This window comes from Crassostrea angulata, chromosome 1 (assembly GCF_025612915.1).
Source record: "Crassostrea angulata isolate pt1a10 chromosome 1, ASM2561291v2, whole genome shotgun sequence".
NCBI classification, from domain to species: Eukaryota; Metazoa; Mollusca; class Bivalvia; order Ostreida; family Ostreidae; genus Magallana; species Magallana angulata.
The window spans coordinates 54,553,116-54,654,940 of record NC_069111.1 but is presented as its reverse complement, the minus strand read 5'-3'; the positions used below and the strand labels follow the sequence as shown (position 1 = coordinate 54,654,940).

The 101,825-nt window shown below is 34.3% G+C and overlaps 7 protein-coding genes and 1 pseudogene across 10 annotated transcripts; 2 read left to right on the top strand and 6 right to left on the bottom strand.

Moving 5' to 3' along the window:
• Nucleotides 1-4,223: 4,223 nt before the first annotated feature.
• On the bottom strand, nucleotides 4,224-12,912 carry LOC128168732 (glycosyltransferase-like domain-containing protein 1). Of its 3 annotated transcripts, none has more exons than XM_052834881.1 (10): nucleotides 12,777-12,912; nucleotides 11,172-11,381; nucleotides 10,866-11,033; nucleotides 10,606-10,763; nucleotides 7,676-8,219; nucleotides 6,173-6,282; nucleotides 5,787-5,931; nucleotides 5,242-5,312; nucleotides 4,505-4,596; nucleotides 4,224-4,317 (listed from the first exon to the last, which is right to left on the bottom strand). In XM_052834881.1, exons 2-10 carry the CDS (start codon nucleotides 11,372-11,374, stop codon nucleotides 4,252-4,254), a joined length of 1,557 nt encoding a protein of 518 aa, XP_052690841.1. In that variant the 5' UTR covers nucleotides 11,375-11,381; nucleotides 12,777-12,912; the 3' UTR covers nucleotides 4,224-4,251. The 3 variants fall into 3 exon arrangements, 2 of the variants coding, with proteins under 2 accessions (XP_052690841.1, XP_052690835.1); XM_052834875.1 differs by lacking the exon at nucleotides 12,777-12,912 and adding an exon at nucleotides 12,639-12,766; XR_008241447.1 differs by lacking the exons at nucleotides 5,242-5,312; nucleotides 12,777-12,912 and adding an exon at nucleotides 12,639-12,766.
• Nucleotides 12,913-20,903: 7,991 nt separating this feature from the next.
• LOC128180522 (kynureninase-like) lies at nucleotides 20,904-35,787 on the bottom strand. Of its 2 annotated transcripts, XM_052848652.1 has the most exons (14): nucleotides 35,642-35,787; nucleotides 32,858-33,104; nucleotides 32,405-32,525; nucleotides 26,616-26,698; nucleotides 26,435-26,496; nucleotides 25,865-25,936; nucleotides 25,655-25,729; nucleotides 25,403-25,549; nucleotides 24,983-25,081; nucleotides 24,065-24,191; nucleotides 23,399-23,484; nucleotides 22,799-22,921; nucleotides 22,529-22,759; nucleotides 20,904-22,273 (listed from the first exon to the last, which is right to left on the bottom strand). In XM_052848652.1, the coding sequence occupies exons 2-14, from the start codon at nucleotides 33,099-33,101 to the stop codon at nucleotides 22,148-22,150; spliced, it is 1,596 nt and encodes a 531-aa protein (XP_052704612.1). In that variant the 5' UTR covers nucleotides 33,102-33,104; nucleotides 35,642-35,787; the 3' UTR covers nucleotides 20,904-22,147. The 2 variants fall into 2 exon arrangements, with proteins under 2 accessions (XP_052704612.1, XP_052704606.1); XM_052848646.1 differs by having other exon boundaries at nucleotides 22,529-22,921.
• A 6,414-nt stretch (nucleotides 35,788-42,201) lies between these two features.
• Nucleotides 42,202-47,904, top strand: LOC128180538 (sphingosine-1-phosphate lyase-like). Its single transcript, XM_052848658.1, has 11 exons — nucleotides 42,202-42,511; nucleotides 42,634-42,780; nucleotides 42,894-42,996; nucleotides 44,434-44,599; nucleotides 44,685-44,801; nucleotides 45,011-45,162; nucleotides 45,556-45,655; nucleotides 45,971-46,085; nucleotides 46,312-46,536; nucleotides 47,235-47,353; nucleotides 47,661-47,904. Exons 1-11 carry the CDS (start codon nucleotides 42,265-42,267, stop codon nucleotides 47,778-47,780), a joined length of 1,611 nt encoding a protein of 536 aa, XP_052704618.1. The 5' UTR covers nucleotides 42,202-42,264; the 3' UTR covers nucleotides 47,781-47,904.
• A 1,081-nt stretch (nucleotides 47,905-48,985) lies between these two features.
• LOC128181808 (E3 ubiquitin-protein ligase RNF19B-like) lies at nucleotides 48,986-61,418 on the bottom strand. The gene is made up of 10 exons (XM_052850351.1): nucleotides 61,252-61,418; nucleotides 59,000-59,613; nucleotides 55,649-55,845; nucleotides 54,272-54,416; nucleotides 53,576-53,738; nucleotides 53,331-53,445; nucleotides 52,997-53,155; nucleotides 52,656-52,887; nucleotides 52,344-52,499; nucleotides 48,986-51,936 (listed from the first exon to the last, which is right to left on the bottom strand). The coding sequence occupies exons 2-10, from the start codon at nucleotides 59,590-59,592 to the stop codon at nucleotides 51,210-51,212; spliced, it is 2,487 nt and encodes an 828-aa protein (XP_052706311.1). The 5' UTR covers nucleotides 59,593-59,613; nucleotides 61,252-61,418; the 3' UTR covers nucleotides 48,986-51,209.
• Nucleotides 61,419-63,871: 2,453 nt separating this feature from the next.
• LOC128189301 (cullin-associated NEDD8-dissociated protein 1-like) lies at nucleotides 63,872-77,838 on the top strand. Its single transcript, XM_052860857.1, has 32 exons — nucleotides 63,872-64,045; nucleotides 64,362-64,463; nucleotides 64,692-64,759; nucleotides 65,127-65,239; nucleotides 65,894-65,994; nucleotides 66,145-66,211; nucleotides 66,366-66,464; nucleotides 66,572-66,698; nucleotides 68,061-68,223; nucleotides 68,324-68,424; nucleotides 68,549-68,703; nucleotides 69,074-69,182; nucleotides 69,483-69,668; nucleotides 69,786-69,897; nucleotides 70,199-70,292; nucleotides 70,420-70,537; nucleotides 70,727-70,858; nucleotides 70,949-70,982; nucleotides 71,584-71,683; nucleotides 72,071-72,156; nucleotides 72,356-72,556; nucleotides 72,966-73,031; nucleotides 73,342-73,505; nucleotides 73,753-73,847; nucleotides 73,987-74,090; nucleotides 74,233-74,300; nucleotides 74,547-74,736; nucleotides 75,056-75,244; nucleotides 75,386-75,457; nucleotides 75,878-76,049; nucleotides 76,281-76,427; nucleotides 76,763-77,838. Exons 1-32 carry the CDS (start codon nucleotides 64,004-64,006, stop codon nucleotides 76,891-76,893), a joined length of 3,708 nt encoding a protein of 1,235 aa, XP_052716817.1. The 5' UTR covers nucleotides 63,872-64,003; the 3' UTR covers nucleotides 76,894-77,838.
• Nucleotides 77,839-79,232: 1,394 nt separating this feature from the next.
• LOC128193238 (uncharacterized) lies at nucleotides 79,233-84,211 on the bottom strand. Its single transcript, XM_052866587.1, has 2 exons — nucleotides 84,119-84,211; nucleotides 79,233-81,603 (listed from the first exon to the last, which is right to left on the bottom strand). The coding sequence occupies exon 2, from the start codon at nucleotides 81,491-81,493 to the stop codon at nucleotides 79,862-79,864; it is 1,632 nt and encodes a 543-aa protein (XP_052722547.1). The 5' UTR covers nucleotides 81,494-81,603; nucleotides 84,119-84,211; the 3' UTR covers nucleotides 79,233-79,861.
• Nucleotides 84,212-93,880: 9,669 nt separating this feature from the next.
• On the bottom strand, nucleotides 93,881-96,381 carry LOC128158929 (uncharacterized; annotated as a pseudogene).
• A 2,482-nt stretch (nucleotides 96,382-98,863) lies between these two features.
• LOC128175494 (uncharacterized) lies at nucleotides 98,864-100,729 on the bottom strand. Its single transcript, XM_052841135.1, has 2 exons — nucleotides 100,572-100,729; nucleotides 98,864-99,355 (listed from the first exon to the last, which is right to left on the bottom strand). Exons 1-2 carry the CDS (start codon nucleotides 100,621-100,623, stop codon nucleotides 99,102-99,104), a joined length of 306 nt encoding a protein of 101 aa, XP_052697095.1. The 5' UTR covers nucleotides 100,624-100,729; the 3' UTR covers nucleotides 98,864-99,101.
• Nucleotides 100,730-101,825: the final 1,096 nt, after the last annotated feature.

The window sequence follows — 101,825 nt, the reverse complement described above, 5'->3', positions numbered from 1 at the left end:
AAGAAATAATTTAACTGTTTATATTTATATCTTTCTTTTAACACATTAATAAATTGGTAGTAAAAAGTAAGTTAAATTAAAACATAATTACTGTTAACGTACATCAGTACGTTAGCTATAGTCTGTCACAAGTAATAGCTTCCATCACTTTTTGATGATACACACACCTGTGAAAGAAATACATATGAAATCGATGAAATGGAAAATACCCTAGATATCTTCATTGACAAATTATCCCTTTTCACTGGAACGAAAACAAATTTTTTACGGAGATTTTTATAATGGGAAATGTTTACATCTTTTCTCAAATCGGAAGTACTCGGGACACCTCGCGCAATTTTTCAACGTTATCATCTGGGCTTATAAATGGCTGATGCAATGTAAAATCCCTGTAGACTTTTTATTTTGGGATGTGTATTGAAACCTGAAGCCGTAGAGGGGGCGTTTCAAAAAAGATAATCTGGACATTTTTCATATTAGTGGATAGACGTAGTTTAAGCACAAAGGTATTTTTTATTATCGAAATATCAAGCGAAAAGTGGTGGAAGGAAAAACTCTGAACAGAGTATAAAAGAAACAGCCAATGAAATCGCCACCTACATGAATTTGAGTCTGACATCATCACGATTATTTCGTGTTGTTCGTGATTTTTCTTAGGTCGCTGTAGGTTTTGACCAATCGATTAACGGGACGTGTAATTTTCAGTCCTGTCATTTCTTTAGAGCAATAAGTTTCCGTAAGAAAAAGAGGGAATCATACTCAGTAGATGTAAATATTAAAGCTTAAAGCGACCATACACAAATACATGGTACTTCATATACAAATTAACATCAATATGAAAATAAATATAAACATGTCTATTGCTGGATGGCGAAGATTATTACATGTGTTCTAAACATATGTGTATCATGTATTTTTATTTTTTTTTAAATATCGTCGGTCCTTTAACACACTGAGGCTGTGCAGACAAATTGAATACCGCACGTTATTATAAAAGTTACACACATGACCATTGCGTATTGAAAATATGAGCGTTGTCTAACATCAAAAGAACATGTCATATACCAGGAGTATATCACAGCACATTTCTCTTCATTGGAAACACAACTGCACAACGCAGTGTAGAAATAATTATTCTATTTGAACATTTTCCCTCAGTTTTCAATAAAAACGTAGCTGCTCGATAGCGGTTCCATTCTTTCACACAAATAATCAACTTTTTTACAACATTCCTAAAGATTTTAACAGCCAAATGCATACATTATGTAACACAGGCCACCATTGTAATGCTGACCCGATTTTTTTTATCTACAATGATCACGTGACTATGCACTTTATCATAATTCAAACACGGAGTGCAATGTCTACAAGAATCTTACATACATTTTATTAACAGCATATTTTATTCCTAGTATGTTTGTGTCTGCTACTTTGAATTCAGGCTTATGTACAATGTATATATAGCAAACAGCTGTTAAAATCCTGCGTGCATTGTCCACTCAACTATTGAGCAACTGCACTTATTCCGCTACATGGAACCTTTCTCTGACACAGTTACATCATTCAAATGCAGTAGCAGCCAGTTTTAGTATCAATAGTCTGGTGTTTCGCACAGATTGTAAGGATATTCAAACTTTAACCAGACTTGTTCCCTGCTTATATTCATCACCAAATAGCTTGCAATTTCCTAGAAAGGAAAATCTAACTCAAGACAAACTGAGAGTTTGATACACGTTTTTGTCTGAAGGCGTCTTGACCAAGTCTTGCATTTATTAAAAATGTGTCGCTTTCTTGGGCTTTTTTACATGTTTATGATAGAGAACTCTTTGAGGGATGACCAACTCAGCTTTTGCATGATTCATTGATGATTTAAGGTGGCTCACTACACCTTTAAAATTTTTTCTCAAATCAGCACGAAATTACTTGAATATGAAAGATATCATAATTGATAAGAAGTGTTAAGTCAAATAGGCAAAAAAAATGTGCAATTTTTGATAATATTACATTTTCTTAAATTTTATTCAGTAAACATTAACAAAAGCTTCAGGCGGATTTGAGCTCATGATCTGCGGTTTAGAAAACCAATACTAAAACCACTGAAGTACTGACGGGAGTTGATTTTATCAATTATTATTTATCTTAAAATCAACGATATGTTATTTTGCTTGGCAAGTAGTTTATAATCTCTATTTGAATTAGTATACGCACATTTTTATAATATGGATTCTCGGACTTTTTCGACAAGAATTTCGAGAAAACCTCTTACGAATCATGTTGTGTTATATTAAAATATAGAATTGATTTCATCAAACTATGTATCGGTATTCGAAATATTTCAAAAAGTGTAAGGATCCAACCAATAATGAACTCTAGTCTCGTTCAACCAGATGCTCGGCTGTCTTCGTTAATCTCCGACAAGTAAGAGATAATAGGTCACGTGATAGCTTGATGATGCGACCTCTATTAATACATGTATATAGACTGACTCTCTGCTTGTCGGAGATGTACGGAGACAGCCAATGGTTGAACGAGACTATATTTTGAACTCTGGCGTAGGAATACATACGACTGCAAAAAACTTCTAAATCGTTCGTACTATTTAAAATCTGACTATTTCTTAGGTATTTATAAATAAGTTTCCTTTAAAAGAATGCTTCAGCGTACATTACATTGAATTTTTCGATTATTTTCAAGAACTATCTCTTGTCAGCGGTGATGATTTGTGGTTGGGTCCAAACACTGTTTCAGTTTCGGTTTGCCTGAGTAACTGCATAGGAGAGTTGATTAAAATCAACTCCCAAAAAGTATAAGTCTGGGTGTAGCATAAGTGAGGTACCTTAAACTATCAGTATCAGTTTTGTCAGTTTCTGCATGAACACAATTTGATCTTTAAAAGGAGGGAAAAAAATTACTCAAAAGTAACACAATCCTCAGAATAATATCATGGTAAAATATTATTTCTATATATAAATCAATGTATTTTAAGATTGAATTTTAATTGGTTTTTTAATAGTAATAAAATTTGGTATGCTGTACATTTAGTATTAGTAACCATGATCTAAAAACAAATTACATTTTTTTTTTCAAAATGAGCACTAATTGATGGCAAAAAAAGATTGAGAAAAGTACGATTGAAATATTCTGTGTATATAAAGTTTTTATTTTAAACTTATTCATTATTAATACTTTTCAAATCTGGAAAAAAAAGTAAATAGCAAAACCCTAAAATAAGATTTGGGCTTTCATAGATGATGGATGATAGTCATACATGTACAATGTATGTTTGCAGTTTGAATGTTTTTTTGGGTGCAATTTGTGAAATAGGATCTCCTTCTGTATGCAGTGGCAGGTTAAGCAAACAAAATGAAAATAAATAGAATGGAGTTCATTAGATATGCAGGCAGGAATAAAATTAAAGTTTTGTAAATTATGTTTTAAAAACAACTGTTTCATCACAGAGGTCAGATGGACATTCTATTTACCGTTTTATCCCTTCATAGTGAATTGATTTTATTGCAATTTTAAGGTGGAATAACACATCATCACAAAATGGCTGACCGCTGATCGAAACAACACAATGATTTCTTTTTATTAAAAGGATTTTATGGAATGAAGCATATATCTTACTCCATAGCCGAGTGGATAAAGTGTCGGTCTTGTGATCAGTATATCCCGAGTTCGAATCCCGTAGGAGCTTTTGTTGTTACTTACTGGAATAATTATTTTAGATATTCATTTTCTATCCCCAAACTGCAAATTTTTTGCTTATTTGACATTTGCATAGTTTATTTATCATTATATCTTTCATTATCAAAAAATTTCCTGTTAATTTTAGTGACTTTTTCCAGGTGTGTTATTCCACCTTAACCCAGGTGACCATACCATAAGACAAGGCATCCTATGATAGTCTAGATCTGAGACTAGACTCTGGTGCTTGTGTACCAGTTATGTAAAGTACAGGTGATGCGCAAACTTACAGGGAGCCTGTTCAAACACAGCTTCTAATATTACCATCTGACTAATATGTGTTTTGTCTTCAAATAGATAGACATGTTTAGAATGCATTGTATTTTTAAATATTTGATTAATACCGGTAGACCTCTTTCTACATTCTGTTGTTATATAAACAAGTAAAATCCTAGACATTCCTGCACTTTTGAGTTCTCATCTATTCATTACCAGCATTTTTTCTTAACATAAAACAATTCAAAGTTTACACTCTCTGAGCTTCTTTATAATTTATTTTAAAATTTAAAAACCAAACAGTGTCTTGAAATCAGATCTTCTCTTTTCCCAGGAAAACTTAGAAACATCAATCTAAAAATTTTGAAAATCAATATATTTATTTACATCAGTCTGTGTTGTTACATCATTCAAACAGTTGCCATCTATGATTACTTATTTATGTCAAGGTTGAGCTATGTATGTCAAGGTCGAGCTATGTATGTCAATGTGACAAATATGGGCAAGTCAGGCTGGGAGGGTTTGTTTAACACACACAAACCTGAACAGCATGTTGTCGAGGAACTTCAGGGTGTCTGCAAAATCTTCTCAGCGTCTTGAACAACTGGTTACTTGTGTTGTATAAGTATTGCTCTGAAATAAAAAAAAACAAACTTAATTCTTTTTCATTCCTTTTTTATTCCTATTTAAAATTAACTGGAATAATTTACATTGTGAATATTCATTAAATATTAAAGATATTCCCTTTATACAGATATTGACTGAATCTATCTTCTTATATGCTTTATTTTTTTTCAAGCATAATTTGTGGAAATATCCTTTAAAAAGAAAAATGTACAATGTATCATTTACAGCATATATATGGTATAAAATTTAAAATTAAATTATCATAATTTTTAAGATTTTTAAGGATATCATTATTCTGTGTATAAAATTTCAAAGGCATATGGTTTTTATATTTTCTCTTCTGTTATTTTTATAACATTCTCCTACAAAGCTTCATTTTATCAGAATGTCAGCCCAGTTGCAATGCTTGTCTACCAAACAACAAAAAATTGTTTAAAAGATAAAATTTTCCTTTAAATATCTAAATATTTTTCTCTGTATTTTGTTTTATTGTACACAATATAAAATGCTTTTGAAAAAAAATCATAAAAGGTATAAATACATTGTAGTTTACTAGAATGTGCAAAAACTTGCACAATGAAAACTAAAATTGGTCTCCTTAAGGACAGCATATAGCTCCTTATTGAGAGATTGTGGTTGGCTTTGACTTACTTGGGTATATTTCTGGGTAGACTAGACGGTTTGGACAGAGGGGGTAGCATCCACAGCTGACCGCCTCTAACCTATGTCAACAACAATTGTACACATCACCAAGAACAAAACCTGTCAGTGTGTGGAGAATCCAATAGTATCAATACAAAGAGAGATGTACTTACACAAACAAGTAGAGTGTAAAACATGAATAGGTCACTACATACACAATCTGACATAGATTTCTCAATAAACCTCATTTCTCTTGTCTAAAATAATTAAATGGAGGTCATTTTATTATCACCACTAGCCTTGGTGTGAAGTTTAATGAATGAAAATCACATTGCTCACAAGATACCCTTCTGATTGGACAATGGGTAACTATATCAATGACCTTGGTGACCTTTTGACATAAAATAATAAAGAGGGTCTTCCACTTGTCATAGCACACATTGTCTGTGTAAGACATTTTAGGTTTAACAACCTACGATCCATTGTCCAACTAACAATGCCCCATTTTTGGAATATTAGGGATCATGTACAAAAAGCATAACCTCCCAACTTACATAGAAACTCCAAAAAATTCATGAAGAGCAGTAGATACAGCTACATCAGCGCTCTCCAAGACTTTCAGGAACTGGGCTTTACTGGGCAGGTAGCCCCAATGTAGAATGTGATCCTGCAGAGTGGCTCTGGAGTTCTCAAATACCTCTGTACAAAAACAAAGTGTACTACGTGACCATAATCAACAAGACATCGTACGATTTCAAAAAGACGCAAATCATTCTTCGTACGATGGAATAGTATTCATGAAAATGTAATACAAAATGTGTTCTCTTGTTTTTTGAGGTGGATGCCTTGAACTTTTATTTCACCTGACACCATCAATGAACATTGTGCCATTGTTGCTGTGAAATGGATAGCCGGATTTGTTTGTGTGTTTGTGATTTACCTAGATAATCTGTGAACTGCTCCCCAAGGACAGAGAGATAGAATTGACATCCCTCTCTGTGTAAGTGGATAACAACCTCGAAAAACAGCTCTGGACCCTTGTCGTGTTCCCTGAAATCAATAGGTTGTTTACCACACTTAGTAACAATGCCTCCTCATTTTAAGTACATTAATTTTTTTTCAGAAAAAAACAGGAGTTAAAATTTTGCTTATTCAGAGACAATGATCCACTTTTTAAGATTTTGTAGATCAGAAGAAAGTATAGTAGATACATGTATAAATAGCTAGTGAGATCACGAATTTCCATCTTTTAGCCCAGTGGTATTGCCATGGACAAAAAAAGCACCGGAGTTTAATTTCCTAGCATAATTGCCAAAAAAATCTCAGATAAAAATTAAATAAAACAATAGGCTCACATCGCTCACCTGAACGATAATTCTTGTATCATTCCATTTCGAAATGTTTGATATTTAATGTGAAACTCTTTAAATATATAATAAAAAGGGAAACAAGGTCACTGTGACTTTGATCTGAGGATATGAAGATATGAGGATTCTTACAGTAAAATAACTAAACATAGCAACTAAACATAGCATTGTATTTCTTGAGAAGATTTTTAAACATTTTCCCTATATACTTCTATGTTAAACTTTGAACCCCTCTTGGGACCCCCGTATTGGTCAGTAGTCTGATGTTTTTTTCAGAATCTGCACTATTTGAAGTTGATTGCATTGTTATTCCACAAACTGTAGCAATGTAGATCTTTAGAAAAAGATTTTAAAATATTTCCTTAAATATTTCTATGTTGAACTAAGAACCCCTCTTGGGCCCAATATTGGTCCAGGGGTAACTATTTTAACAATTTAAAATCTTCACTATACATAAATCTTTGGTGTAACCATTGGTATTTCGAAAAACATTTTTTAAGACACACACCCTATTTTCACTGTTTTGTAACTATCTCGCTTCTAAAACAGTGACCTTGTATCACTTTTCTAAAAAGGGTTTTGCCCTTTATTCAAAAAATTTATAACCCCATTCCCATAAGGATGCTTTGTATCAAGTTTGGTTAAATTTAGCCCAAAGGTTGTAGAAAAGAAGTCAAAAATGTGAAAAGTCTACAGACAGACAGACAGAGAGATGGATGAAGGACAGACAGACAGATGATAGTCAACAGTTGATAGTCAACAGGCGATCACTCAGATCAGTACAGCTCACCTGAACCTTCAGTTCAGGTGAGCTAAAAATACCTCAGTTGTATAATTGTACATGGTACATGTACTATGGAATCATACAATTTCACGGTGGTTCAATTTTTGTGGAATTTGTGGGTTATTAATTAACATCCTTCACCAATTAATCAATTGGGTTATAAAGTCATATTTCCTTATGTTGGTACAAGAAAAAACACAAAATTAGGTCCCCAGCAATCCACAAAAATTGCTTCCTACAAATTTAAATGATTCCACAGTATATTTAACAACATGGTTGTCAAGATATTTACCATCTATGAGCCCACACAATATGAAGGGGTCTGGTTTTCTGGTCGGAGTGGAGGACCGAAGTATTTTCCTGCATACAATTTTCTTGTACAACTTGCATTTGTTCACATGAGAGTCTAATATGCTTGTTTGATTGTGAACTTGAATTCTGATTTGATTGATTTTGATAGTATGATTGTTTATTGGAACTCTTGGATTCACAATCCTCACAGCCATAGGTAAATGTTGTTTCTGAGTCTTCAGTTTGATTGGATGATAATCTCTCAGATGATTTAATTTCATTGGACAATGATGTTTCCAAGTCTGATGTTTGATTGGATGATAATCTCCCTGATGACTCAATCTGATTGGACAATGATGTTTCTGTGTCTACTGTTTGATTGGATGATAATCTCCCTGATGATTCAATCTGGTTGGACAATGATGTTTCTGTGTCTTTTGTTTGACTGGAAGATAAGCTCTCTGAAGATACAACTTGATTGGACGATGTTTCTGAGTCTAAAGTTTGATTGGCTGATAATCTCTGTGTTACAAGTGAGACCTGATCTGAAAGATTTTTATGTTATTAAATATGAGTGATAACGTTTTTACATATTAAATGTAGATTCCAAATTATTACAATTGCCTATTGCTGTACCTTTTTGGTACCTATGAAGAAATCAATATCCCCCAAAATTTTTAAGTCATAATATTTATGCACAGGGGTTAATTTTCTTACCAGGACAGTTCAACACTACTGTACATTGATTGACTATATATCAGGTGAACCTACATGGCCCAAGGAACAAAAATATACTAGTACAGTGGTTTAGGGGTGGGAATCTCAACCATTCTTGGGGGTCAGGACCAACCACAGGGCTTATGATCTACATACAATTCGATGCACCTTGACACAAGGAACAAGATATATCTGGTTTAGGGGTGGGGATCTTAAAAATGTTTTCAAGATATTTGGTCATTTCCTGTTCTAAGGGGGTCAAGATCACCCCTGGGGATCATGACCCACATTCCATTTGATGCACCATGACACAAGGCATAAGAATTTATTTGGTTTAGAGGTCATTTTTTGATATTGTTCATTTCCAATGACCCCAGAGGGCCAGATCTAATATACCCCAAATACTGCCTATAACAGGCAATATATGATTCTGAGGACCCTATGTTATCATCTCTGATTGTTTCCAAGTTTTAACCATTTACAATACAGTCTATGATTTTTCCTTACGATTCTATGTTAGACCCAACACCCCTTTGACCCCCCAAAAATGTGGTTGGTCAACGCCAAATAAAAAGAACTCAAACCAGTTAGGACAAGTTCAGGATTAAGAAGAAGAAGAAGAAGATTAAGAAGAAGAAGAAGAAGAAGTGGACAAACAAACTAATCTCCAAACTTCACTAAGACACTTAATGAAAAAAATCAAATCAGGATGCCAACTAGATATGCAGGCCTATCATATCCTAGAGTTTTAATTTATTCCATTTTTCGGTCTTTGAGAAACATGATGAACAAGTACACGTTAAGAAAAAAGAAGAATTTAAGGACTGGACAAACACAATAAGTCTCCAAACTTCATTTGGGAGACTTAATTATCTATTGGTTTTTTCTAAAAATCACATGATACAGACTATGATACAATTATGGTTAGAATAAAAACCTGTAGGGGCAAAGGTAGAAAGAATGGGATTTTACCACGTTCAGATGGGGGGTATGGTGTGGGCGTGTTTAAAATTTTACAAAAAAATTTTGTTCAAAAAGTAAGTTTTTCAGCAATTTACACTGAATCTAAGTTTCATTCATTCTTTATTTCCCTCCTAAGAGGGCTCATTTCAATAACATGGCTTGCATGTTTTATACATTGTCAAAACCTTTAAAAATGATTTTTAATAATTTTTGTAAAGACATGTTTATGGATTTTGTTGCTCATACACAATTTAAACATTTTTGGAATATACATAATAGCACATTGTCAAATATTTCAATGTAGATTCCAAAGCTATCTAAAGCAGCTTTCAACATGTAATTAAAAAGGATTTTTAAAAGTCATATTAATTCAATTAAGTTTTAAGAATTTGTGCCCAATCCTTTTGTACATTATTGTAATAAAATATATTGAAATCATTTGATACAATATTATGTAATAAATGTTTCTTATCAAAATTATACTGTTTTGACTTGGTGCCATAACTCTACCTGCGTAATACTAACCTCAAGGGTATAATAGACAATTTATATATGTATTACACCCCTTTTTGGAGATCTTTGGTTGTTATATCACAAACCCTACATCTAGAAAAAGACAATTTCTTGCCAATGTCAAAATTTAAGAGGGGTAAATATTCTGGTTCCATATTATAATCTGCACCTCCCAATAAAGAAATAGAGAATAGTAGGCTTTTATGATGTAGAAATCGGCATGTGACATTCAGTTCCGATGCCTAAATTTGAATTGTTTCTTTGATATTTTCTGTAGGTATATTTAAAAATCATGACTGCATTGTAAGTCCAAGGGAGAAAACTCTGACAAACTTATCATTCATTTTTGATTTCATCATCTGATAGCGATCACTTAATACTTGTCAGACCAACTTCATGAACACACAATAATGTCATAGATTGCAGCTTTTCAAATACACAAGCCTTTATCAGTCACTACTGATTATTCAGATCACAGGGTCAATTTGCATTAGTTTATAGCTGTTTAAAAGTTGTTGTCAATTAGTGAACTTAAAAAAAAATTTCCAGAACTTTAAAGAGGATGGTGGTCAATGAATTATCGATCTGATCTCCTTCAAGTCTTTAAATATGATTATTTTTTGTAAACAATATATAAACTTTACTACAACTTTATACAGAGCTCTTCTTACAGAGACTGAAATAGTTAAACAATCACCATGACTATTCCGCCCTGTTAAGTACACTGACAGAACTCACCAGACAGAGGGAAGTAGATAACCTGACATTTTGGTTTGATCTGGTCGGCAATGTTCTTGGGCCTGTAGTCCGGAATTACGTGAAGGAATTTGCCAATTGATGACAGAAAAGAATCCAAGTTGTAGTGAGAGTTGAATACAACCATGTCTGCCACCAAACTTGGGATATAAAGTCAGGGCTGTTTCATTTATAAACTCAGGTATTGAGTAACAGTAACAGATGATCAAGTCTTATAAATGTACCAACCAGAACACACCTACCATGACAGAATTTGGTTGTAGCCATGTTGAATATCTCTGTCCTTCTTCTCTCTCACTGGATACACCAGCTGGTTTTCATGAAAATATATAATTTTCTTCAGGGAAGCCAGGTCCGGGCGTAGAGCAACCAGCTCTGCTAGATTCAAAACACTGCTGCAGAACAGTACGCTGTAAATTCACCACAAAGCTAACCCTCTAAATAATTGTAGGTATACAATGTACAGACTATCTTTTACTTCAATGTATAATCCAAATGAATATGTATTGCAAACTTTAGAATATCGAAATAAACATGGAATATCTTACTTGTACTTTGTACAAAATGGAATATTTTGTGCCAGATAAAGTGCCGAAACTCTTGATCTCCAGTGCCACTTTTTGGCTGTCATGGTTACTAGGTGGCATTCTGGGATTTCTTTTTGAATCAGGTCAATCAACTGTTTGTGGGACCCACCATAAAATGGTTCAATCAGGAGGTTCTGTGCTTCACATGAGGAACTTGAACTCATTATTCAGCTGCAAGGTAATTTAGTTTTTCACAAACTTTATTTCTACATTTGAAATACCGTACATGTAATCTTTTTAAACATACTACATCTTATACTCTGTCCCGAGTTTTTACTTCCACCACTTTTCACTTGATATTTCGATAATAATAAATACCTTTGTGCTCAAACTACGTTTATCCACTAATATGAAAAATGTCCAGATTATCTGTTTTGAAACGCCCCCTTTACCGCTTCAGGTTTCATTACACATCCCAAAATTGAAAGTCTACAGAGATTTTGCACTGCATCAGCCATTAAGAAGCCCGGATGATAACGTTGAAAAATTGCGCGAAGTGTCCTGAGTACTTTCAAATGGAGAAAAGATGTAAACAGTTCCCATTTAAATCTCCGTAAGAAATTTGTTTTCGTTCCAGTAAACTTTTATGAGAGAAATGGGATAATTTGTCAATGAAGATATCTTGAACATTTTCCATTTCATCGATTTCAACTGTAGTTCTTTCACAGGTATGTGTATTTTTATTAAAAATCACCAAAAAGTGATGGAAGCAATAATTGGGACAGACTATAGTTTCTACACTCTGTCCCGAGGTTTTGCTTCCACCACTTTTTGCCTGATATTTCAATAATAGTAAATACCTTTGTGCTCAAACTATGTTCATCCACTAATATGAAAAATGTCCAGATTACCTGTTTTGAAACGCCCCCTCTTCTGCTTCAGGTTTCAATACACATCTCAAAATTGAAAGTCTACGGAGATTTTGCATTGCATCAGCCATTAATAAGCCCGGATGATAACGTTAAAAAATTGCGCGAGGTATCCCGAGTACTTCCGAATGGAGAAAAGATGTAAACATATCCCATTATAAATCTCCGTAAGAAAATTGGTTTCATTCCTGTGAAATTTTATGAGTGAAAAGGGATAATTGTTAAATGAAGATATCATGGATATATTCCCTTTCATCGATTTCAATTGTATTTCTTTCACAGGTTTGTGTATTTTTATTAAAAATCATCAAAAATTGATGGAAGCAATAACTTGGGACAGACTATAGCCTTTGGAATTTACCAATAAATTAAATATGGAAACAAACATCTCCAAGAAACCTTATTCCTTTGCCATCATAACCACATTTACTCGCACTGATTGTTTTATTGCTCCTCAAAGATATCATAATGGGAACATTTTTTTATGAATGCATGTGGACCAGAGGCATTAATATCTCTGATGTGTACTAATTAGAAAATATTAAATAATCCCTTTCACCTTTGATTAAAGACAGCTTCATGCACGACCATAATTGGAACTTGCATAGAATGTGTAGAACATATACACTGACAAATATCTAAGTTTAAAACTTGGCAATCAATCTACACACTACACTTTTCACGATTATGACGATACCTTTTTGTTGCTACTACATTTTCACGCAGGAAGTTCAATATTTGAATTAAAGAAAAAACCAAAAGCGCCATCTTCGTGACAAATGAATTTCCGAACTATTTACAGTCACGACTGGGAAAACGTTTGTGAAAACCGCCCGGACCCCCTTCCTGTCATTTTATGATATATGATTATGATATGATTATGATATTTTATAATATATTTAAATCACGAATATACAAAAAATCACGAATATATAAAAATCATGAGTCCGAAATACATTCTTTCCCAATCCCTCAGCAAGATTCGTCGAGACTGAAAAAACTAAAAGTTGACCGACGGAAGCGAAGAGAGGTACCCCGATGAGACGTCAGTCAAATTTTCAGTATCGACGAATCTCGCCGAGATTAATTCTTCCCCATAAACATAGTCTTTACTATTCCTTATCTGCATACTCAGTATCATATAGGACATTTAAAATTAGCTTTTTTGTCTTATATACATGTGAGTATTTTAAATGTATGTCCGAAAAAAAATGTTATTTTATAAACTTGCATGAAGACAAAGACATAAATAACATACCTCTGATAAAGAGTAGGTTACATTAGACACAAAAACATGTATGCTTATGTTTAAAGCTGTATGAAAGTCGACTCAAGATGTCTTTATAATATATTTTCCAAATGAAGAAATTTTGGCGCAACATGCCTGGAATACCAGTGCGCCCAACTACACCTAAAACTATAATAGTTCATGCAATTGCATGTACATGTATATCTTATTTCATTTACTTTACTTAATTAGGTTTGAATTATTACTGAGACATGCCAGCACATACACCCAGGAACAAAAAGTATGTCAATATTTTTCTTTTGACTATATATTTCATCGAAAACCAACAGTTTTCAAAGAATCGTTTAAAAGTAACCAACGGACTGATTTTTTTAAAGACTTGGATTGATAAATTCTTAATTTCGCTAGCTTTTTTTGCATCATATTTTAAAATATTTTTCCAACCTCCAGTTCCTAAGATTTGACATTCACAATCCAAAGGAAGATTTTCCGGCTTGCAAATTGCAAAAGTAATATAGTAGAGCTCTTATAAAATATCTTTGTGTTGTGTTTGAAATATCAAATTTTACATTAATTTTTGTCAAAAAACTGTTTCAATGTATGTCAAAAATGCAAACTGAATCTACTTTAACTAATTTAAATTTCTTCAAAATCTGCCCCAAAAAAATAAGAACAGAAAACCGTCTTAAAATAAGTCTTGTTTTCAATGGTATAACGCAGTAAGGACATAAGCCATTATGAATTTCTTAAATCAATCTCCCGCCATCTTGAATGAATTCAAACTGAAATTACCCTAATGCACTTATTAAATGACCAATCATGTAGAGGATTTTACTCCCACTACAAGTTCTAGATCTAACGTCTGTGTCAATTTTCATGTCATTTTGCGCCATTAGAATTTGAACTTGCCCAAATGACGCCAAAATCCACATGTATATTCCAGTCGGATTTCACCTCGAAATTCGTACAGTAGATGTTGCGCATATACAACAATAAAAGTTGATATTGCATATTATAACTAGTACATATTCTGGCTTCGAGATGATTTGTTGTATAGTATATACATAGCAGTATTTAATTAAGAATTGTATATTGCATGACACAACTCTAGTACTAAGAGTCTGACTTGGAGTTAGTTTGTTGCATGATTAAACTCGTGAAGGCTTTGACCTAGAGATTGTTGTATGATATATACCAAGTGGAGACACTGACCTAGAGATTGTTGTATGATATAATAAGTGGAAACACTAACCTAGAAATTGTTGTATGATATAACAAGTGGAGACACTGACCTAGAGATTGTTGTATGATATAATAAGTGGAGACACTAGCCTAGAGATTGTTGTATGATATAACAAGTGGAGACACTGACCTAGAGATTGTTGTATGATATAACAAGTGGAGACTCTGACCTAGAGATTGTTGTATGATATAATAAGTGGAGACACTAGCCTAGAGATTGTTGTATGATATAACAAGTGGAGACACTGACCTAGAGATTGTTGTATGATAAAAGTGGAGACAATGACCTAGATTGTTGTATGATATAAGTGGAGACACTGACCTAGAGATTGTTGTAACGTATCACACGTAGAGACACTGACCTAGAGATTGTTGTATGATATAATAAGTGGAGACACTGACCTAGAGATTGTTGTATGATATATAACAAGTGGAGACACTGACCTAAAGATTGTTGTAACGTATCACACGTAGAGACACTGACCTAGAGATTGTTGTATGATATAATAAGTGGAGACACTGACCTAGAGATTGTTGTATGATATAACAAGTGGAGACTCTGACCTAGAGATTGTTGTATGATATTTAACAAGTGGAGACTCTGACCTAGAGATTGTTGTATGATATATAACAAGTGGAGACACTGACCTAAAGATTGTTGTAACGTATCACACGTAGAGACACTGACCTAGAGATTGTTGTATAATAAGTGGAGACACTGACCTAGAGATTGTTGTATGAAATAACAAGTGGAGACTCTGACCTAGAGATTGTTGTATGATATTCAACAAGTGGAGACTCTGACCTAGAGATTGTTGTATGATATAACAAGTGGAGACTCTGACCTAGAGATTGTTGTATGATATAAGTGGAGACAATGACCTAAAGATTGTTGTATGATATAATAAGTGGAGACACTAGCCTAGAGATTGTTGTATGGTATAACAAGTGGAGACACTGACCTAGAGATTGTTGTATGATAAAAGTGGAGACACTGGCCTAGAGATTGTTGTATGGTATAACAGATGGAGACACTAACCTAGAGATTGTTGTATGATATAATAAGTGGAAACACTAGCCTAGAGATTGTTGTATGGTATAACAAGTGGAGACACTGACCAAGAGATTGTTGTATGATAAAAGTGGAGACAATGACCTAGAGATTGTTGTATTATATATAAATGGAGACACTGACCTAGAGATTGTTGTATGATATAATAAGTGGAGACACTAGCCTAGAGATTGTTGTATGGTATAACAAGTGGAGACACTGACCTAGAGATTGTTGTGTGATAAAAGTGGAGACAATGACCTAGAAATTGTTGTATGATATTATAAGTGGAGACAATGACCTAAAGATTGTTGTATGATATATAACAAGTGGAGACACTAACCTAGAGATTGTTGTATGATATAATAAGTGGAGACACTAGCCTAGAGATTGTTGTATGGTATAACAAGTGGAGACACTGACCTAGAGATTGTTGTATGATAAAAGTGGAGACAATGACCTAGAGATTGTTCTATGATATAAGTGGAAACACTGACCTAGAGATTGTTGTATGATATAATAAGTGGAGACACTAGCCTAGAGATTGTTGTATGGTATAGCAAGTGGAGACACTGACCTAGAGATTGTTGTGTGATAAAGTGGAGACAATGACCTAGAGATTGTTGTATGATATAAGTGGAGACACTGACCTAAAGATTGTTGTATGATATATAACAAGTGGAGACACTAACCTAGAGATTGTTGTATGATATAATAAGTGGAAACACTAGCCTAGAGATTGTTGTATGGTATAACAAGTGGAGACACTGACCTAGAAATTGTTGTATGATAAAAGTGGAGACAATGACCTAGAGATTGTTGTATGATATAAGTGGAAACACTGACCTAGAGATTGTTGTATGATATAATAAGTGGAGACACTAGCCTAGAGATTGTTGTATGGTATAACAAGTGGAGACACTGACCTAGAGATTGTTGTATGATAAAAGTGGAGACAATGACCTAGAGATTGTTGTATGATATTAGTGGAGACAATGACCTAAAGATTGTTGTATGATATATAACAAGTGGAGACACTAACATAGAGATTGTTGTATGACATAATAAGTGGAAACACTAGCCTAGAGATTGTTGTATGGTATAACAAGTGGAGACACTGACCTAGAGATTGTTGTATGATAAAAGTGGAGACACTGACCTAGAGATTGTTGTATGATATAAGTGGAGACAAGGACCTAAAGATTGTTGTATGATATAATAAGTGGAGACACTAGTCTTGAGATTGTTGTATGGTATAACAGATGGAGACACTGACCTAAAGATTGTTGTATGATATAATAAGTGGAAACACTAGCCTAAAGATTGTTGTATGGTATCACACGTGGAGACTCTGACCTAGAGATTGTTATAACGTATCACACGTAGAGACACTGACCTAGAGATTGTTGTATGATATAATAAGTGGAGACACTGACCTAGAGATTGTTGTATGATATAACAAGTGGAGACACTGACCTAGAGATTGTTGTATGATATAACAAGTGGAGACTCTGACCAAGAGATTGTTGTTTGATATAACAAGTGGAGACACTGACCTAGAGATTGTTGTGTGATATATAACAAGTGGAGACTCTGACCTAGAGATTGTTGTGTGATAAAACAAGTGGAGACGCTAGCCTAGAGATTGTTGTATGGTATCACACGTGGAGACACTGACCTAGAAATTGTTCTATGATATAACAAGTGGAGACTCTGACCTTGAGATTGTTGTGTGATATAGCAAGTGGAGACTCTGACCTAGAAATTGTTGTGTGATATAACAAGTGGAGACTCTGACCTAGAGATTGTTGTGTGATATTTAACAAGTGGAGACACTGACCTAGAGATTGTTGTATGATTTAACAGATGGAGACACTTAAAGATTGTTGTATGATATAATTACAAGTGGGGACTTTGACCTAGAGATTATTGTATGATATAACAGAAAGAGACACTCACCTAGAGATTGTTGTGTGATATAACAAGTGGAGACTCTGACCTAGAGATTGTTGTGTGATATAACAAGTGGAGACTCTGACCTAGAGATTGTTGTGTGATATTTAACAAGTGGAGACACTGACCTAGAGATTGTTGTGTGATATAACAGATGGAGACACTGACCTAGAGATTGTTGTATGATATAACAGATGGAGACTCTGACCTAGAGATTGTTGTGTGATATAACAAGTGGAGACTCTGACCTAGAGATTGTTGTGTGATATAACAGATGGAGACACTGACCTAGAGATTGTTGTATGATATATAACAAGTGGAGACACTAACCTAGAGATTGTTGTATGATATAACAAGTGGAGACACTGACCTAGAGATTGTTGTATGATATAACGAGTGGAGACACTGACCTAGAGATTGTTGTATGATATAACAAGTGGAGACACTGACCTAGAGATTGTTGTAACGTATCACACGTAGAGACACTGATCTAGAGATTGTTGTATGATATAACAGGTGGAGACACTGACCTAGAGATTGTTGTATGATATAACAAGTGGAGACACTGACCTAGAGATTGTTGTATGATAAAAGTGGAGACACTGACCTAGAGATTGTTGTTAAAGTTGTAACAGGTGGATGCTCTTATCTAGAGATTGTTGCATTTTATATATAAATATAAAGTGGAGACTTTGACTTATAATAATATATATTTACATGTTCCAGTGTCTTTGCCTGTGATAACACTACGTATCGATTTTGTACTCTATAACCCATAATACAAATGACGCCAAATTGAGGCGCCAGCGGGGTTTCCTTATTGATATTTAAATATTTAATCATACAATGGCTTAAAATTATATAAATACATTTATAAGTAATACGGATTCATTCTTTGAATATTATGAGGTGATGATTTCGGTCTGGGCTTAATTAAATATATCATAAAGCCCTTCGGGCATTATTGGTTTTGATCACGCCCCGACCAAAATTATCACCTCATAATACTCAAAGAATGATTCCTTATATCAACTGGAGGCTTTGACATAAAGATTGTTGCAAGATTTAACAAGATGCCTGTGATCAAGAGCTTGATGCTTGATTTAACTTGTGGATGATCTGACATAGAGTTTGTTGCCTGATATAACTAGCAGAGACTCTTGCCTAGAACTTGTTACATGATGTAACCAGTAAAGATTTTGCCACGGGAATTGTATTTTGTGTGATATCTCTAATGCAAATCTGGCTTCATTTATATTGTTTATTGAATAAAACTTTTAGAGATTTCGGCCTAGGTTTTGTTTTTATTGACAAGAGGCCCATGTGCCGCATCGCTCACCTGAGCAACAAAGACATTATAATATTATAAGCTTAATGGACTATTGGAAAATCTGGACAAGTAGTTAAAAAATGCCTGTATCAAAATTTTCTCAAGATATTCTTATGTTAAACATATAGTTCCTTTGGTAACAAGATGGTTTTATAGTCATTTCACAGTGGGGTTTTTTTAAATTGAAAGATTTTTCTCTTTATATTCCTTAGTAAAAATTTGATCCTCCACTCTGGTCATACTCTACCCCAAGGGATCATGATTTGAACTAACACGAATCACTACTACCTGGGGATGATGTCATACAAGTAACAGCATTCCTGGCCTAATGCATGGTTTTAAAAAACTATTTGACAGATTTTTCTCTCTATATTTCCGTGTAAAAATTCGACCGCTCTTGTGGCTCCACCCTACCCCTGGGTCTTGATCATACTTTGAACAAACTTGAATCTACCCTACTTGATGATGCTTCCACACAAGTTTCAGCTTTTCTGACTATTTTATGAAGATTTTTCAAGATTTTTCTTTACATGTTCCTATGTAAAAATTTGCCCCCCCCCATTATTTCCCCACCCTACCCCTGGGGATCATGATTTTATCAAACTTGAATCTACCCTAACCGGGGATGCTTTCACACAAGTTTCAGCTTTTTCTGCCCAATCAGTTTGTGAGAAGAAGATTTGTAAAGATTTTTCCTTATATATTCTTAGTATGTAAAAAATTGACTCCCCATTGTGACCCTACCCTTCCCCTGGAGATCATGATTTGAACAAACTTGAATCTACTCTACCTGGGGATGCTTCCACACAAGTAACAGCCTATGTTGCTGATCAGTTTTAGAGAAGAAAATTATTTTCAAGATTTTCTCTATATGTTCCTATGTAAAAATTTGACCCCAAATTGTAGCCCAACCCTTCCCCTGGAGATCATGATTTGAACAAATTTGAATCTAACCTACCTGAGGATGCTTCCACACAAGTTACAGCTTTTCTGGCTGATCAGTCTCAGAGAAAATTTTTATCTATATATTCCTATGTAAAAATTCGACCCTCCATTGTAGCCCTTCCCTACCCCTGGGGATCATGATTTGAACAAACTTGAATTTACACTACCTGAGGATGCTTCCACAAAAATTCCAGCTTTACTGGCCAAATGTTTTTTGAGAGGAAAATATTTTGAAAAATACATTTTACAAACAAATTTATTAATTATGTTTTAATTTGGTATTCCCCCTTTAAAATGGGTGTGGTCCTTCATTTTATTAAATTTGAATCCTTTTAAGCTAAGGATGCTGTGTGCCAAATTTGGTGGAAATCGGCCCAGTGGTTCTGGAGAAGAAGTCAAAGTAAAAAGTTTACAGGCAGACAGACAGACAAACGCCAGACAAAAAGTGATCAGAAAAGCTCACTTGAGCTTTCAGTTCAAATAAGCTAAAAATACATGGGTAATGTATTATTCTTTTTTTTTCAAATGCTAGTCAGAATTCAGTAATAACAAATATTAGATTATCCTAGACTTTGTGAACATTTAACAAGACAAATTATCCTAGACTTTGTGAACAGTTTACATGACAGATTATCCTACACTTTGTGAACACTTAACAAGCAGATTATCCTACACTTTGTGAACATTTAACACACTTTGTGAACATTTAACAAGACAGTTTATCCTACACTTTGTGAAAAGTTAACAAGATAGATTATCCTACACTTTGTGGACATTTAACAAGACAAATTATCCTAGACTTTGTGAACAGTTATTACACTTTGTGAACAGTTAACAAGGCAGAGTATCCTAGACTTTGTGAACAGTTAACTAGATAGATTATCCTAGACTTTCTGAACAGTTAACAGGGCAAATAATCCTACACTTTGTGAACAGTTAACAAGGCAAATAATCCTACACTTTGTGAACAGTTAACACGGCAAATAATCCTACACTTTGTGAACAGTTAACAAGGCAGATAATCCCAAACTTTGTGAACAGTAAACAAGGCAGATTCTCCTACATTTTGTGTCTTTTATTACTGGTGGAGCTTTTGTACATGTACACAAAGTTAATATACACATAATATAACAATATAAATTGTAAAAAAAAAATTCTATTGCTCTATTAGTATGACATCATTTGTATTACACAATAAAACTCAACTAACAATAAAATAAAAACAAAATAATAAAGAAATCAGAGAGGAAATTTCTCACACAACTCTTAACAAAATTCGAATGATTATCCCACGAAGAATCAAAAATATACATAAAAACAACACTACACATAAACAAAATAAAACATAGCACTTATAATTAGAAATATCACATGAAGCAACGAACACCATTATCATCATCTCACATACAAGCACATTTCTCATTGAACATTGTAAAAAAAGAGAGAACCCAGCATTCCCAATCAGAGACAAAACAAATGAAATATAATAATAGACTCATATGGAAAACACATTGTATCTTCTGATTATCTGAAATATACACATTGGTGGCTCCCCCTCCCCTATTTTAAACTAATTAGTTATTCCTTTTAAGGGGGCCAAATTTCATAAGTGGATTCTCCACTGCAGGCATGCATACAGTTTTGTAATTTGGTAAGCATGTTTGGTGGAAACAATGTTCCCCCAATAGTCCTATGCAATACAGGCACCAAGAATTCTAATGATTCCACAGTTTTTATTCAAGCCAAACTTTTATTCTTGTAAGAAAGTTATGAAAGGATCATTAGAAAACAATCTCTCAGTTGAGAACATTTGTCCACAATTACTAGTCCAGATTAATTTACTACTTCAGACAGAATGAATTATAAAGTACAATAGTTGTGAAAAAAAAAATATCACTGTAAATCAATAATTAGGATCTGCAGAACAAATTAAATACTAGTTGATTTTGGTTTACTATTTCAAATTAATGTGGGAAAAAAATTACTAGATTGATAACAATGTGATATAAATAGAGTGCATACTGTAAATAATATGTACCTGTAACCTGAAACAATATACAAAAATATATATCTTGTTTTCCTCCAGAGAAACAACATTAAATAAAAAAATACTGTGCATGTCACTAAGGATTTGAGATGGATAGAGAACATTCTCCTTTAAGGAGATTTATCCTATCTAAGGTTAAGATAATAGAATGAACTATGGAAAGTGTTTTGTAGGCAAATCCTTAATCCAGATCTGTGTCTCCCGCCCAGTCCCTGGATTAGCTGTTCTCTGTCTCCCACCCAGTCCCTGGATTAGCTGATCTTTGCTGCGGACTGTACCGACTGGTCCAGGTAGTTAACTCCCCTGTACACATCTAGGAAGGAGCAGTAGAGTGGTGCCGGAGCCACACGGATAACATTGGGCTTCCTTTCATCACACTGAAAAAACAAAATACAGACAAATTAAAAGAGGATACAGAGAGGTTAGGATACAAATAGCTTATACAGGATATATATGTAGAAGGGTTATAGTGTATAAAAAAGGGTTATAAAGGGATACAGACAGGTTATAGCGGATACAGAGACAGGTTTACAATTAATAGAGGATATTGAAGGGTTATAGAGGATATAGACAGGATATAGAGATTACAGACATTGTTAAGTGGATACAGACTGGCTATAAAGGTGACTTACCACTACTCCTCGTTTGGTGAGTTCCTCAAAGACATGAAGGATAGGAACAGAGAAGGACAGCGAGAGCTGGGCGCCCCTCTGGGTCGGGTCTGAGGGGCTGAGGATGTCCACATGGACATGTTTCCAGTCCTCTCCATTCTGACCATTCTCTTTTACTTTCTCTTTGATTTCTCCATTCTGACCATTCTCTTTTACTTTCTCTTTGATTTCTCCATTCTGACCATTCTCTTTTACTTTCTCTTTGACTTCTCCATTCTGACCATTCTCTTTGACTTCTCCATTTTCCTGTTGTTCATTCCGCTGACCATACTTGTTTAGGATAAGGGCCTCCAGGTAACTAGTCAGAAGTAAAGATTTGGCCCTTATTTCCTTCATACTGGTCTTGTTGAAAATCTGTAAAAAGATTATTTTAATCCAAGCTCTGACAAAATGATTGTTGTTGAGAAATATAGAAAACAACTAGTGACAGTCATCAAAGATTGAATACAATAATATTTTCTTTTTTATGATGGAGCTCTCATTCGTATGTTTGTTTATTAAAAAAAATAACCTGAGTACTAGAAGCTTACTGTAGATTCCTTTTATTACGCATGTACTTAATTTTGTGATTAAACAGCTTTGAATCTAATCACGAGAATTTAAAATTGTGAAAGCCGAATTTTTACATAATTCAAAATAGTGTACATTCATCCAAAAAATAAAAGCAAGATTTTAAAATCTGCAAGTGGTGCTTCTTGTGATTTTACGTGGATATTAATTTATTTATATTTAGGCTTAGTTCCATGCCTCACCAAGAGACTGAACCTATTTATGCTTAGTTCCCAGCCTTACCAATAGAATGGACTTATGATGCCCTGTTGACCTTCTTACCTCTAGACTGGCCTTTATTGAGGGTCCCAGGAATCCAGGGGCATTAGAGATTCTGTACTGTAGGGCACCAGTGTCAGCAGACCATTCTAGAGGTAGAATAATCACTTGTTGAAATACTGCTTAATTTCACACGCAAATCTAGGTATCATTTGTAAAACAACAACTATATATAAAATCAGGTTTGTAGATTATGCAGTGATATCGTCTATAACATTTTGAAAATATTGTATCTGTCTTCATTATATTGTAACCAAGTTAAAACCTGAAGTCTGGGCTCAAACTTATCAGAGAGAGAGAGAGAGAGAGAGAGAGAGAGAGAGAGAGAGAGAGAGAGATCATATCTTTCTCTAAACAGCAACCATGGATTCAATTTAAAAATTAAAAGAGGTGATGTAAACGTGCTACATTTGGCTGTGTATTCTATTTAGCGCTTTTGGCGGAATGTGGCTTCCGCTAAATCAAGTACATCGCTAAATACAATGCATATATGTATAAGAATAGTGCAACTTGTTCAAAAACAAATTTCCGCCTAATATTTTACACGACAAATGTAATACGTTTACAGTAGTTTAAAAACATGCATATGGCAGAACTACCAAAATGCTGCTGTTTGTAACATAACCCATGTGTCTTGTTCTTATTTAACAGACAGTAGAGATAACTTACTGTTGTCCATTTTAAATCTGGTGTCTAGCTTGTGTCCCCACCATCCTTTGAGTTTAGGAAAATTATTGTTCTTGTGTTTCTCATGAAGGAAGAAGCCAGCCATACATCCTGCTCCACTGTTCAGGTACTGATTCAGAAATTGTACACTCCCATTATAAGAACACAGTTCCATTCAAAAGATTGCAGTTAACGCTATTATGGAGACTGGATGGTCAACAAACTATCCGCCTATCAGATTCTTTTTTTAAATTTTAGATATACAGTAAAACTTGTTTATTATGAACAGGGATATAGCAAATTCTCGGATATAGCGAAGTATTTTTGAGTCCCCAGTAAAATTCTTACCAAATCTTCACAAAATTTTATGGTTATAATGAATTCAGATATAACGAATTTACAGATATAGCAAACTGATTTTGAGTCCCATAGAGGTGAATAATAACGAAATTTAACACTTTTATAACGAGTTTTGTTACAGTTTAAAACAGTTTGTACTACCATTTAACATAATAGTTTGAATGAGTTTATTTCCATATAAATTTTTCGACTCACAATTCGATTATTAATACATGTAGTATCAAAGTAATGTATTTTTATTCTAAGCCTCAATTAGCAAAAAATATAGTCTGGTGGATGAAAACATGTGTATAGTGAATTCGCTATAGTTATTATTATGAATTCGTAATACGTACATAACGAATTACAGATACAAAGTAAATCCATAGGTCCCTAGGACTTCGCTATCACCAAGTTTTACTGTAATACTCTAAGCAATAAATTGACATTTAGTAAAGAAAAACTATAGATATTTAAGCTTTAAACTTCGGTGTTTACTTAGTCTAGTATATAGAGCTCTTCTTCTGAAGGAGATTATTATTGGCTACAACCATTATGCTCTCTTTAATAACTCTAACCTACTTTGTAAGTACACCAACAGGCGAAGTCCACTCCCCATTCATTGAGCTTCAGTTCAACATTCCCAGCAGCATGGGCCAGGTCCCAGCCGACGTAGCAACCCTGAGAGAACCCAAATAAAAGCAACAAACAAAATCAGAGCTTGGCGAGCAGTAAAAATAAAAGCTAAAGAGCTGATGAGATGTAACTCATGGTTTGTGAACAATAAAGACATGATCACATTGATCATACAGATTTGATCCAAATTATTTTACATGGTCTCTACAGAATGACTGGATTTTTCATTGTTGAGAAAGGAAACTTTTCACTTTGGTTCCTTCCACTTAATTAAAAATCCACCTTATAACAGTCTGTGGATATTGATGACAGTTCTTATCTCAGGATGAGGTACTAGTATTTTTGTTAGGGGAGGGGTGTTTTTACCTTTTTGTGGCCTGCCTCTGTGATTGTGGGGATATCAAACACCTGCCCTGTGTAGTACTGGGTGCCACTCAGGCATATCACTGCAATGGAGTCCCCCTCCTCCTCAATTTTAGCCATAATGTCCTCAGCTCGAAGAAGCAGTTCTCCCTTGAAAATAAAGAAATCATGTAATACAGTTAAATGTATTTAATAAAATTAAAATTTTTAAAAAATCAGCAGAAACTGGAAGGCTATCTGAGAATATACTCCAACCTTCCGTGGTTCTATCTCGATCATGGCTGTTTTGGGGTCATATCCATGAAATTCTATTTGACTTTCTACAGCATACTGAAGCGAAATAGTTTTTAAAAAACAAGATCAATCTGTTTATATGTTCAGTGAAAAAATAACTGATTAATTGATTTATAATTTTAGAATATGGTAAACAACATAGGATATTCTTTGTTGGTAACAGAAACTCACATGGTCTGAAGGAAAGGCCTTGCTTTCAATCATAATCTTGTACCTTGTTGGGGTGGGTCTATAGAAAGAAATCTGAAAAAAAAAACCTTCTTTTATTACTTAGGAAATTGAGACTTACAATAAATGCCTAAAAGGGGATGGTGATCATATATTAAGAGTGGGTGACAGATAGCATACACTACAGCCCAAGATGGCCGTAAGTAACAAATCTAACCATATTAAAATTACCAGCAGACATATTGGTTGAAACTGTAGTAGACAAGTACATTTTGGGAAGGCTGGAAGAACTTATTCATGTTCAGAGCAACTCTCTCTCTCTCTCTCTCTCTCTTAAAAATTAACTTTGACCTTTATGTACGGCCTTAAACTTACCCTTTAAAGATTTACAATCTTGACAAGGCATAACATTCAGAAATGAAATGAAATGCTTAAATTTGATACATAGGAGAATAAAAACAATGGTCAAAAGTCTGAAATGCAAAGGCAGTATGCCCCAATATTTTATCATGAGTGCAAAGAAACTCTCCGATATTGAAATCTTATTTGTGGAATACAGTAAATAGATCTCACCAACTGTAAATGGAGATTGACAGTCAACCCATTCATGACTGCTACTTCTTCTTTCTTTGCACCTATTGAATGTTTAATGTTGAATGTTAGTACATTAAGTCATTAGATAAAGAGGGGTAAACACCAATATTTCAACAACAAAAGTTCAAATAATTTCAAAATGTAATAATCAATGCCTTACCTACAATCTTCCCCATATCCTCACAGAAATCCTCATCAAACCACGCCCAAGGCAAGTCCCCAGAGGTGTGGCCTTCCACTCCTCTGTGTAAAAATAATTATCCTGAATTAGATCATCTTGTTTGCACACTAAGGTACTGTGAGCAATCTCACAAATGATACCCCCGCTAAGAAAATATAGTAACTCAAGCTATTTTCTTTTGAAAATCAAAGAACATGTAGGGAAGTACTGTCGGGACTTGATTATTACAGGTATTTATTTTAAAATCAACGATATGTAATTTTGTTGGCTGTATTTGAAAAATCATGTGCATTTTTTTCTAATATGAATTCTCCCGTTTTTCGGACAAGAATTTTGAACTATAGATAGAAAACCCCATATAAATCATGTTGTGTATAATATTTAAAGATAGAATTAATGCCATCAAATGCTACCGTGCATTATGTATCAGTAATCAAAATATTTCTGGAAAATTTTATCCAGGCAATTTTTGAACAAACAATAAAATAAAGTAACCTCATAGGAAAGTTGATTAAAATCAACCCCCAAAAACGGATGCACCATCTTTCTTTTGGTGACCTTGAACTTGCAAAACTGACCAAAGCTCAAGGTCAGAACATATTGTCAGGTAATAAAGTTCTAATCATTTTCCATTACAAGATATGGCCTAGACAGGTGGTTTGGGTTTTTTTTGAAATTCCCTTGACAATGAACTTGAACTTGCAAAAAAGAAACATCTTTAGGTCATATTTAGCAATCTTTAAATGAAGTAGGAACTTCTTATCATTTTCCATAAGAAAGATATGGACTGGGCATTACTGTACACAGACAGACAGAGAAGTTGATTCCTAATACACCCCCCAAAACTTTGGGGGGGGGGGGGTTTTGGGGGGGGGGGGTGTTATAAAACCTATCTCTTGGAATTCAATCAGAAACATTATTATCTATGTGATTTTTAACTGAATCACAATTTGCCCCCCCCCCCAAAAAAAAACAACAACACCCCCCCCCCCCCAAAAAAAATAAAAATTATAATTATAATAAGCAAAACCATCAATTTCACAAAAGGATAAATTCAAGTTCAAGTCTTATTTAATTTTTTTTGTACAAAATAAAATGTGAGATTTTTATTTATTAATCTTGGTTATATTTAATGTGAGAGACATCAGAGTAGGGTTGAGTGATTTGACCTCAGCCATCAGATGTCAGAAGGGTGATATTGTATCCATTAAACAAAGACTTAGTGTATGTAACACACAATGAACAAATCAGCTTTTTAAATAATAAGTGCTTTTGTTGGTCTGTTTTATAAGATTTTGGTGGCCTTGAGCAAACATACAGATCACATGACCATCATTAAATGTCATCACTGAGAATGATCTGCATGAAGAACCATGGTCTTCCGGTGGACTGCTTTCGACAGGTGAAACTTGTGTTACAGGTAAGGTCAAACCTGTCCCCTACTATCTCCAGTGTCCGTTTACAACTAGCCAACAAGTCATGGCCCCATTGCATGATTATAAAACACAACCAACTCTCCATTTTCATACGTGCTTGGTCAGTGACTTTCTGAGCGGCAGAGTTTGCTAGTGAGGGATTTAATTTAGTGTGCACAATATGACGACAAAGGGAGGATGTCAGGATCCATGTACCCTGTAATCTACAGTGCTTAGGTACACATGCACTGACCAAGTTATGTTCAGAGGTTCAACTGATAAAAGTAAGTATAGATAAGTTCTACTGATTGTAAACTTTATTACATAAGTTATCTTTACATAATGTACTTGCTTAAAATTGAGGTGGAAAGTTACTCTCCTTTTTCCAATCACCTATGGAGAAGGGGCTGCAATATATAACCTCTCTCCTATTTCCAATTTTCCTTGGACAGGGGTAAAATACTATTGAAAAGGAGGAAATTGCCAAAATAATAGACAATTCGCTTAAGAGTAATTAAAGTGAAACATTAATTGCCATTTCTATCATCAATGTACGTTTAGTTAATATAGTGGTTAACAAAACCAAATTAAAAGAATATTGTAAAGATCAGGGTTGTCTCTAAAAATTGAAGTAGAAGGGAGAAATAAAAAAGTAGAAGGGGTTCTGGGGGTCTAGCTTATAGCTAGATTGTGTTTGAAATGCAATAATAGCCGGGTAATTATGTCACATGGGGTCTTAGAGACAACCCTGAAAGATTTAATGTGAGTGATCAACTCATTTGAGATTCTTTATTGACCACTTAAGGAATTCTTTGACTCAACAAAATATAAACTCCCTGATGTTGTTGCTTTAAAAAGTTATCAACAAAAATTCTGTAAAGTTCCTTGATATTCTATTTCAGCTCTTGCTCAGCTATAAATACCACAATAAATTAATTGATATGAAAATTATGAATTTTTCTCAAATACATGTATCAATTAAGTCAAGGCATAATGATATACTTCCAGGTAAATAAGTATAATATAAAATTGTTGTTATGTGCAAGTTCCACTTATGATCATTTCTAAGTAATTTGTGTCCTCTATACTTCTTTACATCACACCTGTTTCGAAATGTATTTTCAGAAACAGAATATACCTGGTACTTACACATCACCTTTTGATGAGCTTTCTAAATGTTGTTATAAAACTTTTGAAAAGTTACACAAGTACATGTACATCTCAAAGCTCCCCTGTACTCTGTAGAACACAGACCTATTGCCCTGTTTTTAACTCCAAAATAACTGCTCCTCAAGTTATTTATTCAAATTCACATATCTGTTTTGATGAACTTTCCACACTGCCTCCTAATCACGGCATTGCCTGTAATATATCACTGATGATAATTTATGTACCTTGACGGCAGGGATCATTTGCGGCTTGTGTTTCATGACAAGGTTTTATGTACATGTACCAGTGGTCACACTAAGCTTGTACTGTATATCAATTACAAAATTCCTGATTCAGTTTATACACATTTACCTGTACATATGTCTTTAAGCTTGTAACAAAAATCAATGGAGAAGGTCATTACGGGGTGAACCTTCCTGAGATATCAGGATTGTTGACAACAGACATTGACTTCATATCATATATCCTCTGATCCAGTCAGATATTTCGGGACACAATATTTCAGTATCTAACTAATTCACATCTAATTTAAAAATAAATATTCTACAGTCAAGGCTGACTATGAGCGAGTTCGATCACAAACTATGGTCCCTGTAGTTTGACTAAAATGAGATCAAACTCACTTTAGTCTGACTAAAATGAAACCGTGGTCCAACCAAGGGAGAGACTCTGGTCTGTCTCTAGTCAGGTAGTTTAAAGATGGTGGCGGAAAGCGAAACCTCCAAATTTTGCTTATTTTAATCAGCACAACATGCAATGTGTTAAATTTTAGTGCACACACATATGATTCAATGTGTTTACAAGTTATTTTCCTTTTTTTTCATGAACAATAAAATAACATCTTCCTCATTTTTTTAACCAGACATCAACCAATGTGCGTTCAAACACAGACATGTCCACCATAAGTTTTCCTTACTACCGTGGTTGATCTCTAGCTAATGATCGAACTCGCCCTATCTAAGCCTTTTTGTTTTAGCCCGATAAGTTAGCTTGTGTACTAAGAGAAAAAACTTTAATCAGATTCCCTGACAGATATTATGAAAACAGCCTAAGTATATATATTGACAAAATAATAAATGTCAAAATTTGTTTCATTTTGCATGTCTTTGATATACATGTACCTTTTTTATCCAACATAAAACAATCACATGGAATATATGTATATACATCATTATATGTATTTATGGTAGGGTACACCATTTACAAACTATTTCTGTAGACTTTTAGCTCTGTACCACATATAAAAGTTCTTAATACAGGCACACATTTGGGTACATTTTTCTCCTTCAGCTAGTCAGCATATTTTATCAAAATCTATTTACATGTATATATGCACATCAATTTTATAGGGTCTAAAATCAGTGATGATGCATTTATCATTAAAAATATAAAAAAAAAGACCAGAACTATTGATACTATTCAAGACAAGTCAATTTTATTCACCTCATTTAAAAAATACAAAATCAACACATCTCTTGATTACCATTGGTGAAAATAAAACAGACTCTTCCTTCTTATCAAATGAAATTTATTAATAAATTAACCGAATGAAAATAGAAGTAGCAAGGCACCAAAGACAAGCAATTTTTAGTATTGCTACAAGTGTCCCCACTGGTGACCAAAATTTCAAATGCCATATTTAGTATAACATTTGTTTGATTGCAGAATAAGTTATAAATCCCTGAAAATTACTCATTTTCTTTTAAGTTCAAGAGGCATACCTCTATCAAAAATCATTGGACTGGAACAAAGTTCACACTTGACCTGTATTTTCTTATAAATTAACTTTAAATGAAATATCTACTTTACAAATGCATCACTTCAATAGTTAGAGAGTGGAAACTAAGAATTTCTTATTTTTTCCTCAGTTCGAGAGGCATAACTCTGTCAAAAATCATCGTAATGGAACTAAATTTAAACTTGATCTGTATTTTCTTGTAAATAATCTACATTTGTACATATAAAATATTAGCTTTATATTTGAATCTCAAAAGTTAGAGAGCGGAAACTGAGAATTTCTCATTTTTTAAATAGTTCAAGAGGCACAATTCTGTCAAAAATCATGAGACCAGAACCAAATTACACCTAAACCTGTACATTCCTATGACACATCCATATATCAAATTTAAGTTAAATGTGTGCAACCATTGTTGAGATAATGGTCAGAAAGTGAATTTCCCATGTTCTTCTAAGTTCAAGAGGCATAACTCTGTCAAAAATCAACAAACCAACACCAAATTCTAAGTTAACCGGTATATTTATAGGATACAGCCATACATCAAATTTGAGTTGAACGTGTGCAGCGTTTGTTGAGATAATGATCAGAAAGTGAATGATGACAGAATAACAGATCAGGGTAACACTATATGCCCTGACCATTTCAAGGCAACGGCATAAAAATTTATGAAAATTCATTTTATCCAAAAGTACAGCATGTCAAACATTGCTATATTCGATCTTTTCTGTTTGTATAAATTGACATTGGTATTGTATAATTTTTATTTGTCTTCTATAATTTACCGTTTTGCATTAAATAATTTTCATTTGAATTCTATGTTTTTTCATTTGCATTGTATAATTTTCCAATTGCATGGGATAAATTATATTTCATTCATATTGTATAATTTTTCATTTAAAAATCCAAAATTTTATTTTCTGAATTTAAACATAAATGGAAAAGATCGAATATTGCATGCAAAAATTATCAATTTAAAGCACAGAAAATTTGCACCAGCTTTTAACTTATTACCTGTAACCTATTTTCTGACACATTCTGTAGAAAAACTGAGTACCAAAAATAACTTGCTTCTGCTTTTTTCTTAAACATCCTCACAAACCCCAGAAGATGAAGTGTGTTCAATACATCTACAGATCAAGAGTCTCTATTTAACATGTGATAAACCCACACTACTTCAATCTATGATGCTAGTGATTCTGATCAGAAGAAATCTAGATGCAGAAAAGTGACAATTAATATCTGTACCAAACATGTCCAATCTTTTTTTTTTTTTACTAATGATTTGTGCAAATTGTGTAAAGTCTAATTTAGGTATATTAGCATAAAAAAAAGAGCGCTTGTCATAATTTTCAAGCTTAATGTATGTGAGGAACTGTGGCTCTACTGCATGTAAACCAGAGTTTTACCACAGCTACAGATCTGCGGCTACTATGAAATCCACTCACGTTTTTTCCCATTTGTTGACCTCCACAAGCATATACTCCTTGAACTTCTTTGGACACAGCCCCAGCGAGTTCCCACAGAAATACACACAGTCCTCCTCTGGGTCTACCAGTCGCAGGTCAGCTAAATTAACAGAAAATAATGTCAACTTTATCAAGGGAAAATCATGTCACTTATCTACATCAAGGGAAAATGATATCACTCAACTATATCAAGGGAAAATTATGTCAATCAACTATAACAAGGGAAAATTATGTTACTCAACTATATAAAGGGAAAATATGATACATCACTCAACTATATCAAGGGAAAACTACTAGCAAGTCAATCAGCTGTGATAAGCAGAAAGCCAAAAATCAAAAAACTTGAATATTACTCTGAGATTTAGAGTAAAACACAAAGTATCATGCACCTTCTCTACAAGAGAAAAGCATCTACAATAAGTCAAATCTTACTTTTGGGGAGATCTTTCATCTTGGGGTAACAGAAATCCTCCCGCAGGTGTCTAATAGGGTCAATGCTGTCCATGTACTCGGCAAACCTTCTGTCCGTTAGGTCCAGCCCCTGTTCCTGGGCGATCACCTTTAATCGCTCCAAGGGATGATGGGTAGTGTTCCCATTGGAAACCCCATTTTTCATTTTTTTAGAGTAATCACTGTCACTTTGAAACATTTGTCTTTTGATGGCAGTCTGGGCCATGTTCTGTCAAACAATTTAACAATTAATATTAATGCATGCTAGATCATGATCTCGTAACATAAAGCATGCTAAGATTTTGACTTAAGTAGGGTCATAAGTAGGACTTAGGCGGAATCTTAGGACCTACATAAGTCCTGCTTAAGTATGTCTTATACCGTAACATAAAGCAAACTTAGCAATGTCTTAGCTAAGTCATGTTTATGTTCAAAAGTAAAAACGTATTTTTCCTTTCTTTTGTCGAATTTGAATGTATTGGTTTTTATAGATACACGTGCATGACATCTTTGATATTTGATGGGGTAGATGTAAATGTACAGACACAATATTCAAGATGGCATGAGTATTCATACATATGTGCCTAAAATTTTTAAAAAGCTCAAAGCGATGGATCTCGGACAATATATTCAGTCTATTGTTGTTGCTTGTTTGCTTTGACGAATATTCACTATTTTAGTCGTTCTCGAAGACTGCCTGTGGCGTAAAATTGCGATGCCGTTAGAACTTGATATACTAGTAATTATATAGTGGATTTCTTTTTATCTTTTGTTCTACCTCTTACCTCACCAATAAGGCAATTCACATATTCTGGGTATAATTTCTTCATTAAGTCGATATATTGAAATGAGGCAATCGTCGTCTTTAAAATCGCTAAGGATTTTTCTGTCTTCGAACGGCATTTTTTAGTTTCAAGTTTCACGAGTTTATATATGCAGTTACTTCTTGTAAACCGACCATTACGTGTTTATAACCTATTTAGCAGTCCACTTGCATATTACCGGTTTATGGAAAATGTTACAGATCATTACGACCACTATTGATATTTATATCAATCAAATCAAAAATTTTATATTGGTGACTATTAAGATATTCATTCTGTGTAAATATCATTATGTGATTAATACTCTGTAATCATATGCTGAATTGAAATAATTAACCATAAAACTTTTAAATGTGTGAAAACAATACTTAAGACATACTTAAGTCACCTCTACCGGTCGCCTAAGTTTTTGGTAAATTGTCTTAGCTAAGCATAGCTAAGCTAAGCTTAGAATGTACTTAAGTCCTACTTAAGCACTGTCTTAGACTTAAGTACCCTTTATGTTACGAGCCCCTGATACCTAACTACATGTAATATTGACCTGTCAGCTCAGCTATCTATACATCTATATTTGCATGCTATAAGTACATCAATTTTTCATTGTTTTCCTATGTATTTCATTGATTATTTCATTCATTACGGTTTAAAGGTTTTCTGTTGTTATTTTTGTCAAATTTTGAAGAAAATTATACTGATTAAAGTTAAGATTCAATTTGCACTTTTACATACATTACAATAGTTTTGTGACAACTCATTTGTAAAATTTGATATTTCAAACACAACACAAAGATATTTTTTTAAGAGCTCTACTATATATCTTTTGCAATATGTGAGCCGAAAAATCTTACTTTGGACTGTTAGCATCAAATTGCAGGAATAGAAGGTTGGAAAATTATTTAATATGATGAAAAAAAGCTAGAGAATTTCTTAATTCATCAAGCCAGGTCTTTTCAAAATCGGTTCAGTGGTTACTTTATAATAATTCTTTGAAAAATGTTGGTTTTCAATGAATACTATTGGAACCTTAGGGTAGATGGTCCTCATAGCTGGTAATTAAGTGACTAAATAATGTTTGACTCTGCATTCCACAGTCAAACATACATGACTTACAATTAAACCAGAACTCATTTCAGAATCATTTGTAAACATCCTTCATTATTGAAGCAAAGTTTCTGTTTCGTAGGATATTAAGCTCAGAAAAGCAGAGTAGTACTGGTAATTCTGAGTTTCAAAGGCTGAATCAAGGGAACAAATGTCATTGGGTTTTCTGACATGTTGCGCAGTTGTTTATATACATACATCAAGGAAAATTTTTTGTTGTAATGGGGAAAGAGAAATAATTACAGACCAGACCGGGATTCGAATCCCGGTGCCAAATAGCTCAGTAGGTAGAGCACCTGACTAGAGATTTAGGGGGCCCGGGTTCGAATCCTGATCCGGTCTGTCATTATTTCTCCATCCCCGCTACAATATGATACACAAACCTAAATTTCCTATGTTTATGTTTGAATAATGAAAATGGGACATATCCTTCTTAGTTATGTAGATAGCATCCTGCATAAATGAGACATTGTGGTTAAATACATTGAATTACCCTGAACGAAACCTTCACATGCTCAAGTTAATTGTGTCAACCAAATATTTCATGTCTAAAATTTGTACAGTACATTAAATTTGTATTTAGATTATTTTATGTTATTCTAACGTTACAATGGGACATATAATTCATAATAAAACGTAATTTTTTTTAGCATATTAAATAGATCTACACACTTCTACACATGGAACAATACCAACGAGCACATTAATCATTTCCATATGAAGGTGTGTGTCAAAGACGAAGTTTGATTGGCTGTGCAATCAATTAACATTAATGGGAAATTTTCACAAGATTTAAGTCAAATCAATACATCAAAATAGAAAACACACACATCAAGATTACCTTGGAATGAATAATATTGTTCTAAATAGCCTAAAGTTCAGTGTTAGCTTCCCTCTTTTCCTTCCACCTGAAAACGTCCTTGACCGCTGTCAGAAAAATCCGATCCCGACTGGTATTTAAATGGAATAACAAAATACAACACATACCAATCGTATTAAACAACAAAATAAACTAACAAATTCACTGGAAAGGTAGAAACCTATATTTTTCGCTTCATGGGTTTTGTTTATATTTTTATCGTTTTTTACTATATACATGTAATAAGCACTTTAATTTAAAGGGGCATGATCACGATTTTAGTCGAAAATTATTTTTTCGATTTTAATGTTTACAATGTTTCAGTAAGGCGTTTTTAATAGGCAACCAAAATTTTAGAGTCATTTGTTGAGTTAAAAGCGAGTTACAGAGCTTACAGTTCTTCCCTATGTAAACAAAGCTTTTGTTTACATTTTGAATGTTGAAGGGAAAATCCAGTTTTAGACCTAAAATGAATGTGGTAAACGTAAGGAACTGTTTATTTTTGCTTAAAATGAATAAGAAGATAGTCAAATCAGCTTTTAAAAGATTTTTTACTAGTATATTGAACCTATGTAAACAAAAACAGGGCACGAGCCTTGTTTACATAACGAAGAATTGTGAACCCTGTATTTTGCTTAAAACTCATCGACTCACAGGCACCCAAATTTCATACGATCATTAGAAATGCATTCCTAAAGCATTGTAAATAATAAAAACAGAAAAATAATATTTGACCAAAATCGTGACCATGCCCCTTTAACATTCCATCGTAACATTCAACATTACAAAGCCCAAAAAGTGTTTTTTACTTGGTAAAAGATTTTTAAACATTATTCATACAAAAAGTAAGGCAAAACTGTAATTTTAACTCTGATATTTATCGATACAACATTACAGCAAACACAATGTGTTCAGAAGATGCACATCACTGTTTTTCGTGTGAAAAAAATATTCCGGCATTTGTAGATTTATGTACCGTGGCAATTATAATCTTTTGAATTTTTTGAAAAATAATTGATGAACACATAATTCTCTCGAGTGATAAATCATAGTCTAATAAGGAAAAATTGAAAATGTGAAAATAGTTTATGCAAGTTAACACTTTCAAAGAGGAGTGTGAAAGATTCAACAAAATTATTTAAATAGGCTATAAGAACTTAATCAAAATATAATTTTATTTGATATATTTGAATGCACAAGGTACAATGATGTATTTGCATTTCTATGGCGGCATATTTCTATCAAATACGTCAACATGCAAGATAATTACGTTGAAATGGAAGATAGTTATGTCAACATGCAACATAACTATGTTGACATGCAAGAAAACTGCAATCAAATAAGAATTATAAACCACCTAAAAAATCTCAAATATAGCTAATAAGTTGCATGTCATGGCATGGAGCAGGTTAAAGTTTTTGTTGCAGGTGCCCTCTGATGATGATATCTTAATTAGTTACTACTGGTCCTAACTTCACCAAACTTGCATGGATGGTGTGTCTTATGATACCGATGCACCAGACAGGCTCGAATGCCGAATCTGAGCCATAGGTTTCGGATGCTGGAGGAGATTAAGGTTTATAAAGCTGGTTTAAGTTTTTGTTGCAGGTGCCCTCTGATGATGATATCTTAGTTACTACTGGTCCTAACTCCACCAAACTTGTATGGATGGTGTGTCTTATGAAACTGATGCACCTACCAGGCTTGAATGCCGAATCTGAGCCATAGGTTTCGGATGCTGGAGGAGGTTAAGGTTTTAAGAGCTGGTTAAAGATTTTGAAACAGGTGCCCTCTGATGATGATATCTTAGTTATTACTCGTCCTAACTTCACCAGACTTCCATGGATGGTGTGTCTTATGATACCGATGCACCAGACAGGCTTGAATACTGAATCTGAGCCATAGGTTTCGGATGCTGGATAAGGTTATGCTTTTTGGAACAGGTCACATGTTTAATAGATGATAGTAGTATTTCAAACTTGCATAGTCTTTTAAACTGTAATATGAATGAATTGCAGTGGTAACTTCAGATGCAGAGCTTGGTCTCCATTATCAAGGATGCTAAAAAATATATCTTAGTTATTACTGGTCGTAACTTCACCAAACTTGAATGGATGGTGTGTCTTATGATACAGATGCACCTGACAGGCATGGATGCTGAATCTGAGCCATAGGTTGCGGTCGCTGGAGGAGGTTAAGGTTTCAATTGCTGGTGCCCTCTGATGATGATATCTTAGTTGTTACTGGTCCTAACTTCACCAAACTTGCATGGATGATGCGTCTTATGATACTGATTCACCTGACAGGCTTGAATACTGAATCTGAGCCACAGGTTGCGGAACAGGAACAGGTCACATGTCTTATTGATGATAGCTTGCATAGTTGATTTAACTATATTATAAATGAAACGCAGAGGTTGCTTCAGATGCAGAGCCTGATCTCCATTGTCAAGGATGCTCAAGAAATCTCCTTCCTCACTCAAATCTGCTTGATAGATATATGTGGTTGTTGTTAAATGATATAACATGATTTCTATGATATATTATTGTATGATATAAAACACTGTTGTTTAATATGATACAATATAATATGATATGTTAAATTAAAAAATGTTATTTGATACGATATGTTGTTGTATCATTTTTTTCTATAGTTTGTGATATGATATTGTATCATACTATTGTTATGTATAGTATTGTAAATTATGATACAATATTGTATAATATTAAATTGTATTATTTATTTATAATTTAATCACATGATACTATTAAATATGATATTCCAACATATGATATTATATCCTATGATACAATATTATATCTTCTATAATATTGTATCATATAATATTGTATAATATGATATTGGTTTCTGAAATTAAGAATTATATCACATGAAATTGTATTATATGAAATTGTAATATTATATAATATCGTATCATACGATATTGTAAAATATGATATTGGTTTATATGATATATTATCATAACACATGAAATTGTATTATATGATTTGTTATATTTATTACTGTATCATATGATACAATATGTTTAATATAATATTGTATTATATAATATTTAACTTTATCACATGATATTGTATCATTTGATATGATACAATGTTGTATCAATTCATATTATATCATATGATACAATATTATATGATGTATCAAATATGATACAGTATCATTCAATACAATACTATACTATATTATACAATATAATATCATATGTTTCAATGTTATGATGTATTATGTAATATGATATTGTATCATATAGTACTATATTGTATTATATATTATGATATTGTATTATATGATCAAATACAATAATGTATAACACAATACAATGTCATATCATACGTTACAATATCATATCTCATCATTGTTTATTACGGTATTTTATTGTATTATATGATATATATTGTAAGTATGATAGGATGCAATTTTTAATTTAATATTATTGTATTGATTAACATGTGAACATATGATTATCATATAATTTTTAAACAGATGATATACGATATTTTGTCAAAACAGAATCCATGAATATCCAAGATCATACTGATTTTCATAAAATATGATAAAGGTGGTGTCATAAAGGTGATGCCTAATAAAGGTGATGCCTCGTCTCGGCGAGCTTTGTAATCTGTGATTACCTATGTTTTTAATATATGGCGACGTTTTTACCGTGCATGTGTGCACAGCCATTTTAACTATGACAGTACACCAATAGAGTACGTCCATCTGACAGGTGGCTGTCGTTTGTGGAATTCAAAGATAAATAGACCTACAAAATTAGTATAAAAAAACAACCCACCATTCTCAGTTGTGAATATCTTTATCGCGAGTAATCTAATTAAGTGCACGTTTATCCAAAATTATGTTTAGGTTATAGTACATATGTTTGGTCAAGTCTTTTTCCAGTCTGATTTGTAAATGTTAGAAATCAGTTTTTACGGAAAGTTCAATTTGTTAACATCTTCTTAGAAATTTAATATTTATCCGTTTGGCGATTCGAACGAATGATTAAGGGATTTGAACCCTGCATTGTGGCCACTGCACCATGAAGGTCGACATTTTAACACATTAAATAATTGGATTTTTCCCAGCCCAGAAGGATTTTTGGAAGACTTGATCATAACCTATTCATAAAATAGCAAAGATGGGATAAATCTAATTATCAAAACAAATCATGTTTCCGATGTCTTCATAACAAAGTTTCACACAGGAATTGCATGCTTCATTTCATGGTGTCCCCTATATTGTCTTAGTTTTCTAACATGCACGTGTAGCTGAAAGCATATGCGTGGGCAGAACCCCTCTGATTCAACCATCCGGGGTATTTGACTCTCCTTTAGATAGAATTTAAGGTGGCTCTGTACACCCACAGTTTATTCCAAATCTCAGTAGAAGACCACAAAACATATTCTTATCAAATATTAAAATGATAATAGGGATACTATAGGTATTTTTAAAGAATTTTTTAATCTTTTTTCGTGTTTTTGTAATATATTTTTTAAAAAGACAGCTATAAACAAATTGAGCGAAATTTGTTTGTCATATGATGGATATTTCCTTCGGACACATAAAAAAATTATTACACTTCTTAACATTCAAAAATGTTATTATTGCAATTTATTTTAGTATTTCCCCAAAACATAATTTTTCATATTTTCTTACTCTATTGACAAATCATCTGAAAAAGTTGCTTGATGTTATATGAAAATGTATTTTAATTAATGTGACGTAAAAAATTGAATGAAAACTATTGCAAATAAACACAAAAAATATTTTAAATTTTATTTGGTATGAAAGTTCCTCAGGTAAGGGTTATTCTTTGGGCCTTCCTAAGTCCCAAGGCCCAAACACCTTGGGAACTTTTCATTTCTGAGTTGAAGAAAATTTCCTAAATATAATGTTGGAATGATAAATACATATATATTTCATTATAGACTTTGTCCTGTATAATGAATATATTCGCTTTTATGCAAAACTAAGTCAAAGAAATAAAGGGGAACATTGACTAGGCTAATAGGATTTATGTATCCCAATATGAGAGAAATTCAAAGCAACCCTCTCATCCCCGTTAGGTGTCGATATTAATGTGCATTAAAGTATATTATAATTGAAATATTTTCACCGATTTAGAATTTTCTTTCACGGTATTAAATCAAAAAATACGTTTTAAAATTTTTGGAAAGTAAAAATTTTTACTGTTCTCAGCGGGTATCGAGCTCATGACCTATTGGTTTGTAGTAAACCCACTAACCCACTGCGCTACGGTGCAACATAATAATGTTGGTAAAGAAACTCTTTAAAAATTATACTTAATTTTATTGTTTATTTCGATAAATAATACCACACAACGTGAAGGTGTCACATGTAAGTAATGAATTTTCCAATTATCAAATTAAATCTATTCATTAAACAAATTTTTCAAAAGAGCGGTTCCCATACAATTCGCCTCAGTTTAAATCAGCCAGTACCGGAATTGCGTGCTTCCAGATTAGTTTTTTGCGTACTGCGTCATCAAAAAGTGGTGTAAAGAGCCACCTTAAAAAATGTTATGCGATGTACACAATATGTCCCTCTTCAAATATCAGTAAATTGTGTGAATTGTGAGTTATGGTGTGTGTCACGGTGTGAAATTCAATCTTTCGGACTCTTTTTAATTATTGTGTAAATTAACTTTTTCGGACTTTGTGTTAATTGTTACAAAAACTTTCATCTATTTCGACAACTGTTTTATAAACGTTATAAATTCCGCGCAGCATTAATCCCACCTGAGGCACAATCAATGATGGACAGCTAATCTTTTAATTGACTTCAGTTTATGTTTATTGACACTTAAGCTTCTTTCATCTTATTAATCCTTTTATGTACATGCTGCAAAAATGTCCCGAGTTACTCAATAGCTGTTTGATAATTGATTTACTTACATCTGTACTTATTATGTTTATCCTTCATTGTGTTGTTCCATTGTTCATTATATATTATTCTGAATCGTAAAATATAGTCAGTTGGAATCAGACCTTCGGCGCTGATGCATACCAAACTCATGTAAAAGTATATTTCATGTAAAGTCTATATAAAAGTCTGAAAACTAAAACGCGTATTGGCTTGTAAGAGGTTTCATGAGGCTGGGTCCAACAATAAGAGAATAAGCTCACGGTTGGCCCAGTGTTATTCCTGTACGGGAGAGAGCCCCCCGTAATATTTGTACATAATTCCAAGTTAACTTTTCCGCAAGTCTAAATTCACGGGATGGACAACAAAAATGTGTGTGTGTGTGGGGGGGGGGCTATTTTACTGGCTATTTTACTGTGCTCAAGCAATTGTCGTAGCTACCAACTGCTCTCTCTCTCTCTCTCTCTCTCTCTCTCTCTCTCTCTCTCTCTCTCTCTCTCTCTCTCTCTCTCTCTCTCTCTCTCTCTCTCTCCAATTATCATCAAGTTAAAGTACACTGAGTAGAAAGCAGACATTGATCAGTGCATCAACACCAAATCCATGTTTATCTCGGTCAAGGTAAATACATTCCGGGTTTATCTCCCTCTACCTGACCGTATGACGGCTACCCTGCACAGGTGGGCGTCCTACTCTCTACCACCATGCTGGACTGGGTCTGGAGCCTAGAACACATTGTCTTCAGCCTCACCGCTCTCATTCTCACGTTTGTTTACATCAACAGGGGCTGGGAGGAGCTCCTCAGGATCCTGGTTATTGGACTCAAACAACTGCCGGGGGTGGAGGAGGTTCTCAGGTATGTGCTCAGACAGCAGGTCAAGGACTTTGTTCAGAACTCGACGTTGAGGAAGAGTGATGGATCCGCGCCTAAAGTTCTCGTACCAAAGACAGGTTAGCGTTATATTCACCCGACTATTGATAATAATAGGTCTATAGAGAGTCAAAGAGTGAATGGATACAGGTGATTCAGGTATTTAAACGACTGTCTGTCTTACATCACACCTGTGTTTCAGGAATCCCCACCGATAAATTGAGGGAGGAACTAAAGGATCTTAAGGGGCGAGAGACTGACCCCGAGGAGGGGAAGATCTTTGCCTATGTCTACACACAAGAGGGGGACCACTTTGACATCCAGACCGAGGCTTTTGCAAAATTCCAAGGTAGGTAGTGTACGTGCACGATAGAGCACGAAAATTAAAGAATGACATGGTCGCATTAGACGTTACAAATCTATAGATAATTACATCTCTTAACCTGTTTGGTTTTATGACAGAGAAGCTGGGGTACTCCGTGGACCATGACTGTATCGTGAAGGAGTTCCACCACGCCTTCCTTCACGAGAACGCCCTTAACCCCATGGTCTTCCCCAGTCTCAGGTAGCAGTCCACTGTTTCATTTTAAAAGTTATTAACAAAACGATTTTGATGACAAATCTAGACATAAGGTGGTATTGGCCACCTCCATATCTTGACGTACTTCCTATCGAAATAAACAATAAAAATCAAGTTTACTTGATACACTATAAACTTGGTACCTAACGGGTAGCGCAATGAGTTAGAGCATTAAGGAAGGAGTCTTTTCTGGTTTTCGACTTGTCAAACTTAAATTTGATTAATTGTTCATTAAATCAAGATGAAAGGAAATTAAAATAGTATATTTTTCTTTCTTTTTTACTATCATACAACTTGGCATAGAAAAATGTAATCAATGTTTAGAATGGAACAAGGACTATATTTTTGACATAATATTGGCGTAGGAAAATATCACATGTTGCGCAATTCAGAATTGCTGCAGATTATATATATATAATGAGTCTGTTTTAGCATTTTAAAAACAATAACAATAATGTTGTATTTTTTTTACTAATGTGAACTAATAATATGATACTTGGGTTTCAGAATATGTTTTTAAAATATGATTTGCCTATCAAATAACAGTTTTATAAGCTTTTTAAAGCGCCCATTCTATACATTGATTTTTGTGAAAAAATCACTAAAATCAGTTTTTCTCTCTTATGAAACGGTCAATATATTAGCTTTCCTGTCAATTTTATATCTTTATATAAAGTCTTCATAATACATAAAGATTAGAAATCTTTTATTATTGGAAGCATAAAAAAATATCCAAAATTTCTACAAAATTTAAGAAAATTAGAGGAAATGCGGGCTAAGCAATATCAATTTTAGTATAAATATTTATTCCAATTTAGTAGAATAAGCTGATAGACACTCTCATGGTCTATGATTTCATTAAAAATTTGAATCTTCAAATCTTCAACAAATGTCTACAGAACTATAAAGAGCTACACTTATTTTTATCACTCTTTACGTTGAGGAAAAAGGTAGTGACCTTGACCTGACCTTTATCCGAAAACAAAAAGGTCAAATTTAATTAAACTGATAGAATCATTAAGTAATATGATCCGTTTGACTGTGTCAAAATTTCATGCATTTCTTATTATAAGAAGTATGTTTGATAATAAAAAGACTCCTTCCTTAACTACGAATCTGTAAGTCATGAGCTCGAATCTCGCGAGGGCTTTTATAATTTTCACCTTTTCAAAAAATGTTAAATCATATTTTTAGTCAAATGGTGTAATATTTGAAAAATCTAAAACAGTGAAAGATTTTTCATTATAATGTACTTTTATCCACATTAATATCGACAAATATCCCATGCCACTTTAAACAATAATAGATACAAGGAAAAATATTACTCATCTTTATTGATAATACATTAGTCTAGATGGAAACGCACGACTTCAAATTCCCGAAATTAAACTGCTCCAGATGAACTTGTATTTATTGTTTTAGAAAGATGGAAACAGAGATTGTAAGCATGACAGCCGGTATGTTGCATGGAAGTGATGAATGCGTCGGATTTTTAACTTCCGGTGGGACTGAAAGCAATCTGATGGCCGTAAAGGCCTATCTGAACCGCGCCAAGAAAATGTACCCCACCATCAAAAACCCAGAAATCGTTAGTCTCATTTCACAATAGATATAGTCCGATTTATTTTACTGTGTATATTAGCGGTGTCTGATGAAGCCTGCTCTTACTGTAGATCGCACCTATCACGATACACCCGACCATAGACAAGGCGGCAGACTACTTTGGTCTGACTGTAATTCACACGCCAGTGGACGAGGGGTTCCGAGCGGACGTTGAGGCTATAAAAAAGGTTGACGATGAATTCAAAATATAAAATTATTTTCGATTTATTTAAACATGAAGATAGCTTCTTCTGTAAAATATATTTTTATTAACAGAGACTATTGCATATTGTATAGAGACACATATTAATTATACGATATGAAGTAACTTTTTGAATTGTAATATTTTTATAACTGTTTTAATGGTTCGTTATACTTGTGCCTTTATATTTGACAGGCCATCACCCCGAACACTATCCTACTGTGCGCCTCTGCCCCTCAGTTCTGTCACGGCATTATCGATCCTATCGAGGAAATTTCTCACCTCGCCCTGAAGGTCGGACTTCCCCTACACGTGGACGGGTGCTTCGGGGGATACATGTTGCCATGGTAACACAAGTAATTGAATACAAATGTGTGTCCATATCCTTGAAATATTTCGAATGTGTCTACAAATACCAGCATAATTCTTGATATTGATTTTGAATCTCAAAAAATTGTGACTGAATTTGTATCGGAAGAACTTAACATGTAGACGATGTTGCATCACCACTTGGTCTTCCACGTGCAGAAGAAGATCATGAAATGCAAAGTGTTGTGTTTTATTGTCAGACATAAAAAAAAGTTTCAACGTAGCTATTGTTATTTTGGTGATGCCATTGTTTGTCTGGCATTTAGCATTCTCAAACACGGAAACAAAATTCGTTTAATTAAAGGATACTAGCAGGCAACATCTGAGAGCTTTTTTTCATAACCAGTCGATGCATGTTCTGTATATTCCAGGGTTGAGAAGCTGGGGTATGATATTCCGTCTTTTGACTTCCGAAATCCCGGTGTGACCTCAATGTCAGCTGATGTACATAAATATGGATACGGGGTCAAGGTATAAATTTAACTTTACCAAACCATACCATTACAGGATAAGCGCACCATGCTCGCTTTGCTCCAAAACAAAGCGACATGCCCCCTAACGAAAAAAAACCCCAAAACAAACCAAATCAAACCAAACCAAACCAAAAGTAAATAATTGTATGACAAAAAATCATATTTCTATATATCTACATACCTTCCCATATGCACTTTAGAAAAATTTTTAACGCGAAGACACTCGTTAATCATTGGGGATCTATCTGTAAAAAAAGATTACAATTAATATAAATCATATACATATATTCCTTTTTCCTTTTATTTTGACTAGGGCTCTAGTGTAATTCTATACAAGAACAACGACTACCGCCGTCACCAGGTGTACACTTACGCCAGGTGGCCCGGGGGCCTGTATGGCTCACCTAGCATGGCCGGAACGAGACCAGGTGAGCTATTAGTAACAAAATTGCCAGGTGGTATAAATTGTGTGATCTATGATATCGTGAATTGTATTACTGTTGAACATATAGAGGATGTCCCGGCGACTTAAGATTGAACCTTTTATTTATTAAATAACATGGTAAACGCTGTATATGTTCAATTTCTAGCAGTCCAAACTCCAACTGATAAAGTTACAGTATAAACGGTCCAACTTGCTTTCATTTACACTAGGTGGTAACATCGCGGCCTCATGGGTGGCTATAAGAGCTCTGGGTGAGGACGGGTACATGAAGCGGGCCAAGGAACTAATGGACGCCACGGATCGACTCAAGGAGGGTGTCCGTCAAATCGAGGGGCTGAAGATTCTGGGCACGCCTCACATGACGTGCTTCGCCATCGGTGCGGCGGATCCAGAGGTTGACATACAAGCTGTGGCGGACGTCATGGACGGGAAAGGTGAGAGATTTATATTGTAGATGAATCCAATGAGTGGTTGTAAGTAGTTGTTATATGGTAAATTTTACATTTAAACCTTCCCAAATAAATTCAGAATGCTTAAATGCAACATTACAGCTATTTACATGATTATTTATAATTTACAGCACATACATACGAACTATGCTAACGTCAAGTATCATTGTATCATTCTTCTATAATCAATATATATATATATATATATATATATATATATATATATATATATATTTATATATATATATATATATTGCAAGTATATATATATATATATATATATATATATATATATATATATATATATATATATATATATATATATATATATATATATATATATATATATATGTGTATATATATATATATATATATATATATATATATATATATATATATATATATATATATATAAATATATATATATATATATATATATATATATATATATATATATATATATATATATATATATATATATATATATATATATATATATATATATATATATATATATATATATATATATTGCAAGTATGTTAAGTCTAATCATTTTGTACGTGAAAAAGTACAGTCTCCTAGCGGAGTGGTGGTCAGAATACCAGCCTGGTCTATATTATCTCCATTGACGAGCTGCTACATACAATTTCAGTTTAATAATCTCAATGGATACATTTATCTAGGATGGAAGATGGAACGAAATCAGACACCGAACTCTCTACACCTGTCCATCCTACCGTCACATATACCCGTGGTAGATGACCTCCTGACTGACCTCAAGGCCGCCACAGAGAGGGTCAAGGTCAGTCTGTCGGTTTCAGATGTTGGTGATATGTGTCACTTTACAAGGTGTTCTGTGTTACTTTTTGAGGTCATAAAAACGGAATGGTTGGATGATATGATTATGATGTGAATGAACTACTGTGTTTAATATTAACTCAGAAATATTGGACTTCTTTTTGTAACAAATCGTTATTGGAAAATTATATAGATAGATCTATTTACCCCGTGTCCTGGAAATGTGAACACAAAAGCTATCTTTACAACTATACATACTAGTATACTACAAAAATGTATATATATGCAAATTATTATCTATTTATTTCCAGGGGGACGTAACTCTCTCAAAGAATGGGACAGCCGGAGTGTACGGAATGATTGCCACAATTCCGGATAAGTCCATCGTCGACGATTTCCTAGTAGAATTTTTCTGCCAGGTGTACTCCTAGCTGATTGGCCGGACCGGAAGAGAACATTTTCTGTTCCGGAAGTGTGATCTCTGATGTTGACTATTTTTACAGAAATACTCCAAATGATAGTTTGTTATGGATTATTAAATTTTCAAAACATAAAGACTTCTTCCATTTTTCACTTCATTTAAAAGAAATTTTCCCCTCATTCCTGACAATGCAGTTTCGGTTAAGATGATTTTACCAGGATCTGTAGCAACACAATGGTCCTCCGTCGATACAACTGACAAACTATATCGTCGCCAAAATTCCAATAAATATTAATCTTAAAGATTGATATAGTTCTCCTATTTCTTTTTAAAGAGTAATTAATATCAATCAAAATCTTCAAGTAAAAGAGTAATTAATTTAAAGAGTAATTAATATCAATCAAAACCCCTCGGGCTTAAATTTAAATGACTGAAAATTTGTCTTTTAATGGGTGGCTCAAAATATTAAAAAAAAATATGTAGGTAAAGGCATGTCGATATATTTAAGCTCTTTTTAAAATGTTGTTTTGCTTGTAAATAGAATATGTTGGAGCTTAAATTTTACATAAAATTAAGGAACAGGGAATCATTCTTCGAGTACTCCGAGGTGATAATTTATGAACAATTTGATCAGACGTACAATAATTATCACCTCATAATACATAGAGAATGATTACTTATATCTATAAAATATTCAGCGATCGTATTGATTGAATGATTGACTTTAATATGTTATTTTTATTTCGTACAATAACTATAGTATAGATATGCCCAACACTACCTCATTTGCGTCTTTGACGAAGTGTTTTCGACTAAACGTTACAAAGTTGATTGGAAGACTGAAAACGTTCGTATTAAAGGATAAATGTGTATCAACTAATCATTCATGCCAAAAAGCCAGGTACTGTAACCTGTACATTTAACATTAGAAAATTATTTCTTTAAAAAATAGTAACAATCTGTAGCCAGAAAGTTCGTCAAATGGTCAGTTCACATTTTGCGTTTCTACAAATTAAGCATCATTCAATGAAAACGATCCGTGGGACTGCATAAAGCAAATTATCTTTTTTTCAAAGGACGGTCTTCATGGCACAGTAACGGTCTACGCTCGTCCACCTCTCTCTTTTTGTTTTTGTATCATGAAGCACAAAATATGCAAAGTAATCCATTTTTCAGTTACATCCTGTGAAACACAAAACAAAAGCCAATACGTACTTAATGTGCGTCATATTTTAATTTTCTCCAAAATTCATTCATTCATCACATAAAAAAGAACTTTTCATTATACATCATAATACATTCTGTTTCATTTACTTTATCTATAATTTATTCATTCTAATCTTAACACACTGTAAACCCCGTTTAATGTTTAGTTGTGAATCATTACAATAGTTCATTACTGACACAAGTATCATTATCATAAAAACAAAAATTATTTATAGCACTGATAAATAGCCAGGGGAGATAACTGCGGTGTCTACAGTGTGTCAGGATGACGTCAGATCCTGTTATGCCTGCATTCTGCTTGTTCATTCATTGGTCTTACCGTTGGAATGTGAAGCTAGAAGGCCTATTCTTGTAACACGAATGACTTAGTCATTAAATATATTGCACATTTTCACTGAGAAAACTGTTACAACTAAAGATGTTCGAAATAAATACATAATACAACGTATGTACACTTGAAACTAGAGACCATCAGAATGGTGATCAGAGAAAGAGGTTTACATTACTGAGGACCTGGACTCTTGTAACTATAGCCCATCTGGGTGGTGACAGTAAACGAGATTTAGATTTACTGTCATTTGGGAGCTAGGATTGACCATTACAGCATCAGGGCATGAAACAAGGTGACCTTGGCACTTGACCCCCTAGAGATAACCTCTGTTCTGTCCAACTCGACAAAACACCAATTTACAATAAATTTGTCATCTTTGGTCCATGGCTTGTTGAATTGACACATATTCTGCCATTTTGTTTCACATAAATTTGAATGTTCTATCTATTGACCTTTCCTCTTATTGGATTTGTATAGATTGTAAGAGCACCATAAGTTTTGGTTTCAAAGAAAAGAAGACGGAGCTTATATTTCCATTCATTCAATGAGAATAATCTCAAACTGGGTTACACAAAAATTAGAACCCAGTTTGTTCCCATTTTAAGGTTCACCGGCCATTTGTGAAAGTTTTACACTGAGTGTGCATTGAATATTTCCTCCTTGGGTAATAATGGTAATGAGAAGTTATTGATAAGAAGGCAAACACACAGCCTGTATTTGGAGATTGTGCACTCACAGGCTTTCTGAATTAATACCCTACAGTATCTTATCTAGCATCAAATTGCAATTTTACGGTGTATTTCTGAAATGTGTCCTCCTTCTGTAGAAAGTATCATTATGGGTACTGTTAGTGATATGAGAGCAGGAATAACGAGTTAAAATGGTAGGCTACCAGAGGCCCTACACATGGCCCCTTGTGAAGGGTTACCAATGCTGATAAATACAGAAAGGCACTGACTTAACTGTCTAATACACAAAAATTAAACTCAAGCATTTCGACACTATTGTTAACTTTTCTACAGCGCATGACAACATCAGAAACAGTTACATGTAAATGAGGGTTTGGCTACAACTCTCACATTTAAAGAGCTTGTCATTTTTTGATAATTTTTTTTTCTGCCATTCAATTTTTGTTTATAACATGCATGTGACAGAACATGAAAAGCAATAGAGAGGTCAACAAAATGTTAAAAAAGATCAAAATACCACAATACTGAAAAAACCCAACAACATTCATCTAAACATGTAAACAAAACAAATTTGTACAAAATAGATTTTTAAACAACTCTCAATATCAAACATTCAATATAAGATATCACAAGGACTTAGCCTCACTGTTCTTGATATATGACAATGAGCAACTGAGGAAAACATTCTGTATAAAAAAAAACAAACAAAAGAAAAAATAAACCCTATGAGCACCAATGGAACGCCCTCAAAACATCCAAAACAGAATGATCATCCGACCAAATAAATTGATTACATTATTTCTTCTTATTTTAGAAACACTGCCCCAAAAAATGGTCAAATTAATTCATTTTTGAAAAAATAAAAACATTCCAAAACTCTTTTCCCCTAAAATCTTTACAACTTTTACATTTTTTCTGATATTTCCCTGAGACTTCTAAATACATGTATCATTTCTGCATTGAATGTTCAACAGGGCTCAACTTTTCGATAATTAAACAGAAAAGTTACTGAAACGAACAACATAAGAACTAAGATTGCGAGTAACTGTAATGCTTTAAATCTGTAATCGACAAACAACCAGGGGCACTGTTAGTCCTACAGGGAATAGACCTGTTATCCAGGACCCAGCACTAGTTAGTACTGATGAGGTGACACGGAGCTCTCACAGAGCTGACCGGTGGTTACCATTGGCTAAAGCGCTGACCGATTATTGTGATTGGCTAGTACTGAGGGAGAAATCCGCCCCGAGTTCATAGCAATCTCACAGCTATGATGCCTGATCCTGCCTTTCTTTTGTTTCTGCTTGGCTATGGCACAGTCTTCATGACTCTTACTTTTGCTCAGGTTGCGGTGGTTCCCCACCCCCTTGAAGTCCTGTTGTGTGATGAGGGCGGTGGTGGACACAGCTTTACGGGCTGTTTCCGTCTCTTTCAACACCGGCTTGTCACTCTCCACCTCAGGTAATGATGCCGCGAGGGCCTTCTCAAAGGCTGAAGAATGGTCGTTAAAAGTCTCTGGCGTCTTGCCACAAATAACCTCCTTAAATATAGGATTATTTACTGGTTCAAACACAGACTCTTCATTCAGGTCCATCTCTTCTGAATTCTCATTCAAGCTTTGGGAAACAATTTCATCAGTTTGAAAGTTTTGCAGGCTGACGCGGTCGGAAAAGTGCACACTTTGTTGCTCCGAGCAGCGATCACTGGCCACTGATCGCTTACAGCGACGGCACTTGTGCTTGTGATCATCCATGGAAGATAGGCGTACACTGCAGCCCGACACGGGTGAACTCTGACCCGAGTGATTGCGGGGCCTCTCAGGGAGGGGTCTCTCAACCTCGTCCTCGGGACTTGGGGTAGAATCCACATCCACTTGAACTTCATATGGAGATGTCCCTATTGAGCTGTTATCTTTGTCCCTAGAACATACACAATTAACATTACACACATTACATGAGAATAAGCTACTTCTGTACATATTGAATTAAATTTTACAAATTCAATTGTCAATAATTCGATTCAACATAAAATACTCTGGATTAATTAAATATCTCCAATATTTGTAGACACAGAATTCTTTAAATATTTGTTTAGATGTCCATGGCTTTGTTTCAAAGTGTAATGAATAAAGACATTAAATTCATGAAAATTTCACCTTTAGGTATATTAACGATTTCAGAGAATAAGAAACTTAACTCCAAGGTTGTAAAAAAACATCCATAAAACTTGTATATACAATTAAGTTTAATTTTCTTAAAAACCTTGATTTGTTTTAATTGAATCTAACATTATGTGCCACGATATTACCTGAACACTCTTTTCTTACCTGTATCCGGCTATAGACCCGGCCAGAGCCTTTGTGCTGGCATTGTCTCCAATAGATACAGTGCCCGACTTCTCTCCTATGCTGAAGTTAGCAGAGCCACTGCTGAAACTGTTTCTCTTCTGAAGATTGGATGACACGTCGGCTTGCACCTCAAGTCTGTAACCAAAATTCAAACACTCATGTAGATATAAGTCTGTAAACGTGTCATCACGTTATACGCTTAGCACAGGCTTGTTCTTAAAACGAAAATATTCTAGCATTTACTATTGCAATAAATGCAAGAAAGCACTGAACATTTCCGTGAAGACTTACTTTGATTGGAAAGCACTGATCAGTGAGGCCCCTTCACATATACTGCCGTTCAGACTCATCCCACCAATAGCCCTGGTACTGGCTGTGTCGCCCTCGTCACGGATGATCCCGATTCTTTCCAGGTGGCTACCGCTCGCACTACGACTGCTGGTCATCCCCAGGGAGGCGTCCCCAATGCTCGGCCCGATGCTCGGATTGGCCACATTGTGCCCAGTGCCCACACTTTGATTATCTGCAAACATAGAAAATCAACACTTAAATACTGTCATTTTAAAGATTTACAAAAAAATTGCTTGTAATATATTTCCATCTTTCTGTACAAAAGTAAATTTAGTACAAACCTAAATGTTGACCAATGGTCCCTGCTGTTTCATTATCCTCATCAAACTCAAACCTGACCCCACCCTTTCCAGAGGTTGTGACCCCACATCCTCCACTTCTACACAGGGAGATGGGAACCACTCCATACACATAGGCCAATAAGATAGGAACTCCAATTGCTACAAAACACCACACAATGTTCAGTTAGCCGTCAATGGGATCAAGAAGTCATAAATGTTAAATATACTTTCTACAAAGATACTGAAATGTAATGTGCCATATATGTATTGATATTTATATAGTCTACAAAATCAGGTGGATGACCCTCTGTATTCACTGTGCACCTAGTCTTACCGACTGTCAGGCCAGCAACCACCGGAGCCACGATGATAGAGGCAGCCACGCCCCCTGTAATGGCCAGATTTCGTTTGTGTTTGGATGTGTACACAAGCTCATACTTAGAGTATATCTACAATATAAAATGATGATGCAAATTTATACAGTGCAGTAGCGGTAGGTTTATTCATTTACTGGAGGTTTTATGTTTCTTTTAAATTTCAATTTGAAATATTTTTTGTGCACATGGGTTAGTGGGTTACCTTTCTCCCGACCCACACTGGAATGCCAATGATCATTGCGGGGACGGCGATTCCAGCGATCAGCGTGATTCCAACAGGCGCCCCGACAAGTGTCCCCAGCTGCCACAGGATCTTTTTCTTCCTACTCCAAGGCTTCTTTCCCCAGAAAGTACAGCCAGAGGGACTAAGCAAACAAATCAAAACAGACCAATATGTACTGCATAAATTGTAACCAATCAAGCTACTGATAACATCCAAATATTGGAGTAGGGATATCTTCATTTTTTCAATTACTGAATATTCCTTAAAACAATGTTTTGACTACCTGAGATAGTCTGATAACTCCTTCATAACTACCAGGAATAGTTTAAAGCTAATGATTACCAGTGATAAAAGAAATATCTCCAACTTGATAACATGAGATAATGTAAGTCAGATGTATGATTTCCGGTAACTGAGACAGTTTAAGTCTGAAATCTCCTCCATGATTACCTGGGATAGTGTTATTCTAATATCTTGTGTATGATTACCCAAGACGATAAGGCTGATATTTCATCTATGATTACCTGAGATAGTGCAGGTCTGATATCTCGTGTATGATTACCTGAGATAGTGCAGGTCTAATATCTTGTGTATAATTACCTGAGATAATGTAAGTCTGTTTTTTTAATTAGATTAACTGAGAGAATGTAAGACTGATATTTCATTTATGATTACCTGAGATAGTGTAAGTCTGATATCTCCTTCATACAGAGCCAACAAAACTCCGCGCCACACACTGGACAAGCCATGTGGTTACAGGATCCATCGTTCATCTTCATGATGAAGGCACCACATCGAGGACACGGTTTGATATCATCTTCTACAAGTACATTGTATAAAATAAATTCAGCAAACAAATGATAAAACTCTTGGTGCTTTTACAATTACATTTACAGTGTTTAATTATCCATACAGTCAGCATGTCGTGTCTTATCTCCATATACACTGAGGAAACTTCTTTCCCTATTCTGTGAACTACTGTAGAATCACTTATATTTGCTGGGTTAAAATTTCGTTGTTTTACACCAAATAAAATTTTGTTGGGGTTTAATTTCCTCATATCGTTATCTCTAAGATGTATAATGTATCCGATGTATAATGTATCCACTTTGGATTTATAAATTCTTGAGTTAAAAATTTGTCAATGAATTCATTTCATTGATTAATACTGCCAATGAAAATAATGAAATTAAATCCTCAACAAATATTTCTGCTTCTACAGTATAATCCTACCTGTCTGAAGAGGCCACTGGTGGAAGGACGGGTAGCCTCTAATTTCAGGTCTTAAATCATTCTCAGACAAATCTAATCCTGAAGTTTTACACATTTAACAAATGGAGGAGTTAAAAATCAATGTTATAAAATATAATACTTTAATATTGTTTTCAATAGATTCCAAAGAAAACAAAAATCTTTCCATGGGTAAAAATGAATGTGGGAAAAATTTCTTGTACAGCAAAGAGAAGAAAATTTAAACCAAAATTGTACTATGAAGCAATCTGGGTAGCCATTATACAACATTTCAGTACAATAGAACTTTTAAAATTCTGAGCATGGATCACAGACCAACACATACATTTGATTGAATCAGACATCATTCTCAGTGACTGGACCATTAACAAGTTCTCCTGTCACTCGAGACAAATTCACTGTATTTGGAAGTAATATAAATAGTTCTTACAATATTTAGAAGGACATAGACATGTCTGAGTAGGGGCTATTAGTTCCTTCCAAACACTTGAGAGGGTTTTACTCACTGATTGGGAGGATGGAATGGGGTCATTAGTTCTTAAACAGTTGAAGGACTGAGGCACTCAATGTTTTGGATGTCTGAGTTGAGCCTTAAAACTGGGGACAGTTACTACATGTTAATGTTCTGAATGTCCGAGTACAATCGCTGTTTTAAGATGCCTAATACACTCACTGTATTGGATGACTGCATAAACTCACTGTTTTTAGATGTCCGAGTACACTTGTTTTTTCTAAGAAGACCGAGTACACTCACTGTTTTAGATGAGTACTCTCATTGTTTTGGATTTTTGGTGCACTTACTGTTCTGGATGTCTGAGTCAGGACCATAGCTGATGGAGGCTGAGCGTATGTTGGGTGACCGCTCGGCCCGGGCCGCATCACACGTCTTGTTGGGGTGCCAGTACTGCTTACAGTGATAACAGAAGTAGGTGTCGCAGCCCGGGCGCCCACAGTGAATCTTGGGACACCCCGCACAGCCTGCAGCTATCACTGCATAGCTATAATTAATAACAAGCATGTATTTAGTCGTCAGAAGTATTCAAAGCATCATAAAAATCAATACGCGCAATGTAGTAAGTCTTAAAAAAATAAAACAAAAATCTGATAGAAACATCAGGCTTTAATTTATTATGCAATACAGAACTGAAGGAAGATATGACCTAGACAGGGTATTTTATAATCGGAGATTGTACTATTACATTGAAGTACTGGACTGACTGCATGTGCCATGCAGTCTTACTTAATATGATATGTTCTGCCTCTTATCACACTCTAATGGATTCTTCTCTACGAAAACAAGCCTAATTAGTACCGGTAAACCACTCATGTTTCAAAATAGAGCCCTCACGTCATTCTAAGTCCTGAATAAATGTGAGAAGTATTATACTGTTGAGCTCCGAATGAAGTCATTTATCAGGATAAAGCATGCGACAATTAATACCCGACAATACTTGACAGTGTCAGACTGTTACAACGGCTCACAATGTTGTTTACTTCCAGAAGAAGCCCCTGACGTAACAGCTCAAGAGCCCCCACAATAAATGCTCATCACAGACAATGGCCGCCCTGGGCCCCCAGTCTGCTCTGTTTCAGTCTCTCTCTATTGATTTTACTGGGCATTGTGTAAGAAGATAGAGACTTAATTGGCAAGATATGTATCATTCTGTGATATCCTAACTTGTAGAGACAAAGACTTTTCCACAGCTTGACAACCTACTGAGTTACAATGATTCATCCTGCTGCAGGATTCATCTCATCCTTCATTCAAATTCAAGCTGGTATGACAACACTTTCCAATACATGTACTGCATATCATGTCTGTTATATCAGGATGGCCTAAAGGTCCAGTATAAATAGCTGCGCAACAGTTTTATGAATTCTTCTGGCTGAGCGATCTTTGATCACAACATACTGTAATATCTATTGGGATTTCTGATTCACATCATGTCAATAAAATACTCATTTCTCTGAAAACCTCATTCACCTTGGGACTCAAACAAAGGCCATAAGACCTAAACAGCTCGGACATCTGATGATTGCCCATCAATCATGGACATAATCTTGGTTTTGGTTTTTTTTTCGGCATTTTAAATCGATACGATATGTTCAGAGAGCAAGAGATAATGCATTTCAACCCAATATGTATTGTATACAGTAATGTCCCATGTCCAAATGTTTTCAGCAGACTCAAAAATTAAATTACATAATAACCTTCAAATTTTATCATTACTTATACCTTATTTTTGGATTTTAGGTCAATACTAGCTCATGGATCTTGCCCTATTCATCGCTAACGACCTATTTAAGTTTTTAAATTTGATATAAAATTTTACAAAAATTTTAAAAGCAAACCTCTAATACAATCATGAGAGTTTAAATTACTGCTTAAATACTGCTTAAATTTTTGAGTAAATATTGAATGAATTTTTATCAATTTACTGTAGTAATTTATCGTTACCAACTAAATGTAAATAAATATTTTCATCATATATATCTTACTTGAATCGCTAAGACTGATACACCATTCAATCATTAATATTTAATGCATTCCACATATTTTTTGCTTGTAAAGTGTAATGGAAAGCTACGGCAGTTGTAACACTGTAATGCACACAGGGTACTCAAATGTTAAAATGACGAGTTTTCTTATGACGTCACAAATGTTGAACGCTGTAAAATACAACATCATAAGCGAAAATCAAAGTTCACGCTTGTGGCTGTTACAATGGCTCTTCCATTGATATGAACTTACCCTTAGGGTAAGATAAGAATTTTAAGGTATAAATCACATTTGTAGACAGGCAACAAGTTAAAAAATGTAAATATAAGCATAAAGTAAAATGGAACCGTACAAAGGGTTATTACAGGAAACTTCATCAGATGGAAGGTAAAACTGATCTGTTTTTTATTATAGAATTATAAGTTTTTCCTCTAGATTCAAAATAAAGCTCGGGATAAAATCTTAACCAGGTGTTTCTGAAATCAGTCTGGGTATTTGTTTATACACAGTCAAGCTCTCGTACATTATTTAATCAATACAGTAGATATATGGGTTATAGTTTAAAAGTTATTAATAGATAAGTTAGGCTGAGAAAAAATCTTGACAAATAATAACAATGATGTTAGATGGCCAGTAACATTAGTGGGTGAAATAATATCTTTGGTGAACTAATTCATACGTTACTTCAGACTTTACCAACAACAAAGACACTAAGTCGCATGTGCTATTCATGCAGTTAGTACACATGGCAGGGAAGTGAAAACAAGTTTTCAATGAAACAATCTGTACTTAATATTGTGGGTTGAAAATTATGATGCAAATTTACACATTTTATTACGATGTGTAAATTTAAGAAATGCATTTAATTTACTTTTACTTTAAAACAGTAAACAATTAAAAGACAAAAAGCTTCTATGATAACATTGTTGATTTAAACCACGGCCCTTTTTTTTTATTCAAACTAGCTGTAAATTTTTGAACAATTCTTTGAAGTCACCCTATTTAATCTTCTTTTTTTTTTTTGAAAAATGGGCTCTAATGCCCTATAAACGGGATCGACCTAAAATCCAAAAAATTTGATATTTAAAAATGTTGATGACGTAAAACAATTGCTCATGAAGACTACACTTGCACGTCTTTTGGTTTTCCCCACACACCTCATACTTGAAACATTACATGGAACAGCACAATATCAAAAGCGGATGTTAAACCACAGTATAAAATTTGTCGTCCTCTTGGCATAACTTTCACTGTATAAGTGTGGTTTAATTGAAATTCATTGAAATGAGTCAAACTTGCAACAAACAACATAAAGAAGCAGCCAAGATTAATGAAAAAATTACATAAAAAATTTCAAATCCTTTAATTAAAAACCAACAAAAATGATACAAAGAGAAGGAAGTAAAATTGTTAAAGTAAAGAAGAAGTTCTTTTTCTTCCTTTTTGACCACAACAAAATATCACTGTATTAGCTTGGTGCATTAATTGGGGTTTATTTACTTGGTGATATTTCTGAATAAAACACATTTATATCTGTCAAAGTTAAGACCAAGCAAGCATCCATTATAATTAATTGTAATATATGAGCGTTGCACATTCAATTTATCTAAAAACAAAACTACATTCCATAAAAAAAAGTTTTGTTCTCTTACCCACAGTCAGGGGCTGGGCACCAGCGCACATCTGGATCTGAAACGAGGACTCGCCGAACCATGAAATCCTCGTACTTGTCCATCAGACTCTGGTTCTGTAGAATGTTCCGAATGTCGTTAGGGTGGTACTTCTCCGTACACTCCGGACAGGAAATGTTTATCCGACTCTCTGTGATTTCTATTTTTAGATATGTCTGCAGACAGGTGCTACAGGAGCGATGGTGACACGTCATGATTTCTGGGAAATCCTCTACTGGTCTCTCAATCAAACACAGTGGACATTCCCTCATTCCAGAGGCTGAAATGACCGGCAGATGCTCAGTCTCAGGAACAGTCTGAACTGATTTACTCATCAAATGAACCGAGTGGGCAGGGTCTCGCTCGGAGGATGCTGGACTCAGGCTCATCTCAGATTTCCCGGAGTCTGAGTCCAAACTAATCCGAGACTTGGATTTTCCCGTCCTTACTCCAGGATAAAATAGTCGCCTGAGGGAGAACCGGCTCAACCTTCGCCGTTCCGAGCCACGGGAATTTCCAGACGAAACAGACATGGCTGACACTGCATGCACTCCTTCTGAATCCCTCTTTTTCATTGCTATATTAAATATTTCTTCCTGAAAATAAAAATGATACGTTTAACATAAACACTTAAGTTTTACACACTGACCAAAGCTCTGTAATCTTAAAAAAAAAAATACATGAAAATATTTAAGTGTTATTCAATATTAACAATTAAACACTTTATAATTATATATTTATGCCAGTTATCACTGAAATGATTTACAATTGCAGACATTAATATGCCAGATAAGTATCTTTCAGGGATGTGAACATCGTAGACGCATCTAGTTTCTTGTACTTTCACGCCTGCACACTGCTCGACACTTACTTCAATGCACTCTTACTAGATTTTTTCCCTTTGTTATGCTTAATATGTAGTTGATACAACCTAATGAAGTATTTTTCTCTTGGCAATTAAAAAAACCTTAGGAGAAAACAGTAAGATATGAAAGTATCCGATATCACTATAATAGAAAATTCTGAATACGAATTAATCCAACAACAACATACTGAAGATAAAATGTACCGCAGTACACAATTTAAATCATATTATCATAAATATGCAGAATCAGATATCGCCCAGAAAAATCAATCAAATAGAAATAAGACAGCATAGCTGTTGCTCAATAGCATTCAAAACATTTTTCACTGTGAATATTACAGATGGTAAAGATGATCTGTGTGGTGCGTTTGTCATGTTAGTTGGAGTGCGTTGACAGCGACTGCACTTACATCTTCATCATAGTCAGTAGTACTGCTGACAGGATAACAACAACATAACTATCACTAAGAGTTACCAATCATGTGAGTCCTTAACCTAAGGCGTGGTCAGCAGAAGGGTGCATGCCAACCTCACCAAAATTTGTGTTGTAGGGTAGGGAATTTTGGCAAGTGCACACGCCTATTCTGATTGTAGTCCCACCACATGCTCTATGGTATAATAAAGTGGTAGAGGAGGCCTTAATTTCAATTTTATTCCCAACCTTCCCCCCCCCCCTAAAAAATAGAAAAAAAAATAATAAACAATTCACCACCCCCCCCCCCCCCCCCACAAAAAAAACCCACTATAACAAAATTCAACACAACACACTTCAGTGAGTTTAAACCTTCTTCCTGATTTATTGGTTATAATGACTGGTTACATCAAAATGCTGCCACAGAGTGTGACATTTTAATTAACTGGCTAAATAGGGACCTAATACAGACACACAGGCTACATCTCTTTCTTAGAATAAGAATTTGAGTGTAAGCACTTTGACCTACATGTATTTATAAAGAAGACTCATCATTACAGTTTCACAGTTCCATATTTATATATTCACAAACTCTTGGTATTACATGTTTTACAGATTTAATCATATATACTTCAATGTAAACTAAATGAAAGTTGATATTATGATCGTTAATTTTATCAGGGATGTGAATATAGTTCCCTGGTATTGTCCAAGAAAATAAATTTATAGGCAAATGTATCGGTTCTGATAATAATTATAATATCATAAGTATTAACAAATCAAAACCACTTTTACAAATTTGTTAAAAATTGTGAATTATTGAATTCACCTGATCTAAGTGTCTTCAGGTATGTAAAATTTTATGATGCGGAACATGAAAACCTTGATGATCTAAAAATAAATACACAATATAAATTACAACAACACATTCGTCACATTCCTACATTAATTACTCACCTAATCTAAGACTAAACGATATATAATCGTTTTCCTTAAACACATTTGATGCTCTCTCTTTTAATTTCCAACTGAGATATTCGTTTGAATATCGTCATCTCCCCTTTTCTATCTGGCAACCGTTGATGACAGTTGAAACAAAATGGCTACACCCTGCCGGAAGTGAAGGGAAGATTAAGTGACATTAAAAAGGTGTTTATAAACGGTATAATAGCTTCGATCATTGCTCTTGGGATTAATTTGTGACATTTTTCATAATGTTACAGAAGCAAAAAAAAATCTGATTAACAGATATGCGGGCAATAAAAATCAAGAGACAGAGAACTAGTTTATGGCCATAGCCAACGTGTTGGCGGATCAAACCTTTTTACATCTTAAATGGCGACGATTGTCATTTAAGCATATAAAGCTAACCTTTTTCCGAGTAAATGAACCGGTCGCATCAAAAAAGCACCATTAGTCCCCATGCTTGAGGACAGGACAGGCAGCCCCCTGTCTAGCGATACTGATCCTTGCATTAGTAATTTTGGCATAGTTTTGTGTGTGTGTGTGTGTGTGTGTGTGTGTTATTTTTTATATGTAGACCATCCCTTTAAACAAAGCGTCGACTTTTCAGAAATTCTGGCTAGCAAAAAAGGAAAAAGAGGATTATGCTTATGGTTATGTCTAATTTAACTTCCTAACTTTGCAAAAAAGTGGGGGGGGGGGGGTCCCCATTCAGCAACCCCCACCCCCTCAAAGTTGATAAAAGATAACTTTCGTACTACATTTACACTACTAAGCCTAACGTTATACATAACACATTTTATAGAAATCACTGAAGGAAAAGAACACCTGATATGGAGCACGTATAACACCATAGGATTAACAGACACATACGTGGAAGTAGGGATTTGTAAGGGGGTTGGGGGATTGGAAAAGTACTAAAATTTTGCTAATCTACAAATCCTAACTAACCCGTAAAACTCAATTTTTCCAGGAATTTAAAAAGAAAATTGTCTATTAAGAGAGAAAAAAAAAAAACATTGTTACGTGCCTGACTATCAATTTCCGACGAAACAAATTCTGTATGCATATATTTTAGTGAATCTATTTACTTTTCAACTGTAATAATTGCATAATACAAAATACTTCTTTTTTTAAATCAAATTTTACGCTAAAATATTCGAACATCATCTTTATTTTATAATTATAGTTAAACCCGTTTTAACAAGACCTTGGACTTTTGGTAGGTAGCAACAATCTATTTCTTGTTGATTTCAAAGAGCCATAGCTAAGTGCCGAGCAATGAAACAGACAGGCCTTCGTCACGTTGCTGTTTTACACAACCACCCAAAGTCCAAGCTCTTGGTTCTAATGGGCATTGTTAGGGTGGATCTGCTGCCAACCAATTTACATAAGTTGTACATTTTTTACTGCATGATCCCAAACTTTATGTACATCTGATAAGCCCACAACGTATGGAAAGCATTTCATTGTTTAAGTACACACCTTTCTTTGCGTAGATAATTTATATAAAGTGATAATAGAATTTATAAATGATCATATATATTAAGTAGACATACGTGCGCCAAAATATAACTTCTTATCGATCTGCATGTTATACACTAACACTAATCGGGAACACACTACATTAGTATAATATGGAAAATGTCTCGTATGTCATTGGTCAAGCAGGTCGCTTAGACTTCATTCAGTTTTGTTTCCATTAATAGTTGGTTGCATAACTTTTAAAAATGACAATATAAACAATGAATTACCAAGATTTTGCTTGTACGGAATTCCTAGCTTATAAAATAAACTCACTTCTCTTTATTCTATCACGATATTTAAATGTCTGGTGTTCTAACCACGGAGGTAAATATAATATGCTATGTTAAATATAATATGTTTAAATTCTCTACCATTGTAAACATTCATTTTCCGTGAATTTTGGAATTTATATCATTTTCGAATCGCTCAAATATTTTTTTTTAACTAAAAAGGGTATTTTTCATGAAGAAAGTTAACCCTAAAAATTGATATTGGATAACTTTTTACTTTACTTTTACATTAGAGAAAATGACAAAAGATAAAAAAAAAAAAAACCCCAAAAACCAAAAAAACTACAGTGTACATTCAGGTCAGATTTTAGTACGCATGCACCAGTTTGTATCAATATATTCCAAGGAGTTAACAAAATATTGATATCATGCAAAAAATACATAGATTTTTTCCACTGAAATCTTATCCGTCCACACAATTTGCCCATCTTGTTTGCACATTCACTTTTTTGTTTAGAAGGATTGTTAACGCATAAAACAAAATATGTTTCCAACCAAAAGCACTCTGTCCGGACAAACAAATATAACTTTTATTGGTACATGTAAGCAGAGACATAAATAACATAATTTACTTTATTTATGTATCTGATATAAGGTAAAATGTACCACCCAGGATTTTTATATCGTAGAGATTATAAAAAAAATTCAATTTTATGATTTCACGCTATATTTACAAGGTGTTATTACTATATTTAATTAAACTTATAACGGAGTTCGCTCAACCAGCATCCCAAGACAGACAAAATGTTTGATTTTTACATATTGTATCGGGTTCGGCATACGGTTATAGGTGGCGCTGTGCAGCTGCCATATTACGCATGATTTTGCCAAAAGTAGACACTTTGAACCGGGATAAATATCAACAATTATCTTTTAAATTAGGACTGTTGTCCTTTTGGTAGTTTGGTGCAGTAACAAAGTGAACGACAATGGCTAGCGTCTCGTACCACATCGCAAATCTCTTGGAGAAGGTGAATTATAGCATCCGCGATGAAAAGTTACATGCAAAATATACAAAACACAATGTATCTATAGGCCTTTATGATGCTCGAATTATGTATATGATATGTATTCATAAAAAGATATGAAACATACAGAGATTGACTTTGAATAAACATAAATCAGATGCACAAACTATTCTTTATTGCTGTATTAGGAATAATAATTCTGTGTTGCAACCAAATTTCAAATTTTAGGGTACAGAATGATAAGCATGTATATTAGAGCCAGATAATATACAATGAATTAACTACTGTATGGGCTATGGGATATGCGTTTATATTGTAGATGACTTCCAATGATAAGGATTTTCGGTTCATGGCAACTAACGACTTAATGACCGAACTACAAAAAGATTCTATAAAGCTTGACGATGATAGTGAAAGAAAGGTAAAGACATGAAACAAATCATAAAACTTGTATTGTTGCTGATAGTCACTGAATGATGGAAGTATATTGAAAATACCTTAAAATATTAATTGTGTCGGAAACTTGAAACTTAATCATGCACATATGATACTGGGAAATATGAGCGTTATTCTAAATTATGTATGTGTTTACTTAGAATTATATGTATGTAGTTCAATTTTTCATGTAGTTTCAATTTAATTTATCTAGGTTGTTAGAATGCTGTTGAAGTTACTAGAAGACAAAAATGGAGAAGTACAAAATCTGGCCGTCAAATGGTGCGGATTGATCATGTTTGAATTGTTTCACAATGTTTGAGTTTGCATTATGTTCGAACTTCTTTGTTTTATAATTAGAATTGAATAAAACTTGTGGTTATTATTAACAAGCACCCCAAGGGGACTGATATTAATACAGAATATTATTCTTCAGCTTAAATTCACTAACCTTTGATATTGTGATACATTTACTGATATTGGATATTAGTTGAACTTCATATAATTGAGATTTTTTGAATTAGTGCTAGTTTGCTTAAAAATGTTTTGAATCAGGGCTATTTTGCTTATAAAGAAGTCAATCTTTCTCTATATTGTTGTTGAAACTGATAACATTTATACTCACCCACAATATGTTCTTGTTTTTCAGTCTTGGCCCTTTGGTGAATAAAGTGAAAGAGTTTCAAGTGGAGACAATTGTTGACACATTGTGTAGTAACATGATCTCAGATAAAGAACAGTTGAGAGACATATCCAGCATAGGTAAGCTTTCATTGGCTCTTTTATTTACTCTGTATCTCTATCCCAGTCATTAGTATTTATGGGAAATACTGGTACTGTAGAAGCACATATTTTCGTTGGGTCAAACTTTTGTTGTTTTTAAACCAAATAAAATTTAGTTGACATTTAATTTCATCATATCGAATCTCTTTGTATTCATTAATACTTGGGTTAAAAATCCATCTCGGATTTAATCTCGTTGATTTATACTGCCAACGAACATAACGAAATTAAATCCTCAACGAATATTTCTGCTTCTACAGTATGTACCAGTGGTAATTTCCAGCACCAATGTTTCCCAACCAACCCTGATTCTTTTGTATATCAGTAATTGATTTAGGATTTTTATGATATTTTTAAAATTGGTTTAAATGTTTAAATTTATGATATAATCCTTAAACATGTTAAATGAAACATTCCTTTTACAAGGTTATTAAATCTGACATTGTGTACATTGTTGTTTTAACTTTGCTTTATTTTCTTGTAACACATCAAATTTTATTAGATTTGCTTGCTGATAATAAAGGAAAATGAGAAAGGTGGGGGGTGTTATTAAATTTAATGCCATATGTGCATCAATTCTTCTATCAATAGCCACATTTTATATTATTAATAAAACAAAATTAATTCATGCAGGTTTAAAAACAGTAATTAGTGAGTTACCTCCCTCTTCCACTGCCCTTGCAGCCAGTATTTGTAAGAAAATTACAGGGCGTCTGACAAGTGCCATATCTAAGGTAGGCAAATCAAAAATTGACATGGAATTCTTTTACTGTGAAGTAATGACTATTACAGTCTTTATTATCTATCCAAACTGGTGGATAACATGTCTTTGTTATGTCCTTCTTGTATTGTACAATGTTTTTGGTAATATTCTACATTTTCAGCAAGAAGATGTGTCAGTACAGTTAGAAGCTTTGGATATCTTGGGAGATCTTCTCAGCAGATTTGGAGGTTATTTTCTATTTTTATAATTTCAAAATTTCATGTCCACATATTTTTGACATATTTTTGAATTTCTATGTTTCAAAGTCAGTTGACTCTGTCATATTCTGTGTCAGTCTGACACTTCCCATCACTTCTGTACACATCATTATCTTTGATACAGGTCTGTTGATCAGTTTCCACCCCAGCATTATGCAGTCCTTACTACCACAGCTCTCCAGCCCCAGGCTGGCAGTCAGAAAAAGGGCAATCATAGCCATTGGTAAGTTACAAATTAAAATTTTTTTAAACCAAAGCTGTCAGACCCGTTTTGTTGCTATCTGGTTTAATCTGATATACATGGTTTGATTGTGTGGTGTTTTGTGACAGGTTATCTGGTGATGAGCTGTAACTACACTCTATTCAATGAACTGATCGAGTTCCTTCTGAACGAGCTGATCAAGAACACCTCCACCTCTACTACAAGGACCTATATACAGTGTGTGGGCGCCATCAGGTGAGTACGCTCAGTGTGTAGATGCCATCTGAGAGTACATTCAGTGTGTGGGTGCCATCAGGTGAGTACGCTCAGTGTGCGGATGCCATCTGAGAGTACATTCAGTGTGTGGGCGCCATCAGGTGAGTACGCTCAGTGTGCGGATGCCATCTGAGAGTACATTCAGTGTGTGGGCGCCATCAGGTGAGTACGCTCAGTGTGCGGATGCCATCTGAGAGTACATTCAGTGTGTGGGCGCCATCAGGTGAGTACGCTCAGTGTGCGGATGCCATCTGAGAGTACATTCAGTGTGGGGGTGCTATCAGGTGAGTAAACTCAGTGTGTGGATGCCATCTGAGAGTACATTCAGTGTGTGGGTGCTATCAGGTGAGTAAACTCAGCGTGTTGGCACCATCAGTTGAGTAAACTCAGTGTGTGGCCATCATCTGGTGAGTACGCTCAGTGTGTGGGCACCATCTGGTGAATGCACTCAGTGTGTGTGTGGGTGCCATCAGTTGAGCACACTCAGTTGGAGGCACCATCAGGTGAGCACACTTGGTGACCTACATACAGTGTGTGAGTGCCATTAGGTGAGTGCACTCAGTGGCATGACTTTTTGATGTTTGAGTTTTTCAAGTGAGATCTTCCTGCTGTTGCAATGGGCAGGGAACAAATGTTAAATGTTTGATTTTACAGTGTGTAGGACACAACTAAAAAGTGTTTTGTGGGCAAGACAGGATTTTTACTGTAAAATTAGGCAAAGCTCAAATTTTTGGTGTGGGTAGGGCACAAGTACCTGCTGTTATGTATTCAGTGGGCAAGACACTGATATCTTCAGTGAGCAGAGCACAACTTTCTAGTGTAACAATGAGCAAGAGACAATTAGTTTGTTTATAATTGATTGGAAGAGACAATTAGTTTGTTTATAATTGACAGGAAGAGACAATTAGTTTGTTTATAATTGACAGGAAGAGACAATTAGTTTGTTTATAATTGACAGGGAGAGACAATTAGTTTGTTTATAATTGATAGGGCACATTTCTTGTTGGTTTAGTGGTCTATGGATAATTATTGATATGTCAGATTGGTAACTTGGTAGGAATATCAACTAATGGAGAAACACGAAGCCAAGTAAAACCTGCTGATATTCAGTGGGCTGTGTGATCATTTGACCATCTGTTGTTAGAGAGTATGGCGTTACTTAGTTGTGGTTTAACAAGTACATAAATATATTTACATAACAATGTCACAGTTTCGATAAAAAAAACACCAAACAAAAAAGTTTTTTGTTGGTGTTTATTTGGATGAGGTGACGAAAGTGAAATACTTTGTCATAGTGTACAAGTAATGTACCAAAGTTATCATCCTTTTATTTTTTTTCAGTCGACAAGCAGGACATAGGTTTGGGGAGCACTTGGAGAAAATGGTGCCGCCTATCGTTCGGTTCTGTAGGGAGGAGGACGATGAGCTCAGAGAATACTGTCTTCAGGCGTTCGAGTCATTCGTACGCCGCTGCCCCAAGGAAATATCACCTTTTGTTCAAGAAGTATGAACTCTAAATTCAGATATATTGAAAATTATCTTATTTAATGAAATTTCCTTTTGATGACTATAACTTTAAAATGGCATCTGTTGACTGTCCACAGATAATCAAGATCTGCCTGTTATATATTTGTCACGACCCAAATTATAATTATGATGACGATGATGATGATGCCATGGAAACTGAAGATGATGAAGAAGATGAGTAAGACATTATTAATATATCGAACTGATAAGATGATGTGTTCAGAAACAAATTTAAAACTTAATATTGAAATTTTTGATGTACATTGCAATGATGATGATGTTAATGATGATGATGATTGAAGGGAAGAAGATGAGGAATACAGCGATGATGATGACATGAGTTGGAAGGTCAGGCGTGCTGCTGCTAAATGTCTGGATGCTGTTATTGGAACCAGACACGAAATGTTGATGGATTTTTACAAAAATGTGTCTCCAGCACTCATTGCAAGATTTAAAGGTGAAGGTTATTTTCATTGTGTGTTAAAAGCAGTGGGGGGTCTGACCATTGATTACAAGATGATGTTCTGACCATTAGTTATACATGTGCAGTCAAATTTCGTTATCTCAAACTAGATGGGACTGTTTAAAAACTTCGAGATATTCGAGTATTCGAGATATTGAGGGTTAAATACTTAAAAATTAAGTGGTTGGGACTTAAAAATCATTACAACATATCCATTGTTATCGAAATATCAGTGTTTAAGATATCAAAGATCAACTGTACTTGTGTGTATAATTCTTTGACCATTGGTTACAAGAGGCCTGGCACTCTGACCCCGAGATAAACTTGTGAGTACACTGTATAATTCTTTGTCTGCTGTTTTTAGAGAGAGAAGAGAATGTGAAGGCAGACATCTTCCACGCTTTTGTGACCCTGTTAAGACAGACTCGACCAACAATCACATCAGACCCCGACGCCATGGAACAGGATGGGGGGTGAGGGTTCTGTGATTACTTTAACCAATCACAACTAGGAAACCAATCAGAGTCCAAAACTTGCTTGAATAATTTCTGTTATAGTTCTGATTTGGAAATGTTGATTGGATACTTTTTTAACAATAGAGTTTTACAGTTCAATGTTTAAAGGATAAAAAGTAAATGACAAGAATGAATTTTATAACATTAGACAGTGTAGGAAGAGTAACCTTTTGACCTTTTATAGTAACATTCTGACCTAAGAGAGTAACCTTTTGACCTTTGAGAGTAACCTTTAGAGTAACTTTTGACCTTTGATAGGCCGGTGTCTATGCTGCAGACCCAGATCTCGGACATTGTGAAGGCCATCCACAAACAGCTGAGGGAGAAGAGCGTCAAAACCAGACAGGGCTGCTTCAGTCTCCTCACGGAACTGGTGCTGGTTCTCCCAGGGGCACTAGCTAAACACTTTGATCAACTAGTACCAGGCATAATATATTCACTGGGGTAAGAAGGAATCATAAAAAAATACTTGTTAGATGTGTACAATGATTTATTACATTAGATTTGGATTTAATGGTTTATGGTGTATAGTGAACTGAGACGGTTATTTTTGACTTTCAGAGACAAGAATTCCAGTTCCAACATGAAGATAGACACTCTGTCGTTTTTGAACACGATCCTGATCCACCACCAGCCCGCGGTGTTCCTCCCCCACATCAAGATCCTGGTGCCGGTAAGAGTCCTCGATCAATCAGTGTCCAGCCCATGGTCATTACAAAGCCAGTCTGGTGTTTTATTTTAGTGTGCTATTGGTTTGCATTGACTGATCTTTCACTTCATTATCTCGTAGTAAAATTGTTATAAAATTACAGTAATAGCAATCAAACCCAATAATTGTTGAACATTGATCAGAGGAAAAGTTTTGAATTCTTGCTCAGAAAAGAGCTTTGTTATGCTCTTTCAAATGTCCATTGATCTGTAATCTATGCCATATTGTAAATAATCGTTTCATCTGTTCTTTGTATTTTTTGCAGCCCATTGTTCATGCAGTGTCCGATCCTTTCTACAAAATCACCTCGGAGGCCCTCCTTGTGACACAGCAGCTTGTCAAGGTCATCAGACCCCTGGGTAAGCAGAAACAAGAGATCATTTATTTACTTCCATAGAAAATTATCAACAAAATATACACAATTTCATTAATCCTTCTTTCTTCATTTAATAAAATATTAAGAAGACTTTGTTATCGTTTTTTCAGAGGAACCTGTACAGTTTAATCATAAGCCATTTGTCCCTGAGCTTTACCAGTGCACACTAAAACGGCTGAAGGCCGCAGATATTGATCAGGAGGTCAAGGAGAGAGCAATCTCATGCATGTAGGTCAAGGTTACAGTAAACCTGTTTTGCTTTGCTTTTTCTTATAAATTAATATCAGATTGAGATTTTTTAATGCAAGTTCATAAATTGGATTTAGGTGGGATAATGTGCATTGTAAATATTATAAGGAAAAACAATATCAAAAAACTAATAAGATCTATGTGAAATGTGCTTACGTATGCCTTCAGGGGACAGATAATACGCAACATGGGTGATAGTTTGTCTTCCGAGCTCAGGGAGTGTCTGCCTATCTTTCTGGAGAGGTTGAAGAACGAGATCACACGACTGACTGCTGTTAAAGCCCTCACCATGATTGCTGGGTAAAAAAATAAAAGAATTCAATAAGTCTTTATAAAAAATAAATTAAACAAATAAACCTATTGTATCTGTTGTTTTAATTATATTTGCAGGTCGCCCTTGAAGATAGATCTAAAACCAATATTGGTAGGTCCAGCTGTTTAATGAATACAATGACACAAAGAGTACATAAACAGAAATGTTAAAACATGTGTCACTTATCACTGGTGGTCGGATACCATTAAACAAATTGTAACCATAGTGTTTACTGCTGTGATAGGATCAATCAAGTGTAACATTTTATTTTAACCATAGTGTTTACTGATCTGATAGGATCAATCAGGTGTAACATTTTATTGTAACCAAAGTGTTTACTGCTGTGATAGGATTAATCAGGTGTAACATTTTATTGTAACCCTAGTGTTTGCTGATCTGATAGGATCAATCAGGTGTAACATTTTATTGTAACCATAGTGTTTACTGCTGTGATAGGATTAATCAGGTGTAACATTTTATTGTAACCCTAGTGTTTGCTGATCTGATAGGATCAATCAGGTGTAACATTTTATTGTAACCATAGTGTTTACTGATCTGATAGGATTAATCAGGTGTAATTTTATTGTAACCATAGTGTTTACTGATCTGATTGGATCAATCAGGTGTAACATTTTATTGTAACCCTAGTGTTAACTGATCTGATAGGATCAATCAGGTGTAACATTTTATTGAGATACGACTGTGATTTCAGGATGAAGGAATACCTGTGTTGGCCTCATTCCTACGGAAGAACCAACGAGCCCTGAAGCTGAGCACGCTCACTTGTCTCGATGTCCTAGTCAAATGCTATGGTAGGTGATTTCATTGTTAAAGGTTACAGAGAATGCATTAAATCTGTAGATCTATCAGAATTCATTGATATTTTCAACAAGAGGTTACAGTAGATAATACCAGATATACATGTAACAGGATACACTTGGTTTAAGTGTATATTGTATTTCCTCATAACTTTTAAGTGAGTTTTTTCAAGCATCACTACACAATGTATAATCTTTTAGCTTAATAATGGATGACCCTGCGTTCTTTTTGAAGTACACATTAAATTCTGTAACGGTAAATCTCAATGACTCTGTACATTGTGTCTAGTATGATCATTGTAAAGAATCTATAGAGAACAAAATGAGTACATTGTACTGTATTACAGTGATTAGTCAGTGCATGAATCCTGTTTTCTTCAGGGGCGTCCTTGTCCTCCAACATGATCTATGAAGTCATGAATGAGATGTCTCCGCTCATCAATGAGAACGACCTTCATGTGTCTCAGGTCAGGGGTCAACATGTCTGTAAAATAATACACATCGAAATATTGCCAGCTGTTTGTTATGCTCCATGTTTAAGTTTCTAGAAATAAAAACCCAATATTATATCAAATTTCAAGTTTATCTTTTAACAAAGGTAATGAAATTTTCTCAAAGCAATAAGCTCTTTTTTTTTTACATGCCTACATGTCCTTTTTTTTCCAGTTGACCTTGAACTTGCTAACCTCGATTTCCAAGACGCACAAGTCATGTATGGCCAGCCTGCACAATGAGATCCTGCCCCAGATTCTGCAGCTGATCCAGTCACCCCTGCTACAGGGCGGTGCCCTCACTGCCCTACTGGAGCTGTTCCAAGCTCTGGTATTGACCGGTTTACCTAAGCACGGCTTTAGGGATTTCCTACAGGTACTTGTAGTGGAAACTATTACTGCAGAATCTATTATGTTTCTGGGGGCTCAATTTTTAAAAAAATCTCATTACCCCTTACCCATGAATCAACATTCCTAGCAAATGATAAAACACTGTCTTAAATCACAATTTAAATCCATGACTTACACCCCAATTAGTCTTTAAGATTGACAGGCCACAAATATTAGCCCCCGACAACATAAAATGATTCCACAGTTAATATGTATGACCTGAGCATTGGAAAAAAACCTTGGATCTGTTTGATTTTGATAGCAATGAATGTTTAGTCACTTACCAGAACTTACAAGTTTGTAATTCAACTGGAAAGCCCTCAGGTCAAATTATGTTGATTTCTTGCATGAAATTCAAATTTAGACAGTAAGAATTTTTATATTTTGACTTGCAGCTGTTAATCACTCCCATATATAACCCCACAACTACAACTAGCATGGGATTCGCGGTCCATAAACAGGTGAGTACTGCATCAACAACATAAACAGGTATTGTTCATGGATCCTTGAAATAAGTACTGGATTCAGAAAGTGTTCAGACTAAAGTATAAAGTGATTACTGTTGTTTCAGAAAAGTAAAGAAAGGTTTTTGTTGAAGGTATTTGATGGAATTATGAATATTCCTGTTCATGTACAATTCAATTTTTTCAAGGTGTTGAAAATCTTTGATATAGAAAAAGTGCCAAACTTGGAAATACTTAAAATGGATAGATTAAATCATAAATCAATAATTTAATTGACGTAATTTGCCGATTTTTTGTTGTGTTTTAGGCCTTCCATTCAATAGCCAAGTGTGTGGCAGCCCTCACGATGAAATGCCCAGGCGAGGTCAATAATGTAGTCATACAGTTTGTAAAGGATGTCAAAAACCCTAAATCTACAGACTCCATTCGATTCTTTGCTCTATTGGCTCTCGGTGAAATTGGCAAACATATGTAAGACTCTTTATCTTTCTTCATTTGTTTAACAATCTCAGCAAAAAGGCATGAATTAATATTAAGATATAATAATGTGACTGATGAATGAGAATTTCATTAATACTTTATTTTACATGACTTTCAGCACACCAGAATAAAGTTTTTCTGAATAAAATTTTGAAAATGAATGTGTCTTTTAATACTAGAGTTTGTTTAGAATTTTACCTTATTGTTTTCTAACCCTATGTTTTATTTGTGTCTTCAGAGACCTGAGCGGACACAATGAGATTCAGACTGTGATCTTAGATTCTTTCTCTTCACATAATGAAGAAGTCAAAGCGGCTGCTTCTTATGCTCTAGGTATTTGTCTTTCTTTTTCTGTCTTTTTCTTTGTCTCTTTATAATGTTTTATACATGTAATTGAATTGCATACTAAAGTGTACTTTACTTGGAATGATTTTTTATCAATTTCAAAACAATATACATTTCTTTTTTACAGGAAATGTAAGCGTAGGAAATCTACCCAAATTTTTACCATTTGTTCTAAAAGAGATAGAAAACCAGCCTAAGAGACAGTACCTACTTCTCCATTCTTTAAAAGAGGTAAATCCCAAACAAACAAACCCACTGCTGGTGAACCTGTTATCATGATGAGATATTGTTTGATTTCTATGTTAAAGTTGGACCTGAAAGCTATTTGTTGTCCCTAAATACATTTTCATGCTAAGTAACTTATCTTTTTCAGATCATCAGTTGCGAGTCGACGTCTACAGCAGGAGTGGACAATCTGAAGCCCTATGTAGCCTCTGTATGGTCAGTATGCCTATTTCAGTGACGGATCAGCACAGTTGATGTTTATCATGAACATTACTTACAGAGTATAAGTAAAGTAACTGTATTTAATTACGTAACTTGTACAGAAACTACGATATACATTTAACTGCTGATGTTAATTATTATTTCTTCCTGAAGGGCTGTAAAATGGTGAAGTTTATTTCTTAAGAGGACAGTTATGTAAGGTATGTTGTAAGTTCTGACTTTCCACTTGCTACCTCTTAGGTCCATGTTATTTAACCACTGCGAGTGTCCTGAGGAGGGGACGAGGAATGTGGTGTCGGAGTGTCTGGGGAAACTGACGCTGATAGACCCCGCCAATCTCCTCTCCAACCTGAAGAACCATCTCAATTCCCAGTCGGCCCTCACCCGCAGTACTGTGGTCACTGCCATCAAGTTCACCATATCAGATCAGGTCAGTCTAATGTCACGCTGGGGACTTGAAAATCTGACCATACGTAAGATCGAATAGTAAATGAATTAGTGTATTTCAATTTATTTTAATTTCTGTACAAAATCATAATGAAATGAAATATTTTTTTAGTTCTATGATTTGTCACACTCATCCTCCCTCACCCCTATATAAAAGAATTACAAAGATTTATAGAAAAAAGTATCTAAATGTGATATTAACTGAAGTTTTAAATTGATATAAAGTTACATGTAATTTTTTCAAGGATTAATTTCTTACTTGTCTCTGTTTATCATCATATATTGTTGGATTTTTTTTACAGCCTCAAGGAATTGACAACTTGTTACGTAACTGTATAGGAGATTTTCTGAAGACTTTACAAGATCCTGATTTGAATGTACGGCGTGTGGCATTAGTAACATTTAATTCTGCTGCTCACAATAAACCGTCTTTGATCAGAGATCTATTGGACAAAGTGCTGCCCCATCTGTACAATGAAACCAAAGTCAGGGTAAGCCATGTCTATCATCCATATGCCAAATCCATACAGCAATAGTCTCTCAACATAACGTTTGATTTAGCTGCAAGGTGAATAAGATAATTGTGTGATGTTAGTAATGATATTAAAATGGTTGAATGTTTTGTGTTGCAGAAAGAGTTGATTCGGGAGGTGGAGATGGGTCCTTTCAAGCACACTCTTGACGATGGTCTGGATATACGGAAGGTGAGTTGTTAGAGGCCATTGTTTAATAGTTGTATCTGATCTAGAGGCTAAAGATTTTAAAAAAATTCAGGATCTTGAATTAAAAAAATTATTTATAATGATAAATCATCATCAAACTCTGATTGTTGTCATGTTTTAGATAATTATTAATATTAAAAAATAAAAGTAATGGAATTTTAAAGGAAAATTGAAATGAGATGTAGCTGTGTGGCAATCGCTTCACTGTTTATAATGTAACTGAGACATCAGGATTAAGGACAAAACTTTATTTTGTTCTTATAAGGATTCCATTTAAACTCACATTTGGTATATTATGACTCAATATTCTCATTTCTGATGCATGTACTTATTGATATGAATACTTTTACATTTACTATATTCCCTTTTCCTGTATTTATCTCGTGTTTCTGTCACTGTCAGGCTGCCTTTGAGTGTATGTACACCCTGCTGGACTCGTGTCTGGACCGGCTGGACATTTTTGAGTTCCTGAACCACGTGGAGGATGGACTTAAGGACCACTACGACATTAAGATGCTGACCTATTTAATGCTGGTCCGTCTGGCTCATCTCTGTTCCAGCGCTGTGTTACAAAGTCAGTCAATGTTTTGTTTGATCCCTGAATATTAAACAAGTGCATGAAGAATAAAAGTTGAACTTAATTTGGTAGCATTTTTGCTGTGATACATGTTACAGAGTTAACTGGTAAATACTGATAGTACCCCAAACCAGCTTAAAAGGCAGTGTTAGAGATTATAGTAAATAACGAAAATTATATGTAGTTCAGCAGGTCAAAAGATAATTTATAACATTGCCTTGGTTACAGGACTGGACCGTCTGGTGGAACCTCTCAGAGCCACCTGCACCACCAAAGTAAAGGCCCACTCTGTCAAACAAGAGTTTGAGAAACAGGACGAGTTGAAGCGGTCAGCTATGAGAGCGGTGGCATCCCTACTGGCTATACCTGATGCAGGTAAGAAGTCATGAGATCACCCCCTCCTCTCATGTTACCTTCAAAGTTAGGTTCTGTCTGGTTAATAGGTTTAGTTGATGTATTCTCAGATTGATGCAATGATATATATTTGTTGTAAATTGTAATGAAATCTTATCAAAGATATTAATATAATTAAATTTGAGTATAAAATAGAAGTGTATAAAGATGGATGTGATCGATTAAAATTAGTTGAGTATTAAGGTCATTAAGGTATCCTTTGGTTGTTTTATAAACATTTGATGACAGATAGATAGATGTCATCATACATATAAACACATATTTGATTTGAATTTTATCTTTGACCCTTTTTACAGACAAAAGCCCACAGATGAACGAGTTCTTGTCTCAAATCAAGCAGAGCACGGAGCTGGCGGCCATGTTTGAGAGCATTCAGAAGGACGCTCAGACATCCCCCACAGACATCATGATGATGGACACCAGCTGAGTCAGCCAAACTCTTGAAAGCCTGTCTGGGTCTTTGGAGTGTTTGTGTAAAAGGATAGAAAGAGTCATTGACATTAAGTGCTGTGTTTCTGTTGAAATGATGAACGATAAACTCTGTTTGTATGGAGTGATTGTTCCTGGTAAATGTACAAACTAATGTTTCTTTCGCCGTTTTAATTTTGTTTGTTACTTCTCTAAAGTGCTGTTACTTCCTTAAAGTGCTGCTCTTGTTATGTGTTATAGGTAAAAAATAAATTGAGAAGAATTTATCCATTATAGAAATATGACATCATATTTGATGTTTGATGTATACCTTAGGAATTATATCTGTTTTAGCAATGTGATACAGGAGGAAGGTGATATGTATGAAATAATGATACATACATCATAAGTTCATGTATTTACTGTTATAATGCAGCCATCTGCTAGACTTTTTAACACCAAGCCCAATTATATGAAACTGAAATAAGTTATCTATATGTAGCTCAATTTGGATTTGCTTAGAGATATCCCAGCATAATAGATGAATGTAATTTTAAAGACATAAAAGATAAAAATGGACTAAATATGGGTTTTATTTTGCATGTGGAGGAATATCTTGTTGGTAGGATCAAATGATGTATAAGAATGGATAAGAAACGTGTACAAATATTTAATTGTATTACGAAATTCATGCTCCCTTTATTGCCTCCTTCACACAGTTTTAGAGATGTAAATCTGGTACTAAAAGCCTTTGATTTAATCAAAATGACATGAGAATAGTGACAATTTTATAATATTGATGTTAAACAAATGAACTCTTAATTAAAGTTACAAAAAGTTCCGTTTTGATGCAATTATGTGACACCTAGAAGAAGTTACAAATTACGTGCTGAAAAACATTGTCATATTGCTAGAATAAAAACTTATCAAAACATGTAAAAACTTTTCATTTTTAGCTCACCTGAGCTGAAAGCTCAAGTGAGCAATTCTGATCACATTTTGTCTGTTTTCCGTCTGTCTGTCCGTCTGTAAACTTTTCACATTTTCAACATCAAGAACCACTGGGCCAACTTCAACCAATCTTGGCACAAAGCATCCTTAGCCTAAGGGGATTCAAAGTTGTGAAAATTAAGGACCACGCCCTTTTGCAAAGGGAGATAATTAGGAATTTATGAAAATTTTCAAGAATTTTTAAAAAATCTTCTCATGAACCATAAGACCAGGAAAGCTGAAACTTGTGTGACAGCATCCGCAGGTAGTGTAGATACAGAATTGTGAAAATCATGACCCCCAGGGGTAGGGTGGGGCCACAATGGGGGTTGAAGTTTAACATAGCAATATATAGAGTAAATCTTTAAAAATCTTCTCAGAAACTAATCGGCAAGGAAAGCTGACACTTGTGTGGAAGCATCCTCAGGTAGTGTAGATTCAAAGTTGTGAAAATCATCACCCCTGAGGGTAGGGTGGGGCCACAATGGGGGGGTCGAAGTTTTACATTGGAATATATAGAGTAAATCTTTGAAAATCTTCTTCTCAGAAACTAAACAGCCAGGAAAGCTGAAACTTGTGTGAAAGCATCCTCAGGTAGTGTAGATACAAAGTTGTAAAAATCATGATCCCCGGGGGTAGGGTGGGGCCACAATAGGGGGTCGAAATTTTAGATAGGAATATACAGAGTAAATCTTTAAAAATCTTCTTCTCATGAACCATAAGACCAGGAAAGCTGAAACATGTTTGAAAGCATCCTCAGTTAGTGTAGATACAAAGTTGTGAAAATCATGACCCCCGAGGGTAGGGTGGGGCCACAATGGGGGATCGAAGTTTTACATAGGATATATAGAGTAAATCTTTCGAAATCTTCTTCCCAGAAACTAATCAGCCAGGAAAGTTAAAACTTGTGTGGAAGCAGCCTTAGGTAGTGTAGATTCAAAGTTGTGAAAATCATGACCCCTGGGGGTAGGGTGGGGCCACAATGGGGGGGGGGTCAAAGTTTAACGTAGGAATATATAGAGTAAATCTTTCGAAATCTTCTTCCCAGAAACTAATCAGCCAGGAAAGTTAAAACTTGTGTGGAAGCAGCTTTAGGTAGTGTAGATTCAAAGTTGTGAAAATCATGACCCCTGGGGGTAGGGTGGGGCCACAATGGGGGGTTCGAAGTTTTACATAGGAATATATAAAGTAAATCTTTAAAAATCCTCTCCTCAGAAACCAAACAGCCAAGAAAGCTCAAACTTGTATGGAAGTATCCTCAAGTAGTGTAAATTCAAAGTTGTGAAAATAATGACACCCCCGGGAGTAGGATTTGGCCATAATGTGGGGGGGGGGGGGTGTCAAAGTTTTACATAGGAATATGTAGAGTAAATCTTTAAAAATCTTTTTCTCGGAAACTAATCAGCCAGATGATTCTTTATAATTGTTAAGACTTTGGCCCCAGGACAATTCTTCGGCCTCACGAGAAGGTTCAGAGTTTGATGTAGGTTTATATCCCATATATAAACAATTGTTAAGGATCTTTTTGAGAACTGCAATACTCAACATGTAATATGACTATAAAACCATCCTGTTAGGAAAGGGACTAATGATTATGAACATAAGAATATCCAGGGCGAAAAATGGATTTTATTTTTACAGGATCTACATGTATTATTGTACATTGTCCAGATAGTTTGTATTATGACTCCATTAAGCTGATTTTCTTGTACCTATTGTTCCTCAGGTGAGCGATGTGGCCCATGGGCCTCTTGTTTGTGTATGTGATAGAGCAACATTAAAGTTTTATATACATCTACATGTACATTTGCATTTCAGTGCTACAACAAAAATTGAAACACCTTATTTCTTTAACGGCATACCCAAATTCAGAATCAATTGTCATCTATTAGAATATCCGCAAACATCACAAGTACCCATAATTGATGTTGATATAATTATGTTATGCTGGAAATATATTAATTTCGCGTTTATCTGCCCAATTCTATTTACTCCAGTTATTGAATCACCTTTACCATACCTGTAAGATAAAACCCCACCCACAGTCTCCCCTCGCTGTCCACTACCAACCCTGTGGGATTTTCTAGCCCACAGTCGTCTACACATCTCAGGAATTGTCCGTTCTGATCGAGAATGTGTAGACAGGAATTTCTTGCATCGACCACGATGATATGACCTGTGATGTCATTCGTCACAACTTGCCTGGGACTGAAAGGCTTCTGTCCTCTTGGAGGTTGGTTGTTGTATCGGAAACGAACTTTTCCTCTCCTGTCTAAAACGACCATGACGTCAGCATTCTGGTCACTCGCCACTATGTCCTCATTAATGTTTTCTGAAAGAAGCAAAGCGTATTTTCCTCTTTGAAATAAAGGATATCCCTTCTGGTCTTTGTCGATTTCTTGCGCCACCGTTTCTCCATGATACCGAACAATTTTATGCTGGCTACTGTCAGTTGTACCAATACTGACCAGAATGTCCCCAGATCTAGAACAGTGCAGTCCCTCAGGGTGCCATCCTGTGGGGGTAGTGATCAGGGTCTCTGTTTTTCCATCTTTGATAATGTTTATTGCTCTGTGTTCCCTGTCACTGTACACCATCTCTCCCTGTCTGTTAATAGTTAGGTCGGATGGAAACCTTTCACATGTACTTTTGACAGTTTGTGGTTCAGGTCCAACAAGGGATATAAATTTTCCTTTTCCACTTACCCATGCACTTGTTGAAAGAAGACAGACAACCCGACACAATTTTTTCACGTGTGTTTGAATAACTGCAACAACTTTCGATTTCTTGGGTAACGTCATGGTGGGTAAAAAGGATGCATCATCCATCAATGTCTGTGTTAGTTTAGCCGTGTATCTCCCTATTGTCACGCTGTGTTTCCCATCTTCTGTGTTTGTCTGAAGGGACGGCTGTGGTAAATCGGGTATACATGGAGACTTCCTGAATTCTGCCAGTTTGGACTTGTAATTGTTTATTAGCGACATTCTGTTTAAGCTCAGAATATCTTTGTTTTGTTGAACAGTTTGAATCATACTACATTTCTGACTACTTAATTGAGATTTCACGGAATTTAAAACTGCAATGTGATGATCTCTCAAAGAATCCATACGGGTATTCAGTTTGTCAAATATGTTGTCCACTTCTAAATGCCATCGTTTTCTCTGATCTTTAGTTTGTTTTTCGAAGTCTTCAAAACGGGAATTGATTAAAGAAATCTTGTTGTCAGTCAAAATATCTAAAGTTTTGTTTTTTGGTAATATAAACTTCTCGATTTCATTTGTTTCATTCTTGATAGTTTCCTTTTTTCTTCCGATGAGACCACTAATGTCAAGAACTGTATGACCTTTATGGGGACCTGTGACACATTGAATGCAAGCAGGGACATCGCATATCTCGCAGTGAGCCTCACACTTCTGATTTGGATGAGTTGAACATTGAGGATACTCTAGCTGTACCGTGCGATCTGTGAAAGGAACAATGTTGTGGGGTCTAGACGATTGGTCGTTAACATGTTTGTTGATGCAGTCTCTACACAGACCAATCTGACAGCTGTTGCAGAACTGTTGGACCGATTTCAGACAGAGGTCACAGGTAATGGCTATCTGAGCCCATGTGATTGCAGTTGCCATTTGCTTTTATATACTATCTCCACAATTGATAATGGATAAAGTTTACTTTTTGAGCGTCTCTTTAGTTTTTCAGCACGGTCTTTAGTAGCTTAGCTCAAACATTCAATGTTCTGCAAGAGTAAAAAAATATATCTAAATCTTTTAACGTTCTCCGCCTAATACAACACCAATTTTAAATTATGAAAATATATGGATTATTGCATTTTATTAATAAACGAGTGTTCCGGTATCGATGTTTATGATAAATGGACGATGGATGTGAGAGGAATAAATGGTCTGAACTCGTGATGAGTTTTCCATCTTTTTATTTCATAACCGGAAACTAAACTAAAACTACTAAATACGGAACCAACATGGTCGAACATTATCGATCCGGCATTCTGGTCAGACTATCATATTACAGATATGGTACATCCCCGCCGTGCGAAAAAAAAATTGGAGAATTTTTTCAAACAACATCAAAGACCAGAATTCCAAAATCAAGAAATGACATAAATGATAAAGATCAAGGGAATCTCAACAATAGGTGAAATATGGACATCCAATGAAAGTACATTGTCACAAAAATAATAATTCCATTGTTATTAATACTAGTATTCCATGGTAGTCAACCTGAAGAAATGGACATTCTATAGTAATGAAATCAGAATTGAATAAAATGTACGAAACATGTATACACCATTCATTGGGCCCATCAAACACTCTCACATTTACACAACATGATATTCAAATCAGAGTGCATTAAGAAGAAAACTAATCTGCAAATGCCAAGTAAACAATGTAGATACAATTAAGTAAATTGCAATTGTGTAACACACTGACATTTTGTTGCAGTAGTGACTATTTTGGAAAAAGCTAGAATTCATGGAAAAAGTAAACATTGCACATTGGTGATTTTCTGAAAAAGCGTAAGTTTCAGCAATAGCAAAGTACTGTACTTACAGTGCTATAGTATAAAAATGAAAAATGGTTTTGAATATGTATCAAAATGAAAAGACACAAGTTGAAAATACAATGTATAATCTCAAGATAAAACAGTCTATGTTCTACATGCGGAATCCTCCTCGTGGGATGTGGCGGTCCTGGTTGCGAGAGTTAAGCTGACGAAGGTCGTCTACTTGGGTAGAGAGCAACTCAATCTTCCTAACGAGGTTGTCAATGGAGGGCTGTGTGGCAGCAGCAGCCATAGGTATGGTAGTACAAGTCTCTGGGGCAGCAGTGGGCTGCAACAGCTCTGGAGGGTCAGATTTCCTGTAACCACTTGCGGCGCCAGACAGGGCGGATTCAAAAGCCTGGGCCAAATCGATAGGTCGGCCTGCCCGAACGAAAAACGCCAGCTGGTCTGGGAGGCCCGCGATGAAACGGTGCATGATGTCTCTGTCAGCAACCTCTAATCTTGTTCCCAGATCGACCACTGTGGCATAGAAGTCCTCAATGCGTTGGTTTGGTTGCAATCTTAATGAGTGGAACTTCTCAACGTCAATGTGGAAACAACGGTTGTTGTTATACTGTGCCAGGAAAGCTGCACGCAAATTATTCCAATTATACTTTACAGTGTCGGCCAGTCGTTGGTACCAGGACAAAGCCGGTTCTTGTAGATGTAGGTGAAAAGCAGCACACTTACGGTCTGTCGATGTTACTTTAATGCCGTGCAGGATCAAGTAACTGTCCAGTTCGTCGAGGAACTTATGGGGGTCTTCGTGTACATGGCCGGAAAATCTCGTAATATGGATTTTCTGTGAATCCATCATAGACGGCTTTGCTGAAATAACGGGTGTAGATTAACAGTTAATGATTCTCCACCATGTTCCGGTATCGATGTTTATGATAAATGGACGATGGATGTGAGAGGAATAAATGGTCTGAACTCGTGATGAGTTTTCCATCTTTTTATTTCATAACCGGAAACTAAACTAAAACTACTAAATACGGAACCAACATGGTCGAACATTATCGATCCGGCATTCTGGTCAGACTATCATATTACAGATATGGTACACGAGATTAACATTCCTTTGTATACAAGTATTATGTGCTCTTAAATCCTGGTAAACCCTACATTACTATTACTGTTGAATATGACCTTAATAAAGAAAAACTATGGCTTGTGTGAAGAGCATTTATTAAAAATGGCAGATGAAGTTATACTGAATATAAAAATGAAAATGTGAGACTGCATACATTTAGTAAATTATCAACAATGCAGCAGAAGGTGGGGCCCAAAAAATAACCCACACCTTTTACAAAAGGAAGTTATCCATACCAATAAAACAAAAAAAAATAATTTTTAGTAAGGAGGATAGAAGGGGTGGAGGTGGGCAAAACTTCCGATGCAAGCCAATTTGGAGCCAAAATTGAAATATTTAGGATCAGGCTAATAGCCTGAAAATGCTCTTAGCGGTATGAGTATAAAAACCCCAAAAGACCCTTTAAATCCTCATAGTCTATACAATTGTCACGTAGTAAAAATATAATACATAAAACTACAAGTATTTAGATCACATAAATTCCTTTATATACATGTACATAAATACACTTATTTCTGAGGACAAAAAAAAATTAAAGCAACTTTTCCAAAGAATTCCTTTTGAAAGTAAACTAAAAACAGTTTGAAATTTAACATACCTGACTTCGTTCATCTGTGTGCAGGGAGGTTATACGGTATTTTAGTGAATATTGTTTCCCCGCAGATCTATCGGGGCATGGTGCTCTTTTTATTCGAACTGGCTAGAGATCATGTGTCTGTAGGGTATTTAAAACCCGTAGGAAATAATTTACATTTTGGTTACTAGTAATCATACATTTTTGAATCGCCATGTTTTTTGTGACCAAAACCCCCACTTCGTGATTATTTAAGAAAAAAAAGTCTCATAAAACTTACAGTACAGGCAACGCGGATCCCGTGTTTCCCGCGACCCGTCACGGTATAAACACATCGAGGTGATCGGCCAGGTGAGACAGGTATACCGCGTTCCCATCACGGTAAACTCATCATCTACCTGTCCCCGCCACGGTAAAATTATCGATGGAAGAGTATCGTATACAAGCGGGAGTTATCTCCCCGAATGACAAATAAATTGCATGTTTCTTTATATTTAATGACGATATTTAACCAGATTTTGACAGAGATTATAATCGAAATACTTGGAGTCTTTTTTAATTTTTTTTTTATTTCATAGCTATTAATTAAATTATAAAAGTATTTAATTTAATACTTGTGCAGCAATTGCAAATAAAATATTTTCGAATCCATTATCATATTTTAAAAAGGTCGTTAAATTAAAAATTATCATGAAATGATTTTAATTGCCAATAAAATTATAAATGTGTACGCAGTGTGATTGTGTTTTCTTAACAATTAATTGGTCCGCCTACATTTGTATTGTTTGTTGTTGAAGTCCATGCGTGTCAACTAATCATGAGCAAGTGATTAAAAATTAGGGCTTCCTATAAAATTACCAACCCAGTATTTTTAGCACGTTCCGTTCATTTCTTACAAGGTCTTTTTTGTGTAAAGAACATTTTTTGTGAATTCACGTTTTAGTGAATTTGTGTTGCGTTACTTTAGGTACATGTATGGCTCGTCGTTTGTCATTGCGCGAGGATTCCCACTTTCTAGTGCGTTACGTTTGCGACGACAATCTTTAAGTGCAAAGCCGTGTGTTCTTCAAGACTCAGTCTGACTTGAATATTCAGTGTGGAAATGAGAATGACGTTCAGTGGGGCCGGCCTGAGGAAGTCGATCGAGCTGTGGTCTTGCATACTGGATGTGAGCAGGACATGAGGGCCAAGCTGCGAGAGATGGAAGATACCGTTTGTCTACCAGCCTCTCCTTTCTCATCAAAATCTTTGCCACCTTCGAATACGCCCCATTGTAATGCGAAAAGTCAAATTAACGTATATCTCTCTGAACTGAATTATAACAAATAGAGAGTAAGGAGCCTTAGAGATACCCAGAGTTGCATAAAATTATGTAATCGAAAGATATTGTGGGTATCCCATGTGGTGTACCAGCTACCTGCCGTGACGGAGGATAGCGTTCGCTCGCGACCGAGCCTCTCTCTCTCTCTCTCTCTCTCTCTCTCTCTTAACAGAATAACTAGATAAAAAATTTTGAGAAGGAAATGTTGTTAAACCGTTCTTTTGTTCTTTCACATTTCAAAGAAATTAAGAACATGTTTTGAAAGTGTTGCTGTTGATATTTCATGCCGATAAAAAAAACATTTCAGTAAATGTATTGATATTATTTTATGTGTGCATGTACATGTAATCTTATTGAAAGCTTGACTAAAAATATATAAACCCGTTTCCTGTTATCGTAACCTTACCCCCCCCCCCCACCGCTTTATGACTGTCGGAGTTAACTTTATTTGACTTTAGTCCCAATTGTTTTACACAAAGGTGTGAAACCTGTGGCCGCACTGACAGGAAATCACTCTACGCTTGAACGCACAGAATACACAGGAATGAGGCAGGTAGATAATCTGTGTAACGATTGACCAAGAAGAATTCTACATGCATATCAAACAATTTTACTAATAGTTACATCAAATAATTAATTCATTTTACTGCGTTCTTTAACCGCTAAACGTGTTGAAGATGTTCCTTCCCGCAAAAAACCTCCATAATAAACTAAACGGGAGATAGGGAAAAACAACAACGAATTAAACTTTCCAAACACAGTATATCATGCATCACGAACATTGTAAAAAAACTAAACTGTTAAACATACCTCTTATTTTCTTTATTGAAAATAAAACTAATAGAACGAAACTTTATCATGGAGGAAACATGTGGTAGAGCTAGCGGGCTAATTTGATTGACAGATGCAGCACGTGGACTCAAATTTGAAATTGCATGATGGATTCAATCACAGTGTACCATAATCTTTTATGAATACTAATTTTATGAATATTTAGTATTGGATATTAGTATATTTCACATAAGTGTAAGTTAAATTACGCCTAAACGCCTCTCTCTCTCTATCTCTCTCTGTCTTTCCTCTCTCTGTCTTTCCTCTCTCTCTCTCTCTCTCTCTCTCTCTCTCTCTCTCTCTCTCTCTCTCTCTCTCTCTCTCTCTCTCTCTCTCTCTCTCTCTCTCCTGTAAGTTGTTGTGCGATTAGACGAAGCCGTACGCGATATAGACTTTTTCTTTTGTCGTGAATAGGTGTGAAAACCCTCAAGGGCATGTCGTTTTCTACCCTGAGTTTGTTAATCACAACATTTATACACAGAAAATGATCGTGACTTAAACTGTATAATTATGTATACACAGGAAACGCATACTGATAACACGTTACGATTCCATGTGTTTTAACGCAGCACCAACTTTATATATGAATGATAATTCTATTACTGAATGGAAAAATAGATTTGTTAGTTGATTCCCGACATTTGTTCATTTCTCAATTTAAAACATACACATGTATTGACAGTTTACGGCGCTATGCGTGTCAACTTATAAAATGAGAATATGAAATTGCTCTGCATTGATACGAGTTCATCTAATGAAAATATTCAATGTTAATATTGTTATAAAAACAGGATTATCAACTAATAGAAATAATAACTGAAATAAGCACGTCAAATAAAAAGATATGTGTTCTTATTTACACATCACAAAATTTAACAGCGTAATAATCATGTTATGTTGTAATTCGAATGTAGTTTCCGATTTCATGAAATTCTTTTCCATAAATTTAATCTATTAATTTTATAATAATATGGATCACAATTTATTTACAATGCAGCTGTTATGCTTAAATCTGAAGTCACATATTTGACGTGGATTTACGCGACCCACATTGCCTGTAATGTACAGCACAGGTAAAGTAACAACAACAAGCAGCAGCGGGATAAACGGTAAATCACACCGTCGCGGTGTCATCACGGTCGCAATCCATACCGCGATCAAAAACCGCGATGATGTATCGCGGGAACGGTAAAAATACCGTGACGGTAACGCGGGCCAATACGGGATCCGCGTTGCCTGTACTGTAGATATCACCTGTCATCAATCTTACCTATTAGGTAACACAGGAACTTTAATGTGATAGCATTAAAAATAAAAGCATCGTTTTTCAAATAAAAAGATACGCGGAAAAATGCATCCCCCATGGGTTAAAAATTGAACGGTAAATATTTAATTTATTAATGATGTTGTTTACTCAGGGTTTGAGTTCTCAAATTCGGATTGCTATTAAGTTCAATGTCATGGGTAAATTGTGTTCTAAACACTAAACGTATTTATGAAATGAATTATTTTTGACAAGCCATTCGATATTTTTACAATATAATGGAGTTAGGCACAAACAAAGTTGGACTCTTAGCAAAACAGAGGAAATTCGGACTAAAATTTTCAGATTTTGTTTTTCACTGAAATATTTTTGGTAGTACTGTAATATATAAAGTTAAGACTTGATTTGTTAGTGAACTTAATTTTGCATATTTTCTGTTGGTTTTATCTCACTTGTTCGTTTAGATATTCTAATGGCACACACTACAAAAATATTGAAAAATGCTTAAAAACGATTTAAGACACCATATCTCAAAATTTTTATCTTTGACCTCATATAACTTTTATGCCAGCAGAGTAAGGTCAATATACCTAGTTTAATGCTATAAATGTTTTAGCATTTATTTATCATCATTCATTTTTTTGTAAAATTGAATAATAAAAGGTAGGAATTTGAAAACTGATAGAGAAAATTCGGACTGTGATATTCATAAAAATTGTGAATGAAAACTTTTTTTTTTTTTTTTTTTTTTTTTTTTATAACTGTTTTTATTACCCCAGAACATGTAAGAGTATACTTATAGCCGAGGTTGGGGAGCCTTGGAGTCTATAAGTTAACATTATATATACTGAAAAAAGTTTTGAAACGGGGTGTTTTTACAAATAACATCATTCATACACCCACTCATTCAGTTGCATGTATATGCACATTACTCTACATCATAATCAAGTACAAAAAATCAGCATTTTACAGTAAACAAAAATAAATTACTTTGTAATATCTAAGATCATAGGGGCAAAAGGCTTAAAATCAACAATCATTATTAAAGGACAACCTCGCCCATCTTACATGAAATTTCTCTAATTCACAATTTTTCGTGTAAATAAATTTTTCACATTTGTAATAATAAAGTATTTCACGTTTGATTCCAGTAAAGGAGGGTAATTCTTTTCTACTCCTTTTTCTATATATATGTCTCTTTACAATACATATTATTATATTGAAAATGTTATAATATTTGTAGTATCTACCAAATATACCATCTATTTTGTTCAATGGTATATCTAATTCAAATTCGTCCTTCATCCAAACTAGTAAATTATCCCAGATTTCACTCACATATTCACATTCCCAAAAAAGATGACAAATAGTTTCTGCATTACATCTACAAAATGTACATAACTCTGATTCAACTATTCCTATCTTACATAAATAAGTATTAGTCGCAATAATTCGATGTACAATCCTGTATTGAAACCATCTTAATTGTACGTCGTTAGTTATTTTGAAAAATAATAAGTTTTGTCTTTTCCACCATATGTTATTTACATTCATGTCTAGTTCCTTTTCCCATTTCAATTCTGATTTTGGTTTATTCCATTTCTCATCAATAAAAATATCATAAAAGTCTCTTGAGCCTTGTTTATTTTTCCTAATTATCCGTAAAAATTCTGGATAATATGGAATATTTTGAAGAATAATTTCTGTATCATAGTTTAACCGTAACTTTTTAATACAATCTACAATTCCTAAAAAATGTGTAAACGGAGGTTTAATATCATATTGGTTACAGAATTGTTCGTATTTCATTATTGTACCATCATTGTTGAAAAAATGTAGTATTTGATGTACACCTTTTAAAAACCATTGCTTATAAAAGACATATTTGTTATTAATACATATAGACTCATTAAACCATATCGGGCTTAAAATAGATAATTCACTGTCAGTACATTTTCTAAGTTCAAAAAATGACAAAAAAACATCTTTCCAAAATAGATTTTTACAAGTTTTTGACAGTTGATATAGTATTTGTCTTCCAACAATTGTCATATTTAAAATATTTGGAAAAGTACTTATTATCAAGTCTTTCCAACTTGACTGACAAGCATCATTAAAAAATCTGCGTATCCAGGTGATTTTCAAGCTTTTGCAAAAAGAGTCAAGACATATCATTCTTAGCCCACCCTTTTCATAACTTTGAATAATGCTACTTTTGGCTACTCTTGATGTTTTTGAATTCCATATGTAATTATAAAAAATTGTTTCAATTTCCTTTATATGTTTTCTTGGAGGATTAGGAAGACTTATTAAGAGATGCGTAATTTTTGGAAGAATCAAATTTTTAATTACTGTGATACGTCCTGCTGTAGATAGCATTCTTCTAGACCATGAGCTTATTGATAGTTTCATTTCATTGATTTTTGGTTTAAAGTTTAACTCGTACATATATGTATTATCTAAGTTTACACAATAAGTAATGCCTAAAACTGTAAATGGCTCCTGAGACCAGTTAACTTTTTCAAAATCCTTGAAATATTCATTTGATTTGTTTGATAAGGGTCCTATTTTTACACACTTAGTTTTATCATAATTAGGTTTTAGTCCTGAGTATTTTGCATATTCATTAACTAAAGAAAGTGCTGTCTTAATTGAATTTTTCGAACCTTTTAATAATAACACTGTGTCATCTGCGTATTGTAGTAATTTATATTCTTTGTTCATTACACTAATCCCTTCAATTAATATGTTGTTTCTTATCATAAGGCCCATTATTTCCGCACAAAGTATAAAAATATATGGTGATATTGGGTCCCCTTGTCTACATCCCCTGCCCATATTAAAAAATTCTGAAAATATACCATTTTGTATCACACAAAGTTTTGCATTATTAAATAAAGTTCTTATTGCATTTTGGAAATTCTCACCAAAATTAAAAAATGTTAAAACTTTAGAAATAAATTTCCAAGAGACTGAGTCAAATGCCTTTTCAAAATCAAGTATGAGAATTAGACCTGGGGTATTAGTTTCATTGCAGTAATGTATAATATCATAAAGTAGTCTGGAATTCTCCCCTATATATCTCCCTGCTAAAAAACCTTTTTGATTTTCGTGGATTATGTCAACAAGAATGGGCTTCATACGGCTAGCCAGGACACTTGATAATAACTTATAGGTTACATTAAGAAGTGAAATTGGCCTCCAATTTTTAAGATATTCTCTGGGTTTTTGTCCTTTTGGTAGGATTGAAATGATTCCTTGCGTTTGTGAGTGAGAAAGGATACCAGAATCAAGACTACATTTAAAGGAATTAAATATATAAGATCCAATATCAGACCAAAAAAATTTAAAAAATTCTGCTGTAAATCCATCTGTTCCTGGTGATTTATCATTTTTAAATAGTTTTAATGCCTCTAATATTTCCTTTTTAGTTATTTCTAATTCTAATTTATTTCTCATAGTTTCTGTAACTTTTTTTACATCCTTTTCCATAATTACTTCTTGAAGATTTACCTCCTCAAGTAAATGATCTTTATTCTCATACAATGACTTATAAAAATTTGTTACTTCATGTAAGATTTCATTTTGATTATTGATCTCTACTCCTTGGTCATTTATTAGCCTAGATATGTTTTTATTTATATAGTTTCTTTTTTCAAGTGCAGCAAAATATTTAGTAGGTTTTTCTCCTTCCTCTATCCATTTGCAATGACTTCTTATTAGTAGTCCATTAAGTTCATATTTTCTTATATCTTCCAACTCTGTTTGAAGTTCATTTAATAAATCTGAATAAAGTTGTGAAGGGCACATGTCATACATTTCTTGTAGAGCTTTAATCTGAATGATAGAATCTTTTTTCTGATCTTTTCTTTCTTTAGCTTTAAGTGATGAATAATATATGGATAAGCTTCTGATTTTCATTAGCAATACATCTAAGAATAAATCTTTGCGGATATATAATTCCGCATCAGGCCCTGGCACGTACGGAGGCCTTGTATATTCAAAAACTGTGTCATTAATAATTTCTTTGATTTTCAATATATATTCTTTGTCTCTTAACAAAGAGTTATTGAATCTCCAGAATCCTCTACCTCGTTCGAAGTCATTAATCTTAAATTCAATATTAATTATTGAGTGATCTGTTCTATAACCTGGATGAAAACTTAATGCTTTGTGTCTGTTTAGTGTCACTGCATTTCATTTTTAAAAGAGTTTAACAATTTGTATTTTTCCACAATTAAGAAAATTTCAATCAGTGTAAAATTTTAAGGGACTTTTCTTAAATTTTAAAAAAAATATTTAGTGGCCATTATCTCAAAAAGTAGGTCATTGACCTACTTTTTTGATAGTGAAAAATAGCACTACCAAGATAGGTCTTTAACACACAATAGATGGTTTTTCATTATCATCAGTAAATTTTTTTTTCATTCTGAGTAAACGTATACCTTAACTATCTTTAATAAATAAAATAATTTCAAGGTGAATAATATTTTATCAATTTTTTTTTAATTTGTTCTATTTTGTAATGCTATTTTACAACCTTTCCAGATTAAGCTGAGGGCGCCTTGATGTGTTCAATTCAGGTTATTCAGATGACTTCCAGTTTAGGACTTCAGGATGCATTTCATATCAATCCCTCTGAATGCCTTCCAGTTAATATCATTTGAATGCCTTCCAGATTAAGTTCCTGTTAAGGATTTCTCCAACGCTTTGCAATTTACTGTAAACCTATTACATGTATATTTAGCCTGTACGATATTTGGTAGGGATTTGGTTTTCAATAATTTAGCGTAGATTAGATTTAGCGTATTTATGCATATGCATGCAAAGCATTTTGGCGATTTTCTGTGGAATACACAGACAAATGTAATAAGTTTACAGTAGATTCTTTTCAGCTGATGAATATCTTACAATTTAAGAGACCTCTTTGCCTTTCAATTCAAATCTATTTAAAGTCTTATGGTTGCTTTTTAGTTCAAGTCGAGCTGTTCAATAATAAAATTTCTTTATTACATGTTTATTGCACTTTGTATAAAAATCTTCGACAGAAATATTTCTCTATATGGTGAATTTCGAAGAATTTGATAATAATCAATATTTATTTGTTTCATTTATTAACAATTACCCATTACAAACTGCTAGATTGATAAACTCTGCATACCAGCTCAGGAAAAATAATATTCAAAAGTAAATGTGTTAAAATATTGTACATCAGAAATGTAATTTATCAATGTCTAAAGGTTAATATAATATAAATTTGAAATCATGCATGTAAAGGTATAATTGTATAAAGTGACTTATAGGTCCAAGGGGCCGGGTGCAAATTACGATTATTTGACATATACTTTGTATAAAATTAAAATGTCATCCACAATGTCACTATGATAAACAATTACTTACTTACTGTATGCTTTAACGAAGTCTTAACTCCACGGGTCAGATTGGATTTTAATAGAACAACCTTTGCCGTACTAATTATGTAAATTATCAATCATCCACTTATGAATGCTGAAATATTTTCTCTGATTTTCAATCATGATTCCTAAGCTAATTTATTGTTTAGAATATTTCTACTATAAATATTTTGTTCTTTATTCAAATTTTCCTTTTTAACAACTTTTTGAGCTTTTTGATTTCGACAAATTACTAGTAATTCATCGATGATAGTTTTACACCCTGTCGATTGCGCGTGCATTACAAACATGTGTTAATTATAAAGGAGTTACCTTAGTCTTAGTAAGAATGCAGTGAATAAACTGGCTAATGTTATGTTAGCAATCATACGTTATCTTGAATTTCACATCACTTTGAATAAGCGTCACATCTCTGCAGAAATATGTGAGCACTAGAACTATATAGATTAAAACATAAGATTTATGTTTAAAAGTTCTCTAATATATTAACTCTAGGTGAGACACCTCCACATTGTGATATACTATTTATCGAAATAAACAATAAATTTCAGTGTAATTTCATAAACGTTTTCCTAACATAACATAACAGCGAGTGGAATTGATTAGAACGTTTACTGCGAATACGTTAGTCATGAGTGAGAATTCCGGTGGTGATTTTTATATTTTTACCTTTTCAATCTTTTTAAAAACGTATTTTTGGTGGTCAAATATTGTATAAATTGAAAATTCTACACCAGTATACTTAGTTTTCAGTTAAAACTTCCGTCACTTATATAGGTCAGCTAGGATGCATATCTATAATAAATAAAGTAAAAAATCTAATAAGACTTCGGTGATATCATAACTACATTGTATGCGTCCAGTTCATTTTTGAATTCCTGTATCTGTGCATGATAAAACACTATTATATTTGATTGATTTACAAAATATAAGATCATTAACAAAATTCAAATACAAACTTTTTGTAAGATTTATATTGATGTATAGTTGGGGACAAAAAATACAACAACTTGGCAAAATCATAATAAATCAAAGTACTGAAGAACTGATAGGAGTTGATTTTGTCGATGTTTATTTATTTTAAAATCACTGATGTGTTATTTTGCATGACAAGTACATGTAGTTTCTAATTTGAATCGCGCAGATTTTTATAATATGGATTTCTCGACTTTTTCGAGAAGAATGTCGAGAAACCCCCATATGAATCATGTTAAATAATGTTTAAAGATAAAATTAATTCAATTAAACTATGTATCAGTAATTGAAATATTTCTCAAAAATTGCATGGATCCAAGCAATATTGAACTCTAGTCTCGTTCAACCAAACGCATGGCTGACACCGTAAATCTCCGGCAAGGATTTACGGAGACAGCCGAGCGTCGAGTTGAACGAGACCATATTGAACTCTGACGTAGGAATACATACGACTACAAAAAATATTTAAATTGTTCGTACCATTTAAAATCTGATTATTTTCAAGGTATTTATAAATAAGTTTCCTTGAAAAACAATGCTTTAGCATACATTACATCAAATTTATAAATTATTTTCAAGAACTAAGTCTTGTCAGCAGCAACAATTTGTGCTGAGGTCCACACACTGTTTCACTTTCGGTTTGTCTGAGTAACTGCATAGAAGAGTTGATTAAAATCAAATCCCAAAAACATGTATTTCAGTGTTACAATAATGCATAAGTCAATTTTGTGCGTGTAAATGTTGATAGAACACGTTTTTGTTTGCGAATTTGTAATTACTGTAGGTATCGAATCACCTTGATTTTACCTGTTGAATATAACCCCACCCACAGCCTCCCCTCGCTGTCCACGCCCAGCCCACACGGATTTTCTAGCCCACAGTCGTCTACACATCTCAGGAATTGTCCGTTCTGATCGAGAATGTGTAGACAAGAATTTTTCGCATCTACTACGATGATATGACCTGTGACGTCATCGGTTACAACTTGCCTGGGACTGAAAGGTTTTTGTCCTCTTGGAGGTTGGTTGTTGTATCAGAAACGAACTTGTCCTCTCCTGTCTAAAACGACCATGACGTCAGCATTCTGGTCACACGCCACTATGTCTTTATTATTGTTTTCTGAGAGAAGCACAGAATTATTCCCATTTTGAAATAAAAAGTTACCACGTTCATCTTTTTCTATCTCCTGTGTTATTTTCTGTTCCCGATATCGGACAATTTTATGTTTACCACCGTAAGTTGTCCGAACACTGACCAGAATGTCCCTGGATCGGAGCAGTGCAGTCCCTCGGGGTGCCATCCTGTCGGGGTATTGAACAAGGTCTGAGTTTGTTCTCCATTTTTGACAATGTTCACTCGTCTGTGAACTAAATCACTGTATAAGAGCTCCCCGTCGTTGTTTAAAGTCAAATCAGACGGGTACTTTTCACTTGTCATGTTGACGGTATAGTGGACAAATCCAAAAATGTCGACACATTTTATTGTGTTTTCATTTCCACTTACCCAAGCTCTGTCGGAAAGAAGGCAGGCTATCCTACATATTTCTTGTAGGCTTGTTGAAATAACTGCAACAACTTCGGATTGCATTAATAACTTAGGTAGATATGATTCATCCCCTATCAGTGTATGTGTTAGTTTGGCCGTGTATCTTCCAAATGTTACGCTGTGTTCCCCATTTTCATCTGTGTTTGTCTGAAGAGAAGGTTGTGAAAAATCGGGTATATGAGGACATTTCCTAAATTCCGTCAGTTTGGACTTGTAAAGGTTAATAAGCGACATATTGTTTGAACTCAAAATATCTTTGTTTTGTTGAACAGTTTGAACCATAGTACAATTCTGGCTGGAAAGTTGAGATTGCACAGATCTCAAAACTGTCATGTGGCGATCTTTTAGAGATTTCATCTGTGAGTTTAGGTTGCTGAATATTCTGTCCACCTCTGAATGCCAGTGTTCTTTTTTAACTCCAGCCTGTTCTTCAAGGTTTGCAAAATGGGATTCAATTTTAGAAATTTTATTCTCTGCACTATTGCTTAACGCTTTGTAATTTGGCATTAGAGTGTACTCAATTTCATGTGTTTCTTGCTTTATAACTTCTTTTTTTCTTCCGATGATGTCGATTAGGCTTAGAACTTTATGTCCTACATGGAGATTTGCGACACATTTAATGCAAGCAGGGACGTCGCATATCTCGCAATGAGCCTCACATTTCTGTTTTGGATGAGTTGAACATTGAGGAAACACAGCTTGTACTCTACGATCTGAGAAAGGAACAATGTTGTGGGATCTAGACGGTAGGTCGTTAACATGTTTGTTGATGCAGTCTCTACACAGACCAATCTGACAGCTAATGCAAAACTGTTGGACCGATTTCTCACAAAGATCACAGGTAATGGCCTCCTGGGCCCAAGTGACAGCAGTCGTCATTATAGTGCTTGTCAGTCGCCTAAGATCGAGACAGTCTTTGCTTTTTCTGAATTGCCAGATTTTCTCATTACGTTTCTTATTCAAATGCCATTTCTGCAAAGATCTTCATGTAGGAGCTATATAGAAAGGAACATAGCGTTTATGTTTAAAAGTTATGGGTTTCATAATAAAATCAGTCTACAGGCAGTTTCTTGAAAGAAACCCGATTTATGTCGGGTCAATCGCCTTTCCTTAAGGAAGGAGTCTTTTCTGGTTTTCGACTTGTCAAACGTAAATTTGATTAATTGTTAATTAAATCAAGATGAAAGGAAATCAAAATAGTATATTTTTCTTTCTTTTTTACTATCATACAATTTGGCATAGAAAAAGGTTATCAATGTTTAGAATCTAACAAGGACTATATTCTTGGCGTAATATTGGCGTAGGAAAATATCACATGTTTCGCAATTCAGAATTGCTGCAGATTAATGAGTCTTTTTTAGCATTTTAAAAACAATAACATTAATGTTAGATTTTTTTTACTAAAGTGAACTAATGATATGATACTTGGGTTTCAGAATATGTTTTTAAAATATGATTTGCCTATCAAATTACATTTTTATTAGCTTTTTAAGGCGCCTATTCTATACATTGATTTTTGTGAAAAAATCACTAAAATCAGTTTTTCTCTCTTATAAAATGGTCAATATATAAGCTTTTTTGTCAATTTATATCTTTATATAAAGTCTTCATAATACATAAAAATCAGAAATATTTTATTATTGGAAAAATAAAAAAATAATCAAAATTTCTTCAAAATTTAAGAAAATTAGAGGAAATGCGGGCTAAGCAATATCAATTTTTGTATGAATATTTATTCCAATTTAGTAGTATAATCTGATAGACACTCTGATAGTATATGATTTCATCGAATATTAGAATCTTCAAATCTTAAACAACTGTCTACAGAACTACAAAGAGCTACACTTATTTTTATCATCCTTTACGTTGAGGAAAAAGGTAGTGACCTTGACCTGACCTTTATGCGAAAACAAAAAGGTCAAATTTGATTAAACTAATATTATTTGGTAATATGATCCGTTTGACTGTGTCAAAATTTCATGAATTTCTTATTATATGAAGTATGTTTGATAATGAGAAGACTCCTTCCTTAACATTTCAAAATTTGGAAAAATTAATTAAAAAGAGCATTAAAATGCTCAGTTTTAAAACTTACCTTGCTATATTCATCTTTCTTACTGCAAGTTTTATCTTCAATGAAGAGTCCTCCTTTAAAATGTCTTGCTGTTTGTCCATTACGTTTTATTTGAACTCAATGTAAATGTATACACAGGAATATAAAAATCAATACTAAGATATCTTTAAAAATTTATTGAGGCTGTGAATTAGGTATAAGTTTTTACTGATAAGGAATAACTTTTTTGAAGTATGATTTATTAATGCATATTTGAGTCGACATGTTTTAGAGACAAAATCAAAAACAAATCCACCTCGCTGCCCCAAAATTGTGATATATTTAAAGCACGTTTTATGTAACTTAAATATCACCTGCCATTCATCTTGCTAAAAAATGTAAAATGGCACGGATATCTTTAAAATAATGACATGTTTGTGTGAATAGTTAATTTATATTACACACGTGCACATATTTTGACGCTAAATAGAATCAAAGCAGCCCTTTTCATAAGAAATGAAACATCGGATATAACATTGCTATACAGTTAATTAGTTTTTCGTACATTAGAAGACCACCAGAATTGAAAATGCTATATAACAGGTTTATGCTTTAGTCAAAAAATATTTATATTGGGTTGATCGTTTACGTGCAGCACAATGCTATAATAATTCGAAATGTTTGCTCATTGTTGTATCGCTTGGAAACATTTATTCTACTGACGATGTTCAAACACATTTTATTCCTACATTTTCCCATAATACAAGCTCTATCAAACAACAAGCGCTCTGAGGTTTGGCAAACGTTCTTGTAAGATTACTAAGACTTTCATGGTCAAACCAATATTATTAAAGTTCTTCAATTTATAATGTCATTAATTGTACTTTTAGATCCTTTGGTCTCATTCGACCGGACGCATACATATAAGATGACATGGTCACTTTATTTTTGCTTCATTGGCAATGCAGAAGCAGTGGAAAGCAAAGATTAGCATAGAATAGATATGAATTGCAACAATTTGCTGTCTTTTTTTCACTACAAGGTAAGCGATTATCCTGTCTTCTTTGAAAATGATGTGCCTTTTGAATGCAAAAGTTTTGCAAGATCCTTTCAAGAAAATACACACATTATGAGTTTGTTATGCAAAAGTTTTATGTGTTTTGTATTTCGAGAATGTTAACAACAGACCTAAAAAATATCAACAAATGAACGATTTTAATATTCATTTTTCATAATTAAAAATATATTACAATGCCCTTCGTACTTTCATTTTGGAAATATAAACGAAGTTAAGACTTCATGTACTTCATTTAAAAAGGAGTTTTTGAGAAAATATAAAAAATCCAGGCATGAAGTTGTCAATGTAATAAAACATCGACGATAATCATTCGATTCTGATTATTGGTCATTTGATCCTATCACACCTCTCTAGGTGGACAAGACAAGTAAACACGTTGTAATTATATTTTTATTCCAGGATAAAAACTAAACTATTCATAAGCTTAACCATAAAAATCGGAATTCCTTCTTTTTGACTCGCACCCTCCTCCTAGAATGATAACTGAACAAAGGCACAAACGACTCAGTTTTTGTGTTCCTCTCTACTAGGGGTCCGACAAACCTGTCAATCGGAACCAGTAGTCAATGTCAGACACTTCCTGGTCGGCGTATGTAGAGTATGAAGATAAGGCCTCCTTCTTGGAGAAGGCGTTAACGGAAGGTTTAGGAGTGCGCTTGCCCAAGAAATGAAAGACACAGCACTCACATCGCCTCTGTGTGAAGGACAGCTGCATACAGGAAGTGTCCGGGCACTGGCAGGCGTCAGCCATCTGCACGCATGCGTAGAACAGCAGCACAACTTTAAGAAAGAGAGCTACAAGAGTTAGTAAAACACACCATTTACACTCGGGTAGAAAACATTTTTTGTTACAAGACTTACTCTGATGTTACCTTCTATTGTGACTTTGATACATTGCTATGTAGATTTTAAGATAATTTTTAATTTTTACGTAAGCTGGAAAATGTACAAAAATTAGATTCATAGGTCTATAAAATTGAATTGTCTAAATAATTTAAACAATCATTTAATTGATTTTGGAGAGATTATTTAAATCTGCAATTTCAGCATTAGATTTTATACATTTTTTTAAGAACCAATAACTTCGTAAAATTTGGTGATACAATAATTATTTTGCCTGCAATTTTTATACAGTCTGTTGTAAATTGTAATGGTCAGACACCAGGATTTAATAAAGTAAGCTCGGCAAACCAAATGAATATATTATTTAATGGCATTATAAAGCATCTTTTGTAAAATATGATTTCAGAAATTTAAGATATGTAGGATTTCTGATGATTTGCGATGGTATATGATTTTTATCCAAATAGCTTTGTGTTTTCTATCCTTCGGTGTAAAAAATGATTTATGGAATATAATCAATGAATTATTAAGAAAATGAAACTATGAGATGAAAAGAAAAATGATATGTCAGTGATATGAATTGATATATTTTGATAAATTGACAGAAAAGGAAATGAAATGAGAAAACTCCTCGTATTTTCCAATATTTATGTTTATCATTCTCAGAATAGATTTTGCTAATTGATAGGAATAAAAACCCGTAATGTTTTTCGATATTCACTTATCACGTGTACTAAGACAAACATTATCTTTTTAAATACTGTATTACAAATTCCAAAATTTGTTCCGAAAAATACATATTGTTTAAAAAAACCTATGTTATGGTAATAGAAAGTTAATACACTGCACCAAACAGAGCATTTTTACTCAGCAAAACAAAATCCTAATGTATGAAAAATCATCATCAAAAATAACTACATTATAGTCTACATTTTAGAAATGCAGCTTTCTTTGATATTACACAGTTCATAAAAATTTTAAAACACTTCACAACTTGTAAAGCTTAAACTGAAATAAAAATTGTAAATACTTGTTAAAGATATGAAAGCTCTCATTGTTATATATTTAATGACTTGCTGGGTTATAGCCTGCACTACCAGTTCCGTAAGTCATTATGATTTAATTTTGTTGACAAAATTCGTAAGTTACTTACCAAAGACAATCACTCCACCAGACCGATAGCTCGTGAGCTTTAGTGCCATCATTACAATTTGTGTACACAAACCGTAGTACCAATATTTATATGTATGGGTTTCAGAAAAGAAAGGTCACGCCTTTATGTTCATTAGTTGTAAACGAAGAAGGAATAGCTGGTAAAAACCAATAACGCAGACAGAAATTAAAAGGACTTTCTAAACATATGGCAATAAACCAAATATCAAGAAAAGCCAGTCTTGACAATTAATGGTAAATGCATGTATATGTATACTGTAACCAGTTTTGATAAGTCGTATTGCCTTTAGTAAGCAACCTAATATCAATTTCAAATTAAGTATGGCTGCCAGAGTACACACACGGGAAAATACATGTAATCATGTATCTAGTTTTCTTTATTTATAAAAAATCAAATATTGTCCATAAATATACAAATGATCGATTTCAAATTATATCTTTTTTACTGTAAGGATTAAATATATGGTTTGAACATATTTTATTGTGTAAATTACATAAGAGGAATGGAAACAAGTTCTTACAACTTACATCTTCCTCTCCTAAGGATAATATTTACAATATATACAATTGTCATAGTGATATTACAGTTATAACAACTTATAGTTGTTTACTTTATCATAGTAATATTCATAAATATGCATTTATAATGTTTTTGCGGATATAAAAAATGACAATAACAGACTGTCAACCATCTTAAAAATCCATAAAACGAAATACAAATTCAAAGCAGAGCAACACGGACCTCTAAAAAGATAGAGGTAAGATCAGGTGCCAAGGAGGAGTGAGCATCCTCTGCTGACCGGTCACACCCGCAGTGTGATCTTTGTCGTAATCGGAACCCCCCCCCCCCCCGGAAAACTCCGTAGATAATTAGGTTATTAATTATGGTCTTACAATTAGTATGAAAAACGTCAGTCAGCATGCGACCCAGTGGAAGATTGTATTTGCTGACCAGGTCGTTTTATCGGCCATAGAATTTAAGAAAAGATGACTTCAAACGAGACTGTAAATAGTAAATAGTGTTGATATACAGTGTAAAATAGCAATAATAAATGAAAATAAATCAATTACTAAATCTTCTAGAAGTTATGAACTGCTGAAAAAATAAAGCAGTTTGTATTGAAAGACAAATTGTCACTACCCAAAGAAGCAAATGTAAATTAATTAAAATTGTTCTTCAAACCTAAAAAGTAATTCAAATAGATTGTTTCTTGCAATAAAATATTTACTGAAA

Coding starts and splice junctions, on each gene's coding strand:
- LOC128168732 (XM_052834881.1), bottom strand. CDS start 11,374: ATGAGTTCAAGTTCCTCATGTGAAGCACAGAACCTCCTGATTGAACCA. Junction 5,932..6,172: donor GCAGTTCACAGATTATCTAG/GTAAATCACAAA, acceptor GTTTTTGTACAG/AGGTATTTGAGAACTCCAGA. Junction 4,597..5,241: donor CTACCCAGAAATATACCCAA/GTAAGTCAAAGC, acceptor TTTTTATTTCAG/AGCAATACTTATACAACACA.
- LOC128193238 (XM_052866587.1), bottom strand. CDS start 81,493: ATGGCAACTGCAATCACATGGGCTCAGATAGCCATTACCTGTGACCTC.
- LOC128181808 (XM_052850351.1), bottom strand. CDS start 59,592: ATGAAAAAGAGGGATTCAGAAGGAGTGCATGCAGTGTCAGCCATGTCT. Junction 52,888..52,996: donor GACCATTGGTCAACATTTAG/GTTTGTACTAAA, acceptor CTATGTTTGCAG/ATAATCAAAGTGTGGGCACT. Junction 52,500..52,655: donor ATCAGTGCTTTCCAATCAAA/GTAAGTCTTCAC, acceptor TTTTGGTTACAG/ACTTGAGGTGCAAGCCGACG.
- LOC128180538 (XM_052848658.1), top strand. CDS start 42,265: ATGCTGGACTGGGTCTGGAGCCTAGAACACATTGTCTTCAGCCTCACC. Junction 42,997..44,433: donor ATGGTCTTCCCCAGTCTCAG/GTAGCAGTCCAC, acceptor TTATTGTTTTAG/AAAGATGGAAACAGAGATTG. Junction 46,537..47,234: donor GGACGTCATGGACGGGAAAG/GTGAGAGATTTA, acceptor ACATTTATCTAG/GATGGAAGATGGAACGAAAT.
- LOC128180522 (XM_052848646.1), bottom strand. CDS start 33,101: ATGGCCCAGACTGCCATCAAAAGACAAATGTTTCAAAGTGACAGTGAT. Junction 25,730..25,864: donor AGGCCTTTCCTTCAGACCAT/GTGAGTTTCTGT, acceptor ATTTCGCTTCAG/TATGCTGTAGAAAGTCAAAT. Junction 23,485..24,064: donor CAGATTTAAAATGGACAACA/GTAAGTTATCTC, acceptor TTCTACCTCTAG/AATGGTCTGCTGACACTGGT.
- LOC128175494 (XM_052841135.1), bottom strand. CDS start 100,623: ATGATGGCACTAAAGCTCACGAGCTATCGGTCTGGTGGAGTGATTGTC. Junction 99,356..100,571: donor TGGTGGAGTGATTGTCTTTG/GTAAGTAACTTA, acceptor TCTTTCTTAAAG/TTGTGCTGCTGTTCTACGCA.
- LOC128189301 (XM_052860857.1), top strand. CDS start 64,004: ATGGCTAGCGTCTCGTACCACATCGCAAATCTCTTGGAGAAG. Junction 68,425..68,548: donor GAAGATGATGAAGAAGATGA/GTAAGACATTAT, acceptor TGATGATTGAAG/GGAAGAAGATGAGGAATACA. Junction 70,538..70,726: donor GAGAGAGCAATCTCATGCAT/GTAGGTCAAGGT, acceptor GTATGCCTTCAG/GGGACAGATAATACGCAACA.